This window comes from Macrotis lagotis, chromosome X (assembly GCF_037893015.1).
Source record: "Macrotis lagotis isolate mMagLag1 chromosome X, bilby.v1.9.chrom.fasta, whole genome shotgun sequence".
Classification (NCBI taxonomy): Eukaryota; Metazoa; Chordata; class Mammalia; order Peramelemorphia; family Peramelidae; genus Macrotis; species Macrotis lagotis.
In genome coordinates, this window is record NC_133666.1 from 429,338,927 (window position 1) to 429,483,105 (window position 144,179).

The following is a 144,179-nucleotide window of genomic DNA, read 5'->3' on the forward strand; positions in this document are numbered from 1 at the left end:
TAATTAAGGAGGGCAGGACAAGTCTTCTTTTTAAAGTCTAAAGGAGGACACATTCTATACCTCACAATAGCTAAGAAAATGAATCTTTGACCAGTAATATTGTAAAAACTTGGAGTAATTATTATTATTGTTGTTACAGTTTGACACTATCTTGTTTGTAATTTTTTGCATATTGTCTTCTACATTAGATTATGTGCTTTTAGAAAGCAAGGGATATTTTTGCCTCTCAATCCCTAATGCTGTCAACTGGAATTAAAGAGAAGGCAGTCAGTGTAGCAAAATTACAGTCTTTAATTAGTTGGTTGCAACAACTAATATGATATCAGCTTGGGGAGCCATTCAGGAAGTGTTGGGGGACCTGCAGAGGGGATTGGATGTGGATTCTTATAAAAATAATTGGGCAGAAGGGAGAGGGGCCGCCAGCATCAGGGGGTTGGGACATTGCAAGGTTTCTCAAGATTAATTGTTTTGCATAACTACTGAAAGTCCTTAGAAAAAGCTTGGAAAGTAGAAACAAGAGAGAGTCTGGGACATTTATGGAATAATATGAGGTTGTGAGTGATAAAGTCTGGTCAGTGTCAGGCCATTCATAGGTCTGGGAATGGGAACTAGGTCATCAAGTCAGCTGAGTTTGATTATACTTAGTATAAAACTGAGCACCTAACTGGAGCTTAATAAAAGCTTGTTGACTTCCAAACCTGGAAGTGGTCACTTTCTAGATAAAGGAATTTGGTAAAAAGGAGACTGAGTGGCATTGTTTTTATTAAGCAGATATATTTGTGTGATGAAATCAATGAGCCAGAGGGATGAGCTTAAAAAGACTATTACTCTTGATCCAGGTCCAAGCCGAGAGGCTTAGTCATGTTAAAACAGATCTCAGGCCAAAGTTTTATATCCTGGAAGGCGGCAGTATGTACAGTGCATGATTTCATAATTGCTGGGAAGCTTTTCTTTATGACTAAAACTTTACCACTTAGAACTTCATTGGAATTGCTTTTGTTAAAATTAAAATACCCCTTAGAACAGTGTGTAGACTGAGCCATCTTCAGCTATTATTATTTTTTTAAAGAATTGTTTATTATATTTAACACAAATGTATGTATGTACAATAGTCACCTGACTGGGGAGAGGGGTAGGGAGGATGGAAGGAAATTATGTGACTTAAAATATGCATATGCATTTGGATGAATGTTGAAAAACTTTCATAATATGTATATTGAAAAATAAAATATCAATTAAAAACTATTTAGATACACATCCATTTTGAAGTGTTTTTACATGCAATAAAATTGGCATTCAACAGTTATACTAAGGTGAAAAAATTCACATCAATAAACTGCTCAAGTATTGTGCTCAAAGTCAAAACCTTTTTCTTCTTCAACTACCATCTTAAATAAATTAGTTGATCAAACACTCTTTTCAATATAACAGTTAAAAACTGGGGCAAAAGAACATGTAAGTTTTGTTAAAGGGGTAGGGTTGAAAGATGAATGAAGCCTAAGAAACTTACAAAAGTCTGAGAGATAAAAGAATACTTTTATTATTTTGTTGACTGATTGAGGAGGGGAGAGAAGAATGGCAGGAAGTGAAATGAGGTATTTATTTTTAGACACATTTTATCAACTTCAGTTTCCTGAGGGTCAACCTTGATACCATGAATAACAGAAGCAAAGTATTTCAACCCTTTATGATTTTGCTCTACCTCTTTGACCATGACTCTCAAGTTGAATAGCATCAGTCTTTTCCTAGGATAGTCCATATCATTAATGTACATATATATTTATTTAATTATACAGTTATTCATCAGGAAATTTCCATTGGAATAATTGTTATATGGTGACAATAGCTTATTTTTTTAAAATAGAGTTCCAAATATCTTCACCCTCTGGAAACCTTTATTTGGAATGACCTAGAGAGGTAAATCATGTGTTTGGTTTTTGTTTTTTTTTAAATGTTAACACTGTGTACCAGGCCAACAGCTGACTATTTAGGCCAAACCTTCATTTTAGGAAATGAAAAGACCTCTGGGCTAATAACCGATTTGTTGTCACAACCCCTATTAAAATGTTATTTTTAGCAAATCTATTCCATTTGGCAGATTTTTTTTTATCCTAACTCTCCTTTCAAACCAGTAGACTCCAGCCAGTACTTGATAATTACTGTGTTTCAGAGTATTCAACTTATTTAGAGCAGGAAGAATCCTCAAATACTACTTTTCACTTCACTGCATAAATTCACTATTAGCACTTAGCATCTGATCCAGAAAGACATGTATACTGACCAAGTCCAACTTTTATCTTATTTCAAAATTTAATGCCATATCTATTCAATATGGTAAATAGTAATTTCATTTATAAGATGAATTAATCTGACAGACTCAAAAATTTACCTCAGCAAAATAATTACATGCAGTATAATTTTAGTTGACCTCATAATGCATGCCATGATACTAATATATATTTATATATTTCACATATTTATAAATATTGTCTTATTTCAAGATAGCTTTTATAATGACTAATTTTTTTATTTGGAATCTAATATAAATAGGTAATTTTTTAAAATAAATTTTGTGCTTCTAGATCACAGTTGGTATTTAGGGATTTATGAAGGAAACTAGTTGTGTCATGAGCTAAATTATGTTATCAGGATCTTAATTTTATAGATACTAAAAGCTTGGAGGCAACTAAGTGGCACAATGGATAGAATACAGGAAGATCTGAGTTCAGGAATCAAACACTTAATAGATATGTGTCCCTGGGAAAGTAATGTAATCTTAGTTTCCTCATCTGTGTAATAAACTGAAGAAGGAAATAGCAAACCATTCTAATGTATTTGCCAAGAAAACCTCAATGGAGTCTGAACAGCTGAATAACAACTAGGTTTTTTTTGGTTAAATCATCAATTGGAAATCTTTCTTTTAAATCTCTAGAGTGAGTGTATCATTATAATTAAATGAAGATTCAAAACAGTAAACACACTTAAGAATGGGGGAGGGAGGCAAGAAAAATGTCACTATTAATAACAGAGGTCAATAATTTTTTTAAAAAGTGATTCATTGGGGCAGCTAGGTGGCACCGTGGATAGAGCACCGGCTCTGGAGTCAGGAGTACCTGAGTTCAAAGCCAGCCTCAGACACTTAATAATTACCTAGCTGTGCGGCCTTAGGCAAGACACTTAAGCCCATTGCCTTACAAAAACATTTTAAAAAAAGTGATTAGTTAACTTCAGAAATGAGGTGCCCTAAATAATGACAAATAATTCCAATACATTGCAGCATTAGGTAGGCCTAAATCTCAAGAAAGTAGGTCACGTCTTCCAAATCTTCTAAATTCCAAAATTAAACAATGTAAAATGAAATTCATTTTTGAAAATTTTAAGTCATTTACAAGCACAACAAAAGAATAGTGATCCTTGTTGAATCCAAAAAAACAAAAAAGAAGCACAATTATAGTCGGAAAAGCATAGGACCTGAAGTTAGGCCACCTGGATTCCAATTACAGCACTTCTATTTAGCCATCATATAGCTGTGGGGGAGTCACTTTTGCCAGTCTGAATTGCAGATGTTTTTTTAAATATTACTTTTTTTGGTTTGTTTTTTGCTAGGCAATGGCATTAAATGACTTGCCCAGGGTCACACAGCTAAGTAAGGTATTAAGTGTCTAAGGTCGGTTTTTCATATTGCTTTTACTTTCTATCTACATTACTTAAATATCAAGGCATTATGAGGAATCAACTTTGTATATCTTAGAGCACTACATAAATTTACAGTGTATTCACATTTATGCAACATAGTGAATAGAGCCCATGGTCTGTATTTCAAAAGAACTGACTTCAAATCCTGACTCAGAAATATATTAGCTGTGTGACTTTGGATAAATCATTTAAGCTCTGTTTGCTTCACTTTCTTCATCTTTAAATGGGATAACACTATCTACTTTCTATGGTTCTTTTAATGGTCAACTATATAAAGAACTTAGCACACAGTTCTAGGACATAGAGGACACTTGATGCTTCTTTCCCAACCCCCAAGCTTTTACCTTTATGGCAACTCCTCTACCCACTAGAGAATTCCTGTCCTGAATCTCCCTTTATTTGTGTGATTGATATTTTATTTTTCCAACTACATGTTATGAAAGTTTTTCATCCACTTACATATTTCTAAGTTTTTTTCTGCAACCCTCCCCTCCTCCCCTCAGTGTAGAATGGTATGGCAAGAATTGTATATGTAAACTTGAGCTTAACATGTTTACATATTAGTCATTTTTTTGTAAGAGGAATTAAGATTCAAGGAAAAGAAAGAAAACCATGGAATAGGAAGGAAAACCATAAGAGAAGTATTAAAAAAGTGAACTTAGTTTCCATTCAGATTCTGTGGGGTTCCCCTCCATATGGATGGTGTTGTTCAAAACAGGTCTCCCCAGGCTGTCCTAGACATCTGAACTGTTGTAAGGAGCTGCTTCCATCATAGTTGATCAACTCACAATATTGTTGTTAATGTGTATAATGTTTTCACAATTTTGTTTTCTTTTCTCAGCATGAATTGTGTAATTCTTTCCATGCTTCGTCCTACCATTTATGTTTTCTTATAAAACAATACTCAAAAAAATACAAAAATTAATGTGAATAATAATTCATATTTAATAACTTGTTCAGTCATTCCCCTATTGATGGACATCCCTTCAATTTCCAATTCTTTGTCGCTACAAAAAGAGCTGCTACAAATATTGTTTAACATATGGAACTTTTCCCATTTTTTTATGATTTCTTTTGAATATAGGTCTAGTATTGGTATTACTAGATCAAAAGTATAAACAGTTTTATTGTTCTTTGAGCATAGCTGAACCTCCCTTTTAAAGAACTATAAGGGACAACCCTAATTCACTTCTTTTCCTGCTCTGCCCCTTCCTCTATCTCTAGAAGATCACTTTTCCTTTTTTCAGGTCCTTTATAGTGTTATCTTCCCCTATCAGAATGTAGGCTCCTTGAGGATAGAGTTTATCTTTTTTATTATTTTCTATTCCTATTGCTTGCCACTTAAGCTTGCTACCTCCCAGAGTCTTGATTCTAGATTACTTTCATAAATTTGCTTAGTGTGAATCAATTCCCTAAATTCTAATCATTCTCAACATATGAGAAATCAAATTTCAGAACATTAAAAAAACCCCTAAGATTAGACTCAAGATCTATGGTGACATTAACCTCCAAAATGATAATACCTTATGAGGCTATCTTAAATGCCAGTATCCTTTCTATCACCCAACAGCAACAATGAGTAATTTTATAAAATCATCTGTCTGAGGAATCAACCATGCCCTATCAATATTGTACCAGTTATTGCTAGGTGACAAGTAATAGTGATCTGAAATTTCCCTTTCCAATACATAGGGCATATTTTTTTTTATTTCATCATTTTGGATGAATTTGTTTAATTACTTTCATTGTCTTTAAAATGTAATAAAGTCAAGTGTTAATTTTTGTACTTCTGTAGATTTCACTCAAAAATTTTCAGATAAACTAGTATAGTTTCAAATGGATGAATTCCTAGAGATAGATCTTGTCCATAGATCCAAGAGCAACCCATGGACACTAGACAAATATTTGAAGTGGATGCCAAAATGGATAGAGTGACCTGGAGTCAGGAAGACTTGTTCAAATCCCATTGAGAGAAGGCAGCTGTGTGACCTCTGGCAAGTCACTTATTTTCTCTGGATCTCACTTCCTCATCTGAAAAATTAAAAAGTAGATGACCTCTGAGGTCCCTTTTGACTCTAGATTTATAATCTTAGGATATTATCTGATAATGATAATACTGACAGCTGTCAGGTCTAGCTAGTATAAAAAAGCAGAACTAAGAGTCTGACTTAATCCTACCCACTCCTAGGGTCATTTTGAACCAGGTCATACTCTCTTTGGACCTCAGAATCAAATGAAATTATACAATTAAAAAAGGATTAAAATTCTTTTCAACTCTGAAAATTCTCTGATTCTACTCTCTTTGCCACTTCCTATTTTATAAATGAAGGACATGTCTATGGAATCCTTTTATTTAGTATATATTAATAATGACTTGAAATATTCTTAAACTCTACCTGTCAAACAATGGTGACTAGATCACAAACACTCTCCTAAATATGATCTTGACAAATTCTTAGAAGAAACCTGAGGCTAGAATTGAATTACTTCAACTTTTTTTTTGAAAAGTAAGTAATTTTCAATTCAACTGTAATATATAATTCTTTATAAAGTGGGATAGATGAGGAAAATCAATAGAAATAAGCACTATAAACTAATTTGCCCAATGGGGACCAAGGAAAGGACATAAATATACAGTGCAAAGAGAAACAAACAAAATAAAATATAACAATAATGATAATAGTAACAGTAAAGCTCTGAAGGTCCATCTAATTGCAGTCCCATAATCTATATAACTTAGATTTTACCAAGTATTTTCACAAATTATATCCATTTGAACCATATAGACAGTGGAAATGTTAAAAGATAATTTTTAAAAAAGGCCAAAAGGATAGAGAAAGCAAATGTTTGAAAACTGACGATCATTTTAAGCCAGGATAGAAACAAATATAATTACAAGCAGAAGTATTGAGAAAATATACAAGTTTGCAACTTTATAAAGCACATTAAGAGAGTGGTTTAAGCTTTACATTTCTTTAGAAGAAAACAACCCCAGAAACTACTTTAAACATGAATCTGAATCCAGGTCCAACAAATGATGTTTAGTTTTCCCTTCCTCTCAATATTAATGACATTTGTTAAAGTTGGCTGTCCTACTTTTTTGTTAGTCTGGTGCAGGAGAGATAGATCACTAGAAACTGAAGAAAAAGGGAAAACACTGAGGATTCCTTTCATGGCAATGACATATCCTCACTATGAAAGCAAGATTCTTTTTTTTTTACAATCATTTATATTTTATTAATAAGATTTTACTTTATTTTTTTGACCCTTTCACTTATACTTTACATCTGGAAACCATCTAAATAATTTGTGGGGAATAAAGTTTAGGTGGTCAGAGAACACACTTTCATTTTAAATGTTTTTAACTCATTCAAAATGAAAATATTTTGTAATCCAGAAAGCAGAAATACATATATATGTATGTATATAAAAATTTAAAATGGAGACAAATGCAAATATTGAGTGAAGGGGGTTTTGTTTCATTGTACATTTGTACAAGTATATTGTATATAGTACTTTTGGTTTGGAACTAAATTTGACATATAGATGAGGAGTCAAATTTCAGAGACTAGAAAAAGTAGAGATATGCTAATGTCAAATACTATTATTATTTTGGACTACTACAATGATAATAACTGTTTAAAGTAGATTCTTAGAATAAAATGATTGAGCTCTTAATGTCATAGTTTAAGCATAATTATGTTCATTATAAGATAAAAATTTTAAAAATCAGTAAAATTCTTAGATTTATAGAAAAGACATGTTCATTTCATAGCCCATACTGCATTTCAGGCAAATAAATTCAATTTTATGAAGACTGGTGCATAAATATTTTTAAATGTACTAGCAAGTTAAATAAAACAATAATCCTCAGGTATTTTGTAAAAAAAATTATGATTGAGCTTGGGAACTGAGCCCATGGTAAAAAGCACCAACTTACATATTAATAGTATTAGTACTATTTATTACATCCTGTCCCTAGACATTTGGTCAATTTGCTATTTCATGAATATGCAATTAATAATAAAAGCAAATGGTACACGATAAAACACTTTGTTACTTCTCACTTTAAATGAGGAAACTTTGTTTAGCTTCCTTTGTGTAAACTGCCTTCAAAGCCCAAGAGGCAGCTCAGCAAAGGGGTGAGAAAGAACTGAAGTGACAAAGAGTGGCACTTGGGAATCTTTATTACACAGCATCCTTTTGAAATATATCAGCCCTGGGAAAGTGAAAAACTGGAACCTAATGGTCTTGTCACATCATTTATATGAATATATTTTCTGTGAAATAAAAGGAAGCTTTAGAGATAAATTTTTTAGTTTAAGCATTATTAAAGGTCATTACATTTTAATTCTCTGCTAATTTTATTTAATTTAATTTTATTTGCTGGTTCTAACCCACCTTAAGGTCCACTCTGATATTAGTTAAAAATGTATCACTGAAATTCTCTATTTGAAGATCTGGGGGGAAATTATCCATTTAATGTCAGTTACACATCTGAACAATTAAATTCAAGTCACTTTGATTACTGGGTTTGAGGAACTGGCTAATCAATATAAGATATTTTTACAATAACTTCCATATTGAGTATTGGAGTAAAGTCCAAAGGCATGGAGCAGGGGAATAGAAATCCATTGGCTTTGGGATCAGAGGACCCAGTTCTCTTACTTATTATCTGTGTGACAAATCCCTTCTTAATTCTCTGGATCTGTTTTCTCATATATAAAATGAAAGAATGGACTATAGTTCTGAATCTATGATTTTTCAGATCCTTTTTTAGCTCTAAATTGATTATGTAGGTAGATTTCATTCTTCTCAAGAAAAAATATCTTTTTCCATAAATTCTTCCAGAATTTTACAGACTTTAAAAAGACTCTCCTTTAAAAGTGGTTGCCTCTCTCCTTTCCCAGTTGTTCAGAATCACTAATTTTCTGTTATGAGATGCCACTCTAGAAGTTACCCTGGTTGCTAGGCCTTGTCTCCCAGCCGATACTTTTGTATTTATTTGTTTATAGTACTATATGAACATGTCTTTCTTGATGGAATGTAAGCTCCTTGAGTGCACAGGGACTGCTCTATTTTTTTCATTTGTTTCTGTAATCATAGAAAGACAGATGTGTAACTAGAACAGATCTGTTTAGTCAATTTAGCTATGCCCATTGCTAGATTCTTCACAGTGTTTGACTGTCTAATCCTAGATTTAAAGCTACATAAAGAGACAGAGCATCACACTCACTTTATTTATGGGATATTAAGAGACACAGAGACAGAGAAACACACACACAGAGACACAGACATAGAGAGACATCTGAATAGTGATGAAAGTTAAAATGATAGAATACAATTTTTTTAAAAAAGGAGCTGAAAAGGAGAAAGATGGCCTTGGCATTAAGGAGAAAAAGTTGGGCTACTCTGTGGCAGAGCAGGAAGAGAAGTGAGGTCTATCCCTAGTATTTACTATATTTGTCTTCATTCAATGGAGAAGAGAATAGTAAACCACTGCAGTATCTTTAACAAATTGTTGTTTGTCCTTCAATCTTGAAGACCATGACATCAGGAAGGTGATACCATGACATGCAATTGAACTGAGGAGGGCTGTGTAAGGTCTCCAGCCTTATTTTCTCTTCTAAAGCCATCTGAGTCCATTGGCCAGATATGGATCAGGACCACTTGAAATGACTCTGGAACCATTAAAGCTAGGTCTTTCTCAGGTCATAGTTTGACTGACAACAATGCTAATTCTGTGATTAAGATTTAATTAAGAGCCCAATTGTCCAACTTTTTAGCTCTTTTGGACTCCTAGGCCAAAAAATTCCCCCTCAAGGGTTGGATACAGAATTCAAAACCCATTCTTGAATACTCACCACCTAGGAGCAGCACAACAAATGAGACACCAAGCACAACAACAAATATGACAGGGCTTGAATGCCCCTTCCCCTATCTTACCCACACAGGTAAGAGAGAGAGAAGGTGAAGAGGTCAAGAATGTTTACTCTGAAACAATTGCTATTTACATTTTCTGAGTTAATCTGGGCTGCACAGGTGAGGCAGAGTAATTTGGGGTATATAAACCCCAAGAAATCTTACTAGGTGGAGGAAGAAAGTAAAAAATGAAGGAAAGAAGAAAGGCAGAAAGGACATGAGAGAGGAGCCATGGCCCAACTCATGAGCAAGGACTCTTGCACATAGGCATGGGTGAAGCAAGGACGTACCAATCCTTCCTGTCCCAGAGTGCTGTGACCTTCAAGTCCAACACTTGCCTACATCACCAAGCTTGGCCAAGGTCAGAAAGTAAAGAGGAAGTGTTTTTAACATCATAGAGCCCATGAGGAACAGTATAAAAAAGATTACAGAATTTGTTTCTGATTACAGTATTTCCTATGTTCCCTGCATCATCATGACATGAGGGAGGTGATACCATGACATAAAAGAAAACCCCATGAACAGTATTGGTATGCAATGGTCCACTGGGTCAAAAAAAAGTCTGAATTACAATACAAAAGTGAAAGGAAATGATGAATACTTCCCCTGGAAGTTCTAGAGTGGGTAAATGGAGGAGTAGAATCTTACTGTTTCCTCTCTGGCCACTGGACCAGGATGACTCTGGAGGAGGACCAAGTGAGGCTGATGACTTAGAGCAGCACCCTTCACTCAAATATAATTCATGTGATTGTCATGGCATCATATCCCTGATATCATGGTCTTCTTTGAGAATGAAGGACAAACATCATCATCATCATCATCATCATCATCACATTGATTTGAATTGGTAGTGCTGATTTGATTACTTGTGATTAGGGGTAGCGAGTATCTACCCTGGAGTCAGGAGGACCTGAGTTTAAATCCAGACCCAGATGCTTAATAATTGCCTGGCTGTGTGACCTTGGGCAAGTCACTTAACCCCACTGCCTTAAATTTAAAAAAAAGAAAAAAGATTGTTATTGTTACTGGATGGTTAGGAAGTAAACCCAATATGGCAGATGGGGCTCAAAACTTCCAAGATGAATATAAGAACATTGACTATGCAAGAAATAAGAGGATGGTTTATCTTCTCCTGGGCTTGGTACAGGGAGATTCTATTTGGAGGATGGAACAATAGAACCCACTGCTAGGAAAATCCTGGCTATCCTGGCTAGAGATGAAAATTAGTAAAAAAAACCCCTACTTCAGTTAACTATGCACCAATCAAGAATAAATCAGATACATCACAAAAACTGCTAGTAAAACTTTTAGTATTAGGAATTATGCTTGATTATTGTTTTTTGTTTATTGGACACTTCTGGAAAAGGGATTAAAAGATCATAAATACAGAGATGGAAGAAGTTCAGAGGCCATCTTTTAACTCAATTCCTCTGACTGCAGCAAAGTTAGTGTATCACGAGATAATTTTTTTTCCTTTTTGGCTACAACTCTGGAAGAATATTAAGTAATAGAAAATGCCAGACTGCTTTGGTAGAGTCATAAATGTTTGAATTACTGTAGTTTTAAGTATGACACCCTTGACAGTAGGGACTGATAGATGGTAAGTGTTAGGGGATAATACCTATTCAATAGATACAAGGCAATAGTTTTGTAATTAGCATGGGGCAATGGGCCTTTCTCTCCATGGTTCAAAACTATGTTATGTTTTAGTGGGGAGGTTTGGTGCAGTATATTTCTTGCCAGGGTGTCTACTGTTTTCTTTATATTCTACCTTGACACCACCAGTTGAAGCTCATCCTTTGATATTTCATTGTGATACCCCTCTTAAAGAATCCACCTTTCCTCCAACTACTATGGAAAGGGTTGGATTATACCTTCTTATTCATGTTCAGTTATTTTTGCCTCAGATAGAAACAGTTCTAATTATAGATCTTAGTGGCAATAATATAGTTCTATATAAAAGTTGTCAATGACAAGAAATTCCTGCTAAATAAATTGACCTTAAATTTCACCAAATAGTGTTACAGCACTGTGAAAAATGTATGGTTTTTGGTCATGTTTCCTTCCACAACTTATGCTGTGGGGTTTCTTGTCAAATCATACATTCAAAAACTGATTCTCATTTCAGAGACTGACAAGCTGTCCTACTACATTAACTTCAAGGTTTTTTTTTTAGGTTTTTGCAAGGCAAATGGGGTTAAGTGGCTTGCCCAAGCCACACAGCTAGGTAATTATTAAGTGTCTGAGGCCGAATTTGAATTCAGGTCCTCCTGATTCCAGTGCCCATGCTCTATCCACTGCACCACCTAGCCGCCCCAATAGAGAAACTTTTGATTAAAATTTTTTTTCACAGGAAGATAAAGTTATGGTAGGGGTAAAATTTCCTAGGAATGGAAAACAATTGAGGAAGTCTCTTTTTGGTGTGGCATATGGTCATGCTCAGTACTGTAGAATGTTTTTTTCCAAAAGGTACTACTTCATTTTATACATTTAGTAGGATTTCTATATTTAATTATGGGTTTTTCTCTCTAGCAATTGGAAATTCCATGAGAGAAGAAATAGAAAGACCTCTGAGGCTCCTTTTTTTCCTCTCTCCCAGCCCTAGTAGTGATGCTCTGGTTAAAGGCCATGGTTAAGTACTGAGCCAAATGCAGCTTTTGGTGAATTGCTAGAGCAAACTAACATTGACCTGGAAATCTATCTTTTGAATTCTCTCAATTTTGAAAGTTGAATAAAAATTATGAAGCCTCAATTACTAAGATAGTGGCATGGGACTAACAGATTACCAATAATCAATAATTTCACACACACACACACACACACATGTGTGTGCGTGTGCACACGTGTGTATATATCTATATCTATATCTGTATGTATTAATACAGGTTTTGAGCAAAGGCCATATTTTCAGCTGAGAAGTAACATGAATAAAGCGTGGGCCCAGATGCTAATCTGCTCTGCAAATACCCAAACAGTTATATTTAGGCTCTTTATTGCTTTACAACAATTCACTAACAGGCTACTTTGAAGAGATTGGTTATTGCAGGAAGTGGAACTGCTGTTACAGGGACCTGAAGATTTGTATCAGTAGCTTGCCAAAGTGTAGTGAACTAGTAAGAATCTCACAACTGCTAGGGATGTATCACTGGAGTCTTTTTTAGAAACCAAAAATACATATGTGATGATTTTTTTTCTTGATTGGTTTTGTACTGTCTAAATAAGCTCATAGAGCTCCTTAACAAATTGAAGAAATTCTAGAAAATAATTATTAATCTCTTATTGAATGTAGACCATCTTCCTTCATGCTAAGGCAACTAGGTATACCAATGATGACAGAAAGTCACACTATTAAAGAAAATTAAATATATAAAAATTCTTACTACTAAAAGTAGTGACTACATAATTTTTCAGGGGAGAAGTATCAGTAATCCCAACCAAGACAGATTTAACACTGAACATACTCCTGGAGGATGGGAAGTGGAATGCTGAGGCAAAAGTTAGAGCTTGCTATCTGTTCAATGGCACCACCAATATGGGGACTAAATACTACACTTTGGCTTTTTATCTTTAGGAAATATACTAGTTGTATTTTGGTTTGAAGTGTTAAGTTACTATGGGAAATTGAATTATTCAATTTCCCAGGCACCATATTTACTGCTTAAGACAAATGTAAGAATCCAGAAGTCTGGGAACCATATTTTTACATGGTCAAGAAGTATACAACTCATACAAGAAAAATCAAGACAAGATAGGAAGGGGGGATTGACATTGTTTTTTGTCTCATTTCACTCTTTCTAAACTTTGGTATTAATATTTTACCTGATGATTTTCAGGAGTTTATCAGGTTTTGAGAAACAAGCAACTGACTCTGTGAGATGATACTAAGTATCACACAGTATATACTTAGAATCCTAACAGGTGAGGCTCAGACAGAAAGAAAGTCAAGAACCAGGATTCCAAGTTTCAGGTCCACTGGGGATCAATAGGGTGGAGTCAGAATTCAAAAAATTTGGCCTTCAGAGGCAGACTCTCTGAATGGATATATATCCTCTATTCTATTTTGCTTCCCTGTATTGAATTCATGACTTCAAGATAAATGTACTATAGTTTATAAACTATCCCCCCAATCAACTCAATGATAAACAAGTGATATATGTTACAAATTACACTGAAAAAATGAAAAAACATTTGTTAAGAACTGTGTTTCAAACACTGCAAAACTCTGGGGAAACAAATAGGAAAAGATGAGATAGTCTTGTTTTGAAGAAGTCTACGTTAATTGGTGGAGATGACCCATAAAAGAAAGTTCAGCTGTAGGGCAAATGGAAAGGTCTAGAAGACCTAAGTGTTTGTGTCTCTGGGGTAAATGGCAAGGTCTAGTGGTCTTTAGGGTTACATATATAGGTCAGATGGCAGAGCTGGGGATCTGTGGAGCATAGAGTTAGGGCAGAAGGTGGGGCCTGGAAGTCCTTAGGAGGCAAAAGCAAGGAAAGTGTAAAGTCTGGAGGTCCTCCATTTCCTGGGGAAAAATAGAATTCATGACTCCCATTTCATCCAACTATTCAAGTAGTCTCACTGGAGCATTGGTTAGTGTTCTCCCTCATAGGAGGGACACAATGCCATCTGAAAGGGTTCTGAGATAGCTAGAAATGATGGGGAGGAGGAGGAAAAAGGAAGAAGGCCTCTCCTGATACTGGTGAGATTTCTTAAAGCATACTACAGGGTCTTTGAGGGAGGAAAGGGAAAAGAGTAGGTAACCTAGGTTAGGAGCCAGGGGAGATGTGGAAAAAGTTCTAGTTATGGAAGCAGACCTGTATTTAAATGCCAAATTTGAACATTAGTTGCTCTAATCATAACTTCTTAATCTATAAAAATGTGAAAGAATCAGTCATACCAACTTATATGTTGAACCTATACTACCAACCAAGCAGAACTGATGTTAAGAAGAAAAAAAAGAAAGCCTATTATGTCTCAATTCTCTGGGCTTAATTATTATTTCTATGTACATGAATCCCAGATCTTTATATGCTGACTAGTTACTTTTCTGAGCTCCAGGACCATTTCATCATTTTATTATTGAACACTTCAAACTGAAGACATCTTAAATTCAAAAAGTCCATGAAAGAACTTTTCTTTTCCTCTCTTCCTAACCTACCTTTCTTCCAAATTTCCTTATTTTTCATGAGGGCATTGCCTTCTTTTGAATCCCCCAGATTCCAAAACATGTTGTCATCCTGGAGTCTTCACTTTCTCCCATCACTCTTATCAAATCAATTTTCAAATCTAGTTGATTTTATCCATTACCTTGTCTCCACACAGCCACTTCACCAGAACCACTGTAATAGTCTATTAATTAGTGTCCTTGCCTTAAGCCTCTTCATTTATCAATGTACCCTCTACTTTGCTCCCAAAGTAGTACTCCTAAAGCATAGTTCTGACTGTGCTTTTTATTATTATTATTATTATTGCTTATTATTACTCAATAAATGCCCCTGGTTCTCTATTATCTCTAGACTCAAATATAAATTCCGCTGGCATTTAAGACCCTTTAAAATTCATTCCCTATTTCCAGCCTTAATACACATTGCTTTCCTATAGTTGTTTAATTTGATTGATACTATTTTTCCCTCACAGCATTCAATTTCCCATCTTTGCTGTGGCTATTTCTCATGTCTTTTATATTCTCCCTCCTTATCACCATTTTTTATATTCCCTGGTATCCTTCCAGACTCAGTTTAAACTCCATTGTCTATATAAAACCTTTTCAGATACCCTAGATTATAGTCTTCTCTTCATTCCTACTCAATAATGATACTAGTTATTAAATGGGTATGTATATGTAGAGTTTATGTATTATTATGTAGTTATTTATTATGTAGAGCTATTTATGTGAAGTTTAAGTATTTGCAAATATTCTTTCTTTTTACACTTGCAACAATCCTCAAAGATAGGTGCCATTATTATTCCTATTTTACATATGAAGAAACTAAGGTAGACAGAAGTTAAGTGACTTGCCCAGAATCATTAAGCTAGAAAGTGTCTGAAACAGGATTTGAACTTAGGTCTTCATAAATTAAGGTCCCACATTCTATCTACTGTACCACCTTATTGACTCTAAATTACCAAAGTCATATTACTTTGTATTTCTTTTGCTTATGCATATATATGCAAAATTCCCCCCCATCAAAAATGTAAGGTTTTTAAGGGTAGGGACTATTTTTTGGTCTTTGTATTTTCTGTCTGTTACACCATAGGTAATTAATAAATTCCTATTGATTGGTTGATATATGTATATGATGATATATGGCTGATGTGAATGCATGCTGATATTCTAGAATACCTCCCTCAAAGGCTATGCTAGTTTTTCCTAAGACTCTTCTTCCATTCACACTAGCCAAGTTTTTCCTTAAAAGTTACTGAAATCTACTTGATCCAAGAAGTTAAAGCTCAAAGCACTAAGTTGTAGAAAAGGTATAAATCTGAATTATTAGAGGAAAATTCAATCCTAGGTCTAGTCTTTTCAAATCAACAATACAAACACATGCTTACAAAGAATTTAAATGAATTTGGCTTAGTACAGGCCTTCTCTGAGAATAGTAATAATTCATTTCCATAGTCATTTAAGATTTACACAGTACTTTCCTCACAAAAAAACCTGTAAGAAAAATGGCCCAGATTTCATTATCCACATTTTACATAAGTGGAAGGAAAGTTTGTTCAAGGACACACAGCTAATATTTGTCCAATCTAAGATTGGAAACAAGACCACTAGGATGTCAACAAGCATTCCTTATGTACTTACAAGAGCTGTGCCAGGAACTGAAATACAAAGAAAGGCCAAAAACATGGTCCCTAATTGAAAGAAGCTCACCATCATATGTTGGTAAACATTTGACAATAGGTTCTTTCCTCTACTCCCCTATCCCCCGCCCCGACTCCTCCCCAATGTACCTATAAGAACCTTGTAAATATGATCTCCATCATTAACCTTTTCTCCATAATTTTCTTAAGTCTGGCCAATTAACACAATAATAAACCAAGCCCCGATTTGCCAAAGCTGAGGCATAAAATGTTCACACTTAAATATAACTACTGGTTTAGTTTGAGCTGGCTCAAGCATAAGCCTGCATAGAGAAAACACAAATAAACACACCACACATATATGTAAGATTACATATACAGGTGGTCCCATTTGTCTTAATGCAGTTTAAAGCTTTAATAGTTTTAAACTATACTAGGAGTTTTGGAACAACTTGTATAGTATAAATAGAAAGGAATCTCAGAGGGAAGGGAGTGGAGGTGGAGGAGCTGGGAAAGGCCTTCTGCTTCAGAAGCTGGTATTTGAGCTGTCTGGAAGGAAGCCAGGGAAGTAAGAAGGCAGAGTTTAGAGAGTGTCAGTAAAAAAAATTCACAGGGAGATCCACAGTAGTTGGTTTGTAGGGTAAGTAGAGGGAAATAAAATGGAATAAGATTGGAAAAGAGATTGGGTTTTAAAGGGTTTTAAATGCCAGAGGAGTGAACATTTAGTCCTAGAATTGATAGGGAGACAATAGAATTCATGGAGTAGGTGGTTGATATGGTCAGACCTGAGCTTTAGGAAGATAACTGGCAGCTGGGTGGAGGATGGATTAGTGTAGGAAGAAACTTGCAGCAGGAATTCCAATTAGAAAATTATTACAACAGTCTGGGGGGGGAGGTGTGAGATTCTGTACAAAGGTGCAGAGAAGGAAGTGCAAAGGAGAAATTTAGAAAGCTAGAAAAAGTTAGAAAGTTAAAAGAAAGAAGTTAGCAAAAGCAAGATTATGGGGTAAATTTTAATAAGGTGTTTAATGGGGTGTTCAAGTTTGTTGAGCCCTTTTTAAGGTTGCCCATCCATCTTTGGTGTCCACCTGTCATCTGTCACCCTGGGCAGATGGTCTAAACAAGGTTAAGGGAAACAATAGGTTTCAAATCTGTGGATAAGTTGATGGGGGGGATGTATCTACCCCCAACCAATGTGAAGACTTCCTTGGGTATAAAAGAACAATTTTTTCTAATGGTCATGAAGATGACAGAAGCACTTAGCTTGGTCAGACATTAAGGATGCCAAGGTCATCCACTGTATCCTGAGCTACTACTGTCAGTTTACTTTTGTCTACCCACTGAACTTTAATGACTCTAAAAGAGAGAGGATAACTTTGTTGAAATTTTGCTTCACTTAAATTCAATTTATACTGAGCTATCACTCTGATGTCATTTTCTTTAAAAAAAAGTCAAACAATATCAATAATGCTAAAGGTGGTGTCTAGGTGTCTTATTTAATAATAGAAATGTTGGGCGGGCAGCTAGGTGGTGCAGTGGATAGAGCACCGGCCCTGGAGTCAGGAGGACCTGAGTTCAAATCCTGCCTCACTTATAATTACCTAGCTGTGTGGCCGTGGGCAAGCCACTTAACCCCATTACCTTGCAAAAAAACAAACAAAACCAAGAGTATTTAATGAACATTTGAAGGTTTGCAGTGTTCTAAGTATATATCTCATTTAATTCTCATGACCCCAGGAGATAGGTACTATTTTTATCCACATTTTACAGATGTGTTAAATTGAGGTAGACAAAAAGTCAAGTGACTTGCAAAGGGTCATGGTTAATAAATTTGAACAGGTTTCCTCTGATTTCAGCCGGTCTGTATTACCTCGCTATCTCTCTGACCAATTACAATGGTTTTCCTTGTCATCCTATGGATTTATACATTCTGAGGTGGCTTCACCTTATGCCAAAGGGGAGGAAGCCAAAAAGACTAAGAAGCACTTGTGAGAGAGATACCAGGGCCAACTACCTTTATCTCTCTATCTTCATTCTTTATGTGTGTGTGAGAATGATGTTATTTATTGACATTTTAACATTTGTTTTCCAATTGTATACAATAGTAAACATATATATATATATATACACACACAAATGTATCCAGCATTTTTTGCAAGGCTCTACAATTCCCCCCTCACCCCACAGAAGGCTGACAGTCTCTACATTGTTTCCATGCAATATATTGATGTAAATTGAAAGCATTCTAAGAGTAAACATAACCTCCCCCCAAGAAGATGAGAAACCTCAAGAAAAGAGAGAAAAAAATTATACTTCAGTCTGTGGTCAGATTTCAATGGCTCTGTCTCTGGGGTGAGTTGTTTTCTTTATCCTAAATTCACCAGAGAAGTTGCTTCAATATTTTTCCCACAGTTGCTATTACTATTTCTCCCCACTCTCATTTATTCTATTCTCTCTCTTCTTTCATCCTGGCCCTGTCCAAAAGTGTGTTGTATCTGAGTACCCTCTCCCACAATCTTCCCTCCCTTCTATTACCTATTTCCCCCTGCCCTCCCCCCATTCCCTTTTATCCCGTCCCTTTCTTCTCATTTTTCTCTAGGGTAAGGCAGATTTCCTGACCCTATTAAGTGAGTATGTTATTTCCTCTCTGAGCCACTTCTGATGAGAATGAAGGCTCGCTCATCCCACCTTGCCTTCCCACTCCATTGAAGAGGCTTCTTGCCTCTTATGTGAACTCTGTCAGCTCCTTCTTCCTCTCCTCTCCCTTCCTGCCAGTGCTTCCCATCACCCACCGATCCATCTTTTTACTATCCTCACTCTTAATTTCTAGTCCTCTCCACGAATTTCGGCTGCAGCAACCCCTTCCCTTCAGGGGGTGCCTAATGAGGACTTCCCAAAACTGACAAGAAACTTCCCCAAACGTTGAGGGGGCGGGGAGCCTTGCGAAGGCCGGCTGGCTCCCCCTGCCAGAGGCAGCGCCGCGCCCCAGGCCGGGTCGGCAGGGGCGGCTGGGCCCGGGCCGGCAGGGGCAGCTAGGGCCAGCAGGGGCGGCTGAGCCCGGGGCGGCAGGGGCGGCTGGGCCCGGGCCGGCAGGGGCAGCTAGGGCCAGCAGGGGCAGCTAGGGCCAGCAGGGGCGGCTGGGGGGCGGCTGGGCCTAGGGCCGGCAGGGGCAGCTAGGGCCAGCAGGGGCGGCTGGGCCCGGGCCGGCAGGGGCAGCTAGGGCCAGCAGGGGCGGCTGAGCCCGGGGCGGCAGGGGCGGCTGGGCCGGCTGGGCCCGGGCCGGCAGGGGCAGCTAGGGCCAGCAGGGGCGGCTGGGCCCGGGCCGGCAGGGGCAGCTAGGGCCGGCAGGGGCGGCTGGGGCCGGCCAGCTCGCTTGCGGCGCGGGAGCTCAGTCCGGCTTGGGCTCCCTCCTCGAGGGGCAGGGAAGGCACGGCACAAACTTCAGTCGGGCCCGAGCCCAGCCTCCCTTCCCTCGGCCCCCTCGCTGCGGCTTTCCCGCGGTGCGCGCTCCATCGAGACCCGCAGCTCCTCTACCCCGCTTTGCCCCAACCCAACCTCCGCCTGCGCTCGGCCGCCTCTGCCCGGGGTACGGGGACGGGAATGGGGGCGGGGTCTCGCTCTCGCGGGATCTGCTCAAGACAGCCCCCTCCCCTCCTTGCCCCGCCACAGACCTCGCGTGGTTTGGCCCCGGCCGCCTGCGGCCGTGGGCGGGAGGCGGGCTGGCAGCGAGGGGGGCGTTCCGACGACTTGTTGATCCGCGGCGTCAGCGCCCGGCCGGTGCCCCCGGCTCCCGGATCTGCCGCGCATGCTCCGCGCCCGGGGTCGGCCGTGAGCAGGCAGCCGGCCGGGTGCTGGGAGGCCCTCCTCCCCTCCCCCACCCGCGGAGGCCGCCCGAGGCGACGGCGGTCCTTGTTGTTGTTGTGGCGTCGACGTCACGAGGGGCCCCGCCGCCGACGCGCCGGCTCGGGCCGATGTTTTGGAACCGCCGCACTAGCCGTTCGGGGCGCGCTGGAGACGCGGGGGCAGGTAAAGGCTCCTAATGCCCTCCTCCCGCTGCCCGCTGCCCGCCGCGGTGCCAGGTCCGGGGCCGAGCCCAGCCGGGGGGGGGGGGAGGCGGTGCGGGGGCTGCGGTGGTGGGGGCAGGGGCAGGGGCAGGGGCAGGGGCAGGGCGGCTGCCCTTCCTCCCCCAGCCCGGCGCCGCGGCTGCATTTTTGGTGCGCCACTGCCCGGGAGCTCCGGGCCCCGCTGCTCCAGCTGCTGCTAGTCAACAAGCCCCGGAACTGCCGGGGAGAGGGAGCCGCACTCGGGGCGCCCAGGGCATTCCTCGGGGCGGGGGGCAGTCCTGACCCGGGCCCCCCGGGCCCCCTCCCCCGGGGCTACGCAGAGGCTTTAGGAACCAAGGCAAGAATTCTTAAAGGGAAGCAGAAAACTGGAGGGATGTAGGAGACTGGGGGGGGGTGAGTAAAGGTCAAGCAGGGGAGTGAAAGAATTGCTCAAATGCTGGAGTAGAGCGAAAGGGACTCTGAACTGGTGGTACGCAGCTCCCCTCCCCCTCCCTTCCTCCTCCCCGCCCCGTTCCCCCTTCTCCCCCAAACATTTACGGTAGGTAAAAACGGAGTACTTGTGTAATTAAGTAAGACACCTTTATATTAGCTAGAGCCTTTACTAAAATATAAGCATTCTAAAATTTACCTGTAAAAGCCTACCGAATACGAAACTAAAACAAGAAACTTTTGACATTAAGGAGAGCAGAAATTTTAGAATTACTTGACAGATTCGTTCCATGATTATAAAGAACACATCTATCATCTATCTATCCATAATTGTGCATTTTGAAGTAACTTTTAACTTATGTTTTATTCCTATTAATGTTAAAATTAGTTTGCGTTCTTCAAGCTCAGATTTGGTAGTTAGGGATAGATGAGAAAGAACCTTCACTTTAGAAATATACTATATTGCAAAGGAAATAAGTAAAGGATTAAGAACGATTTGTGTTTGGATAAATAATTGTTGCCTTCTGTATAGTAAACTTAAGAAAACTAGCAGATTAAGATTGTATTGGATATTTCTAACTTTTTTTTGTTAAACATTTTATACTCTGTGCCGAATACAATGTTATACTTTGAGGGCAAAAATGTAATCTTAATGACTGATTTTTACTCAAGTCGAGAATAGTGCAGGCAACCTATAGTTTGATGTCTTTAAGAATTATAAGCATCTAGAAGGAGAGGGAAGTTTTAATTAATAGCCATTGATAGTTACAGAATAGTGACAGACTGATTTAATGACTTGTTTTGGTATTCATGTTGAAATACTTCAAAATTGGCAAAGTAAGTAATTCTAGTAAACTTAATCATTTTTGAACTATTTTTGTTTTTTGTTTTTTGGGGTTTTTTTTGACATGATTTTGAAAATAGAGGAAGAAGACTAGGTAGGAAACTTCTAATAATCCTATTATGGAGGTCAACAAAATTTGGATGAAAGTGGTGACTGGAATTGGTTGTAATGTAGAATAGGGAAGAAGCAAAGATTGTCATTTTTTTCTGCCTAGAAGGAAAGAATGGAGACTTTGAGAAATGAGATCATTAGGAAAAGCTAATTTCAGTAGAAATTATTTCAGTTTTAGACTTAGAAGAATCATATATTACATGCTATGTCTTGCATATAGTTATTTTGTATACTTTTGAAATGAATTATTTAAGAAGGAATTTCAGGATCAACCTTGTCCAACTTTTTCCTTTTATTTTTTCATTTTAGAGATTAAGAAATAAAAGGCTGATAAGCGAATTTAACCAAGGTGTCAGAGCTGAGTGTTTCCCAGAGATTAGTAGCTTTTTAAATAGAGAACCAAGGGATTTTGTTACATTGTAATAATATAACTTGATAAATAGTGTTATATTGGAAAACATTCTTGTGAACCTCTGATTTCACTGAATTACATTTTCCCTCCAAAGATACAGGTTTATAAAGCATCTTGTCTGATTTGTTCTTTTCTTATAAATTAACCACTGCTATGAAATTTCTGGCATTAATTGAAAAATTTAATGTGCTTTTTTTATTCCAGAACTTTGGCGGTTTAATTTAGCTGGGGAACTTTCCCTCCACTGATGAAGATCAGCAGTTTATCTATAATGTATAGTCTTACAGAGTTGCCCTAGGGATATTGAGAAGTTCTTCGACTTACCCTTGGTAACAAAGTGAGTGTTCAAAGTAGAATTTGAATCTAGGTCTTTATAATTCTAAGGCAAGTTGTTTCTCTAGAGTGCAAATACAAGTGATAGATCCACAGTCATCCTTCTAATATCTATATGTGCTTCCTAGGTACTCTTGGTAGGAATGAAAAGCCCAAAAATAAATTACCTGCTATCAAGGATCTTGTATTTTATGAAGTTGACAGCTTGTACAAAACGCAAGATAATTTTGAAGGAGACATTTATTATTAGCAAATAAAGGGAATCAGGAAAGTAAAAATTTAGGAGGTACCACTTTGAAGGAAATTGGTAGTTCTTTGAGTTGAGGGAGTGAATGTGGAATATTCCCATGAACATGGGATAGCCTTTGAAAAAACACAGAAGAGACATTTTGACCAGTGTGGCTAGATTGGTAGAGCTTATGATAATGTGTTTTAAGCCTGGAAAGTTAAATTGGAGCTATGTTGTGAAGGGTTTAAAGGGCAAAAGAGAAGTTTGTATTGATTCAGATTTAATAGAGGGCTCCTGAAGTTTATTGAGTGAGGCTTTTGTTTTCAAAATATCATTGACAGCAGTATTGGAAGAGGGATTTCGAAGGAGAGAGAGAGAGAGACACATCCTAATTGGACAAGCAGCCTGATTAGAGGAAACACTTTAAAGATACAGATAAAAGGTTCTGATGAGATTTCTGGGATGAGGGAAGAGAGAGGGAATTGAAGATAGCAACAATATTGTAACTCTAACTGATATTCTTCATACCTTTGACACTAATAGAGAAATTTAAAAGAGGGTCTGGACTGTAAATGTAGAAGAATCTCAGTTCTGTTTTGTACATCTTGAGTTTAAGATTACATTGGTAATTTTACGTAATTTTATTTTTTTAGGTTTTTGCAAAAGCAATGGGGTTAAGTAGCTTGCCCAAGGCCACACAGCTAGGTAATTAAGTGTCTTGAGGCCGGATTTCAACTCAGGTACTCCTGACTGTAGGGCTGGTGCTCTACCTACTGAGCCATCTAACTGCCCCTCATATGTAATTTTATACAAAGCAGATAAATATTGTGCATATCAATTTTACCTGTATAATTTTCAGTTGAAGTCAGGAATTATATAATCTCATGTTTTATATATTTTAATTATATAATTTATAAAAGTTAATACAATAGAAAATTATATCTAAAGACTTGGAACTGGAAGGAGAGCACTGTGAGGAGTCTATTCCTGTTAGTCAAAATAATTAGCACATTAGCTATTTGTCATTGTGCAAGACAAGAAGACATGAGAGATACTTATTCTGAGAGAGCAAGGGATATAAGACATTTTAAACTGCTAGACAGCATGAGAGAAGCTGCTTGTCTTCTAAATCCATTGTTGCTAGTAACATAATTTGCCTGTTAATTTGATTATCAGAGTAGTTCTACAAATTTTGACTATAAGAACTTTAGGCACATCCTTAAAGAACTTCACAGCCTTGACTGCTTTATGATGGTTGAAATTTTCTTTCACTTAGCTTGTATAGTAGTACTCACCTGATTTTCTTTTTACTTTCCTAATACCTCTTAATATTTCCTTTACTAGATCCCCCTTCCTACTTGCTAAAGTGAAGATATTCTTTAAAATGTAGGCCTGTTCTCAGTGTATGTTCTTCTAAGTTATTATCCATTTTCATGATTGTAATTATCAAATACTATGTAGTTGGTAAAAATCTATACCTATAGTTTTACTGTCTTGTCTTGAGCTACAGACCTGATGATTCCAACTGCTTATAAAACACATTTGAGGTGTCAGCATATTACATAAGTAGGTTCATCTTATTTCCTTCTCAGTTCTGCCCTTCAAATGGTTTTCTTAAATTGCAGGTCTGACCAGGGCTACTTCCTAAATTACAGAGACTACTTTAAGAAAAAATATAAAACTCTTCTTTTGTATTTAAAACTCTTCGTAATTTGGCCCCAACATATCTTTTCATCTTATTTTAATTCAATCCTTTTCCCAAACTACATGATCATCAAACTGGATTTTGTGTTATTTCTCACAAATGACACTCAATCAGCTCCATGGCTTTCCATTGACTCCTCCGTACTTCACCCCTACATTAAGGAAACATAACCTTTCCCCTTGAGTCAGTTCAGGTATCATCCACAATCTCCTCTCCTTTCTAAAATTTATCTATTTATTTTCTATGTACCCATTTATGATATATGTTGTCTTGACCAATAAAATGGGGACAGTAATTGCTTCATTTTAATATTTGTTTCCCCCAGCCCTTTGAACTGTGTTTAGCACATGACCTCTGAGTTCAAATCTGGTCTCAGATACTAACTCTGAGACTCTCCTTGCCTCAGTTTCCTCACTTGTAAAATGAGCTGGAGAAGAAAATGGAAAACTACTCCAATATCTTTGTCAAGAAAGCCCCAAATGGTATGAGGAAGAGTTAGACAAGACTGAAAGGACTGAACAATAGACACTTAAGAATTTCTTGTTGATTTAAGTTCATTTTTATTTTATTTATTTTTAAAGGAGTTTTCTAAACCAGTGAAATCATTGGTCTAGTCCCTATTACTGTTCTATCACCAGAATCTCCCACTTTTACTTTTTGACTCTTCCATATCTTTTGTTTTAATACATTTTAGTCATTGCTAAGTGTAAGTACTAAGTTTTACTAAACCAGCTCTTAAATCTTCCCTTAACTTTAAAAAATATTTTATAAAATGCTTGTGTTAATCAACCAAGATCTGTCTTCTCAATCCCCCCCAAAAACAAAACCAAAAAACCCCCCAAACCAGATTATAAACATATAATAAATAAAAACTTTTTTCTACTTTGATCATCTCATTCCCCACTTGCATACCCCCAAATATTTTTTACATTTCGCATTTTGAAGCCTTGATCTCTATTGGGAATTGTATAGCATGATTTATCCATCACATGTCTTCTAGAATTAAGGTTGGTTTTTCTGTTAAGAGTTTACAGTAAATCACAATAGTTTATATATAATATATAGTATTATATATACTATACTATACTGTACTTGTCCATATAGTCACTCCCTAAAATTCTATTCCTTGCCATCTCAAAAAAAGAACTATAAATATTTTTGCATGTAATTAGTAAAGTGTTTTTTGCATAGAACTAATTCCCTCTCCTCCATCTAGTTTCCTTTCTTTCCCCTCCATTTCTCTTTCTCTTTCTATGTTGAGTAAAATGTACTTCCATGCTCAGCTGTTCTATATGTATTCCCTTTTTGACCAATTCAGATGAATTTCAAATTTTAGCCACCTTTGTGTATATAGATATTACCTGTGTTCTCCATTCTCCCTGCCTTTCCATTCTTAAGATCAAGATGTTATGTCTTAGTAAGTGATTCTGTTAGAGCCACCTCAGACCTTTTCATTGGATTTTTCTTTGTGCACCCTGAAGATGGTATAAGAGATCAGAGGGGACATATGTATCATCTCCACATATTTCAATGTGTAAGCAGTTTTTCTTTGTTTAATCATTGTTCATTAATGTTTACCTTTATGTTTCATTTTGCGCTAATGACTGAACTGGACTTTCCCACAACTCTTTTTTCATTAGGAATACTTGCAAATCCTGTTTTATTGGCGATGAACCCATATCCTTTGCCTTTTGGAATGTCATTTTCTAAGTTAGAGCATCTTATAGCAGGACCATATAATGGTGACTGTTAATTCCTGTGTGATCCTATCTGCAGTTCCTCTGTCTTTGGAATTCCTTCTGGCTGCTTTCAGAATTTTTTTTTTGCCCTGAAAACTCTGAATTTTGACTAAAAGGTTCTATGAGTTTTCATTCTGGGGTTTGCTTCAAGTAGTAACTATATTTTTTTTCTTTTTTCTACTTTACTCTCTAGTTCTAAGACAGTAAATTTTACTTAATATTTTTTTGCAATGTAATGTGTAGGCTCTGATTTGGTCACATTGAGAAAGTCTGGGAATTCTAAAAGTTTTTGTCTGTTTGATATACTTTAGATTTTCTGTTGTCTGTCTCTTTCTCTCTCCCCCCTCCCCCCTCCTTTCCTCCCCCTCTATCCCTCTTCTCCCCCCCCCCCCCCAAGTCAACCCCTTGACTTTTTTGGTACTCTTGTTATCTCTTGGAATCTTTAGTTTTTCTTTGTCCATTTTAATGGGCAGCTTTTTCAGGACAGTTTTTTTTGCTTGAGCAAGGTTTCATATCTTGTATCTTGCCATTCTTTTTCAAGATTGGCTCATTCTTTTCCAAAGTTTTCCTCACTTATTCCATTTACATAAATTTTTTTTTCTTTATCTTTTAAATCTTGCTTCTCATCTCTTCTAGGCATTCTGGGTTGAGTTTGTGCCCAAACTCTGTTTTTCTCTTATACTTTGTCATTCTTTTCAGTTTATGTATTGAATGTCCCTGCCCCCCAATAATAACTTTTTATGGTGGGATTCTTTTGTTTATTCTTCCATTCTGCTTTCTCACTTCAGACATGATGTTAGAGCTGGTCTCCACTCACTTCTAGAGCTACTTTTTTTTTTTAGATTTTTCAAGGCAATGGGGTTAAATGGCTTGCCCAAGGCCACGTGGCTGGGTAATTAATTATTAAGTGTCTGAGGTCGGATTTAAACCCAGGTACTCCTGACTCCAAGGCCAGTGTTCTATTCACTGTGCCACCTAGCCGCCCCTAGAGCTACTTTCTTGATGTTTTTGAGGGTTGTTATTCCAGGATCTCTGGGAAAGATCAAACTAACTGACTTTTCAGTGTTCAGGACAAATCTGATTGCTTGCTACCCCTGGTTTCTGCTCTGCAAGTTCCTTGGGTCTGTTTTCCAGACTACTGCTAGACCCCCATCAGCTAGTTGATTCAGAGTGGTAGAATTCTAGGGACATCCCTTCTGTCTCTGTTTCTGTTCTGATTATTCTTCTGAATGGTGGACTAGCTGCTGGAATTAAGACACAGTTGTGCACCTGAAGGCTAACTATATCACTATATTGCTGCCAGTAGTTTTTCAACATCATCTGTTCTCTACTGTCATCTTGGGCTTCCCTACCTGGAAATCCAACACCCATGTGAAGATCTATTTTGTCAATCTTTCTAGATCTGTGTGACCTAAAACTCAGTGGCAGGCTGAATTGTCAGTCTGCATTTGCCCTGAATGGATTGCCCTGGCGTGAGTCTGTGGATGCCTTGTTAGGGATGTATGACCTCCTCTTGCCCCCAGTGCACAGCTCCACCCTGGGTTCCCTGGAGTACTGACTTGGAGCTTTCCTGGTTTGACTGTCTCCCTCCTCTGTTTCCCAGTGCCAGACTGGGTTATACAAATAATTTATTTGTCACTTTTTTCTGGATTTCCTCATTAGAATTCAGACTGGAACATTTTCCAGATCTGTTGAGAGTAGTTTTATGGAGTATAGTTTGCTGAATTGCTTCCTATCACTACTCCACTTTAGTGTCATGCCTGTCCCTTTATTTTTCTATTCCTGTTAGCATCATTTTAGTTTAAGCACAATTCCCTTGGAATATTGTAGTAATGTGATTTTAAATTTCTAGTTGTTTTTCTTATACCCTTCCTTTGGTTTAGAATGTCTTTTTACCTCATTTCTCTTAGTTGGAAACTTTAAAGCTCAGCTTTAATACTATGTTTTCCATGATGCTTTCCCTATTCCCTCCAATTGAACTTTCTAATTTCCTCAATAAATGTGTAAAAAAATATGTAGCCAACATTTTACCTAAATTATATTTGGTGAAGGCAAAGAAAATACATTTCTGATTTTATAGACAGCAGACTACAATTCATAGAAATGTAGATGCCATTGTTTACCTTTTAGGAAACTAGATTCTAAAGAAAGTTTTGATTTAAAAATAGAAAGAACAAAGATGGAGGAAAAGTTTCTAAGGGAGAGTATTGGGGTGGGGGAGGTTGTCCATTTTTGTGAATCTCATTCCTTTGGGATCCTAGGATCTTACTTGGGAGGCAGAACTGATCTTATTTTGACTTTACCTCTTTATATCTGTATGACTGTTGAGGATTCATTTCACTTTCCTGGGCCTAGATTTCTTCATCTGTAAAGTTAAGGAGCTGACTGCAAAGGAAAGAGCATTGGCTTTGGACTCAAGAGTATTTTGTTTCAAATTCTTCCTATGACACTACTTGTTAGCATTTTGACATGTAAATTGCCTCTTGGGCTTCAGTTTCCTTATTTTAAAAATGAGAGTGTTGGACTAGATGGTCCTTTCCAATTCTCTCTAGCTCTATGATGGTCCTTTGCAGCCTAAATTCTTTTCTATAACATTCTGTGGGAATATTTTGTAACATTCTATATTTCTGTGGGAAAAGCATCATGTTCAAGTTTAGATCACCAGTTTACAGGCAGATGAAGATGTCCTTTCACAGGGAACTATATACTTGTGCCCAAGTGTGACTGAAGAGTTTTCTGATACTTGGGATGCAGGGGAGCTTGGAATTTTTCGGGATAATTGTCAGCTAATAAAGCTATGTTTTTGATATGGTAAACAACATAGATTTGCCTGTTTCCCTCTGTGCTTCTGAGTCACAGTCTGATGATAGGAGTTCCTATAAGGGTTTCAAGAACTTGGTTTTAGTATTCTGCTGAAATTTTCAAATATTGTATTCTTTGAATAAAATTAGACATTAATAATTGGTGATAACAGATGATAAACAATCAGTTGTCATCTAGTTGGCCATATCATGCAGAAAACCTCAAATCTTTGTGATCATATATTCAGTTTCAATTGAATTTAGCACATATGTAATATAATTGCAAGAATTTCTGAAGTCATTAGAGAAGTATTTTTTGTTCTTTGTTTTTGACATGCTAAGCTTAATAATATGTAAATAATAAATATGTAGTGTTTATTTTGTGCCAGGGATTGTGCATTTTGAATGCTCTAGAAAGTTTTTCATTTGATCCTTACAGTTATGGGAGATAGGTGCCATTATTCCGATTTTAGATGAGGAAAGTAAGTATATAATAAATGTTTACTGATTGACTGATTGAGTGAGGCAAAGTGACCTGCTCAGCTACTAAGGATCTGAAGTCAGGTTTGAATTAACGTCTTCTTGACTCCAGACCTGGCACTCTTCTCCAGTGTGCCACCTAGCTGCCTTTCAGAAATGTAAAGTAATTACAGGCATAAAAGTTAACCTGTTTTCTTTCCCTTTTGAGAATTTTTAGTTTATTTTTAAACTATTTCATGAATTTGAATGTTAAAGATGATGATACAGAGCCCTACAGTGAAAGCTGAGACTGTCCAATGTAAATGATGTATATTTGCAAATTCTTAAGGCACTGTATAAATGCTAGCTAGTGTCAGATCAGTTACCAGATTCTGTTATTTCTTCCTCAATCTTCTGGCCCAGACACCTAACTTAAGTTGAAACCTTAATTAACTCTTCCTGGGATTATTGTGGTAGCCTTCTAAGTAACCAGTCTCTCTTATAATCCATTTTCACCATAGCTACCCTTTATTTGAAGCATAGTCCTCACTATAAATTTGAGTGATCTCTTGATATGTCATTCTGATTCTTTGTCATAGTCTTTGTATATTCGACATAACTTCAACACTATCTATTAGATGCTCAATAAATGTTTGCTGGGTTATTGTTATTTAGGCATTCTGAATTTTAGTTCACTTAATTGTAAAATGAAGGAGTTGGCCACATCTCTGTGTCTTCCAATTCTGAATCTGATCCTGCTAGAAATATTTTTTTTAACATAAGGGGTATAACCTAGTAGAGACTGATAAGAAGGTTTGATCACTGGAGCAAGGTTATATAAGATAAAAGATAAATGAATAAATAAATAAAAGTATTTTTCACCTATTTTAATAGCTTCTGACCTCATAAAAGGAAACTTCTGCATACACCGATTTAAGGTTTTTCACTTATATTTATTAAAGATGTATGTGTATTAAAAATTAGAATGTACCATTTCAAAGGAAACAAGGATTATGGGGTGGCAGTTAATACCTTGGGCATGATTCTGTAACTAAGAAACATGTTTGAGTTGTGTTATCTAGTTAAAAACTAAAAATAGGAACATAGATGGAAGATTAAAAAATCTTTAATGATAACAGTTGACCTTTTAACTCTGCACACTTCTGCCCTTCCCAAATATTCTTAGATGTCTTACTTATTAATTCAAGCTGCCCCCACTTATGATTTCCTTATTGTGGTCTTGTAGGTAGGTACTTAGGTTTTTCCAAAGTCTCATTATGTTTCCATCAATTTTTGATTTCTTATGCCTCCATCCTAAGCTATGCCATTTACATGTAGTTCTGAATTCCCTTTCTGATTTAGTCTAGTGTTAGAGAAGAACATATTTGGCCATATAGGAGGGGTAGAGTCAAGATTTGAATTAGTTTTATGACTACAAATAGACAGCAGTAATCGGCTTGTCTACTTCTCTTGCTTTCATATCTAGATCTATGTTCCTTACTAGATTTTTGGAAAACACCAGATATTGTCAAGTGAAGGTTGGGCATTTTTCTCCTCATGTGAACTTAGTGATTTACTAGTGCTGCCTAACAAGTCCTTTTTTTTGATTGCTGAAATTTGCAGTTCTTTCACTGTTGGAAAAGACTAAGGAAGGTCTATACAGATTGGCAAAAAAGACAGGTTCCTTCAAGAAAGTGTTAGGGTTTTATTAGAAACTCTTAGGTGGTTAGCATAGCAATAAAGCTATGCCATTACTCTGTTGTATTAAATTTGTAGCTCTGAGATGAAGTTCCAAATGTCAGCATAAAGTATTTTTAGATTTTTCTATTTTCTATTGAAGTTGTGATTCAAACAATCTTAAATTCCGTTGTCTCTCTTAGAGAGTATTTTGAAAGTTATAAAGATATGGAATCATAGAATTTAAAGCAAGGAAACAGCAATAAAATTAGTACAGCCGCATTTTACAGATGATGAAACATGTCTGGAGGAGTCAAGTGACTTGCCCTTACAAAGGAAGGAAGTGACAGAGTCAGAATCTGAGACTCAGATCCATTGTCTCCAGATTCAGGTTAGATTTTGTTTTAAGTGAAAAAAGTATATTTTAAAAATAATAAAATGAGCATATGTTGTTTTAAATGTTATACCATCTTAATTTAAAATAATAATTTTATTCAGAGATTTCTAATTTTTTTTAGAGAAAAAAACATTACTGTCAACAATCTTCATAAAGAAGGAAGGAGAAAATTTACCTTTAGCAATGTTGAGGGCCTTTGGGTATACAACACTATTTATGCTGTCAGACTTGGTGAGATGTCTAGTTTTTTGTTTTTTTTTTAGATTTTTCAAGGCAGTGGGGTTAAGTGGCTTGCCTAAGGCCACACGGCTAGGTAATTATTAAGTGTCTGAGGGTGGATTTGAACCCAGTACTCCTGACTCCAAGGCTGGTGCTCTATCCACTGCGCCACCTAGCTGCCCCGAGATGTCCAGTTTTGCTGAAGTGATCTTTTTTGTTATAAAATATGACAGCATGGGGAAGAGGAACATATTTGAAAAGATGTTAACAACTAGCAATAAAATTGCAAATAAAAATAGAGAATTGTCAAATTCTACAATTCAACAGCCTTCTTTTGTTCTTTATCATAAAATCTGCCTCACATAGGAGAAACTGAGCATATGCTTCCTGAATTGAATTGAATCTTGACTTTTAAACCTCTAGTCTGTCCTGCCTAAGTTCAACATTTAAGAGTTAATTTCAGCACGATTAAATCCAGTGTCTTTTTTTTGAGTCATGTGTTTAGAGTGAAAAGATTAGAACTTGATTGTTTGTGGTGCAACTATGTCATTTTAAGGTTCCAGATTCAGTTTGATTCAAATTCTTCTACTAGGAAACCAGTACTTTTATTTTTATATTATCTTTGTTTGCTTTATGGTTTGATCACTAGATATTCTGTTAAGGTATCATAGGATGTTTATTTTTGTCCTTTTCTATACTCTCTGGTTCAGCTCTTCCTCATCATTGCACTCTATCTCCCATTTTTGTCAGTAAACGTTAAATAAGTTCAAATATGTCTCTAACTATGTGACCCTGGGCAAATCACTCCCCTCAGCCAATTGCCTTAGTTCCTCATCTGTAAAATGAGTTCTAGTATCTTTGCAAAGAAAACCCCCATGGGTCAAGAAGAGTTTGCACATGATTGAAAAAACAATTGAAGAACAACTGAAAACATTAAGTACCTATTTTTGTACCAGATACCTGCTAAACGCTAGAGATAAAAAAGAAAGGCAAAAGACAGTCTGTTCTCAAGTCGTTCACTGTCAAATGGGAGAGACAGCATGCAAGCAGCTTTGTTTAAACAAGCTATACAGAAGATAAGTTAGAAATAATCACCCACAGAAAGAAGGTGAATTAAGGGGAATTGAGAAAAGCTCTCAGTAAAAAGTGATAATCTTGGATTTGAAGGAAGCTAGGGAAACCAGAAAGGTAAATAACTAAGAATAGTATTCCAGGCATTGGGTCCATTAATGAAAATACCAGAAGTAAAAAAATGGAGTTCCCAGGTAACAGCAAGGAGACCAGTGTAAATGGATTGAAGGATACATGGATATGTGTAAAGTATAAACAGACTAAAAAGAGGAGAGTGTATTATGGACTTTGAAATATGATATATTTAATCCCGGGAAGTATTAGGGAGCCACTGGAGTTACTACATTAAGTATGGGGGTAGAGGGAACAGATGTGTGTGACAGTGGATGCATTTTTCTGAGTAAAAGAGAAAATGAAGTTATTTGCTTGCCTGGAGAGAAGAGTGAGTATTGTTGAGGGATTGATTGAATTTAGAAATAGGGAAAGAGATAGGAGAGAGTGATAATCTGCTAGGAATGAATGCTTAACAATTGGGATTGGCTTTTGAGATTAAATAACACTATTTTCACCTCCATAAGATTTGAAGCACACAGGGAAAAGGAAAGGACTTTGTTCCCCCCCCCCTTTTTTTTTGCAAGGCAAATGGAGTTAAGTGGCTTGCCTAAGGCCACACAGCTAAGTAATTATTGAGGCTGGATTTGAACTCAGGTACTCTGGACTCCAGGGCCAGCACTCTATCCAGTTTGCCACCTAACCTCGCCCCCCCCCCCCCCCCCCCCCCCGCCCCTTCACCACATACTCTTCAAATTACTCATTTGAATAAGACCCTGCTTGAAATCTTGTGAAAGGTAAAATTTTTTATTTTACGGTTAGAGATGTTTTTAAATTTTATAGGTTCCTGAGAAAAATGATCTATAGAATTGAATTTATCATAATTTCAATAGGAATAATGTATAGTTGAAAAAACTCTGGCTTTTTAATTAGACTTGAAACCTGGCTTCAGATTTTAATTTACCACTGTATGTCCATTGCCTAGTCAGCTATTCATTTACATGAAGATCCCAAGAATCATAGCGGTGCCATCCTTTATGTCAAAGATGTTGGAATAATTTTCCATTTCCTTCTGTAGTTCATTTTATAGATGAGGAAAATGAAACAAGCACATTTAAGTTATTTACCCTGAATAAATGTCTGAGACTGGATTTGTAAGTTGGTCTGCCTGGATCCCAGGCCCAGTTCTCTATCCACTGAGCCACCCAACTGCTTCCTGTATGATATCGCCCAAATTGATTACCATTTTGGGGTTTCATTTTCCTCATTTGTAAAATGAAGGTGTTGGAGACTTTTCAGTCTCTGGAGTAGAAGGCTTGGATTCAAACCCACTTATGAAGTTTTACTGCCACTATATGACTGATAAGTCACTTAACCTTTCCTGAGTCTTAATTTCCTCATTTTAAAGGCTTTGGACTAAGTGAGTTTTCAATTTTTAAAACATTTTTATTTAAAACTTTGAGTTCCAAATTCTATCCCTACCTCCCTCTTTTCCATTTCCCTCTCCTTGAGATGGGATCAGTCAGATATAGGTTATACATGTGCAGTCATATAAAACATTTCCATAGTAATCTTTAGTATTTTTGTACAAGCAGATTTAGAGAAAAGAAAAAACAAAGTAAAAAATAGCATACTTTGAATTTGTATTCAAATAATATTAATTCTTTCTCTGGAGATGGATATAATCTTCACTATTAGTCCTTTGGGATTGTCTTGGATTATTGAATTGCTGAGAATCATTAAGTCATTCACAGTTCTTCATCAAACAATATTGCTATTACTGTGTACAGTGTTCTTCTGGTTTTGCTCACTTCACTCAGCACAGTTCATTTGAGTCTTTCCAGGTTTTTCTTGTCATTTCTTATAGCACAATAATATTTCATTAAAATCATATACCACAGCTTGTTTAGCCATTAACCATTTGATGTGCATCCCTTTTATTTCCAGTTCTTAACCACCATAAAAAAAAAAGTTGATTGTCTTGGAAAGTCTTCTAGCTTATCCCTATTACAAATAATGCTTGATGACAGTTTTAGATAAATGTTGCTTATCATTTTAAGGTAAACTCCATTCTTATGCTCTCTAGTGTTTTAGTTTTTTTTGCAAGACAGTGGGGTTAAGTGACTTGTCCAAGATCACACAGCTAGGCCAAATTTGAACTTGGGCCCTCCTGACTCCAGGGCTAATGCTCTATCCACTGGTCCACCTCACTGCCCCCTAGTGTTTTTTTTTTAATAGGAATGATGCTGCATTTTGTCAGCCTTTTCCTGCTATCTATTGAGATAATTATATGATGTGATAATTATGATTTCTTTTGGTTTTGTTATTGATATGGTCAGTTATACTGCCAGTTTTCCTATATTGAACCAGTCTTGCATTCCTGATATATATCCCACCTGGTCATGGAATTAGGATCCTTGTGATTTATTACAGTAATCTCTTTGTCAATATTTTATTTAAAATTTTTGGAAGGAAATTGTTCTGTAAATTTCTGTTTTGGCTTTTCCTGGGTTTAGGTATTGGCAGCATGGACTTTGTCTACTTTTCCTAGTTTATATGGTATTGGGATTAATTGTTATGTAAAGGTTTGATATAATTTGTTTGTAAGTACTTCTGGCTTTGTGTATTTTTTCTTAGAAAGTTCATTGATGGGTTTATTCAATTTCTTTTCCTGAAATGCAGTTATTTATTTTATTTTTTTCCTGTTAACTTGGGTAATTTATATTTGTAGTTATTCATCCTTTCTCTTAGATTGCCCAATTTATTGGCATATAATTGGTCAAATTTCTTTAAATGACTTTCCTATGTAGCTAAGCCTATGTAGCTAAAGTAGACCAGTTACTTATATTTCTTGTATTTGGTAGTACTCTGCCTTCATACTAAATATATTATTTGGCAAATTTTCATTCTTTGTATCCACACATCAGAAATCTTTACAAAGTACAGTTTCACTTTAATAGAGCCTGTAAGGGAATTTGGAATGTACTTGGCAATTAATTTAAGAATGACTAGTTTGTTTTTTTCTTTAAGTGAAGGTTCATGAGATTATTGTGGCAGTGGTATGAAGGATTGTTTGAATTAGATGATTGATAATAGAGGTCCGTGTAAGTGATTATGAAGGCTTGCTTTAGAATGATAGCAGTAATAAGGAGGAGGTAATTAAAGCCTGTGGTTTGTAAAATGTCATAGGTAGAATCAGGAGGACTTGGTTGATTAATTGAATATCAGTTAAGGATAATAGTAAATTTTCATAGTGGCACAGAATCATAGAATTTAAGTGTTTGAAGAAATCTTCCCTGAATAGGAATCTTTTCCAAGATATCTTTGACCAAGTAGTTATTTTACTATTACCGGAAAACCTTCTGTAATGAGATATAAGTGAATGGCATTTAGACTTCTAAGAGGAAGTGTTAATGAAAATTAATAGTTGAAATTGAGGATGTTAAAAGGTGTGGTAGATGGAATAAAATAAATTCATATAACATTGATGTAGAGAAGAGGAAGATTTCCAGGTCTTGGAAAAGTATGAGGCTTTAAAGTATAGTATTGTAAACAGCCTGTACCATGAGAAACCAATGGATAGGGTGCTTCATAGCCAAATTTAGAAGATTTAGAACAGATTCAACTACCTTGGATAGTTGAGGCTGAATAAGTGTTAATGCTGAACTCACACTGTTCATAAATGAGATATTCCTTTGACATTTTGTATAGCAAAATGTGTCAAAAAAACACAAAAGAAACTTATGTTGTTATTCTCTAGTATCAATCATGTCTTACTCCTTGTCATCCCATGGTGCCTGGGCTGGAGTATGTGTGTGTGTGGGGGGTGGGGTGGGGAGCAGCCTTCCAAAGGGTCAACAATGAGAGTGTCTTTGGATCAGATTTGAACTTGGAAAGTTAGGTCTTTTTGACTTCAGACTTGGCACTCTCATCCACTGAGCTTCTCTATACGGAGACTAGAGTATTTTAGAATTTTATTATAAAATACATTTGGAACTACCCTCTTGCTATTTTACTTTTATTGATTGTTCCTGTGCCTATATCATTTAATTCAATTAATGAGCATTTTTAAATGCAGATTTATTTGTGTAATGATATAATAAATGCTGAGGAATTGTTGAAAGCATTGTCCCTTTTCAAGAACAATATGTTCTGGTTGAAGATTGTAAGAGGGGGCAGCTGGATGGTTCAGTAGATAGAATACCTGACCCTAGAGTCAGGAGGACCTGAGTTCAAATCTGGTATTAGATACTTAATATTTACTATCCAAAAGAAAGGTTGTAAGAAAACAAATTTAGTGTGTATAATGTTCAAATAGTAACTAATTCAAACAATGGAGTAAGTGGGTTTTAAATTAGAGTATATTTTTTGGAGAGTATTGAATTGATTTTTGAAGGAAAAAATAGTTAACAATTGGAAGGGAGGGTGGCTAGGTGGTGCAGTAGATAAGAGCACCCGGCCCTGGAGTCAGGAGTACCTGAGTTCAAATCCAGCATCAGACACTTAATAATTACTTAGCTGTGGGCCTTGAGCAAGCAAGCCACTTAACCCCATTTGCCTTGCAAAAAAAAAAACAACAACCTAAAACAAACAAACAAAAAGTATATTGGTTTCAAATCTGTTGTAAAACTTAGGTTTAATTTAAATAGTCTGAAAGTATCATATCCCAAATTTTAAATGAAATTTTCATTTTAAGTAGTTTATTTGGTAAAATTAATTTAAAATTAAATTCATTTTTTTTTCAGGAGTAACTCTTGAAATTTTATGCTTTGTTGAAAGAAAAACAGTCAAGTTCCTTTATACGTTGGCTCTCTGGACATATTCTGCTAATGTTTTTCAAATTAAATTAAATTGAATATCATCATGGGAGGAGCTGTGAGTGCTGGGGAAGACAATGATGATTTAATTGACAACTTAAAAGAAGCTCACTACATTCGTACTGAAAGAGTGGAGCAAGCATTCAGAGCTATCGATCGAGGAGATTATTATTTGGAAGGCTACAGGGACAGTGCTTATAAAGACTTAGCTTGGAAGCATGGAAACATTCATTTATCAGCACCTTGTATTTATTCTGAAGTAATGGAGGCATTGAAACTTCAACCAGGATTGTCTTTTCTTAACTTGGGAAGTGGAACCGGATATTTGAGTACAATGGTGGGCTTAATTTTAGGTAATTTCATTTTTTGAGAAATTATATAAATATAAGGAATTCCCCTAAAAAACTTGGATTGTATTAAATCATGCATATTGTTAATATTGTTGTGTATTGTATGTAATCTGGTTTGTATTTTATATAGTCATTCAGTGCTATACATATAACTTTTTCAAGATGAAATATAAAATAACCTTCCATCTCTCTTCTAAACAAGAGGTTACTTTTGTATGAAGCAGATACCATTTGGTAGACACAATCTGTAATTCTAAACCTCTTACCGTCAATGAAATTTATGCTAAAAGCTAGGAAATATGACTGGAACTCTAGATTATATACAGTCCTCATGGGGGGGATCTCCTTACTTCTGACCTGAGAATTTTGAGGAGTAAAATGGAGAAAGAGGTCTTTCTAGACCTTTCTCACTATCATGGGAATATTCCCTTTTTTTTGATATTGAGAGACACAGGTAAGATGGAGAGAGAGAGAGAGAGAGAGAGAGAGAGAGAGAGAGAGAGAGAGAGAGAGAGAGAGAGAGAGAGAGAAGGTGGAAATTAGAGAGATGAAAGGAAATTAAAAGAGTTATGGGATGTAATTAGTGTTATGGGAAATCAATTCATTGTGTGTATATATATATGCATATCAAAATATGAGAAACAGCTTCCTACTATAATACAAGGTAAGATTTTATTAAGAACTAATTGCAATAACCACAAAGAATAATGTATTTGTGAAAGATCAACTTATTGGGCTTTTTTTCATTTTTTTTTTTGGTAACTTCTACCTTTGAGAAAAACTTGGGTATAAAGTTATCTACTATCAAATCAGATAGTAAAGCATTGTAAAGCACTCTGCAAACTTTATATTGCTATATATACATGTTATCAGTATTCTTGATAAGTTGCCTGTATAAGTGTATATGTATGTGTTTATGTATTTTAGTAATATTTGAATGTGATTCTGAATTGTACTTTTTTATTTCTCAAATATTGTCACTCTTATCCTTGTGTTGCTGATTTAAGGCAATTAAAAAAAACTAGCTCAGTAAAGGTCAGTATAAGGATAGACATGATGCTAGGATCCAGTGGGAATCCTTTTTAAATAGCAATTGGGGTATTTGAATTTTGAGGCAAATGGGTATTAAACTGGTGTGTTATCCTTTGATTTGGAAGAGGTTTTTCCATGTTCATATATCTTAGAGATTCTTAATTTTTTTGTGACTTACAAAAAAGTTTTCTTTCATTTGCATAGCCTTTTATGAGAATACATTAAATACATATCAAGGATTTGCCATGATGGTACCTGGTATTTTATAGTCCCTTAAGGTTTACAAAGCACTTTACATGTCTCAGTTGATTTTTACATAGTAGGATGAGGAGGTAGATGCTATTTTTTGTCCCCTTTTTGCAGATAAAGGAACTGAGTCACAAATTAAGATTACCCAGAGTCCATACAGCTAGTATGTCTGAAGCTACATTTGAATCAAGATTCCCCCCCCGCCCCCCGGCCAGGTACAGTGTGCCATAGAGTTACGAATGTAGATTTAGAACCAGAAAAAACTTGATATCATCTAGTTCAATGGTTTAAAACATGGGTAAAAACTAGAGTTCATTGAAATTCAGTCCCTAATTATCCTTTTGGGATCATATTAACTTGGAAAACTCACATAATAACTATCTGTTTTATTATATTTTAACTTATTTTGTTGTTTCCAATTTTATTTTAATCTAGTTAGGAATACATTCCAGAGCATTGCGAGTAGGCCATTTTGTTAGCTGATCTAGTGTAAACTTTTTTTTAAATACATGATAAAGCTGAGTAAACATTAGAAAATGGTTCAAACCTAGGTCCTCTGATTTTTAAATCAACTTAATTTATTGACTCCATTTTGATTTAAGGACGATACGATGTAAGCTGTTTTCTCAGTCTCACAGGCTCAGTTAACTAGCCAGATGAGAGCATTAGCCATACTAATTCCAGTATGACACTATCTTGTGTCATCTACTGTTGGATCTAGTTCTCACAAAACTAATCAAAACCCCTTTTGTGCAAATCCTTGCATCTCAGGATGTGGTAGCTCTTGTCAATCTTTGGACTGAGATATACAAGCAAATGCTTTTGTACTGACTGTAAAAAGTAGTTTATCAAACAGCCTGCCATCCATATTATATATGGAGCTAATTGAGACTTGTCACTGGTTCGGAACCATTTTTCACTGAACAATGTAGATCAGAGTGACATATTTAGAATGGCAAATGGAACTGCCTGAAGCATCAGAACACATCCACACAAATGGTCCCAGAATCAAAAGACAGTATATGTTACCCTCTGGAAATGGAGGGCTTTGGTTACGTTCCTTTTTGTTCAAAAGACAAAAGTCTACTACCTTCTGCTTGAGAAATAACCCAACCAGAATTGATTTAACCTCAACAGGTCTTTGACTCAATAATATATTTTTTCTGTTCTAACATATGAAATTCATTGAAAAATCTATGACATTGTAAAGAAAAGATGTAGGATTGAGTCAACTACATCCATGACATGGTATGTAAATAAGGTAATGTAATTTTAAGCTGCTTTAATAGAGATATGCAAGAAGTGGTATCTCCCTGCTATGTCTTGGTCAGTCAATATCCAAAATAAATGCTATATTTTAGTTGGGACACCTGACTGGTGAGAGAATTAGACATATGAGGATTCCTTAGAGGAACTGGAGGTGTTCAGCAGGAAGGAAAGGAGACATAATAGGCACATGATATAATAATCATCTTCAGGTACTTGAAAGGCTGTCATATCTCAGTGGGAGTAGAGTAGAAAAAAATCTGATTTCACCACATCTCTTGTCCATCCCTCCACTTCTCTGTTCAAATAACAATCATTGTTTACTATTCACGTGTTACTTCTAAAATTCTGTGCTTTTCTTCCAAGGAAAGCCAATTCCTATTTCAGCAAAAGAAAGGGCTCTTTTTTTTTGTTTTTTAAACAAATCTAAAAAAGCAGTTTGGTGGTGCAATGGATAGAGCACTGCCCTGGAGTCAGGAGGATCTGAGTTCAAATGTGGCCTCTCAGATACTTAATCCTTTTTTTTGTTTGTTTTTGCTTTTTGCAATGAGGATGATGTGATTTGCCCAAGGTCACACAGCTAGGCAATTAAGTATCTGAGGCCGGATTTGAACTCAGTTCCTCCTGACTCCAGGGCCAGTGCTCTATCCACTGTGCCATCTAGCTGCCCCAGACACTTAATTCTTGCTTAACTGTGTGATCTTGGGCAAGTCACTTAACCCCATTACCTTGCAAAAATCCAAAAGGGGGGGGGGGACCAAATAAATATGTAAAAACCCAAATAATTCATAAGATCTGAGAGGCAACATAGTGTTGTGCATAGAGTGTTATTAGACCTTATTTGGGTGGCAACAGACAGGTTACTTCTCTTTGCTTCCTCTGCCACCAGGTGGTATAGTAGAACTGGGCCTGGACTTAGGAAGTACTAAGTTTAAATGTGACTTTAGGTATTTATTTCTTGTAAATGAACATGGAGAAGTCATTGGCCTTTGCCTCATTGCAATTTTAAAATGGATATAATAATAGTATTAATCCCCCAGAGTGCTCAAAAGTGCTTTATAAATGCTAGCTTCTTCTCTTTTTCCCCTAACACTAGGGAGGGTACTAGTATCCTCCTAACTCACACTCTCAGTTATTCATCTTAATTTTTTTTAATACTCATTTCATCTATTAATTTATTGTCATCTTGTAGTTTGTTTCTACAAACATCCTTTGCGAACCTTTCTCTACAACTATACTTATCATGTTATATTTAGGCAATATATTTTTTGCCTTCTGGCTGGTCTCCTTTCCTCAAGTCCTTTGCCTATTTCAGCCTATGGTCAACCAGGCTGCCCAAGTGATTTTCCTAAAAAGCATGGTCTGACAATTTTATCTTAGTCAATATTTCATTAAACATCAGTGAGTCTTTATTACCTCCAGGATCAAAGTTAAACTCTGACCTTTACTCTTTCCCAGCTTGGCCCCTTCCTTACTTTCTCTAGACTTGCTTTACTTCATTGTCTTCCACACACTATACAATCCAGACTGTTTGCTGTTTATTATACAGGGCACCTAAGGGTTCCTACTATCTACCCTTTTATTTACTGTTTCTCAAAAACAAGTGATTTTTCTCTACCAAGGCTTCATGACAATTCAGTTCCACTTTCTGTTGGAGGTCTTTCCCGTGTCTCTTCTCTCCTTTTGCCCTACACTACCTATTGATAGTACCTTCCCTCAGATTATCTTCCATTTGCTGTCACACATAAACATATCCCATATATACAACTTTGAAATATTTTGCACATTGTCTTCCCCCTAGAATGTGAGCTCTTGGAGGGCAGGGACTAGACTTGGTTTTGCTTTTCTCTCCCAGAGCTTAGCAGGAGTGCCTCAATACTTTATAAATGTAGTGAGAGAGTGATCTTGGAAAAATTAACCTCTTAGTCTTTCAGTTTTCTCAATTATAAAATGAGTGGGATTGGTCCAGATATATGATCTCTAAGGTTTTTTAAGTTCTGACTTTTATAATCTATAATTTATTTATTACACAAAAGATGATAAGCAATGTGAGTCCATGCTAAAATGCACATGACCTATCTAGCCATCTTAATGACCCATCTGTTTTGAGACATGTAATCTAAAATTCTCAGTATGCCCACAGTGAAAGTAACATTTAATTGATGATTGAATGGAGGTTTTCATTTCCAGAAGTGAAGTGAATGGTTGAATTGGGTGGCCTTCTAATTTTTCCAGGTCACTGGATCTAGGAGCTTCCTATTTACCATAAAACTGTTATGCATATGAATTTCATTTTAAGAGAAATCTTAGTATATGGCCAATATCTTATTTTATATATATATATATATATATATAAATAGTAATATACATTTGTTAATTATGATTTCTAGTTTAGTTGAATTTGTCTTAATATAGTAATCACTTCAAAAATTTTAATTATGTGGAATTTTAATAAGTTAAGTGGCATATAATGAAATATTCATTAATGTTAACCTGAAGTATATAATGTTAAAGTCCCACATTAAACTTTGCTTTTTTAATGAGAAAAATTTCTCAGTTCCCATAGTTTAATTCCCATAGAACTTTTGGCTGAATTTTGCCCTTTAGTAGTCTGATTCAGTACAAGATTTAAATAAACAAAGTGAGTTTAAATTATAATTGTTAAAGCCCTGGAAAAATTGAGCTAAATTTTGTGACAGCTCTAAACTTTAGAACATTGTGTGCTGTATGTCCAATTGTTCCTTTTGATAACAAACTTTCTATTTTAACTGTAACTTAGCTGTAGTAAAAAGAAATTTATTCGTGACATTACATCATACTGGATGGATAGTTTTAACGTTATATTAACTATCAGTTAAACAATAAGTTAGCCAACAGAAAATACTAATTTAAATTAAGTTAAAACACCTGGAAATTACATCAGAACCAGATAAGAAACAAGTGTAGAGAAAAATTGGCCTAGGAAAGGTGGTTTTTCTTTTTTTGTGGGTAGATAAAAGTTTTGGAATTTGGTCTAACAAAAGCAGTGTACAACTAGATTGTATTACTAGAATTAAAGATGCTTCTTAGTGACCTTAGGTCCTAGTAATCATAAGGAAATATATTGTAAAAGTAAGTACATTAAAGAAAGAAAATATTTATTTTTTTGAGTTAGGCTTGAACTTAATTCTTGTTTATTTGCATTAGGGTATTTTATAGCCTTGAAAGTACTGTTGAAGTCATTGACCCTGTGAAATTTTATATTGTTAAAGTCTCATGAGTAAGGTAGTTTGGATTTAGAGTCCTAGATTGATCCTTATCTCTTGAACCAAAATTAATTTAAAATACCACTTTTTGTTTATTGCCTGTTTTTCAGTTTACACACTGATAATATTTTCAGTTTTTCATTTGGAGGCAGAGCTTGATAGCTCAGTGAATAGCTCTCTGGACCTGAAGACAGGAAGAGCTGAGTTAAAATTCAGTCTCAAGACACTTATTTAGAGCAATTCCATGAACAGCAGTGGTGTCCTTTGGTCCACAGGGCCACAAAGAGTTAGACACTAGTCAGAACAATAACATACTGAGAATTACCATATTTCCTCTGTTGTATCTAAGCTGCTTGCAAATCTTAAAACTTAATTAAGATTTAATGGTACTATTCTTGAAGCCTTACATAGTTATCAAGTTTACTAATTGTTTGTAATAAGAAGTTTTATTTTGTTTTTTGGCCATCAGATGTTATTTTCAATTCTCTTGATTATATTCTCATGGCTTTCTGTTGCTGTTCAGTTGTTCAGCCATGTTCAACTCTTTGTGATCTCTTGGATGATCGCATGTCATTACTGTTTATGAAGTTTCTTGGCAAGGAATAAAATGCTTTCCTATTTTTTTTCTCCAGTGGATTAAAGCAAACAGAAGTGACTTGCCCAGGATCATAAACTAGTTAAGTGTCTGAGGCATTATTTGAAATCATGGCTTCTCAACTCTAGGCCGAGCATTCTATATATTGGGGCACACAGCTATCCATTCTCTTGGCCTCATAGGAATATGAGAAAAATGTTCTCCACTTCCATATAGTTAGAACCATTAAAAAAGAACCTATTTTCAAGAATAAGACACAAGGTCTCAGTTGATATAAAACTGAAGAAAAAGTCCTACCTGCTTTAGATGCAAGTTGTTTACAGATAATATGATTACAACTTATAATTTTTAATTTGAGGACTTGAAATTTCAAAGATGAAAAGTGACAAATAAAAGGAATATTTACTACCTTAATTCTAGGAATAAAAATGAATTATTCTTTATCACACAAGGTTCAATCTAGAGGAACAAGTATTTAAGGAAAATAACAACCAGAAATTACTTGATGCAGTGACAGCAGGAATTAGTAGAACATTAAAATAATAAATAAGGTACATGAAGATGCATTTAAACATGAGATTACGAGAGTGGTCTTTAGGAAACAACTGTATTCTACTGGAGTTCATGGGGAACCATCCAAGGGGTGGGAAGAAAACTGATCAGACTATATTCTAGGACCAGAGTTTTTCTCATATTCTTATTTATTTTATTTATATGTCTGTCTGTCTATCTATCTATCAGATTTTTGCAAGGCAATGGGGTTAAGTGACTTGCCCAAGGCCACACGGCTAGGTAATTATTAAGTGTCTGAGACCGGATTTGAACCCAGGTACTCCTGACTCCAGGGCTGGTGCTCTATCCACTGCGCCACCTAGCCGCCCCATTTTTTTTTAGGTCATATTTTTATTTCTTAATAACTTAAACTATACTTCTATGTGTTTATTGAAGGGCAATGAAAAGATTAGATTAAATTAATTTTCTGCAAAGAGAATAAGAACAACTTAAAGCCATTCTGCAAATATTTACTAAGGATCTATATGACATCAACTCTGAAAGGAAAAAAGTTGCATACAATTCTTTATTTTTCTCTCTGGTACTGTATTTTTTCAATGGGAGTTTATTGTCTAGTAAATGAGGAGTGCACAAACAACTGTAATACAAGGTGCCTCATAGGTGGTACAAAGTGAAATGAGAATTCAGATGTTGGAAAGATAACTAAACTAGTAACTTGATCAGGTAACAGTTCCCAATAGAAAGTTACTGATTAAATCCTGAAACTGAAATAGTGGTTTCATTGTATTAGTTGTACTTCAGAAAATTCTGGCAAATATTTTTGTAATTTTCTCATTATTGTAAGTGTGAGACTTGAGTCCATGGGTATTAAAAGTTTGCCAATTAGGGCTAATGACAAAACCGCAAAATTCTTAACTCCTAACTTTAGAATTCCTGCTAGATTTAAACTTTTTTTAAGAATGAATAGGATCAGGGTGGCTAGGTGGCGCAGTGGATAGAGCACCGGCCCTGGAGTCAGGAGTACCTGGGTTCAAATCCGTCCTCAGACACTTAATAATTACCTAGCCGTGTGGCCTTGGGCAAGCCACTTGACCCTATTTGCCTTGCTAAAACCTTAAAAAAAATGATTGGGATTGATGACCACTTTATACTTCAGTTAATTTTGATGAAAGATTGTATATCTTTTCCCCCTTTCTCTTCCTAAGAAATTCATTCTATTAGTATTTATTAAGATCTTACCATGTACAAGCCCTATTAGGTGCTAAGAATGCAAAAATAGTTATGAATAGACCCTACTCTTAGAAAGCTTATTTTGAAGTCCTATTCAGGGGACTCTTGATAAGTAAATGAGCATGGATTGTAAAGAGGGGCTATAAAAGGGCATATCATCATCATTTTCATAAAAACGCTGCTGCTACGATTGCAGGTCCTTTTGGAATAAATCATGGAATTGAGCTTCACTCAGATGTGGTGGAATATGCCAAGGAAAAACTCGAGAGCTTCATCAAAAATAGTGATAGCTTTGATAAGTAAGTATTGAAATCTGTAGTACTTATTTAGAGACCACAACTGTGAATTACTTCCTTACAGTGATTTATCAATTAAAAAACCAATATTAGTGCTACTCTATTTGTTATAACTGTTAATTGAAACTTTTTCTGAAGTGCTTTGAAAATAAGCTCCAAATACACTGCATTAACAATGAGAGAAAATATTTCTAATGTTTTTTTACTTAATTGATATAACCATTTTTTGGGTTGTGAAAACTATTGTAAATCCTACCATATTTAAATTATTTTATGATATAAAATATAAAATAAATCTTTAAAACTGATTTTTCACTTCACACAAATAATACCCCCATAAAAACAATAAGGTGTTGTGTATAATATTTATTACGAAAAAATCACATTCTCTTAGATAGTTATGTGCTGGGAATTGGATTTGGGAGATCAGAATTTCCTCCTAATCATATGACTTACTTGATAATTTGCCTTTTTTCATTTATAATACTGGACTGTTATCTATGCATTAGCTGCTTAACTTTTGGAGAACAAGTGACATAATTTTAAAAAATGTTTCCAAAGAATCATTAATGTAGAAATTATGTGAGTTCCTTCTCTCCCATTTCTATCATTTAAGCATTATTATAGGTCCTTGTAACTTATGAGCAACTTATTATTAAAATATTCTTTATGAGCAACTTATTAAAAAATTATTTATTTTGTTGAGTTTTGGGAACACAACGTTTTCTCATAGAAAGTGTTTTGTGATGTTATTTAACCATCACAGATGTGAAATGTAGTACAAACAGTACTTTAGAATCTAATTATCCTCTCTAATAATATTTTCAAGGAAAAACACATTCAGAAATCAGTTCTGTCTCAAGTTTCTGGTGGTACTCCATCAGGTCAGGAGCTAGACCTAAGGATGTTTTCCCTATTAGAATGTTGTTTATTCTTTTTGAAGGGTAAACAACTTCTGTTCTCTAATGACTTGAATTTACTTGCAAAGTCACCAACTTCACTTTCTCTAGAACCATTTGAATCTAGAGGCCAAATAGGAATCAGAATAACTGGAGATTCTCCTGAATGTAATGGAAACCTTGGCCTTTTTTAAGTAAAGGTCTTTAACAGGTCTCAGTTTTACTGAGGCAAAGAAAGCCCTTTCAAAGATTAGACTAGATATGAAAATCAAACAATGACCTCTTTTTTCCTAGTCCCCCCCCCAAAAAAAAAACCTTCTAGGAGGGGAGGACCCTGAACCCACATTGTTAGTGGCCAAAACAGAAAAAATTGCTCTTTTATATTCACTGAGCCAATCAGGACCCAAACAGTGATCAAGAGGGCTTGGCCTTGGATCTATCAAGCAGACCCAGAGTGATAAACTTGGTCAGAGTTTGACAACCTGATTAAAAACTGGAGAGAGGTCAAGAACTGAAGATTGAGAAAAGACTATTAGATCTGACTGCTAAATAAATGGAGAAGGCAATTGCTTTTGAATAATGCGGTCAGAAGCCAGAATAAAGAGAATGGAGATGAGAATGAAAGGAAAGGAAGTGGAAGCACCAGGTATAGATAACCTTCTGAAGTGTTTAGCCATAAAAAAAGAGGGGAAAGAAAGAGCATGACAGCTTATTGCATTTGTATGAATTAAACATGATGAAGTAGCATCTGTAGTAGTACCCCAGTATAGGCATGATGAAATTTAATATTTACCCTGCCTCCCCTTTTATATTCCTGAGTAGAACTGACTCCCAGTGATGGGACAAAAGGAATGAAAGGAGGGAAGGAAAAGAATATGTATATGTGTATAGGACCTTTTCTTCACATTCATCCTTTCCCCCATTTTCTTGTGGCAGTGGCAGTATTTTCTCTTATCAATTTAGGAATGCTCTGTCTTATGTTTTCTCATTGCAGGAATTCTGACAATTTGCAAAACTGCTGTTGACTTCTATGTATATTAGAAGAATTATTTAAAATCGCATTTTGAATTATTTTGCCAATTGTACACAGAGTTTGTCTACTAATATCTTAAATGCTAGATAGTTGGGTGAGAGGGTGTAGTTAACTGAGCTTTCATAATGAACATGGAGTTTCTTAAAAAAATCCCTGCCCACTGCTTTGAATTTTTCTGTCTGCCTCTGGTAGGTGTGATTAAGGTAAGTTATTAGTATAAAAATATTACCTCAGTATTTAACATTTGCTGTGTTTTTAAAAATTTCTATAAAAATAAAACAAAAATTTTCTTTTTTCAATCTGAGTAGGACATAGAAGACTCTGCTTTATACATCCTAATGATGTATTTACAATCTAGAAGATCCTTTTAAAAAAATTTCATCATATGTTACAACTTTTCCAATTGTAAGAGGACTTTATGATCCACTTTAACGTAGAGAAGAATAGGAACTGGAATGTAACAGTACACTGTCATCCTATACAAGTTTTTATGGAACTCAGACTTCATTCTGTCAAGTGGCAGTAACCTTGTATTTCTTGATTACTAAAGTAAAGTGATGTATGGTAATTCATAAACTAGATATTAGGTTACGTTAACTTTAATTTGTTGCTTTAAAAAAATGGTACATTTTCCATTTGATTTTTCCAAATATTAACACGTTTGACTCAATGAAAATTATCAAATTTCCTCCACTTTGAGTTTTATTTGTTTTATAAGTAAGTAGACTAAAAGATTTCTTGGAAATTCTAATACTTTATTTTTATTTGTTTACCATCACAGTTGTAATATGGTTCTAAAGTATTGTAACTTATTTTGAAACTATGAATTCAAGCTTAGCATTGAATAAACTATGGAAAAGCTAAGTTTAATGTTTTTTAAATGTTATCTTAGAATTCATAATATTATCTTAAAATATAAAGTTATATAGTGTTCTATATTTGTTTTATCTTCTATATTTATAATATTTTTCTAGTACAAGGTGACTGGCTTTATTAACTAGTTAGATATATAAATATATTCCTTTTTTTGTTAATAATAAGCTTAATGATATACATGCATACACATAAAGCTTGATGGTAAAATAAAGTGGGATTGACTCTATTTAATCAATTTCTATTTAATCTATTTAGCCATAGATGACTAATTATAGTCAAGGTTTTCAAGGACATTTTAGGATAGAATTTTATTTTTATGACTTTTTTTTTCAGGGGTGTGGGGGGATGAGGGCAGAGCAGAGCAAGGTAATAATGTCCATCCTTCCCCTTGATACATAATGGATGGATGAAGTGTATTTTTGAAACAATGTATATTCACTGATACTGTAGTGAAATACACTGAATTTGTTCTAATCCTGACTAGTGCTATCTAACTTTAAACAAATCAATGTAGTGTCTTTGACAGCTCCCAGGTTTATAATCCATATAATAGGAATAATAATACTTGCATATCCTACCTTACAGGAATAAGCTACAGGAATGTAACTAATGTCATTTTCTGTTTTTCTGCTATACTTAGGGAGGGAAAAATCTTAAACATTCTGCACTTTTGTGTCTATATGCTCCTACAAATCAAATTATCCCAAATATATTAAATATTGAGGATAGGGACAGCTAGGTGATACAGGGATACTGGCCTTTGAGTCTAAAAGATAGGAGTTTGAATCCAGCCTCAGAACTTGACATTTAACTACTATGTGACCATGGACAAGTCATTTAACCCTGATTGCTTTGCATCCAGAGCCATCTCCAGTTGTTCTGATCTATATCTGGCCCCTGGACCCCAGATGATGCTGGAGAAGAAAATGAAACTGGTGACTTAGTACAGCTCCCTTCACTCAAATCCAATTCATGTGCTTGTCAGGGCATCGTCTCTCTGATGTCAGAGTCTTTTTTAAGAACAAAGGACAAATATTGTCATTATCTTAGTATGCATACTTTACCTGATTGAAGATTGAGGAATTCAAGAATGAAAAACATGCCTAATACTTGATGTTCTTTGAAAATGGATTGTTGAATATCAAATGAAACTTTTTTGATCCCTTCCAGCTAATCAATTTATATGTTTTGTGTGTGTGTGTGTGTGTGTGTGTTTATATATATATATATATATATATATATATATACAAATGCATGTGTATGTGTATATATGTGTGTGAAATATTTATAATTGATCCTTTTAAATTCTCTATATTTTATGGATTTAAAAATATTCTAATCTATAGTTTTCATCAGACTGCTAAAAGAGTCTAGGTCTATGCTGCAAAAATAGATTAGATCTCTGAAGGCAGTGATAGCTCCCCCTATATTCTGTTCTGGCCAGACCACATCTATGCCTAATTTTGGATACCAGGAATAATATGGATAAAGTACTAGAGCTAACTCCTGATGACCCAACTAAGCTGTTTGGAGGACTGGATGTGATTTTTTTTTTAATGTGAATTGAAATAACAGACCTTTGAAGAAGAGAAGACTTAAGGGGGTGATATAATAACTATTCAAAAGTCTTTGAAGTTCTGTCACCTGGAAGATCATATGGGCTTGTTTTGACTGGTCCCAGAGGACAGTGGTAGAAGCAACAGTTAAGAATCAACTCTTCTATTAGGTATTTATAGTATGAAATTTGGTACAGTATCCATGCATACACAACTTACTATATTTTCCCAACTTGATAGAATTTGTGTTAACCTTAGAGTGAAATATGAAATCCTTTGCCTAGCATTTACAACCTACTAAAACATCATTCTTACCTATTATTCTAGTATTAGTTTATATTATTTTCCATTTATTCTTTTCAGTTAGATTGACCTGCCCTCTGTTATCCTTGGATTAAGTTTTTAACTTCTGCCACTATGCCTTGTTAGATGATCCTGTGTGTCTGGGATGTACTCAGACTGCCTGGGCTAGTCATATCCTGAGCTGCTGTTGCCTACAATAGGTTTTTTGTTAATGATTTCTCTTTAAAATTAATCCTTCGTATGTATTTATGCCTTTATGTATTATCCTTGCAATAGAATGAAAGATCCTAAAGACAAAGCTTGTTTAGTTTGTCTTAGCAACAGGTCTCTAGCACAGTGCCTTATATGTAGTCATCATTTTTACAAATTTCATAAATAATTTGAGATTATTTGACTAAATGGTAATTTGAGGGCATAGACTATGTCATTATACTTGTATCTCAGAGTTTGTTATATATAGCACTCTTAATGAATTGAATAATACATGTTTAAAACTGTCATCTTAAAAAAGTAACAGTTTCTCAATGAAATATTAGTTTAGTCTTTGTTCTTCTACCACCAAGGTCTCTTACCATCTTTAAAGTTCAACAATTATTACAACTAAAACATAGTTTGTACTATTTTGTACAGGATTGTCAATTCTGGCTCTAAATCTAAGATTCTATGAACTTAAGGAAAAATAATTTGTACATGGGGAAAGAGAACAGTAGATGTGGATGGAAATCAAAATTTATTAGCTTCCATTTTATTTTGCCTTGTGCAAAAATCCACAAAGGTTTGTTTCTTTGCCCAAATTGTTTAATGAAAAACATTTATAAATTTATCATTTACTTTTTGGGTTGAAACTCTAAACTTGTGTCATTGAGGATATTCGTTTTTTGTTCTGATATATGACTGCATGGTTCCTCCAAGGTAAATCACAACTTAACTCCATAAATAGTCTCAAGGAATACTTTTGAAATCGACAGGTTAATCAACTTGGTCATACAACTTGAAAATAGAGAACAGAAACAAGATTCAGAATTTGAGTCTTTCTTGTCTCCAAGACTTTTCCTCAAACTACTAAGCAGTTAACAAACAGTTAGTTACATTTGTTATAAATGTGGAAAATATAAATCTATGTTTGCTCTTACTATTAACTTTAAAAAAGAATATTTGTTACATATATGTGGAAAATAGTTAATCTCAGTGCTTCTCAGCAATTTCTAGTGAATGCTAGAATCAGCAATAACATTAGATTTCTGTGAAATATAAGATGAAATATTGAAAACTTGGTTTTAAAAGTATTCAATGTTTTTGTAAAATCTTTGAAAAAATAGCTTTGTTTTGAAGACTCATTCTTGGGGAATTTATCTGATAGAGTTTTTTTTTAAATTACATATTCTAGGGGAAAGTGAACAGTTTTGTATGTTTCAGAGTTGATGAAGAAAATCAGTGATTTTTTTTCTTTCATATTTCTCTGTATGTTACCTGTTGGTTGCAATTTTCTCTGAAGTGGTGCAATGCTTTTGGGCATTTAAGAATTTGTTTTGTATGATTCTCTTTCCTCCCTCAATTTTTGAAATTTTGAACATTTATCAGAATGCCAAATAGTTTTTTCCTCCAAATTACTGATTTTGATGAAATGTTGTAAGAGAAAAGTGGTTCAATAAATTAGTTGATGGGCTTTTAACTAATACACACACACACACACACACACACACACACACACACACACACAAACACACACACATCTCCTAGTGTAATGATGTATTTCTGTGGCACAATGTAAAATATATGTGCAAAATGCCAGACCCCACTTCAACAGTATATTGAAGGGGAATGTTGTTTTTTCTACTCTTGGTCAGCTCCTAGACCTAGAATGTCCATCTAAGAGGGAAGCTGCAGGGCAAGGCTAGGTCACCCTGATCTCCTAGCAGCTTATCAAAAGAATTTTATGGGCAAGTTGTCAAGGTTCCCAGCTGTGAAAGAAATCACCTCTACATCTCAAGATCAAGATATTACAACATTCACCTCCCAATGAAAACCACAGCCAAGGTAAGTGAACAAGATCCTAGTGTTATTCATAGGAAAATGTTTTTCCCCCCTAAAATTCCTAAGTTATATAATCATTCTCCATTTTCACTACAGAAAATGCTAAGAGTTAATTTTAAATTTCAAACATTTAGTGAATGCCTAGTCTTTGTAAGGCACTGTGCATATTCACTTAGAGATACAAGCCCAAAGAAATCCTTCCTGCCTTCAAGAAGCTTGCATTCTATTGCAAGATTACACAATTTTTTTTCCTGAGAAATAAATACCAATAATTTGGAGGGAGAGAGAATACTAATAACTGGGAGAAATCAGGAAATACTACATGGAGGAAATGGTCCCTGGGCTGAACTTTCACAGAAATTTTGGAGCATGTATTCCTGGGATGGGAAGAAAGACTAATGGGAACAAATTAAGATTGGACCTTGAAAAGCATTTTCATTATCTGATTGTAGTGATTAATTTTTTCAGAACTATATTGTCAATAGATCATCATAAACAATACATAATGGAACCCATGATTAATGCTAAATATTACTGAAGTACTTTCCTATTGAATGACCTAATTTCAAGGGAAAATAGTTTATTGTTGAATTTTTTCCTGAAAAGTCTAGAAGTTGTCATTTCATTTCACTTACATTTAAAATAGGAATTGTTTCAACTGACACTTGTTTCTGAAAAATGTGATCTCATAAGTAAAATTAGAACTATATGAATAATAATTTAAGTATTGTGTTTTCTCAGTCATGTTTGACTCTGTGATCCCATTTGGAGTTTCCTTGGTAAAGATCCTAGAGGAGGTTACCATTTCCTCCTTCATCTCATTTTATTAATGAGGATAATGGACACAAATTAGGGTTAAGTGATTTGTTCAACTGTCATAAAGCTAGTAAGCTAGAAACTGTCTAAGGTTGGATTAGAACTCATGAACTTCAGTCTTCCTGATTACAAGCCCAGTACTATAGACAAGGTACCACTTAGCTGCTCACACTTGAGAGTCTTTGCCAGGTTTTTTTTTGTTTGTTTGTTTTGGAGAGGTGTAATTTTCTAGATCATATCGTCTACTTGAATTAGTTTGTTAAGGCCTTCGTGTGTGTGTGTGTGTGTGTGTGTATGTATGTTTAAATGTAAAAATATACAGGCAAACATATAATTGATATATGTGATATATATGGTATATGTTTTTAAATGTGTCTATATTTATTTAGGTATGATTTGTATATCTTGGTATTTATGTTTCCTTGAGAAATTCTTATCATAGTCTTCTGAAAATCTCCCTCTATGTAGTTTTTCTCACTCTCACATCAATGTAAAATTTCAAAAAGAATTTCTCAAGCATATACTCATACTTATCAACTCATGAAAACAATGATTTTTCTCTAGAAATTCTCCCACCTAAATCACCTAGATATCCAGTTTTAGTTGTTTTATGCTTTTCCTGTTTAACTTCACAGTTGCCTCGAAGTTCTGTGGTTTTAAGTACAGTTGATATTCCATTGATATTCACATACAAGGATAATACTACTGATTTGATATCAATATTGTACTTCACTATGTTTCTGTTTATGATGATGGATTGATTATAATTGGAAATATTATAATTGGAAAATGTTCTGTCATATCTACAAACATTATGGCTAATTAAATTGAATATAGTGAGCCCATATTAGGTTCTAGTTACATTACCAAAATAACAAGATTGTCTAGAGAATACAAAATGTAGCCAGCACTAGCTTAGGGAGAAAATATATTTGAGTAGTCAAGTATTACTGTATTTTCAGGAGCCTATGAAAGGAAAAAGTACCTTTTAGTTCTAGCACAATAATTCACTGAATGAATATATGAGTGAGTATATTATGAAGGATAGTGTGGTTTAATTTTTTTCTGTATGCTGCTAAAATCAAGTCCTTTTCACTAACAACTGCACTATTACAAGTATATAGCTATGCTCTATATGTCTGTTATGTGTGTATATATATGCATATATGTGTGTATATATATATATATATATATATATATGGATATATACATATATAAAGCTTAGAGAATGTAGCAATCAAATCACTGAGAATAGAGTAGAATTTGTACAATTTTATACACCCAGTCGACATTCAAAAAATAAGACATTACTTTCTGATATGTTTTGAAATAATTTTAGGACTGCCTGATGTAATTTTTAGAATGTTAGTTATGGTCAACAAAAAGTAGTGTGAGTTGATAGTGTAATGCTGTTGTGTGAAAACAGGATACGGTGATAGTTTTATATTAAAATCTTCTTTGGATTTAGTTTTATGTTTGAAAGCAGGCATATTCATTTTACAGTTATTACAGTGGTTATCAAATATCAGGTAATCATTTTTGTTAAAAGATCTTAAAAGCTAGTTTAACAAATTAGTATATTTGAACAGTTAGGGTTGCTACCCAAGGAAAGACTCAATAACCACCTTAAGTATGTAAAGGATTTAGAGCTGAGCTTCAGGTCTTGTTCCTGTTCCTAAAGAACTAAACAAGAAGAGAGAAGCTTAAAGCAGGCAAAATTTAGTTTTACTCTGAAGAACTTGTTGATAGGATTAATCTCTAGTTCCTCAGATTCTGAGGGAAGAGGAACTATCAAGAACAGGAGAGTTTGGCAGAAAATGTTTAGGAAGCTATGTAATACACAAACATCCATAGGACCAATGAAAATACTTTATATATCCCTTCAGATAATTTGGGTATGCTTGATGAATTAAATTTAGATAAATAATATTCTGGACATTTAAATGAAGAATGTTTCTACTAGATATTACCACACATTTTCATTGACAGGAATGAATATGATGTCTATTTTGATCTTTCAGTGTCAAATGAACAAATCAATGCCATTTAAAAAAAATTATTTAAGGAAATGGGATTAAGTGACTTGCCCAAGGTCACATAGCTAAAGTAATTGTTAAATATCTGAGGCTGGATTTGAATTTAGGTCCTCCTGACTCCAGGGCAGGTGCTCTGTCCACTGCACTACGTAGCTGCCTCTAAATCAATGCCATTTTGAGGAAAATTGTGATTGGTCATTAAAAAGTAGCAATGCTTCCTTCCATTATGACTCAGGAAATAGAGGTAAAATCTAATGAAAAAAACTTAGTTTTTCTTTGAATTATATGATCTGCTTTGTTCAAGACACTATGTTTGGTCATAGAGTGCCAAGACCTAGAGTTACAAAGTCTGAGGAAGTTTGCAATGAATTCAAGACAGTGTCAGTTTTATTTTTATTTTTTACTTCAACCTCAGTTTCCTCAAATATAAAAGTTGAATTGGCAGAATCAGAGAGGCTTCAATTTCTCTCCCAGCTAGATCTGTGAGTGGAGTTATTTATTCAAAATTCAATGCACAAAGTGTTACGTTCACTTTCTGATCACTTAAATAGAAAGTCTCATGTGGAGTCAGAGCAAGCCTTATTTAAACCTTTCTGAAATCCCACACCTTGTATTGTTGATAGATTTTCTTAGCAAGAAGATCACTGTCTATAGATGACACTGAATTCTTGTTGAATGTCTTTCCTGGGTTAGAACAAAGGAAGCTTTTGTTAAGTAGTCAATAGAAAAATTTCATTTTGTCTCCAAATCAAATCTATCCTAAGGGTTCTGGTGTGAAATCTGACAAAGTCAAACTAGCAATTGGGCTTTTTTTTTTTTAAAAAAATAAGATGACTGAAGAAGTTGAGATCTCTTATGTGTTGCAAAGGAAGTTAACTATGATCACTCTGTGTCTTCTACTCCACCCCCCCCTTTTTAAATATCATGCCAGTATATCATCCCCCCCTTTCTTAAAAATTATGCAGTACTTCAGTTCTTGGCTCACATTTATGACTAAGGGTTTCAGAACAAAAATGTCATTACCCAATTTAATTAAATTTAATTATAATTTACAGATTTAGAGAGTTGACTCTCTAAATAATAGACAGGTTGAGTGATTTACTTATGATAAGATTGGTAAGCAAATTATTATCTATGAGATTTATAATATGAACCTGGTAGTTGCCCTCCCTTCATCGTACAATCATGCTTCTCAAAAATGTTGCTGTTTTTATTTAATTAAATAGAAATTTATTTGCTCTGAGTATGGTAGAATTTTCAGTTATACTTTAAATTGCCAGAGGAAAAAATGTCTGTAACCAAGCTTGCAACAAAGCAACTTATCCACTGGAAAAAAATATGTAATTTTGTATTTTATGTAATCTTTTAGCATGTTTACACCCACATTTTGATGTAGAGAATTTCTAAATGCTTGTAAAATATATTTGGTCTCTGGTGGTTATGAGTATTAATAAAACTGTTTTACATTTTTTCAATTAAATTTTACATAAACACATAAAATATACATTTGTGTATTCAATTGACAAAATCAATTATGAATTATTTTTAGTAAAGATTTTTATTTTGAGCTAAGGGAAATAGTTTTAAAATACATCAAAATGCTGACTTCTTTCAGGTTCCATCCTGGGGCCTATGCTGTTCAACAGTTCTTTCAATTCAGATTTCAGCAAATATCTTGTAAGTGTATCACTAGGAACAAGATCATATACAAAAGTAGTAAATAGAATACTTCTCTTAGTCAGGAAGACTTAGAGTTCAAATTCTAACCCTGACATTATGCTGATAGTGTGATGTTAACCATGTCAACTCCTGGGGAACCTTGTTTAGTAGAGGTAGGGGAAGTTTCTTTAAGAGTTCCCTTAAGCAATGAGATCATAGATCTACTCTTTCCTCCTCAACCGCTTTCATCACCCCTATCATCCAAGGTTCTGAAAAATACTCAGGAGGTCCTAGGGATGCGATTTAAAAAAAGTCCTTACTGTTGCTTTTTAATACTTGGATAAAGTTGTAAGTGGAATGCCTATTAAATATGTAGGTTACAGTGAATTAGCAAAAATCTGAAATGATCTCAACTCAAATAATGGGTGAAATCTTGAAGGGGGATGTAATAGTTGGAATGTAATAGTATAGATAATAGTTTGTGTAGAAAAAATAGTTTTTAGAATATTGGAAGCTAAATATGAAATATGAAACTGAAGGAGATATTGGTTTTATGGGAGCAATGAATTCATTTTTGGATATGTAGAAAAGATAATGTAAACCCATGGGAGCTGACAAGGTCACTAAAAGAAAGTATAGTGACAAAAGAGGATCCAAGGCAGAACTCCACAGACTGAGAAGAGTTGGTTAAAAAGCGTTATGGGAAAAGAAAGAAAGAGCAATGTTATGGAAATCCGGGGAAAAAAGTATATCCAGGTGCAGAAATTGATTACCTTATACAAGGTAACCAGGTGGCACAGTGAATAGAATATCCTGGAGTCAGGAAGATCATCTTTTAGACATTTAATAGCTGTGTGACTCTGGGCAAGTCATTTAACCCTGTTTGCCTCAGTTTTCTCATCTTTAAAAGGAGTTAGAGAAGAAAGTGACAAACCACTATAGCATCTTTGCTAAAAAAAAAACCCAAAATGATGTCATGACTGAAAACAACAAATATATGCAGAGGACAAGAGGGAATAGGTGTGAAAAAAGGACCTTTTATGCAGATCAGTTTCAACTGAATCATGAAGTCGAAAATTAGATTATAGGGGATTTGGAAGAGAGGAAGAGGAAAAGGAGACAGCTTTTTCAAGTAGTTTGTTTATAAAAGGTACATGTGGAGGGGGATTAGCTTTGGTGAGGTGGGACCTCCGGCATTAGATACTGAAGTAAAGGGTATATAAGAGAATGTGATAGATAGTTTGACTATTGTCAATAAAAAAGATTTGAAACCATCACTTTGCTCAGTGAGTTAAAGATTCAGTTAAGCAGGTCAGCTAGGTGGTGCAGTGAATAGAGTACCAACCCTGGAGTCAGAAGGACTTGAATTCAAATTTGACCTCAGGCACTTAATAATCGCCTAGCTGTGTGACCTTGGGCAACTCATTTAACCTCATTGCCTTAAATACATTTAAAAAAATTCAATTAAGGAAGAGTAGAAGCATTGTACTGCTTTTTTGAGGACTCAGTTGAGATTAGACAGTATCATCTTTCTAGACTGAAGGAGATTATAGTTTGTTGTTCCTGTTCACCATATTAATTAGAGTATGTATTAAACATTTTATTTATGGTAGATACTGCTCCACATGTAGGTAATATAAATTAAAAAATGAAACAATCTCTACTCTCATGTTATAGTCTAATAGAGTGCATTGATTACTAGATCATGTGTTTGCTATAAATTTGTGTTATGGATAAAGATAATTTTTATGTAGAAGCTTGTTCATAGACTTAATGACTTCAATAATTTAGAATTTGAGCAGGCATGAAATATGCTGACACTTTGATAGTATGAACAGCCCTATGGAGAGATTGTCTTAGTTTGTGATATGATTCATACAGGTTGTTGTGACTCATTGATGTTCATATTAAAAAAAAGTATTAAAAACTTGATTAAGTAAAGGAGAGATCCATAGATTGTGCATAGATTAGAGTTCGAAGAACTGGCCTGGATCTCTGGGGAAGTAAAGTCTGCATTGCCCAAGAAGGAAATTGGATGAGTAAGTGATGACATTTTGGCTATGGTTGCCTTTTTTTTTTTAAGATTTTTGCAAGGCAGTGGGGTTAAGTGGCTTGCCTAAGGCCACACAGCTAGGTAATTATTAAGGGTCTCAGTCTGGATTTGAACTCAGGTACTCCTGACTCGAGGTTCAGTGTTCTTTCCACTGTGTAACTCAGCCGCCCCCATGGATTCCTTTTGAAGGAAGTTTCAGAACCAAGGATGTACAGTGTGTGGCTCTGGAGCTGGAGCAGAACAACAAAAAACAAACCTTGATTGCCTTATCCTACCACTGATGTGAGTTATTTGGGCTTTACAGAGCTGAGTGGAAGCTTATTTCCCTTTTTCCCTCAAAATATTATTCATTCCACAAGGAAATTTGCACTTAACTGAAGCACAGGAAAACAGGAAACAGTATAGTAGATAGATACCTGGATTTAGAATTAGATATCCTTCTTCCTACACTTAATTAGATTTGTGATTATGATCGAGTTACAAGCATGATAACTAGTATTTCCTTTACATTATTGTAAAGTTCAGTTGTGATAAAGCTTATGAAATGTTTTGAAGATCTTGTGGTGTTGAGATAGGAACTGGTTTTGTGATTTCATATAATTTCATTGATTCAGAGAATTTCAAATGAGAAAATTCCTATTAGAGAAGATTGTAACCTTTTCTTCAATTTAAATTTTTATAGAATTGTCAGTGGTACTCAGATATGAAGGCTTAAATACTGACTTTTTTTTTTTTTGCAAGGCAATGGGGTTAAGTGGCTTGCCCAAGGCCACACAGCTAGGTGATTATTAAGTGTCTGAGGTCGGATTTGAACTCAGGTACTCCTGACTCCAGGGCTGGTGTTCTATCCACCACGCCACCTAGCTGCCCCTTAAATACTTACTTTTGAATACCATAAATTACTATCTGTTGCAGTATGCTTTTATTTTGATAAACGTTTTCCATTTACATTTTGATCTGGTTTGGCAGTTTTGTAGAAAGCCTGTAGCCTGTGACTTTGGCATCTCTTGTCTAGAATACTGAGAAGTTATTTTAATTGTCCAGAGTCACAAAACTAATATGTATTAGAAACTTTACATGAATTCATGTCTATCTGGCTTTAAGGCTAGCTCTCAATCTATTCTGCCAAATTGCTTCATAATATAAATCATGGTTATTACTATTTTTGTTTTCATTTGAAATTCTTCATACCTATTAAAATCAATCATCCATGAGAACATGAGACTTAATCATTCTGGGGTAGAGTATATTCAGATACCAAACAGACATAATTTCTTCAGATTGACTTTCTTCAAAGTCAAAGTTACTTCTGGTTTATTCTTTATATTTAAGAAGATAGCTCAAGTAACTTTGCTTTCTTGAAGTTTCTAAAATGATTCTATTATATACATAAGATTTGATTGTAGCTGTATGAGGATTCCCTTCTGATACAATAGGTTTTTTAAGAAGTGCATGTTTTGTGTTGAAAAGGAGTAGTTAAGAGAACTTGTAAGCCAAGATGTTACCAATTGAAGAGATGTTAATAGTAGGTTCTCTGCCTGAACACTTAAAAAATTGTATCTAGTTTTTAAGTACAAGAAATCTGCTTTTTATAATTTCTCATTCATTTATCCCCAGTTCTATACCCTAAAATATGACAATTCTTCAAATATTTTGAAATTTGTAATATTCTGTATATAAGTCCTAATTTTTATAGTGAATATATTTCCAGTTCATTTTGCTACATCACAGGGGTTCAGGTCCCTTAAATGTCATGGTCAGTCCCTCTTGGATTCTTTAGTTGGCTGATATCCCTGATGAATGCAAAGAACATTAAGGTAGAGCTATTACCTTCTTACTTTGGACGTTGCAATTGGATAGTTTTGGAATTGCATTTTTTTCCCTACTGCATGCCCAAACTTTTTCTTTATTTTACCTTGATTAATGTCTTGGCTTTGTAATGCCGCTTTCATTACTCTTTCCATATTCTTTTATTACTTTTAGAAAATTCTTCGATTTTAAGGTAAAACAAAAACAATTTCATTCTACTTCACTATTTTTTCTTTACAGGTAAATGTTCTACCAAAGTTTCAATTTTTGGGGTATATATACTGTATCTTTAATAAAGTAACTCAATATGAGTTAACACAAACCAAAGAAATATTTATAATTTAAACTATTTTTTCTTTATGGAAACTTTTAAAAAAGGGTATCTGTTTCCCCCTACAGGCTGTTTTTCATATTAAATGGAACACAGGCAGTTCAGTAGAAATTTGTTATTTAAAATCACATTGTAGTCAGAAATGACTGCCAGGATTAAAAGTTAACCTGATTCATGATCAAATTCTTTTCTTCCTGTTTTTTATGTCTGGGAAGAGGGCAGCAAGCCATGATAATTTGGGTACCTAATTTATTCCTCTTCAGTATAGTATCCTAACTTTAAAATGTTCCTCATGCTGAAGTTTGCAGAAATACTCTGAAATCCAAGAGACTTGTAATGTTTTACTTGTGTGCAGTGATTATAGTAAGCAAATTGGGATGACTTCCCATGTGGTTAAAAGTTATTGCTCTTAATAGTAATGATATAAATATTCTCTCTAGAGCCTTTCTAGCTTCATTTACATTTTCCTTCCCTTTGGGAGGAATTTGCCCAAGACTTTGTTTTGCTGAATTCTAGCTTGCAATTGGCAGAGTTAGGAGACCAAAATTGTAGTAGGATTTCATTAGATATAATTATTGATTTTAATAATAGTCTTTGAACTTGTCTAACCATATGTTAATATTTTGATGAAGCAGATTTTCTTTCCTTTTGATAATGAAATAGAAAGTTGTGTGCTCAAAATTTTACACTGAATTTGAATAGACTGATCTAAAAGAATCTTAAACTTTAAAGTTAATATTACTTATCAAATAAAATTTTAAAGCATTTCTAGATTAATCTTTTTTGAAAGAGAATTTTCCTGAAATGCATGTGTACATATGTATATCATTTTCCATACAGATTTGAGTTCTGTGAACCAGCATTTGTGGTTGGTAACTGCCTCGAGATAGCATCTGATAGCCATCAATATGATCGGATTTATTGTGGAGCTGGTGTCCAGAAAGACCATGAAAACTACATGAAAATATTACTGAAAGTGGGAGGTATTCTAGTCATGCCCATAGAAGATCAGGTGACTTATTAATCATTTCCCTTAATAAAGTTAGAGCATACATGTGAATTTTCTTATAAGTTAATAGAATAAGCTCTTCATATGCTTTATCTATATATCTAGTTTTTAATTAATAGATCAGTATCCTTTTTAAGTTTACCTGTTATCAAGATGAATGTAATAAAGAAATGAGAAACTCAGGAAGGAAGGATTACTAAAATTCTTGTGAATAATATACAATAAAACTGAAGAATATAATGATTATAAGAAGTTTTGAAAATAGTTTATTCCAGAAAACGTGTGAATCAAAAGTCCCTTTTTCAGAAGCTATAATTAAAAAGGATATCCAAGTTCACTGATCATTACTTATATTGAGCTGATATGACCCAATGATGTATAATTTTTTTAGGGTTTTTTTTTTTTTGCAAGGCAAATGGGGTTAAGTGGCTTGCCCAAGGCCATACAGCTAGGTAATTACTGTGTCTGAGGCCGGATTTGAACTCAGGTACTCCACTGTGCCACCTAGCTACTCCTCCAATGATGTATTAAAGAGAATAACAGTCTTACATTTGACCAGAAGGGGAATAAAAAAAGAAAACATGTCGGAAAATAGGAAATATGTCTTTATTCACCATGGAGTTTTCTCAGTCTTATTTTTCCAAATTATTTGAAATATATATTAAGTACTCCTTCACACCAAAAAAAAAAAAAGAATTTTTTTCCAGGATTATTTTAGAATATTGAGTATTTGAATTAATTTGAGTGTTAGTAATGAAATTTACTTTTTGCTTTTGTCTATATATTAAGCATATTTAGTTAGACATATTTGAGTAAAAGATAATTCTATAGTTAGAATAATTAAGATTTTGTTGTAAATATGCATATTTTTGCATTGAAAAAATCACTAAATTAGCAGTAATATTATTGGTTCCAGATCTAAATTTGATTTTAAGTAAACAGTCTTTCAGCAAAAGAGCATAGATCACAGAGAAATTTGTTGGATCCTTTCCAGTACCAAGATTCTATATTTCTGTTGAGTTCTGACCAAAGATTTTACTTTTGAGGTTTTCATATACACTACTGGTTTAAAGCTGTCTAACTAATAAATGGATACTTATGATATGATGCATAATAAACATTAATTCTCTAAAAAATTACTTCAATATTAACAGTAGTTGTTATCAGTATGGACAGGAAAAAATCTGATGTTGAAAATACCCTCATGTTCAGTGATATTAGTTGTATTTTAATTTTAATTATGATCCTTAGAACAGTTTAATAAGCATTTCAGTTAGTTATTACTGAATCATTAATAAACATTTATTTTACTTTGGTGTGGGAAAATATGACTGGCCACATAATATGCAAAGGTGGCACCATTGCTTGATGTAGAGGTATCTAGTGATTATCTAGGACTAGGGTTTCTGCTGATCCTTTCACATTATTTATTGGTCTGTCTATTAACTAGAAGAATTTCTTATTGATATAAGTAGAATGTGATGAAGTCAATTAGTAACCATAATAAAAAAGCATCAACAGCCTAATTAATATTTCACTTTTTAACCAGCTGAATTTATCAGAGACAATTTTTTTTTTGTTAAGGGACTGAGAGTTTAGCTCTTAGTTGTGTTCCCTCAAATTTAGCCCCTTTAAGTCTTTTTTATTATATTTAATTACATAGTTTTAATTTTTGGGTAAAATCTTAAGCTTTCTGGGCAGTGTATGATAATCACATCTTTTATGATGAATATTAAAATAAAAATCAATGCAAAAAAGATACATTTTAACTATATTCTACATCTGATTACTCCTTAGGAATCTGATTACTCCTTAGGATGTCAGTTTCTGGTCATTTCTTAATAATTTAAGTAAAGTTGTTCTATAAGCCTAATTACATTATTATGATTAAGGTATACCTTTGTTTTCCTAGATTAAGCTTTTTGATTTTTTTTCCCTTTAGTTAACTCAAATTATGCGAACTGGACAGAATACCTGGGAAAGTAAAAACATCCTTGCTGTTTCATTTGCTCCATTAGTACAACCAAATAGGAATGACAATAGCAAACCAGATTCAGTGGGATTACGTAAGTATTTTTGTCTATTTAAATTAGTGTACTTAGATGGTATATAATTAGTGTGGAAACATAGATTTAATTGAATTTTGAAGATGTTTTTATGTAATTATTATATCATCATAGGTGATACTAATGTGTTTTGTACTTAAGATTCTTATAGCATAGTTTGCCTTCTACCTTGAGTTTTTTCCTGTCCTAAATAGATCAGCCTTCACATTTAAATTATATTGATTATTTTGCTAAAGTATGATAATGATATTTAAGATATTTTGCTGTAAATAGGAACTTCTATAGTGCTTGAACTACCAGTGTTTTGAAAAGGATGATTTTTCCCCCCCTCTGCATTCTTATTTCTTTTGTTTTTCTTTTCTTTTTTAGATTTTTTCAAGGCAGTGGGGTTAAGTGGCTTGCCCAAGGCCACACAGCTAGGTAATTATTAAGTGTCTGAGACTGGATTTGAACCCAGGTATTCCTGACTCCAAGGCCGGTGCTTTATCCACTGCGCCACCTAGCCGCCCCTGCATTCTTATTTCAACCACAGTGATTCCCTCTTTATTTTTTAAATTTTGGTTGTTTCTATAATTGTTGGGTACATATAGCATAACTTTTTTACTGTAAAAAGAACTTTAAAAATTGCTGTTTTGTATGTCACCACAATTGTGTAAAAAAAAAAAATAATTTATCAGCATTCATTAATATCCTTTTCTATTTGACCTCTTTTTAGTTATGTTTTAAAAAATTAGAATTGAATCTAATTTATAAGTACAAAATTACTCTTATTTAGATAATGTACCCTTTAAATATCACAAGTAATATAGACTAGTGAATAAATAGTACAAATTTGATAACAACACATTTATGTAATATGTAAATTTGAGACGTAATTACTATTATATCCTCTATGTTTTGACATAAGTAGCATTCTCTCAGGTATGAAATTATTTTTGCATGGCACAACCAGTTAATAAGAAATGTCTCAAAATATGTCCTCTTGTTAGCTTTCACTGAAAAGCTGATTTAAAAAAAATTTCATGAAACTAAATTTTTATAATCAGTCATTTTATAGCAGCATAGCAAAAAATCTTGAAATTTAGAATTATTTTAAAGACAAGTGAAAAGTTTATGAATAAATCTTTTTTCCTAAAACTAAAATAGCTTTCTCACAGAGAACAACTTTCTAGTAATTAGACTATAATAGAAAGTGTCAAAAACCTAAAAAAACATACAGATATTGTCGTGATCATACTATTTTTAAAACTTCTTGCTAGTTTAATAAATAAATAACTTCTTACAATATAATGATAGCAGATTTTTTTTAACCTGTGGGTTTTGTTGTTGTTACAAACTTTAATTGTGCTTCAACACTGTTTTTGGTATGATGCACTATAAAAATGAGAATTCTTTGGCTAACTTATTAGTAAAGAATTATTAATTCCACCTCTTTTCATTAGAGGTGGAAAAAGAAATTTCATTTATAAGAAGAACTGTATTTTAAAAGAAGCGTGCTGATTTTTAAGTTTTCTTAGTGCTCTTTTGACCAAAGTGAAATTCTAATCTTCTCTCTGCCCAAAGCTTAGCCATTTGATTTATAAGGTACACTGGCAGCTCAGGTAGAACTGAACTTTGGCAGAAATATCCCTTGGGCAGCTAGATCTAACATAGGAGTATATAGCACTAACGAAGTCTTCAGAGCATTGAGGGCTGAAGGGGAAATATTGTGAGAGAAGACTGCAGAACTAAACTTTCTTTGAGAATACGTACATTTGACAACATATGTTTTCATGGAATTTCGAGGATATGTCTCTGCTTTGTTTAAAAAAACTAGTAAGGGTCACATTGGAAATAATGAAGGAATTTGGTGCTTCTGCAAAGTCACTTTCTCCCTCTTGCTTGCATTCCTAGGATTCTGTGGATTTGAAAGATTATTGTTGGTTCTGAATTCCAATGACTGTTTGGTGCTCTAGGCCATTGAGGTCAGATTCAAATAGAAAGGAAGAGAGTACTAAACCATAAATAAAGTTCCCTACAGGCAAATATTGATGTAAAAAATACACACAATCCAATATCTGTTTTTACCATATTTTTATTTATTTGTAAAATATTTCCTATTTACATTTTTTGTCAGGTTCAGCCATACTCAGGAGTATTTGAGGGCATATTTGACAACTGTTAGAGTCAACTTATTAGCCAAGATGAGTGAGGAGAGAATAATTATTGCAAGGTGTTTTGACTAAGAAAGAATTAAGAACATTGGTGATGAGATATAAAGTTTGAGAAGAGGGCAGTACAGAGATAGATGGCAGAGTGTGCTATTTTCAGTAATTCTCTATTAAATAACTTTATGTAAAGGCATTCTACTAGATGCTGGACATTCAAGAGTAAAATCAAAAAGCATATATATATATATATATATATATATATATATATATCACATTTACAGTAGTATTTGAAAAGGAAAAAAACACCCAATTTCTCTAACTTCCAGCTCTTGCTCAAAATGCTCCAAATTTGAATTTGACCCTATTATTAGTAGAAGAAAATTAAAGTATTTTAACCACAGTAGCATTAGAAATTTGGACAGTCAGTTGTAGTGGATCACTCAATCACTGGTTTACTTCAAAGATCATTTTGGTTCCCTGTTGAACTTAAAAATTTGGAGTTCATTTTGGATTAGGACTGAAGAAGTTTTCTGGTTTTAGATGTCCTCAGTGGCCTTACCTGATTTTAGTTCTATTCAGGGACAAGTATGTACAGCCTTCTGATTCTGTTCATTCCCACTCTCCTTTTCCATCATTCACCTTTTCATTTTATAATTGATAATTTGTGCTCCAACTTTCCTCTCCTAAACTTTTATAGAAGTCCTTCCAGATTTCTTTTTACTCCTCATAATTGTCCATTTTAATTGCATATGTATTCTATTTATATTATTATACCACAATTTATTTAATCATTACCTTATTGTTATGCATTTGTGTTGATTCCAGTTTTTTCTTTTGCAATTTTTAGTTGTAAAATTAAAACTAAAAGACCTGAAGAACCTTCCAGATGGGAGAATCTATGATTTTCTGAAATTTCTTTTAAAATTCCTTGGATATATAACTCCTTTGTGTTACTTTGTTTTTGATAATGCTCTCAGGCTGTATTTATAAACAATGGAATTGCTAGGTCAAAGGTTATTTTTTAAAAACTTTTATTGCTTACTGCCATATTTAACCTTTCAAAAAGATTCTATCAGTTCATAAATTCTATTCATAATCAGTTCTTTCTAAACTTCACCCCCCCCCCAACACTGAAGGGTGTTTTTGGCTTTTAATTATTGTTTTTACCAGAATTGATGGTAATTAGGTGGTACTTGAAAATGTCCATTAGTATTTCTTTGATGATCAGTGAAAGTTGAGTATTTTGTGTTTTGTCTTAGAAAAATTATACACATCTATCCCATTGTGGAGCTTTTATGAATGTTTAATATCTACCATGAGATACTGAAATATTTTCTTACCATTAATTTTTAAAAAATGCTAAAAAAAGACAACATCACTTAAGTGGGAGGAGTGCTGGACTTGGAAATCTGTGTTCAAATAATTTCTCTGACATTAACTGTGTGACTCTGGCAAATTACTTAAACCTCCTTTGAAATTGTTTCCTAATATATGAAGCAGCTTTAGTAACCTGCCTCATAGGGTAGGGCTGTTATAAGCCTCAAATTTGATAATGTATTATGAAGTCCCTTGCAAACTTGAAAGTGCTGTATAAATGTTGATCATTATATTTTGTTCTGTTTTTAATACTATCAAGCATAAATGATCTTTTGTTAAATAATTTCTCCTATTTGTTTAATACATAAAATTGAGATAAATACCGTATTTTACTTTCTTACATTTTTTTAGTTCCTTTAAAAAAATCTTTATCATGGCTGGAATTCCCTAAAGTATGAGATTAACTTTTTATTTTTTTCAAGTATTAAACTTTAAAATTATTTCAAAGTTTTTATTTTAACCTTTTATCTTTTTCTTTAGCCCCATGTGCTGTGAGAAATCTACAAGACTTGGCTAGGATATACATTCGGCGTACACTTAGAAACTTCATAAATGATGAAATGCAAGCCAAGGGTATTTCTCAGAAAGCTCCTCCCAAAAGAAAAAGGAAGAGAGTTAAACAGAGAATTAACACATATGTTTTTGTGGGCAATCAACTTATCCCTCAGATTCTAGATAGTGAAGATGAGGAAAAAATGGAAGAAGACCACAAAGAAGAGGAAGAAAAAGACCACAACAGTGAAGCCTTGAAGCCAGAGGAACCCCCTCAGAATCTATTGAGAGAGAAAATCATGAGACTACCATTGCCTGAATCTTTAAAAGCATACTTGACATATTTTAGGGATAAATAACTCTTGTGAAGTAGAAAGGATGCCTACTGATTATTCCTTTATTCTTGAAAATGTAGCATTTGTTATAAATAGATCACCAATACAATTATGTCTTTGGCTAAGACAGAATTACGATGAATAAGTATAGCTAATTTCTGTCTTATAATAAGGAAGACTTGGATTTAACAGTGAAAGTTCCTTTTATAAAATCTATTTTTCTTTAAATTTTGAAAAATGCTGTTTTAACCCAGAGTGATCTTCCAAACTAATCAAGATTTTTGTGCATGGTTAAAAAAAAATTAAGCCCTAACAGATTTCTATTGGGTGAAGGGTAGATGAAATTTTATATCTGGTTAAGTAATAATTTGTTTATATATTCTGGTTTGAATGACTGTTGTTGGCATTTTTCTAGGAAAGATTTTAAAACATGAAGACCTACTTCTAAATAGTGACAGCAAACTCTGTAGACTTATTTACTATACTTTTGCTGCAGTCATTATTGCTGGGTTATTATAGATATTTTCCGGGTAATACATAAGTGCAATAATTTGCGTACAGATACTGAATAAGTTGGCTTTAATAAAATTGCAATGTCTTTGGCAATCAGACAGTCCTGCTACTTTTGAATTTGTAGCTAATGCCAAAAGATTTAAGGAGTAGGAAATTACTGTTTCTCTCATAGAGACAATTTAAGGGAACATCATGCTAATATTAACAAATGGAGAGTTAATATAGCTCTTTGTTTGTATGAATATGCTACGGTTTCAGTCTAAATGAGGAAATCCAATTCTTGGGAATTTTAAAAGATTACATTGAATTCTTTTTTAATTCATAGTATAGTTATTACACATTTGGCACAAAAAAGTAATTGTTCTCCATTTAATATTTTAATGGACTAAGAGATGAAGAAACATTAGCTATTCTTCATTGGATCATTGTAAAAGCAGGGCCTATTAGGTTTGTTAAGCAGATGCACTTTAGTAAGTGGAATTAAACTTCTGAGTATTTTTTCTTTTACGAGATAGGGCTACATGGGCGTATAGATGCTTCCGGACACAACTTTCAAGTATAAAACAAATTTCCACAGAGATCTTAATACATTTTTGTTTTTTGCTTGCGTGTTTGTATGTGTGTGTGTGTGTGTGTGTGTGTGAGTGAGAGAGAGAGAGAGAGAGAGAGAGAGAGAGAGAGAGAGAGAACGAGAATGAGAACATGCAAATTTAGGTTAAGAATCCTAGGATAACTTGGGACCTACAATGTACTCATTAGACTCCTTTCCTATTAATCTTTTTATTTCTTTGTGAAAATTTTTGTAATTTTCACCTTAGCTTTATGGATTGCTTTTTTAAAAAAACTTGCCTAATGTTTAAATCTTAGTTGTAGCATATCAGTGAAAAATTAGTTATAAAATTTAGTAAAATATGTTGTAAAAGCCACTATGAACAGAAATATTTTGTATATTGGGCCCAATGGAAGTCATTCCTTAGTAAGAAAACTTGCATGTAAAGTAATTACTACTGAAATATTAGCATTTCATCAATTATATTTTTAAATAATGAAGCACAGTACATTGTCCTGTTATTACTACCAGCAGCATCACAGTTAAAATATGTACTGACTGTATTTGCTCAAGGAAATTAGCCAATATGGACATGGTATAACAGGTTTATTAACCACCTATGACAATTCAGACATTAGTAGTAACATAAATACAAACATACAGAACATAAATACAAATTCAACTCTACTGTACATTATCTAAAATTAAGTATGTAGAGTATTTTAATTACACATGTTTTAAGTTTCACTTGCCTACTTCACTAGTTTCACTTGTTATAAATAAAGTGTCTTAAATGGTAATTTCCCAAAAAGTTTGTATTTTGTATCTCCTAGGGAAGATGGTCTTCCAACAAAACTGCTATTGGTAAATAACAATCTAGTGAATTTTGTTTACTGGAATTACATTTATAGTTTTAAAAAAAGGCAGTTGTATGTAGAAATTTTTTAAGCAGTAATGAGGGTAATTTTTGAAATATTAATTTCTGGGAGCATTTTCCTTTTGATTTGGATATTTTGTTTTTGATAGTTTAATCTTAACTTCTAGTAGCCACCTATTTTTCTAGATGATGTGGGAAAATTTACATTTTGTTCCATATATTTCTTTTGGAGCTTGAAGCCAATATGTTAAAAAAAAAGATATTCATTTTAATGATCCATCTCGTTAAGAAGAAAGCTTTCTTATAGGATGCATGTGAAGACTGACTGTTTCATTGCATTTCATTATGTTGTATACTTGATAAGATGGACAATAGATAAGTAAGATTACTCAGTATTTAATGTTTTTTTAAAGGTGCATTCATTTTACATTTGCGATTTATTACCTTTAAATAAAGACCTAGAAATACAGTATTAAAATGAAAACAAGATGTTTTGCATTTGTTCATAGACAGAATTGTAATAATTTCTTTCGTGTGTGTGCTTAGCATTCCATGTTTACAGCAGATTGGTAAATTGTGATAGTAGGAGACAGTAAGGGTATAAATGATAATTCAGTGGAGGAGAAGAGTTTGGTTTAGTGAAGAGTCCTGGACTTGAATTTTCACCTCCTGGACTCAAGTCTTAGTCTTTATTGCACAGCCTCAAAATACCTAGGCAAATCACCTAACCTCTCAGTTTTTTAATTTAATCTCTAAAATGAAAAGATGGGGCTCAATGACCTCCAAGGTCCTCTATCCACTTTTTATCTGTGATCCCATGATCTTTATATGGAAGAAGGAGATCATGTAATTAAATCCTATAATTTTAGAGCTGGATAAGACAAGAAATTGTTGTCTACTTCATTTTACATAAGAGAAAACTATGCTCAATGACATAGTGTGATGCCCTGGTAATAACACACCCTTAGGTGTTGTAGCCAAGACTAATACACTGGTTTCATGATTCATAGGTAAGTATATTTTCATTATGCATCATGATAGATTTTATTGGTGAATCATAAAGCACTCATAAACATTTTATAAGGAAAAAAATCCAATACCACTTTTTTTTAATGCTTCTATCAAGCACCTAGGTATTATTCTAGGAACTGGGGATACACACAAGTGAGATTTTGCCTGTCCAAAGGAACTTCCTTTCTCTTGGCAACATAAATCTTCAAATATAGGCTATACAAGTGATATTTGAGGGTATTGAACTTCAGGAAAAATCTGAAGAAGGTAAAGTTTACAAGAGGCTGAACCTACTAGGCATGGGGAACAGCTAGTTTATAGGAAATGGGAGAGAAGGATTGATTTGTTCAGGGAATAGCAAGGAGACCAATTTGACTGAAGATCAGTGTAGGTTGTGAGACTGAAGCATCTTCCCTTGACAGCAATAAGAAAGGAGAGTGAGGGGCTTAAGGAGAACAGTAATTTCAGTTTTTGGTAGTATGTGCTGAGTTTCAAATGTTTATTGGATAGGGAGTTCAGGATACCAGAAGAACATGGAAGTGTGAGACTGGAGGTCAGGCAAATAAGGGAGACTGAGAATCAGCATGGAGAAGATAACTAAATCCATGCATGAAATCACCTGGTGAAGTTAGCATTGAAGGAGCAAATAGCCCAGGTTATAATGTTGTGTAATATCTATGATTAGAGAGCTGGACTTGGATGAAGAGCAGAAAAGAAGAAGGAACTTACAGGTGAGAATTGTGTCCCACAATCCTAGAGAGGAGAGGATGATTGTCAGAAGTTGAGTAAATTATTAGGATTGAGAAAAGGTCATTGGAACTGGCAAATAAGAGATCCGTGATGACTTTGAAGAAGAAAGTGGAATATTATGGTCAGAAGTCAAGATTGAAGAGAATTAAGAAAGTGAAAGGAGAGAAAATGAAGGTACCTATTTTAGAAAGCTTTCTCAGGGATTTTTGCCAAAAAAGAGAAGAATAGAGTATGATGGTGGAGGTAGAAGGATCAAGTTAGGGTTTTTTTTTTTTATTTTATGGGAGATGGGCATATTTGTGGGCAGCCTTGAAGGAACTTGATAGATAAATGAGAGTGGGGTTGATGAAAAGGATAATCTATTGGAGACAGGATTAAACAGGATTGCTTTGTGCATATAGAGGTTAATGAGATGTCTTGGTAGTGAGTAGGATCATTTTTCATGAGAGACAGGTGAAGGAGGAGATAATGACAAAGCATAAGCATTTGATAAAAGGAGAGGAAAAGAGGACATTCACAGAGAATGGTCTTGTTTTTTTCCTGTGAAATATGAATCAAGGTTCTCAGTTGAGAGGTTGGGAGTAGAAGAAACCACAGGAGGCCTAAAGAGAGAAATTTGGTATAGCCCCACTGTAGAGGCTAGTAAAATGATAATGAAAGTATAGAAGAACTGCCAAGCAGCAATATGGACCTAGTTAAGGTTATGTAGCATTTATAGTGAACCCAGTCAGAATGATTGCTTTATTTTCTATACTTTTAGCAGTAAACGTGTAGGAGTGAAAGCAGTGGATGGTTGAAGTGATCCAAGACTAAACTCAGAAAGGTTTAATTGATAATATGATAAGGAGACCAGGAACTCAAGAGAACTGTAGAATGAACTGGTTTAGCAAGAAATCAAGATGACGAAAAGAGAAGCTAGCAAAGATATCCTGGGAGATAACTTGGGGGTTAAGGGTTGGAGTTGCAGTAAGGATAATGAGAAGATTTTAGTAAGGAAACACTGATAGAGGTAGAAAGACTAATAAATCATGGCCAAGGAATTTTTTTTTACATTAAAATTTTTTTTAACATTCTTTTTTTAAAATTTGAAGTTCTAAATTCCCTGTCTTGCAGCCCTCCCCCACCCAGGGGAGACAAACAATATGGTATCAGTAATACATGTGAACTCATGAAATATATTTTCATATTAGTCATTTTAAAAAAAGTGTGAACATTGTGCTTTACTTTGTACTCAGAGTTTTATCAGTTCCTCTGGAGTTGTATAATAGCATATTTCACTGTGAGACCTTTGAAATCGTCTTAGATCATTGTATCCATCAGATAAGCCAGCTCTTATAATTATTCATTACTATTGCACAAAGATCTGGTTGTTTTCAGTTCACTTTGCTTTAGTTCATGTAGACCTTGCAATGTTTTTCTGAAGTCATCCTCACCATTTTTTAAAATAGTATTCTATTTTTACCCAATTACATGTAAAAACAGTTCATTTCCTCTTTGCATCAGCTCATGCAAGTTTTTCCAGTTTTTTTCTGAGAGCATCCTGCTCATCATTTCTTACAATTGAATAGTATTTCATCACAATCACAGACCACAATTTGTTCAATCATTCCCTAATGGGCATCCCATCAATTTCCAATTCTTAGCCACAAGAAAAGAGTCACTATAAATATTTTTGTATACATGTATGTACATATGTACACACATTTTTGACTTTTTAAGAAAATCTCTTGATAAAAAGATCTGGTAATTACATTGCTAGGTCAAAGGGCATGCATGGTTTTTTAATAGCCCTTTGGGCACAGTTCTAAATTACTTTATAGAATGGTTGAATCAGTTCACAACTCCAACAATTTATTAATCTCTTTTTTTTCACATCCCCTCCTACATTTGTCATTTTTCTTTCTGTGCTAGTGGTAAATCTAATAGGTATAAGATAGTACTTAAGAAATTTTTAAATTTCATTTCTCCAATAGTAAGTTAAACTAATGCTGTAACCTCAGTTGTAGATGAGACTACAGTTAAGACCAAAAAGTCAAAAAAAATTTGTTCCAATGTGGGGGTAGGGGGTTTTGAACCATTTGTTGCTGTACATGTTGCCTTCGTCAAAACTTTGCACCTTAGAAGATGTTAATTAAAGGCGAGAAATATTACATAAATGGATGTGCTTTCTTTGACATTTCTGGTCCTTAAAGTTCTCAAGAAGTAACATTCAAATATCTTTTACCTTCAAACACAAAAAGATCATGACAGAACATAACTTCAGCAATATATTTTATGCAGTAGTTCATTTAATTAGCTCTGCATATTATGACATGAGTACCTGTTAAGATCCCCTTGTAAGCAATAAAGATGAATCAAAGTTTCAGCTTCTGTGCTTTATTATAAAACAAGTGATTTTTGTCATGTTGAATCTTCATTTACAGAGATTTTTTTCTTTAAATTTTTTAGGTGTTTTATAAATTTGATGGTACCTTCCATCTTATTGAAAATGTTACTATTTTCAATGATTAATTTTTGTTAGAGTATTTAAATTGTTTCTTTTTCAAAGTACTGGAGTTTTTGTTTTTGTTTTAAAAGTATTAAATCTATATTGTAAAAAATGTATAGTAAGCATTTTTCATATGGCTTTGATTATTTCATCTGAAAACTTTCATATTTTTTAAAAATCATTTACCATTTTTATAAATTTGACTCAACCATATGTTTGAGAAATGAGGTCTTTATAAAAGGAACTTGATTTAATTTTTTTCAGTTACTTTTCTGTTTTTCCCTCCATTCTATTTCTCCTATTTATTCTCTCTCCTTTCACCCTGTCTGTCCTCAGAAACAATTTGCTTCTGACTACCACCTACCCCCAATCTGCCCTCCTCATTCTCTTATTACCTTCCCTTTATACCTTCTTGTAGCATAAGATAGATAGATTTCTATACCCAACTGAGTGTTGAGCCAATTCTTGTGAGAGTAAGTTTCACTCCTTTCGTCTTCTTTTCCTCCATTATAAAAGCCTTTTCTTGCCTTTTTTAATGAGATGATTTTACTTCATTTTACCTCTTCCTTTCCCTTTCTCTCTACATTCTCTCCAGCCTGAATTTTATTTTATTAGTTATTCTCCATCCTGTACTCATACCTATGCCCTCTGTCTATATATACTTCTAACTGCCCTAATAATGAGAAAATTCTTATGAGTAACCAGTATCCTCTTCTCATATAGGAATGTAAACAGTTTAATCTTATTAAGTACCTTATGATTTAACTATGTATCTTTTTATGCTTCTCTTATGACTTGTATTAGATCAAATTTTCTGTTTAGCTCTGGGTTTTCCATCAGGAAAAGTTTGAAAGACTATTTCATTGAATGACCATCTTTTCCTCTGAAAGAGTAGGTTAAATTTTGCATTGTAGTTGGTTCTTGGTTGTATTTCAAGCTCTGTTGCCTTCTGGAATATCATTTTGATCCTTTAATGTAGAAGTTATTAATGTAGAAGTTGTGTTATTTTGACTGTGGTTTCATCACACTTAATTTGTTTCTTTCTGAGTGCTTGCAATATTTTCTCCTTGAACTGGAAGCTATGGAATTTGACTAATTTTCCTGGGATCTTTTCATTTTAGAATCTCTTTTGGGAGATGATTGATGGCTTTTTATTTTATCCTATTTTTTTATTTTTTATTTTTTATTTATTTTATTTTTTTTATTTATTTTATCCTATTTATTTATCCTATTCTAGACTATCAGGGCAGTTTTCCTTGAGAGGTGGTCTTTTTTTTTTTTATCATGGCTTTCAGGTAGTCCAATTTAAAAATTATGTCTCCTGGATCTATTTTCCAATTCAGTTGTTCTTGCAATAAGATATTTCACATTGTCTTATATTTTTTCATTCTTTTGTTTCTTGATTTCTTATAAAGTATTTAGCTTCCATTTGCTCAATTCTAATTTTTAAGAAATTATTTTTTTCCTGTCAAATCCAGCCCTTGATACTTACCCTGAATTCAGATCCAGCCTTTGACACTTACTGTGTGACTCTGGGCATGTCATTTAGCCTCAGTTGCCTCACAAAGGAAAAAAAAAGGAATTATTTTCACCTCCTTTTCCATTTGGCCAGTTCAACTTTTTTAGAACTGTTTTGTTTTCTTCAGGGAATTTTTGTGCCCCTTTTCCCTTTTAGCCAATTCTATGTTTTGAAGCATTCTCCTTGTTTGCTTTTTGTACCTCTTTTATCATTTGGTATAATCTGATTTTTAAGGTATTATTTTCTTCAGTATTTGTGTGTGTGTGTGTGTGTCCTTTATCAGTCTTTTGACTCTCTTCATGATTTCTTGCATAGCTCATTTTTCTTCCCAATTTTCCCTCTACCTCTTTTACTTGATTTTCCAAAAATCCTTTTTAAGCTCTTCCATGGCCTGAAACCAATTCCAGTTTTTTCTTGGAGTTTGGATATAGGGGTTTTGACTTTGTTATCTCCTGAGTTTGTGTTTTGATCTTCCTTGTCACTATAGTGACTTTCTATGATCAGACCTTTTTTTTTCCTGTTATTAAGGTAGCATGCTGCTTTTAGGGTGGAGGGTGCACTGTCCCAAGCTTCAGAGGCTCTATGCAGCCGTTGTTGATACTTCTAGGTACCTGCAAAGTTTCAGTTCTTCTAAGGTGGTATGATCTGAGGAGGTGTTTCTCCTACTCTCCTGGCCTGCCTTCCAGTTTGTGATTAATTACAAGCACTCTTTGTCCTGGAACTATTATGACAAAGGCCCCTTCTCCATGGTGGCACCAAGTTCTGGTGCAGTAGTACTTCTTGCCCTGAAATTGCCACCTAGATCTGTGACCACCAGAGTTCTGTCTTGGGCTAGCCAAGAGTCCTGTAGTTAGCTCCTACTTCTTGTTCAGCCCTTTTACTGTCAGGTGGGAAATCTTTAGAAGCAGCTCAAGGTGATCCCTGGTTTGCTTGAACCCGGTTTGCTCTGTTGTGGTCTGAGTTGAGTTTCGCAGACTTTTCCAGCTGACCTATTAGGTTGTCTTTGAGAGGTTTGCCATTGATTCAGTTGCCCAAGGCCTGTTCTGGGGTTGCTGGGGCCTTGGTGTGAGCTGTTTGACTCGCCGTTGTTTGGGCTGGAAAATGGTTTCATTTCATCTTTTTTATGAGTTCCCCAACTCTGGAATTTTAGTCATTGTTTAAAGGTATTTGGGAGGGGTTTAGGGGAAAGCTCGGGTGAGTCTTTGCCTTTACTCCTCCATTTTGGCTCTACCTCCTTGTCATTTCTTATATCACAAGTAATCTATCCAATCATTTGCCACAACTTGTTCACCCATTCTCCAATTGATGATCATTCCCTGGATTTCCAGGGGGTTTTTTTTGCCATATTTAGATCCTTTTGCTTTCTCCTTTGATCTTTTTGTGATACAGACCTAGTAATGTTATTTATGGGTCAAAGGGTATTATGCAAAATTTTATAGTCCTTTAGGCATAGTTCCAAATTATTCTCCAGAATGGAGAACTCTCCACCAGCTGTGTACCGGGGTTCTTATTTTTCTCTCATCATTTGCATTTGTCATTTTGATAGTGTGAAATGGTATCTAAGAGCTATTTTAATTGGCTTTTCTCTAATCATATGATTTTAGATAGCTTTGATTTCTTCTGAAAATTATCTGTTTAAACCATTCATGATTTTCAGTTGGGGAAAGACTCACTTTTATATATTTGATTCAGTTCTATATTCAGTGTATATTTGAGAAATGAGGGCCTTATTGGAGAAACTTGCTGTAAAAATTTTAAATATTACTTTGTTGTCTATGATATCTTTTAGCATAATGGAGTTTTCCCTGATTATTTCCTTTATATTGATTCTACTATTATATTATATATACTATTATATTGATTCTATTGATTCTACTTCATTTGTGATCAAAATCACTACTTCTGCCTTTTTTTTTAATTTAGCTAAAGCACATTAGATTTGTTTGAACCCTTAGTGTGTCTTTTGTTTAAAGTGTTTCTCTTGTAAGCAGCAAATTGTTGGATTCTAGTGTCTTATCCATTCTGTAATTTGCTTCTGCTTTATGGGTGAGCTAATCCCATTCCCATTCCCATTCCCAGTTTTGATTACTATGCATTTTCCTCTATCCTATTTCCTTCTGTTTCTTCCTTTCTCTTTATCTTGTCCCTCCTCAAAAGTCTATTTTGCTTCTAATCATTTCCTGCCTTAATCTACATTCTCCTTTACCGTTCCCAAGAAAACCCCAAATTGAATCATGAAAAGTTGAACATGACTGAACTTTTTTTTTCCAAAAACAAAAATCTTGCAGATAGATGGTAAAAAAATGAACATGAGTTATTAAATAAAAAGGTTAATTAATTTTAGATAATATTGCTATATGTTGCAATTTACTTATGCTTGTCAGGAGTACAGAACTAACACTTGCAGGTGATGGATTTTTGTGTTTCTAAACATTAAGTAAAACAATTCCTCTTCTATCATCATATTTCATTCCCCCAAAACCTTCCTAGCTCTTCAAACATCACTGTGTCTTTTTTTTTTTAAAATAGGGTGTCCAAATTGAATACTGTGCTCCAGATGTGATTTCAGCAGGGCAGAGTACAGTGCACGTAAGTCAATTACCTAGTCCTGGACAATATGTCTTAGTGAAGTTTAAAGTTGGGTTAGTCTTTTTTGCTTTCCATGACCTACCTCACAGGTTACCTTTATCTTCCTTTACATGTTCTACCCAATTTTATCAGCTTAGTACATGTTAGATACTTGCTTGTGTAAACTTAATCGACAATAGAGCTTCCTTAAAGCGATGGATACCCCCCCCCCCCAGAGATAGTTGGTATATTAATACAAACAATATTAGTCACTATTAATATTGAATTTAGCACTCATAACAGTTATTCACATTTTCCTTGCACAAAAACTTGTGCAAGTAGATGACACTGGTTCTTGTGTGTAATTGTTTACAGGAACAAATTGGATCCCCCACATCTCTCTACCTCATCAATTTGTAAATTTATAAAGTCAAAATCAATTTCAATACTAAACCATGAACATTTTCAAACTTTAAAATTCTATTTTTGTTTTTTTCCATTTTTAGTCAAGCAAAGTGATTTGTGCTTGAAATTGTGTGCATTCCTGCCCCACAAACATAAAAAAAGGTTTTTAAGATTAAAATCACCTATTTAAATATTTTGCCAAAAGAGGGCAGTATTGGCAAACAGATTCTAAGGGCTAGTAAAGCTTATAATTTGAATTTATAAAAATGATTGTCAATAGTATTCCACTTGATTTTTTACATTTTTTATTTTTATTTTGAAATGAAGCACAATACCTGTATATATATTTATCAATACACAAAAGGTTGTATATGAATCTTTCCATGTTATTTTTTATTCAATAAATCCAAAACTTCCAAAACTGAACTGCTTGTTTTTCCTTTCTGAAATTCCTGTCAGTCTCTTCTCTCTTCTACATTTTTTTTTTAGTTTTTGCAAGGCAATGGGGTTAAGTGGCTTGCCCAAGGCCACACCAGCTAGGTAATTATTAAATATCTGAGGCTGGATTTGAACTCAGGTACTCCTGACTCCAGGGCTGGTGCTCTATCCACTGTGCCACCTAGCTGGCCCCCCCTTTTTTTAAAGAAAGATTTCATTTATTTTGAGTTTTACAATTTTACCCCCATTCTTGCTTCCTTCCCCCCACCTTCTACAGTAGGCATTCTGTTAGTCTTTACATTGGTTCCATGTTATACATTGATCTCAGTTGAATGTGATGACAGAAATCACATCCTTAAGGAAGAAAAATAAAGTATGAGATAGTAAAATTACATAATAATATAATGCTTTTTTTTTCTAATTTGACAGTAATAGTCTTTGGTCTTTGTTCAAAGTCCATAATTCTTTCTCTGGATACAGATGGTATTCTCCATTGCAGATAGCCCAAAATTGTCCCTGGGTGCACTGAAGGGATGAGCAAGTCCATCAAGGTTGATCATCACTCCCATGTTGCTGTTAGGTCCACTTGATTTTTTTAACCTGAGATATATATGTGTTCATTTTTCTTGTGTCATAACCTTAATTTGAATACATTTGTTTTTTTTCAAATAATAGTTTTGTGTTTTGTAAGATATACTATTATAGAGAAGGGGTGTATTTAAATTTATATTTTTCAGATTCAAACATAAAAATTATGTTCTTTAAAAGAATGGATTTCTAAATAGATATTTGCTTCCTGAAGTTTATCTTGCCCTAACTCATATTTAAAGTTTGTAAAGCATTCTCCTCACTATGGTACTGGTTTGTAGATATTTCAAGTATTACTTCCTTCATTTTAAAGATGAGGAAATTGGTGCTAATGGAGAATGAAAGTGGCTAGTGTCTGAGGTGGGATTTATGCCCACTCCTTAATGTAACAGTGATTATATTTTGCTACTTTACTATAAACCCAGTGTTTATTCACAAATTATGCCCCGGTATGGAAACTGAAGGTGAGAACTGTTTTTTCTCTCTGTCTTTATAATCACCTGTCCTATCCTTGAGCCTGTTTAGAGTCTTTACTTGACTGAGGCAAGCATCAGACCCATAATAGTGTAAGTATTAAGTTCAAAAGTATTTTACTAATAGAAGGCGAGAGGCTGACCAAATGAAAGTTTATTAAATAATGAAATTATCCTCTTGATAATTTATTCTTTTTTTTACTTAAAGATTTTATTTTGAGTTTTATAATCCCCCCCCATCTTACTTCCCTCATCCCACCCCCCACAGAAGGCAATTTGCCATCTTCACATTGTTTCCATGGTATATATTGATCCAAATTGAATGTGATGAGAGAGAAATCATATCTGTAAGGAAGAAACAAAGTATAAGAGATAGCAAGATCAGACAATGATACCAGTTTTTTTCCTAAATTAAAGTTAATAGTCCTTGGTCTTTGTTCAAACTCTCTGGATACAGATGGTATTCTCCGTCACAGGCAGCCCCAAATTGTCCCTGGTTGTTGCACTGATGGAATGAGTGAGTCCATCAAGGTTGATTATAGCCCCCCTCTTGCTGTTAGGGTGTAAAGTGTTTTTCTGGTTCTGCTCATCTCACTCAGCATCAGTTCATGCAAATCCCTCCAGGCTTCCCTGAATTCCCATCCCTCCTGGTTTCTAATAGAATAATAGTGTTCCATGACATACATATACCACAATTTGCTAAGCCATAAACCCAATTGGAGGACATTTACTTGATTTCCAATTCTTTGCCACCACAAATAGGACTGCTATGAATATTTTTGTACAAGTGATGTTTTTACCCTTTTCCAGCATCTCTTCAGGGTATAGACCCAGTAGTGGATCAAAGGGTATGCACATTTTTGCTGCCCTTTGGGCATAGTTCCAAATTTCTCTCCAGAAATGTTGGATGAGTTCACAGCTCCACCAACATTGCATTAGTGTCCCAGATTTCCCACAACCCTTCCAACAATATTGATAATTTATTCTTGCTGACTTGTTCAGTCAAATTAGACTATGGTTTCCACAGCCAGTTTCCCCTGGCTTTCAGAGTTTTAGGTTCACGACTTTAACATTTAAACATTACAACTAATCTGACTACTTGTAAAGTGTATTTATTTCCAGTTAAGCGTGTAGCCTACTATAAAATATAGTTTCTGTCCTATCCTGGCTGCATGTTAAATGATCAGACGTTGAATAGCGAAGGAATATTTGTGCTTTAGATCATCTAATGAGAACTCTACCCTTTAGGATCTGGTGATGTTAAAAAGACAAAAAAACCCAACTCAGCTCTGCCTTGATTCTCTTCCATTTTAATCAAAAGAAGCTTCAAAAGTTAAGCTAGGGGCAAGGAGGAGGTGCGAAGTGCGCTGGAATGCACCTTGGAAAAAGTGACTTTCTAGGAGCCCGGCTCCAGAACGGATTGGGGAGGGGGGACTTTTACATTGACGAGACTGAGCATCTGCCCTGTGAGCGCAGGGCTGCCCCGTGCCCGCCGGCCTGTAACGCGATCTGGCCCCTCTCTGATTGGACGGCGCTTGGGTTCTCCCGGAGAGCAGCCCTCCAGCCTGGCCGCCCCGAGTCGCAGAAGCCTCGGCCGGCGCCACGGAGGGAGCGATGGAGCCCGGCCGCGGCTGCCGGAGCGCCGGCCTCCTGCTGGCGCTGTGCGTCCTCCCGACTCTGGCCTGCCCCAGCCGCTGTCTCTGCTTTAAGAGCACCGTCCGCTGCATGCATTTGATGCTGGACCACATCCCTAGGGTGCCACAGCAGACCACGGTCCTGTAAGTTCACACGAGCCGCGGCCAGCCTGCCCGGTGACGACCCTCTTCTCCAGCCCCGCTCCCCTCCCCAACCCACCCCCGCAACCTCGGTCTGCAGGGGCCGGACATCATTCGGTGGGGGGCTCGTGCATTCCGAATCTTTTCATCTCCGAACAACTGTGAAAAGCTGCTCTGTCAGACTTTATAAAAACAGGGCATTTCTATTTGATAGAGATGCTTAAAGGTGAATTTCTGGGAGTAGCTTTGATTAAAATAACTACAATTCACCTTGAAAATGCTCAAGTCTCCGTACCTGAGTTCAAATCCGACCTCAGACACTTAATAATTACCTAGCTGTGTGACCACTTAACCCCACTGCCTTGCAAAAACCTAAAAAAAATAAAGTAATGAAAATACTCAGTCTCGGTACCTGAGTTCAAATCTGACCTCAGAAACTTAATAATTACCTAGCTGTGTGGCCACTTTACCCCATTGCCTTGCAAAAAACCTAAAAAAAAAGGAATGAAAATACTCAAGTATCCCTCCTAAAGAAGCACTCTTTGAACTTTGACTTTTTGTTCTCCCCCCCCCCCCCCCATATTTTTGGAACCCTAATTGGAGCAATGTGATAGTCCTATTTGTAGTTCTGAGAAAGTGATCTCTAAGATCTTACTTTCTTTTTTTTTAAAGATTTTATTTTGAGTTTTACAATTTTTCCCCTAATCTTATTCCTTCCCCTACCCCCCCACAGAAGGCAATTTGCCAGTCTTTACATTGTTTCCATGGTATACATTGATTCAAATTGAATGTGATGAGAGAGAAATCATATCCTTAAGGAAGAAACATAATGTATAAGTGATAGCAAGATGAGATCTTACTTTCGAAAGGAAACTTCAAAGTTATGAAGTCCAGCCTTCTCACATTATAGATTAGTAAAAAACGTCTTAGAGAAGTGAAGTCAAGTAGAGAAGTGAAGTCACCTAGTTACAGTTAGAACTTGGACTAGGGACCTAAGGGACCCTGATTTCTGAATTCAGGAGCCCTGTGCTTTTCATTACCTTTTTCCATCGCATAAACTTGGGACTCGTTTCTCCACTAGATGCACTTCCACTTCCCTGGAAGACAGATTGAGGAGTGCTGGAAGAGCCCCTTTAAACTAGAGCTGCCTTTGAATTTAACACCCCCTTGATCATCTTTCAAGCTAACTGACCCCCAAAGGGGGAAAGGACCTAAAATTTGTGAAAAGAATAAAGGGGTCAGCTTTGCTGATCCTAGGTTAAGGTACTGCCTGCTTTCTAATATCTCTTGACTCTTAAAGAAATTCTTGAGTTATTTCACTCCTTCCATTCATCAGTGGACATGAGACTTTTTTTGGACATTTAAGATGGGAGCCTGAACAAATATAGCTTATTTGGGAGAATTTGGGTGAGACAACTAGAAAATGGGAACTGCCTAGTAGTTCAAAGAGAACTCTAGGTGTGATAACATTACATAAAGGTTAGAGGGTTGATCTTCATGTATACATTTTTGTAGAAACTGTTTATTCTATACTTTCTTACACTAACATTGTAAGAACAAAAATGAAACATGACCAGGAATACAAGTTCTTTGGGGGAATATTAAGGAAGCAGGGCATAAATGTAGATTCAAGGGTTTTAACACAAGGTGGTGGTAGATACAGATTTTTATTTCAAATGGAGGTAGCCATTTGACTGTTATCTGGCATCTGAAAATATAACACTGAAAGAAAGAATTAGCTGTTAAAATTCGACATAAATTGATTGTGGGGGAAAAATCACGTGCTTGAAAAGTGCAAATCTGGTAGTCAAAATCACTCAATTAAAATGATTGAATTGAAAGGGGAAAACCAGAAAATAATTTCACCCATGGGTTCATAGTCATTCTTTAGTATTTGATGATTTTCCTAACAGAGTGAAGAAAAATACTGAGCAATTTTATCTGAACTACAATTGTCTGGCCTCTTAACTACAGGATAGCTGGTTCATTTCTTGTCCCCCCCCCCCCCCCCCCCCCCCCCCCAGCATTTAAAGAAATGTCTCTTAAAAGAAAACTTGCCTTACAGATGCCATTTGAATTTTCTACATTTAAATGTTTGGCATATGAAGAAATTGTTAGGGAGCAGGATAATAATTAACTTTTAATGAGATAAAGTCAAAGTGAACTGTCAAAATATTTTGAGAATAATTAGCTATCACAGTAGGTTTTTAAAAAAACATATTGTCTGAATTCAGTCAGAAGAATCCAGTCTACTCCCTATAAATCTGTGTGGGAAAATATATTTGGAATTCCTACTGCTATTCACTTTGTAAGATGCTAAGTCAGTCAGCAAATTTTTGTGAAGCATTTTATGTGTGCTCTGTTAAGCACTGGGGGTCCCATTAACAATAATGATGATAGTAATTAGCATTTACATAGTGTTTTAAGGTTTAAAAAATCACTTTAAAATATTATTTTATCCTCACATCAACTCTGGGAAGGAGGTGTTATTATCATCCCCATTTAATAGATGGGGAAACTGAGCAGACCCAAGGTAAATGACTTGTCCAGGAGGTGTGTGAACCTGGTTTTGAACTGAGGTCTTTCTTGATTTGGAGCTCCAGTGCTTTAGCTACTTACTGAATCATGTAGCTGCAAATACCAGTTCAGAACTCAAATGGGGATAACAAAATACAAACAAATATATGTATGGTTACAAATATACATATACATGCAAAATACATATACATGCAGGAGGTAAGGTGCTTTGCAAAATTTCATGTTTATTATTGATTTTTAAAGTCGCTAAAGCAAAAATCTTACAAGAGATCCCTTATCTTTTGCAGAGGATACCTTCTAGTTATTCTTGAGAATAGGGAAATTGGAAAAAATCTTTAATGTACTTGGAATAAGAGGGAGCAGAAGTCTTACAATCAAATCACAAGGAAAAAAAATACTGTCCTGGGAAACATATTCTGAATTCTAGGCTTATCTTTGTCAGTAACTAGCTGTAAGAACAATGTGAAAGTATTTAATCTTCCTCCTTTCTTCTCTTCCTTCATTCCTCCCCTTATTTCCCTCCTTCCTTCTTCGTTCTTTTCTTCTTCCATTCTGTTTACCAAGTATACTTCCTGAATTAAGGCAAAGATTCAAAGGTGGAGGGAGGGAGGGTGATGGGAGGAGGAGGAGAAAGGGGAGGGAAAGAGGAAAGTGGAGGGGGGGGAGACAGAGACAGAGAGATAGTGATAGAGACAGTGAGACAGACAGAGATAGAGACAGGGACAAAGAAAACTAGCCATCTACCAGCAGTTATTTCTATTCTGTGATCTCAAGAAATTAAGTAGCATTCATTGAAAAGGTGCAACTATGGAGAGCTTTGGTTTTAGGGTGGTGAATGTAAGTCTGAGAAGCTTATGGCTTTCTCATTGCAAATTTTTCTAAGGAGGAAATTTCTATTATAGGAATGATTTTTCCATTAAGTTGAAAACAAATTAGAAAATTACAGAAAGTCTTGTAAATGTCAGTGATAGTTTTTAAAAAATGAAAGTCTAACATTTTAAAATCTTAAAATGTTGCACCTAGTTGTGTTTAGCATCTTCTACCAAATCCTGGAGTGCAAACCAGTATGGAACTTGCTTATCTTTCAAAAAAAAATACTCCAAATTCACTATGTAATATAATGTTAGTGAGAATTTAGGAGACTAAGCCACATTTGAAAGAGATAAGAAACTAATAGGGCTCAAAGAAAAAAAAGTAGTAATTTTCATTCATTTTATTTCAAGGACTTTTCAGTACTCCATTACCCAGAGACAAGTTTGCTTCATGTAATTGAAAATGAACTTGTGTCTTTCTGCAAATTCAAAGCCTGTAATTGAAACATGCTGACTGAGCTTAGATAGTTCAGGGAAAATAATTTCTTAAAGAAGAATTTCATAAAAGGATATCATGAAGAAAGTTAGAGCTTATATTTAAGGTCTATATGAATTGTTCCATTCCTAAATTAATTAATGCCAGATGATTATATTTTTTATCTTGCAATATCATTAACTCCCATTACAATACTCATTATTGTGGGAGTTCTCTAAAGGGAAAAAAGAAGCATGTCTTTGTAAACTAAGACTAAAAACAGTTCTTTCAGGATTAGAACTGCAAGATGATGGAGATAGTAGTGTTTCAACTGCAACTAAATAATCAGGGAATCTATTTCCTTACAATATTGTGGCAGCACATAATATTTTCCCTGATATTTTTCCTCCTTGCTTCCTAAATATACCTTACATTGAATACATATATAATCTTCTTTTCCCCATGACAGGAACTGAGGAAATTTTAAAGTTTAATCATGATTTTAAAATAAGAAAATAATACCCAATCTCAGAATAAAACTGTCATTTGATGAGAGATATAACCGATATGATGTCCATTATCTTTGGGGAAAATACCATCAGCCCAACAGGAAAGGATTCATTTAGTCATTATAAGGATAGAATTTTAGAAAGTTTGCAACTACAAAAAATTTCTGGCAATAAAAATAATTTCTTCATGTAGATTGTCTGATCACTAATCAAAAGCAGCACATCATTTGGCTTCTTTATCTTCTTTTTATTCCAAGGTCATTAGTCTGTACCTTGTGCAATCTTTGTATGTACTGACTAAAAAATGTGAATGGATCTCAGAAGCATGAGGCGAGGGATGGGAAAGATTTAGGTTCATTTTTAGTGACTAACTTCCCACTTAAAAGTTGTTTGATTATTTTTGAAAAAATTTTAAAGTACTGAATGTTTTATTGAATCAGGATTTCTCCAGAAGTCTTAGATAAGTGTTTATTTACAGGAATAAGTAAGTTGTGTTACTTATTTAAAGACTTTCCCCCTATGTAGAAAGCTTACTTTGCACTCCAGATAGTGAAAAATAGAATGAAAAAAAAAAACCCAAACTGGATTGAGTTCTGTAAGGAAGAGACTTGCTCAATTGATAAGAACTTCAATTTATGCAAGAACAAAATGGAATTTTTTCAGCATTTTCCAATTTCCATTCCATCTGTGACTTTTTAAATTTTATTCAACCTTTAGAAGTTACTTTAACCTTTTACTTTGACCCCTGAAATAGACTTTTTTCCCCCCAAGAGCACAGACAGAATGCATTGACTCAACATTATTACTAAGGTAACAATGATTACTCATTACTGCTGGGGATTCCTAATCTGTAAAATGAGGGATTGGGACTAGATGGTCTTTAGGACTCTTCAATCTTTAACTTTAGGTCTCATAATTGTTTATGGTTTCATATATTCATATATATATATATTTATATATGTATATATCTATACATGCATTCACATATACACATATAGTAAGTATATATGTGTGTATGTGGTTCTAAGATGGGAAACATTTAACCACACACTATATATATATATATATATATATATATATATATATATATATATATATATGTTTCCCATTTAACCACACACTATATATATATATATATATATATATATATATATATATATATATATATATATATGTTTCCCATCTTAGAACCACACACACACACACACACACACGGATAATTCTGTGTGTGTTTGTGTATGTATATATATACATATATAGTTAATATATGTATATATACATATATAGTTAATATATGTATACATACATGTTTGGGTATAAAATATTAATTTAAATTGGAGGGAAAAAACCTTGATACATTTATTTCTTAACATACTTGTGACTATGGGAAAATGTGAGAACTGAAACATTTCTATCCTCAGAATTTTGAGAATTCCACGCATGGAGCTAGTGCTTATTTGTGGGGACATGAAATATTAATTAAGCACTTATAGGACTTGAGAAAGAAATTTGGAGATACCAGTTCCTATTGTATTTTAAGCTGGTTTATCCATGTTTCCAAATAACATTTTGCTCCTATACTGCAGGTTGATCCTTAACTTAGCTTAGTAGGTTAGACCAGAGTGCTAATGAGAACAGGTCATGACTTAATTCCCTTGTGGACCAGTTATCTTCTCTTTGTTCTGCCTTACTATGGGCTGCCCATAGGCAAAGCTGTCAAATAGGTCAAGTTTGTCTCTAGCATCCTTTCCTTCCTTTATCTCCTTTCCTTTCCCAGGAGATCTCATGATGTCCATAGGTTGCCTATGTTCCCTTCCTATCAGAGTACCCCATCAAGGGGAATATCTCATGTTTGGGATCTTCTGTTATGAGAGATACTGACAAATTAAACTAATCCTTTTTCACTGCAATAATGCGAAAGAACAATACCTTATGAACTTTTCTCCTAGGTAAAATAATATGGCTTTTAAAAAACATAGATTTTTAGATAGAATACTTTTACCTTAATATCAGAGGAGTGATTAGAGTTTTCTCAATACCTAATCTAGTCTAGAAGTGCTTATTGAGTAAGAGTGGAGAGTGGTGTTCCACTAGCTTTTGGGGATGGATATGGGGACAAGTGAACACTTTTTGTAGTAACCTACTCTATGTTCCTGGCCAGTCATGATTGGTTCTGACCACAATACATTTTTAACCCTAGTAAAGTCACCTCTCAATTGTGGATTAGAAGAGTGCTTGTAATACTTGAACTGATCTGTGATTCATTCCTTCCAATGGTGGAAATTATGTTTATCAAATGTTTTCCCATTCTGTACTATTCTCTATACTATCTCATAAATTTTTTTGAGAAGATCTGACATTCTTTCTATGAAAAGAAAATGCAAATTAAAACACCTTGGAGGTACCACCTCACCCCCATCATGCTGACTAATTGGACAGAAAAAGAAAACAACAAATGCTATAGGAGATGTGGAAAAGTAGGAGTGTTAATGCAATACTGGTGGAGTTGTGAACTGATCCAGCCATTCTGGAAACCAGTTTGGAGCTATGCCCAAAATATTATAAAATGCATAACCTTTGACCTAGCAATATTGCTACAAATCTATTCCCTCAAAGAGATTAAAAAAAAGAAAAGAAGAAAAAAAAAGGCCCTTTGCTTTTTTTCTTTTTCTCAAACATTCTGTGGGAAGCAGTAGAATGTTTGAGCTATTTATTTGTTAGCACATGGTCAACTTGCCTCCTTTTTAATAAGACATTTCTTGAATGACTATTAGAAATATGTGGTAGACTGATTATTTAAGTGTACCCCACTTATTTGCTTTTTGGGTCTCCCCAAATTTTGATTCCTTGGAGCTTGTGAGATTCTATGATTTATAGTCCTATAATATCCCATAAGAATATCAGTTTTGGGGCGGCTAGGTGGTGCAGTGGACAGAGCACCGGCCCTGGAGTCAGGAGTAGCTGAGTTCAAATCCGGCCTCAGACACTTAATAATTACCTAGCTGTGTGGCCTTGGGCAAGCCACTTAACCCCATTTGTCTTGCAAAAACCTAAAAAAAAAAGAATATCAGTGCTAAAAAATTTTAAAATGAGACTGCATTAGAAATTATGAATGGTTCAGGACAGATCTGTTATTAATACAAGACATGTAGTACATACTATACTGACATTAAATCAAGACTAACATTCTTTTTTTTTTGTTAGTGGCTGTTTTTTTAAAAATTTTTTTTTATTTAAGGCAATACGGTTAAGTGACTTGCCCAAGGTCACACAGCTAGGTAATTATTAAGTGTCTGAGGCTGGATTTGAAGTCAGGTCCTCCTGACTTCAGGGCCGGTACTCTATCTACTGCACCATCTAGCTGCCCCAAGACTACTTTCTTCATATATGAGGGTCAACTTGTAATCATTACAAAAGCTTTTTATTTTATTTTATTTTATTTTATTTTATTTTATTTTTACTTTTTTGCAAGGCAATGGGGTTAAGTGGCTTGCCCAAGGCCACACAGGTAGGTAATTAGTAAGTGTCTGACACCAGATACAAAAACTTTTTAAATACTGAATATGGTTAGTCTCTAACTTATAATGAGGCATAGAGAGTGGAACTGGAGTCAAAAAGGCCTCTGTTCAATCTCATCTTCATGATTATGGACAAATGATAGTCTTTCTCTGTCTCTTATTTATAAAATGGAGATAATGATATCACTAATACTAACTCTCAAGGTTGTTACAATGAGATATGTGCAAAGTACTTTGTAATCTTTAGGTTATTAAATATGTATTTGCTTTACTATTGCAACTAAAAAGTTCATTTGTAAATACATTGGGAAGGATGGCACTTGAAACATGTTTTTCCATGGAAAGACTATCACAAATACTGTTTCCAGGTCTGCCCTTCAAAATTTGCCAAATCATGGCAATAATAGACTGGCTTGAGGTCTACATCCTGGGAGCCATATGATTCAACAGAAAAGAGAAAGTCTTTCCCCTCCTTTTCTAGTGAAAAGTGTGGGTTCATGCAAAATTTTAAGAGTAGTAAGATGTGCCTGCTTCTTTTCTTGATATTTTATTTTATTCCCCAATGTCCCTTTCTCTCAGCATTCTCCCTCCTTCCCTCCCTCCCCTCCTCCTTTCTCCCTCCCCCCACTTCTCATATCCACAAAGGTCTTTTATTAAATCTTTGGTTTGTACCACCGATCAAATAATATCTCCTGAAACATATAGTGATAGTTATGAAGGCTTTTGCTCTTAACATGAATTATTGCATTTGATCTTCATAACATCCCTATGAGATAGTAGAAGTATCATTATTTATATATTTGATGGAGGAAAAAAAACTTCAGCTTGTAGAGATTATTTTTAAGATCATTCAGCAATGTCTCAGAACCTTGACCTAAACCCAAAGCATTTGCCTCTAGGTTCAGTGAGTTTTATTATAGCAATATATGTGCTACCTTTATCCCCCAAATAAAAATAGGATATTAATTTTTAAGTACATCCTTCCTTCCCTTTGCTTAATAACTATAATGTACCATATTTTAAAAAATAATTCACTTAGAATTACCTTTCCCAGATGATAAAGAATATAACTTTTTGAGTTGGTCAGTTTAGCAACTAACCTAAATTAATGCATGTTTGGAAGACTAATTACTTGGTGAAGATATGAAAGAAGTTTTACGCAATGAAAATATATTTGATAAGGAAAAAATCATTGTGTTGTGGAAAATTTACATGAACTGAAATATAATTCTTTTAAAAAAATAAATGCAGTAGTAGGGATTCATATCAATCTTAACATATAAAGCTTTTGATTGCATTCTGTAATTGGTACCATAACAAATTAGGTTAAAGAAAAAAACATGATAGATAATCAGACTACTGTGGTTTTTATTTCAAAGGTAATTTTTTTTTCCTTGGTCCGATGTAAAGGGTAGTATTTAGACCAGTGCATCAAGAATATGGATTTTAACACAACACAAACTGCTATATAATTCTTTAATTAAACCTGTCCAAGATAGTGCAGTACACTCCTGGTGATCTCCCCAAGGAGAGACTGGGTGACTGGATATTATGTTGGAATTTATATATCTGTTTTAAGTTAAACTGAAGACCTCTGAGTTTCCTTTGATTCTATGATTCTACTTGACTAGGAAAGTTGCCAATTTCCAAAGTATGATGCAATATTATTTTTTTGAAGTCATTCAAAATATATTTCCTCATTAACAATATTGTGAAAATAAAAACAAAAAATTAAGAGTGAAAAAATATGTTCAATATGTACCACTCAGAATTCATTAGTTCTGTCTTTGGAGGTATATAACATTTTTCATCATGAGTCTTTTGTATTCGAATCTTGGATCCAATTGATTCCAATGGAATCTTGAATCATTATATTGATCAGAGGAGCTAAGTCTTTCACAGTTGATTGTTGTTGCAATATTGCTGTTACTATGAGTTCTCTCTTTGTTCTACTCACTTCATGTTGCGTTACCTTATGTAAGTCTTCCCTGGTTTTTCCGAAACAATCCCACTCGATGTTCTTAGAGAACAATAGTATTCCTTTACGATCACATGCCATACACACATCCTTTTTCTATTCTCCAACAGAAACTGAGGGACATCCCCTCAGTTTCCAATTCTCTGCCAGTATAAAAAGAACTGCTATATAAATATTTTTGTTTATATGAATTCTTTTTCTTTTTCTGAATCTCCTTAGTAGTACAATCCCACTAGCAATATTTATTACTGGGTCAAAGGGTATGTTGAGGTTTATAACCCTTTGGGCATGGTTCCAAATTATTTTCCAGAATAGTTGGACTATTTCACAGCTCCACTGGCAGTGGATTTTTGTCCTGCATTAAGTGTTTCAGTGCATTTTTCTATATCTCCCCCAGTTTTTTCATTTTCTTTTTCTGCCATGTTAGTCAATGTGATAGATGTGTGGTGGTGTCTAAGAATTGTTTAAATTTGTGTTCTCCAGTCATTAGTAATTCAAAACATTTTTATATGACTGCCGATAGCTTTGAGATTTTCTTCTAAAAACTGCTAGTTCATATCCTTTGATCATTTATCAACTGGGAGAATAGAATACATTTGACTCAATTGAATATACATTTGAGAAATGAGACCTTCCCTGGAGGTGGGGTGAAAATTTGCTATAATTTTTTTTCACACACTTTCCTCCCTTCATTCTAATTTTGACTGAATTGATTTTGTTTGTGCAAACCCTTTTTTAATTTAATGTAATTGAAATTATTCATTTTGCCTTTTGTGATCCTCTCTTATCTTTTGTTTAGTCATAAACTCTTCTTATCCTAATATCTGATGAGATTTTCCATGCTCCCCTAATTTGCTTATGTGTAAATCATGTATTCATTTAGTATTTATTTTGGTATATGGTATGAATTGTTCTTCTTTATATAGTTTATGCCAGACTGTTTTCCAGTGTTTCTAACAGTTTTTAATGAGAGCATGAATTCTTGCCCCAATAACTTGGAACTTTGGATTTATCATACATTAGGTTACTGTGGTCACTTACTTCAGTATATTGTGTATCTAATCTATTCCATCTCTATTTTTTATTTAGGAGTACATGAAAATATCTTTATACCTGACCTCCCAAAGTATCATCAAACTATTGCCTCTGGGATTTTTGGGGTCACCAATTAAAGATAGAGTTTGGGAGTAATCAAGAAATGAGAGTCACTGAAAGATGAATGAATTTTTGCATTCTCTGATTTTAAAAAAGCTCAGGATTTTATTATAAAACATAGCAAAGGGAGGGGCGGCTAGGTGGTGCAGTGGATAGAGCACCGGCCTTGGAGTCAGGAGTACCTGAGTTCAAATCTGGACTCAGACACTTATTAATTACTTAGCTGTGTGGCCTTAGGCAAGCCACTTGACACAATTTGCCTTGCATAAACCTAAAAAAAATATAGCAAAGTAAACTGGTTTAAAAAAACTACTTGAGAACAGGGTGAATAACAAAAGGCTAGGCTTGGTGGACTGAGACTGAAAAAAGGGAGATAGGGAGATAAAAGAGAGGCAGGGAGAGAGAGAGAGAGAGAGAGAGAGAGAGAGAGAGAGAGAGAGAGAGAGAGAGAGAGAGAGATAAGAGAAGAGAGAAGAGAGGAGAGAAGGGGACTGGGCCTAGCGGAGGTCCAGCTTAGATTTTATAGCCTTGCCCCTTATCTGGGCACTGAGGGCAATGGGGAAATCCCTCCCTCCCCCCTTACTTGATGAAACCAGGGAGAGAATTAAAGGCCTGGGGTGGAAATGAGGAGATAGGATACAAATTTTACATTAAACAATGACACAATAGGAGTCAATTTACATCTCAAGAGCAAAGATCCTTCCACACCCTTAACAAGATTCCCAGATTTTAACAATATTAAAAAAATTACAGAATTTGTTTCTGATTATAATTTTTCTACATTCATAATCTCTGCATCACAATTATCTTGGAGTGTGAATTGCTTTGGGAAATTCTGTAAAGCTCAGTGAAGATTCTATCAGCTAGATTTTTAAGAAGAGGGAAACTGATTAAACTAAGTTGCAAATGATCAACAACCCTTAACCTTACTGGAAGCACAGTCAATTCTTAGTATTCTTGGTTTAACTTTTGGGACTTTGAGCATTCTTATGATTTTTTTTAATAACTCATTTTTACATTCTCATTGGAAACTCAGCATGTTTGTGACTATACACAGTAGAGGAAAAAAATGAGAAGTGCCATGCATGCAAGTTTTTGAAGCAAATGCTATCCTACTGCAGCTTTACTGGTCTTGTTCATCCTACTGTTGTTGAGTCCAGAACTCCCTGGGTTTGCTGATTCCATCATTTATCTTTGCTTCAAGGTTAAACATCAACTCATCTCTCCTATTTTCCCATGCTCCAAGACCCTTAATGATCTCAAACCATGCATGAAGCCAATGTAGCTCATTGATTATTTCAAGATCATGAAAACTTCACTGTCTCTACTGCCATCTGTCTACCAGTTGTGAAGGAAAGAGAGTCAGAGATGATGTCAAGACCTTGCAAGTCTTGATGTTTTTTGACAGCAGTGACTAAAGTACCAGCAACCTCTTTGGTTTTCATAGGGTAACCAATGCAGAGAGGTTTGCAGTAGTTACTATACTTCCATATAGTACTATACTTTCACATTATCTGACATAACGGAAGGTAAGTGTAGGCTAAAAAAGTTTTAGTTTTGAAAATTTTATTTGCTACTTGACATTTATGGTACTGTAAATTTCATATGCAATGAAAAGTGAATATTGTCTGAAATTGGTTTTTAAAAATTAGGATATTAGCACAAAAGGTTACAATATTCTAAGGAATTACTAACAAGAAAAATGTGTTTCATGTTACCAATTTTAGTTTGTGTACTACATTTTATGAGTTATTTTATTGTTATTGTGCTAGGAAAAGTACATATTATCACAATTTATGTTTTATTATGAGGATCATATGCAGAAAATTACACTTTCAGCAATCTTGACTGAAAAATTACAATTTTTGGTGGTCAAAGAAACTTAACCTTTATCATATTGACATTCATATATTTTTTTACTTTCATACCATTTTCTAAGAATGTATGTTGAGGATTGGCTATATTCATTTCATCAAAGAGATGCTTATTCAACTGATTTTCAATTGGTATTTCAGGGTGTTTATGTTTGTGTGCCTATGATACAAAAGGTGAGAGATTATTGGTTTGAATAAAGGCTACATTTTTCCTCAAATTGAAAAATCCAAATGTAGTCTAAAATTTGCATTATGTTTTAGGTTACATATGTATATAGTTTTCCTTTTAAAGAAGGATGTTGATAAAATAAACAAATAAGCAATGAAGGTCCCTGAGAACCAGTAGTGATGAATATATTTTTTTAATAGCAGAGATAGAAAAGTATGAAGGCAGAACAATGCTTACATCATCAGATGTCTTCAATGTATTGGATGTTTGTGCTTATTTTTCCTTTACTTTTTTTCCCCTTCTTTTTCTAGGAGGGTTCAGATGGGTATAGATTAAATCTCCTTCCCCTCACCAAATGGCTAGGATATAAAGAACTGCCAAGTCAACAAGCATTTAAGTACCTACTGCCAGACTTTATCCTGAATGCTGTGAATACAAAAAGGTGGGAAAAAATTCACAAAACAAAACAAGCTTTAACAAACAATCCCTCACCCCAAGAAAAATAGATATCTGCTCTCAAAGGGCTCATGGTCCAGTAGGGAGGTGGGGAGAGCAATATGCATAGTAAGATTAAGGAGGACTGGGAAAGGTTTTTTTTTCCCCTAGATTTTTCAAGGCAATGGGGTTAAGTGGCTTGCCCAAGGCCACACGGCTAGGTAATTATTAAGTGTCCACCTAGCCGCCCCTGGGAAAGGTTTCTTGAAGAAGGTTAAAGTTTAGATGAGACATGAAGGAAGCCAAGAAAGCTGGAAGGAAATCATCAATAAAAGGATATATATTTTTCTCTCTATAGATATAGATATGTGTATTCACATATGTGCATATATATGTATATATGCACACAGGTACACATATATGGGATGTGGCCTGTAATAAAATCAACACTGCCCTTAGATCAATTTTCCTTAAAGGTTGTCTCTGTTTTTCACAGATATTTATTTCTCTCCTAAACTCACAGATTTTCTAAAACAAGACTTTTTAACCTATGGTTAGGATATCAGAACCATCTGGGGATTTTTTAACTTGAATGGGAAGAAATACATCTTTATTTTCATTAACCTGTAATTGAAATTTAGCATTCCTTTGGTTATTAAAAACACTATATTTGAAACATATAGCTCATTTTTTCTTAGATCTCCTGGAGTACAAATCCTGGAGTACAAATGGCATTTTATTAAGTTTGTAAGACAAGGGAATCCTAGTCATAAATTAACACGTACCCTAAACTTTAGGATTACACAGTTCAGAGACCAGTTAGAATTTTGGGACCTAAGATTCTAAAAGTTACTCACTTGAAAGGTCAGGGGAAACTCTCAAGAATGAAATTTTTCCCAGTAGAAAGAAAAAGATCATCTTAGGAAGCCATTGTGATTGTATAAGTTCAATGAAGAACTCAGATTTTAAAATATTATGGAAATGAGGGTGCAGGCAACTGAGGATGAATACAAAAGAGTAACATAGCACATTTTTGGAATAGTTTCACGAAGGCTAAAGTCTGGATGGGTTGTAACTTTTAATAAATATTAAAATAAAAAAGGGTGGGGTTTTGTTTTTGTGGTTTGTTAATAATGTTTTAAATTTCTTTTGGGGCAAGGGATCAAAGAAAGGACTTTGGTAAATTGGAAGATAATGAACTACAGAAAGATAGTGAATTTACTCAATTTTTTTTTAAATCAAGCAATAATTATTTACCAGATGAACTCCATCCTAGGGAACTGAAAAGATCTGAGATATGATTGGTAAAATACTGTAGATGACTAAAAGAAATGTGGAGAATGTAAACCCTGAAAAGATATGTTTTGTAAAATAAAGGTTGATATGGAGTTTTCTGGTTAAAACAATGTAGACTGTATTACTTAAAGACTGGTTTATAATACTCCCCTCCAAACAACCATACTGGCCTACTTGCATTCCCCACAAGATGCTCCTCCTCCTATATCCATCCCCCTTGACTACAATATCTCTTTAGAATTCCTGTTTTACTTCAAAGTTGAACCCAAGTGGTACATTCTAAATGAAGCTTTTACCATACCTTAGCTTAGCATTTTCCTAACCCCCAAATTAATTTATATTTACTTCATATATGCTTTTATGTGTGTCTTCTACTACAGAATATAAAGTCCTTGAAGATAGGCTTTTATATTTCTTTGTATCCCCAGTCTGTGGAACAGTACTGGCATATAGTAGATTCTTTTTTCTTTTTTAAAAAATTAATTAATTTATTTTCACATTACCATAAAGTCTTGTTGTAAAAGTAAACATAATTCCCCCTTCCCCCACAAAGATAAAGAAATATCAAGAAAAATAAAGCGAGAGGGAAAAAGTGTATTTCAGTCTGTGTTCAGATATACCATTAGTTCTGTCTCTGGCATGGATCAAATTCTACATCCATCAGAGAAGGTGTTTCAATATTTTTTCCCCACAGTTGCTATTGTTAACTATTTCCCTCCATCCTATTCCTCCCCACCTCTCATTTATTCTATTCTATCTCTCCTTTCTCCCTGTTCCTCCTCAAAAGTGTCTTGTATCTGACTACTTTCTTAGACAATCTTCACTCTCTTCTATCATCTCCTCCCCTCCCCTCTCCTCCCCATTCCCCTTTTCCCATCCCTTTCCTCTCCTTTTTTTTTTCTCTAGGTGAGATAGATTTCTATACACTATTGAGTATGTTTTGTTATTTCCTCTCTGAACCACTTTGTTTTTTTAATTGATATTTTATTTTTCCAATTACATGTTATGAAGTTTTTCAACATTCATCCACATGCATATGCATACTTTTAAGTTACATAATTCCTTTCCACCCTCCCTTCCCCACCCCCCCCCTCTTCTCAGCAGCAAACAGTCAGGTGAATATTGTACATACACATTTGTGTTCAACATGTTTACATATTAGTCATTTTTGGAATTAGGATTAAGGGAGAAGAAAGAAAACCATGAGATAAGAAAGAAATGCACAAGAGAAATTTTTAAAAAAAGAATGTGGTATTCATTTAGATTATGTAGGGTTGTTTTTGTTTTGTCTTGTTTTATTTTTCTTCCTTTGGATGTGGATGGCATTGTCCATAGCTGGTCTAATACAGTTGTCCCAGCTCTGAACTGCTGAGAGGAGCTGCTTCCATTAAGGTTGATCAATTCACAATGTTGTTGTCAATGTGTACAATGTTCTCTTAGTTCTGCTCCCTTTTCTGAGCCTCTTCTGATAAGTATGAAGGTTCACTCACTCCCCCTCACCTTCCCCTGCTTACACTCCATTGCAGAAGCTTTTCCTTGCCTCTTTTACAAGAATGTCTTACCCCATCCTATCTCTCCTTTCCCTTTCTCCCAGCACATTTCTTTCTCACCCATTGACTCCATCTATATAATATAGTATACTTTCATATTCAACTACCTCCTGTACCTTGCCTATATATGCTCCTTCTAATTGCTCTAATAAATGAGAAGGTTCATATGAGTTATCAGTATCATCTTCCCATACAGAAATACATGCAGTTCAACATCATTAAATTCCTTATAATTTACCCTTCTCCACATTATCTAGCTTCATCAGAGTCCTGTACTTGGAAATCAGGCTTTTTATTCAGCTCTGACCATTTCATCAGGAAAATTTGAAAGTCACCTATTTCACTGAATGTCCATCAGCTTTTTTGGGGGTTGATTCTTGATTAATCTAAACTCCTTTGCCTTCTGGAATATCATATTCCAAACCCTACAAGCCCTTAATGTAGAAGCTGCTTGATCTTGTGTTATTCTGATTGTAGCTCCTTGATATTTGAATTTTTCTTTCTGTTTGCTTGTAATATTTTCTTCTTGACTTGGAAGTTCTGAAATATGGCTATAATATTCCTTGCAGTTTTATTTTGGGATCTCTTTTAGGAGGTGATTGGTAGAGTCCCTCAGTTTCTATTTTACTCTCTGCTTCTAGGATATCAGGGCGGTTTTCCTGGAAAATTGTTTGAAAAATGAAGTCTAGACTTTTTTTCCTGGTCATGACTTTCAGGTAGTCCAATAATTTTTAAATTATCTCTTCTTTACAAGTCAGTTGTTTTTTTCAGTGTGATATTTCAATTTTCTTCTAATTTTTCATTCTTTTGGTTTTGTTTTATTGTTTCTTGATTTTTCACAAAGTTATCTGCCTCCCTTAGTTCCATTCAACATTGGAAGGAATTGTTGTCTTCTGAGAGCTTTTATATCTCCTTTTCCATCTGGCCAGTTCCGTTTTTTAAGGTATTCTTCTCCTCATTGGTCTTTTAGATTGCTTTTTTTTCATTTGACCTAAACTGGGTTTTAAGATGTTATTTTTTTCACCAAGCTGCTGACTTGGTTTTCATGGTTTTCCTGCATCAGTCTCATTTCTCTTCCCAATTTTTCCTCACCCTCCCTTACTTGATTTTCAAAATCCCTTTTGGAACTCTTTCATAGCCTGAGACCAATTCATACTGTTTGTGATAAGTTTACCCTAAAAGTAATTCTTGGAGACTAGGTCTGAGCAAAGCAAGTTTTTGTTTATTGTCTTTCTCAAAAAAGGGCAAACTCAGAACCTTACACCAAAAGTGGGAAGATGATACTGATAACTCATATGAACCTTCTCATTTATTAGAGCAATTAGAAGGAGCATATATAGGCAAAGTACAAGAGGGAGCTGAATATGAAAGTATAATATACATGTGGTAATATACATATGCCCAAAGGACAGTTAGGCAAGATTATATAGGCCCTAACACAGGTTCCCCCTCCCTAACTGCCTTTTCCTTTAACCCACTGACTGAATCCCCAAAGGTAGAATCTTATTCGTGGAAAATCTACCCCAGTAACAGACACAGAGAGAAGAATGAAATGTTTTCATAATAGTTTTCCCACTAGAGGGTGAGGTAACTTGGGACCTTCATCACTATCTTAATGAAATAATGTCTATGGTTAGACTATCCTCCCAGTTTGCAAAAATAGACTTATCATAAAGCAGGTGGCTCTGAGCCTCCTTTGGACCACACGATTTTCCAAGAGTAGTCTAATTAATAATAGTTTGTTTTCCTTAATATTTCTTAAGCCTGAGAGAGCTTCACCAGAAATATTAAGTGTGTGAGGGTTTTACTGGGAATATTCCACACAATACTTTTCTTGGGGGCTTTGAATAAGAAACTTTGACTTTGCCATCTGAATGTGTATTTTTAAAAAATTATTTAAGGCAGTGGGGTTAAGTGACTTGTCCAAGGTCACACAACTAATTATTAAATATCTGAGATCAAATTTGAACTCAGGTCCTCCTGACTCCAGACTTGGTGCTCTATCCACAGCCACCTAGCTGCCTCTGAATGTGTATTTTGATTCTCCATGGGGCCAAAGTAATTGGTTATGGTCAAATTTTTTTCCTTCTGTTGTTTGCTCATTTCCCTAGTCTATGACTTGGTTTTAAGTCTTTGTTAAAGCAGGGCTCTTCAGACAACAGATAAACAGATTACTACTTGACCTAGACCACTGGCTGATATGTTAGTGTCTAGTTCTTTAGAGCAGGCCTACAGTAGCAAAAATGTCTTAGAAAATGCTTGGTCCTAAAATTAAAAAAAAAGTGAGAGGAGGGGAAATAGGGTACTAATAATAAGATTCAGGAGAGAGAGAATTGTTTATAGGCCAGTCAGGAAGTACTAGACTGGAAATTAATCCACTTGAATTATATTTCCAGTTCAGCCATTATATATCTTGGCCTTCTTCTAATGAAATTAGGTTAGACTACAACTTTGAAAAGCTTAAAAAATTATCATTAATATAATGATCAACCTCAATTCCAAAGGACTCATGATGAAACCTATTACTCACCTCCTGATAGATAGGTAATGGGTTCATTTACATTGAGATGGCCAATATATATTTTTGAATATGGCCAATGTGGGAATTTGTTTTGCTTGACACTATATTACATGTACATACATGTATATTCACACACATGTATATACACACACGCACACACATGTTTGTTGCATGACTTAATTTTTTTTCAGGTGTGTGGGGAGAAAATGGAACAGAAAAAAGGTAGATTTTGGTTAACTAAAAAAGTAATTTAATTTAAAAAAAAGAATTGAGGTTAGACTTTTTCTAAGATCTTTCCTTTTAGCAAGTCTAAAATATTTGAGTACATATAGATTGCCTAAATGCAGAAGCAAAATACATTTATGCCTAAGCTGCATTTTTTTTCAGTTCTTAGTAGTGAAGTTACTTCTAAGGTAGCATTTCTTTTTCAGCCTCCATCCCACAGCCACCTGCATAAGACAGTTCTGTAGTGATGGCCTAATGTTTCTGATTTACTCCACCTTCTGAAGGAAAACCTGGTTTCTGCCTGTTGGCTAGGGACATTTTGGCTATTCCTAAGAGAAGTTTTGGTTAAAAGCTGTTGCAGCATTGGGAATTTTCTTCAAAAATGTTCCAGGTCATCCAAAAAATGGTCACTAAGTAAGTGTTGTTATAACTCAAACCAGATGGAAATTCATGAAGACTCTTACATAGTAACTACTTCCTGACAAATTATTATGAATTTGAGAAAATTGCATTAGTTATAGATCATAATAATAGTTTTCATAAAGATAAAAGATTAAATTCTTACATAGTATTTTCCAAATTATCACCCCGTTTTCTCAATTTTAAATTCGTTTCATTTTTTGCAATTAGCTATTTTGACAGTTGTAAACAGGTGTGTTTTTTTTTCCTTTAAATAATCTTCTCCATGAGGTGAACTAACCACCACAACAAAAGAATTCTTGGACAAAAAAAGTTAAAGCACATGCTTTTCCTGGGAGTGACTAAACTGCTGTACTATTTGCCTCAGACATCAGAATGTTTTCAACTCTTATGGGATCACAGACAACCAGAAATCCAGGTAATGGAAACTTAGAAAAGAATATGTCTGTTATAACCAGGATGGAGATCAGATCTTTCTCCCAGAGCACAATTGCAGAGTTTTCCTAAAGCTCGTAGTGCCTTATTAGATACTTTAATCAAATTTCCTCTAATGAAATGTAAACTCCTGGAGGGAAATGAAGTATGATTTTTTTTTTACTTTATCTCAGTATCTAGTTCAAATCATGGTATATAGATGATGCTTAATAAATGCTTGCTGAATGATTTTTAATATTAGTAACCAAGAATGGAATGTTCTTTATGATTTAATCTTATATCTTTTGACTTTCAACTATTTATTGCATCGATTAATTTTTTACTTTGGTCAAATGGATTTTTTTTTAGGTTTTTGCAAGGCAGATGGGGTTAAGTGGCTTGCCCAAGGCCACACAGCTAGGTAATTATTATTAAGTATTTGAGACCGGATTTGAACCCAGGTACTCCTGACTCCAGGGTCGGTGCTTTATGCACTGCGCCACCTAGCCACCCTGCAAATGGATTTTTTTAGACACTCTAAGAAATCATTTTCAAATAATTATATTTCAGTCTCATCATCATTTCTGTTGTTAATTCCTCTAATATCTTTTCCCTGTATTATAGATAAGTGCTAGATATTCTAATGCTATTATATAAAAGCAATGAGAATAGACCTCATTGTATGCATGTTTATGTGTTTGTGTGTATGAGTAACACACTTAGGTTTCTTTGCAGTCTTTTATGTTGGCTCTTGGACTGAGGTAGAGAGAAACTTTTTTTTATTGTGTTGAGAGGGAAAAAAATCCTGCTAGAACATATTTTAGTTTAGTTTCTTAATTTTATTTTTAAATGTCATGGATATCTTTGATAGACTGGAATAATCTTTGGACCTCTTCCTGGTAAAGAAATGTTTTTAAATTATAAAATAAATAACCAATTTTATTGAAATGTTACTATTTATATGTATTTGTATGTATGTAAATATGTCCACAGATCCAGATCTTAAGTTAAGAACCTCTGTTCTAAACCTATTCTTTTTACCATTTTATCAGTAATGCATGTTTAACTTTATCAAAACATTTCCATTCATTTATTGATCCAAATATATGATTTTCTTTTTCATTATTTTGTTTGATTTCTAATTTTGCCAAATTGATAATCCTTTTGATGGTTAGCTGGCCATATTTGTGTGTTATTAACCCTGTTTGGACAAATGAATAATTTTTTTCTTTTTTTTTACTTTTCATTGTATTCTTTCTTTATTGCTAACTAATCAAAAATAGTAATAATAATAATAATAATGTGCATATGTCGTGAAAAGTTTGCTTTATACTAATCTTTTTTCTCCATTTTAAAATTTTCTTTAATTTATTTATACATTGCAAACATATTCTTGTTTAAGAGTAAAATATCCTTCCCCCACAAAAATATAAAACCTCATGAGAAACAAAGTAAAAGAAAGAGAAAAAATTATGTTCTGATACCATCAGCTCTGTCTTGGGTGGATCATTTTCTTGTTATAAGTCCATCATAGTAGTTACTTCCATATTTTTCCACCTAAAATTGTTGTTGTTATTGATTGTAATTCCCTCTATCCGTCCTCTCCATTACCATCTATAATATTTTCTCTCTCCTTTCACTCTATCCCTTTTCAAAAATGTATTGTGGGACAGCCAAGTGGCAGAGCAGACAGAGCACTGGTGCTGGGTCAAGAAGCTCCAAGCCCACATCCCGCCCCAGAGACCCAGCAACCACCTGACTCGTGGTCCTGAACAGACCACCCAATCCCAGCACCTTGCAAAAAAAGTAAAAAAAAGAAACCATGTTATATCTGACTATCCTCTCCTATGATCTACCCTCTCCTCTATCACCCATATCCCCCCATTCCCTCCCCTTGTCCCTCCTCTCTCCTTTTTCTTCTGGATGTCTATACCCTATTGAATGTGTATGCCTCTCTGAGCCATTTCTGATGAGAAAGAAGGCTCCCTCATTCCCCCTCACCTTCCCTCCTTCCATACTATTGCAAAAGCTACATGAAGTATCTTTTATATGAAATATCTTAGCCTATTCTACCTCTCCATATTCCAGTACATTTCCCTTTCTCTCATTGTCCATTTTTGCCATATATTATATCTTCAAATTCAGCTGTCTCCTGTGCCTCATCTATAAAAGCTCCTTCTACCTACTCTATTAAATGAGAAGGTTCACATGAGTATTATCAGTATCATCGTTCCATGCAAGAATACATGCAGTTGGCGGCTAGGTGGTGCAGTAGCTGGAGCACCGGCTCTGGAGTCAGGAGTACTTGAGTTCAAATCTGGCCTCAGACACTTAATAATTACCTAGTTGTGTGGCCTTGGGCAAGCCACTTAACCCCATTGCCTTGCAAAAAACCCCCAAGAATACATGCAGTTCATCATCACTAAGTCCCTCATAATTTACCCTTCTTGTCCACTCTCTATGCTTCACCTGAGTCCTGTACTTGAAGGTCAAACTTTTTGTTCAGCTTTGGTCGTTTCAACAGGAACATTTGAAATTCCCGTTTCATTGAGAGTCCATCTTTTCCCTGGTAGAGGATGTTAAGTTTTGCTGGGTAGTTGATTCTAGGTTGCATTCCAAGCTCTTTTTCCTTCTAGAATATTATATTCTAATCCCTATGAGCCCTTAATGTAGTTGCTGCTAAATCTTGTGTGATCCTGACTGCAGTTCCATGATATTTGAATTGTGTCCTTCTGGCTGCTTGTAATATTTTCTCTTTGACTTGGGAGTTCTGGAATTTGACTATAATATTCCTGGAGGTTGTTTTTTTTAAATCTCTTTCTGGGGGAGAATGGTGGATTTTCTCAATTTCTAGTTTGTCCTCTGCTTCTAGGATATTAGGGCAATTTTCCTGTAGAAATTCTTTAAAGATGAGGTCAAGGCTGTTTTCCTGATCATGACTTTCAGGTATCCCAATAATTTTAAAATTATCTTTCCTGGATCTATTTTTCCAGATCACTTGTTTTTTCAGTGGGATATTTCATGTTTTCTTTTAATTTTTCATTCTTTTGGTGTTGAACTATTGTGTCTTGATTTCTCCCAAAGTCATCAGCTTCCTTTAACTCCATTCTACATCTGAAGGATTTGTTTTCCTCAGAGAGTTTTCTACTCTCCTTTTACATTTGGAATTCTATGAATTCTGCTTGTTAAAGCATTCTTCTCCTCAATAGCTTTTTAGACTCTTTTATCCATTTTACCTAAAGCTGGTTTTTAACATGTTATTTTCTTCAGCATTTTTTGGATCTTCTTGACTAAGCTGCTGACTTCATTTTCATGTTTTTCCTGCTTCTCTCTTATTTTTTTTCCTAATTTTTCTTCTATCTCCCTTACTTGATTTTCAAAATTTTTTTGAGCTCTATCATAGCCTAAGCCCAACTTCTATATTTCTTGCAGTCTTTAGCTGCAGAAGCTTGGACTTTCTCATCTTCAGATTGAGTATTTTGGTCCTCTATGGAACCAAAGTAATTATCTATGGTCAGGTTCCTTTTTTTTCTGTTTACTCATTTCCCCAGCCTATGCCTGGTTTTGGGGTGCTTCCTGAGCTTTTGAGTATTATTGGGCTACCCCCTGCAGGGACCTCAGTGTGTAAGACTCTGACTGGTCTCCTGGTCTGTATCCTTCCACTTCCTTACCTTCCTTGGACTGAGCACTCTGCATGCAGCTGCCTAGAAGCTCCTGCTGGGTGGCTCCATGGGTCTGCTTCTGTTTCCTGGAATCTAGGCTGTACTGACTGTCAGCCACGCTGAGGGCCTGGGCTTTGCCCTTGCTGTGGCAGAGGTCTTCCTGATGATCTTCCAAGTTATTCTTGGTGCTCCTTGGGGGTGCAGATCAGGAAACTGCTTCTGCTGCCATGAGCAGGCACTCCTAGGTACCCTCAAATGAATAATTTTCTCTATATTTTTGAATAATCTTCATCAATGGAAATTATTTGTTCCTGGAAAATTTGAAAGAATTCTGCTATGAAAAGGAAGATAAACTCTTTGTTTCTTTTTTTTAGGGTTTTTCAAGGCAATGGGGTTAAGTGGCTTGCCCAAGGTCACACAGCTAGATAATTATTAAGTGTCTGAGGCCAGATTTGAACTCAGGTACTCCTGATTCCAGGGCCAGTGCTGTATCTACTGCACCACTTAGCGGCTCCAAGATAAACTCTTTAGACATGGTAAAATACTTCTCAGGATTTGAGGTTGGCAGGTACTACAGGAGATTGCCTTTTTTTTTGCCTCAAAGACTATATACACATGTGTTAAGGGGATGAGTTTAAGTATTTATAAACCACTGTATTAGAGAAAGGCAATTGTCTTGATTTTGAAATGGGAGAATAATCTACAAACTATAAGCAAGTAAGCTTGACTTTAATTTTTGGAATGTATATTTAAAAGAGATGTTCGATGAACATCTATAAAGCCAAACAGTGATTCAAACAAGAGCAGATTATGGAAGAATAAACATACTTCCAATTTCAACAGGATCACTAAAGTAATAAATGAGCGGATGCTGTGAATATAGTTTACCTAGTTTTTTGAATATATTTCATTCTATCTCATGAGGAGAATGGAGAAAAATAAGCTGGTGATAATGAAATTAGATGAATTCAAGATTTATGGCTTAATATCCATCTGTTAGGTGATCTCCAATGGAGTACCTCAAAAAATTCAACCTTGGCCCTGTGCTAAATAACATTTTTATTAATGGCTTGAGTAAAGTGAAAGTATACTCCTCAAATTGATAGGTGGTATGGAAATAAATCTAGCACAGTGGATGGCAGTGTCAGAATCCTAGAAGATTTTGACAGGTTAGAGAACTGGTAGATTCAAATAAGATGAAATTCACCAAGCCTAAGAATCCAGTCTCACACTTTGGTAAGAAAAATAAATTTAACAAATGTAAGGTGGGATAGGCATGGTTAGGCAGTAGTTGTCTTGAAAAGATCTGAGTATGTCAGGACTGTAACTCAGTATGTGAATAAATAATGTGATGTAGACAATAATATCTTAGACTATGGATTGTATTAATAAAGGAATAGGGGAGGTAATAGTCCCATCATATTGAATCCTTGTCAAATCAGTTCTGGGGTAAGCTTCAATTCCGGTGCCATAGTTTAAGAAAGATACTGATAAACTAGAGAGTGAAAGGAGAAAAATAAGGATAATTAGAACAGAATCCTAGTCACATAAGGATTGGTTGAAAGAACTGTGAATTTTTGGTCGAAAAAGAGAAGATTCAGGGGTAACACGATAGCTGTCTTTGTTTCTCTTAGGGATGAGGGATAACACTGGTCTTGTTTAGCCTTAGAATACCAAACCAGAATCAGCAAGTTACAGTTGCAAAGCAGTTAATTAAGACTTGATATTGGGGAAAAGTTCCTAAACAGAACTCCAGTAGCCTTGAATACCTATTATTTTATTTTTTTTTTGAATTTTACAATTTTCCCCCAAATCTCACTTCCTTCCCCCGACCCCTCACAGAAGACAGTCTGATAGTCTTTACATTGTTTCCATGATATACATTGATCAAAATTGAATGTGTTGAGAGAGAATTGAATACCTATTGAAGTCTTTGAAAGTCTTCAAGTAGTAACTGGTTGACTACTTGTTATAATTATATAAAGTGGAGATTCCTTTCATTTGTAGGTTTGACCAAATTACTGCTGAACTTCCAGTTTTTAAGTTCTGAGATTCTATAAAAATTTCTCAAGTATTTAGGAATGATTTTAACTAGCTGAAAGTAGCCACAATAGCCAAGATGACTGAAGATTTTAGTCAGCATCATTTGAATTTACTAACTTTGATTATTTCTTCTACATCTAGCTTATTGAACAATAAGAACTACTGGTATGCAGGCCTGCAAATGGATAGAGAGGAGACTGACATTGATGGACAAAAGCCAAAGTAATAGGTTCAGATTTAGAATGAAACCTTAACTAGGAAAAAGGCTTTTTAAAATTTAATTTTGACTAGAAAGGAATTCAGGATAAATCTTGGATGATATTTAGTTCATGTGTATGTGTGTTTTCCCCCAGGGTTAGATATGTCCCACCCCCAACCCCCAAACACACTCCCTCATGGACGGCCACACCTTTTCCCCCATGAATCATTATTTGACTGATACAATACAGTGGTTTGTTCCATGAATGCCAGAAAGTGTCTGGTGTGGAATTATAGTATCTCTTGTTCATTTATGCTGTAACTGACAGATTGAAGCTGGTTTGGCTCTCAGGAAAAAAAATTAGAAAGAGATTTCTTTTTTTCTTTTATGATTACATCCAAGTCTATCTCCAAGGAATCTTTTTCAAATCACATATTTCAGTATACTGAAGGAGCTTTGAAAGAATTTTTTACTTTCTTCATTTAGTTTGGGCATTTCTTCATCAGCTTGTCTTACATTTAAAAAATGAGCTTAAAGGTTTTTTCTAAGTTGAATTTTAAAAATAAGTTACATAAGTAATCATTTTTTTAAAAAAATTCTGTTACTGATTTGTGAAGAGAACAATAACTCATTTCTAAAATACAATTACAGTAGGTCGAATGGAAAGGGGCTTTAGAAATGCCATAGTTTTTGAAACAGTTCTTTCTCATGAAGACTTTACATCTTATAAAAAAAGCAATATATATGTGTATAGAATGTGTATATATAGAGAATAAATTTAGATGTTAGTTAAGGGAAGGAGGGAGGGTTCTAGTAGTGGGAGGGACCAGGGAAGGTTTCATCTAGAAAGTCCTGTCCTTGGGTTGAGGCTTAATGGAAGTGAATGGCAGAGCATTCCAGTCATAAGCTGGGGGCCCTAATTTGAAGGCACTGATGCAAGAAAAGTATTATGCGTGAGTAAGACCAGGAAGGCCAATTTGGCTGAACTGAGAGAAGGGCTACCAGGTTTTGGTTTGGATTGTGACATTTAATATTCCTACATTCTTATTAACATACAAATACCTAGGGAGGATTTTTATTTTACCTTATTGCTATGTAATTGTTTAAGATCTTAAAGTGGGTAAATTGATGCACATTGTTTAGAATTCGAGAATGTATTTCCCTCACTTAGGCTTACCTCCTAGACCCTGAAACAATTGAAAGTAACTGCATGGAGAACTAAGATACAATTAAGAGAATATTGTTTCTCTAGTTTGGAAGAAACATAATCATGATTAAGCTTGCATGTACTGGAGACATAACTACTTCATTAAAATGTGTATGTAAGATATATATCTTTTTTATAATAAAGTGCAACTTCATCTCTCCCACTATCAAACTAGCACATATTTTAAACATTGCTGATACTTCCCAAAAGAATATGTTCTTAAGACCTATTCTGCTTGTATTTTTCTCTTGAAATTTACCTTCCTCACACAGTTTTCTTCCTTCTAAAATTATCTTTGTGATCAAAAATTAATCTCATAATTTAAATTTCTCTTGAATTTAAAAAACACTAATAAAGTTCCTTTTATGATGCTACTATTGTCTCTGGAGTCAATAGAGAAACAATGAACAAACGAGATGCGGTTGTATGCTTAAGCTGAAAAGATGCCAGACCTGGAAGGGACCTTACAGAGCAGAGAGTCTTGGTAGATTTGATTCTATAAGGACTTTGTCCTAGAGTCCAGATTTAGAGAATGATGATAATACTTGCAAGTCCCTACTATTGAGCGGGTGGGTGTCTTTCATATCCCAAATGAGCTTACCTTGGCCTCCATGCCTGAAGGGTAAGTAGTTTACATTTTACCCCTCCTTCAGGATTCATTGATTTCCTTAAGGGGATTGGGGATTGTCTAGTCTCTCTGATAATGACTCCAGCTCCCCACTCATATTTTCTCAGTTGTAGGGAATGATTCTTTACATTTGAGTTTTATTTAATCTTAATCATTGAATTTGCACTGAAAAAGGAATATTTATTTCAAAAGGCATAATCACAAAAGTACAGATTTACTTCCAATAGGCAAGTTTTACTTCTCACCCTTTGTGCCATTTCAGTCTTTTGAGTGCTAGAAGATTATGTTCATAGTTTAGTTCGTTTCCCATAAAGCACAGTCCCAGTCCCAAGTTTAAAACCCACTTTGTACTTAAGAACTAGGTACCTGACAGCTGAACTGCTGCCTGAACCTTCTTGCCTACCATCCTGGTTCCAGGTCTCCATGGCTCTGACTCTCAGGCCACTGGATATCTCCTCTGATCTTGTATTCTAGGAGGACTAACAATGTAGATTAAAGGGAAAAAAAACAAAACTTCTCCCCACCTCCCCTACCCCTCACTCTAACTTATTTTTCAGAGTTGGGAGAAAAGAGGGAAGGAAGGAAATATTTCTTTCCTCATCAGTTCATTTCATGGCACCCATGCTTTGAGGGAATTGTGATCTTCATCCTTTAGAAGCAACAGATAAGAGTGGTTAAAAGAGTACTAGAAAGAGATAAACTGCCTCTTTTTTTTTTATTTGAGACAATTGGGCTAAAATGACTTGCCAGGGTCATATGGCTAATAAGTGTCTGAGGCCAGAATTACACTCATGTCTTCCTGATTCCAGGGCTGGTGCTTTTAACCACTGTGCTACCTCTCATTTTTGCCAGTTTAAAAGATGTAGGTAATCAATCAAAGGAAGCTTCTCCCAGTAGGGGATGCAGGAACCTCCATGTTAGATAATCTGGACATAATCCATATTCCCCTCGAGGCCACATTAGGCAAAACTGATTATCCCCAGAAAACTGGGTTACCTACATAATGCTACTCTGAGAGAAATTGTGTGTGAGACTAGTATATATGAAGACATATGTATGAGGTTGAATGAAAATGTAGACTTTGTTTCAAATATTGTGTTCAGTCAAAATAGGAGAGAATTAAGAGAATGAAACTGAAAATGAAATCAATAAAAAAAGAGCAAACCTTAAATATAATTAACAAATTCATGATATTTTTCTGCCTAAATACTTTTTCTGTTTAAGCACATCAACATTCTGCTGAATTGTGGTAGTTTCATGAACTGTGACCAAACTCCACCCTACCACCCAAAGAAACCCTGATTCCAAAGTCATTTCATTCCCTAGTGTCCACCTTCTGATCATTAGCTCTTCTAGATAAAGCTAAGCTATTAATAATAGCAGCTAATACTTCTTTAGCGTTTACTAATTGCTTTCCATGTATTTTTTCATTTGATCTTCCAAACAACCTAGGGAGATGAGTGCTTTTTTTTAATCTCTATTTTATAGATGAGGAAACTGAGACAGAGAGAGAGGTTAAGTGGTTTGCCTTGGGTCACAGCCAATTTTGCAGTCTATAGGTAAAGGTTTTTTTTTTAGCAGAACCTTCTAGAGCTTGGGCCCTCTTGGAATGGCCTTTGGGGGCTCAGAATATCTCCTAGACTATGGTGAGGCATTGGAGAGGGACTTTAGTGGAGGCTAAGGGATTGGGATGTATTTCTAAAAATCATTTGACTATGTCACCTTGCTATGACCTGAGAAAACTTTTTTCTAAAACATTTCTACCAGTAGCTCTTTCTCTTATTCCAGAAAATCTTCTGTGTTTTACATCAGTTTATTTGGCCTATTTAAGTCAATAGAACAAGATTTTAAAGAGAAATATTTCCATTTGCCTTAGAAAGCAGAGTACACAGTCAAAAATAGCAAGGTAGGCCAAGTTCTATCTGGACGGTTTTTCATCTTTCACAGAAGGAGAATAAGTAAAAGTATTGGGATATTTAAAAAAAATTTTTTCCTCATACTTTCTTCCCTTCTCCTCCCTCCCATCCCAAAGCTTCCCTGAATAACCCCTTTCTTTATAGCAATCTTCTACAGGCAATATAATGGAATTAAAAGATCTCTGGACTCCTAAGAGTTGGATCTGAGTCTGAGATCTGCCATATTTCGGGCTATGTTTCCTTCAGGAAGGAACTGAGCCTCAACTTATAAGACTCAAAAATCATCATGTATACAAAAGTTCTTTGGAAAATAAAACTTTATATTTAATTGTAATATATAACCTGAATTCTCTTCTGTATTGGTTATTTGTTTTGAATGTCAAATAAGACGTTCTATGCTTTTGTATTCTGTTAAAGGGCCAAGTCCACAACCATTCAACTATTTTTTGTATAGATGCCATCCAACACGGTACATTTTCAAACATATGGATTTTAAAAGCCTACACAAAGTATCCCAAAAGACTTAGTGTAATTTTATGCTATCAGAACTCATAGTAGGAAAGAATTAGAAGCTTTTGTAGCTTTTATAGGCATCAAGATATGTTGTTAGAGAAGCATTGTAGATGGAGAAGGAATAGTGGGAAAAACTGATATTGGAGTCATGGAAGAAACTCAAGTTCAAGTATGCTCCCTGAACATGCTCTATGACTTTAGGAAAGTCATTGAACATCCTAGTGTCCCATAAGGTGATCTTAGAAAAACATGAAGAACCTTGCATGAAATAATGAAGAGTGAAATGAGTAGAACCAAGAGAATACTGAGTACAGTAACAGCAATATTATTTTAAGATCAACTTGAGTGTACAAATCATTTTTCACTATTATAAGTGCCCAAATTAGATATAAAAGGACATATTAAGGAAAATGCTGTTTACATCCAGAGAAAGAATAAATAGAATAAAAAGTACATATAGAATGATTTTTATATGTTTATATATTTATGTCTTATCTATATCTATATCAGTGTCTATCATCTCTAAGGGGGAGGGAATAGAAGAAAAAAGAAATGTATATGATAACTTTATTATCTATTTAGAAAAATAGCTAGTTATATATAAAAATAGATTTGCAATGTCATTTGCAATTATCTTTTTAAAAATTATACTATATTATGGAAATGCTTATTTTGTTCCATAAATTAAAAATGAATTAAAATTTTTAAAAAAGTTTGTATTTCAGAGTAGTTGGCAGGTTGCAAGAGGCAAAAAAGAAGAGGAACATAAAAGAATTGCACCACTGGTTGAAGTTGAAGGGGCATAATAGTTTATGTGAGAGAGGAAGCAGAGCTCCTCATAAGAGGTTCTGTTCTCTGCCAAGGAGAATTATTCTTGGACTAAAAAGGACTAAACTAAAATAAACAATAAAGAATTTAAACCCCAAATAAATATTTTAATAGTAATAAGATCCCTAGGTTTTCTTGATAATAGTAATAATAGATGATATCTTTATAGTGCTTTATATATAATCTTATGATAATTTTCATTCTCCAAATGGTTCTTTGAGTTAGGTAGAGGAAGATCTAAGTTTAGAGAAGTTGGTCCTCAGAGTCAAATAATTAGTAACTGTGAACACAGACTTTAAAGTCAGCAGTCTTTCCACTGCATCATAGTCAGATCAGCAGGCCCGGACAAACCCCAAGTCAAGGTCTTGAAAGAGCTTCAGATGTCTTTTTAGAATCCCTATTAGTGAAGATCAGGTGGGATGCTATAGGGCTGGAGAAATTCAAATGTCCCGATTTTTAATAAAGGTAAGAAGTCGAATCCAAAACCTATCCCATGGTGGATATGAATCCTGTTTCTGGCAAAATTCTATGACAACTTTATAATAATAATAAGCTAACATTTATATGAGGCAGCTAGTAGATTCTTCAGTGACTAGAGGGGAATCGGGAGACTAGAGTTTAAATCTAGCCTCAGATACTTAATACTTGTATGACCCAAGGAAAGTTTCTTAATATATTTGCCTCAGATTCTTCAATTGTAAAATGGGGCTATTAAAAAGATTTACCTTGCCAGAGTTGTAAGGGTCAAATGAATGCTTGGCACATAGTTGGCACTATATAAATGCTTATTCCTTCCCTTCCTACTTACATACTTGGCCATACTTCCCGGTTTCTTCTCTTGTATTATTTGGAGATTGATATAGAGATACTTAATACTCATTTGTTACCAATTTTAAGTGACCTTTCTCTATACTGAATCAAATATTTTTTGGTAATTTTTTTTTAGGTTTCTGTAAGGCAATGGGGTCAAGTGGCTTGCCTGAGGCCACACAGCTAGGTAATTATTAAGTGTCTGAGTCTGGATTTGAACCCAGGGCTGGTATTCTATACATTGTGCCACCTAGCTGCCCCCATTTATGATTTCTTATAGAACAATAGTATTCCATAGTTTTATATACCATAACTTGTTCAGCCATTCCCCAATTGATGGGCATCCCCTCAGTTTCCAATTCTTTGCCACTACAAAAAGAATTGCTGTGAATATTTTGGAACATGTCAGATTTTTCCCTTTTTTTTATAAATTTTTCTGGATATAGATCTAGAATTGAGATTGCTGGATCAAAGGGTATGAACAGTTTTATTGTTCGGTGGACATAGTTCCAAATTGCTATCCAATAATCAAATGTTTTTTAAAAAGAATTATAATGACAGAGAGATGTATTATCTTCAACCTTTAGTTAGTTGCTACATGGTATAACATAATATAGAATACTACTTGTGAAAGCCTGCCTTTTGCCCTAAATTAATATAATGATAAAAATTTTATATAGATGGCAAAGTAGCTATAAAAAAATTAAACAATACCTGCTCTTAAACCTTTATTCTAATGGAACCCTTTGTATTCCTTTAGTATCTGGTACTTTTTGATTTAATCACTGTTAATATCTTTATTTTTCATTTTTATTTTTTTATTTTTTTATTTATTTTTATTAAAGATATTATTTGAGTTTTACATTTTCCCCCAATCTTGCTTCCCCCCACCCCACAGAAAGTACTCTGTCAGTCTTTACTTTGTTTCCATGTTGTACCTTGTTCCAAATAGGGTGTGATGAGAGAGAAATCATATCCTTAAGGAGAAGTCTAAGAGGTAACAACATCAGACAATAAACTATCTGTTTTTTTTCTAAATTAAAGGCAATAGTCCTTGCACTTTGTTCAAACTCCACAGCTCCTTATCTGGATGCAGATGGTACTCTCCTTTGCAGACAGCCCAAAATTGTTCCCGATCGTTGCACTGATGGAATGAGCAAGTCCTTCAAGGTTGAACATCACTCCCATGTTGCTGCTAGGATGTACAGTGTTTTTCTGGTTCTGCTCATCTCACTCAGCATCAGTTCATGCAAATCCCTCCAGGTTTCCCTGAAATCCCGTCCCTTCTGGTTTCTAATAGAATAGTGTTCCATGACATACATATACTACAGTTTGCTAAGCCATTCCCCAATTGAAGGACATTTACTGGATTTCCAATTCTTTGCCACCACAAACAGGGCTGCTATAAATATTTTTGTACAAGTAATGTTTTTACCCTTTTTCCTCATCTCTTCAGGGTATAGACCCAATAGTGGTATTGCTGGGTCAAAGGGTATGCACATTTTTGTTGCCCTTTGGGCATAGTTCCAAATAGCTCTCCAGAAGGGTTGGATGAGTTCACAGCTCCACCAACAGTGTAATAGTGTCCCAGATTTCCCACATCCCTTCCAACAATGATCATTATCATTCCTGGTCATACTGGCTAATGTTAGAGGTGTGAGGTGGTACCTCAGAGAAGCTTTAATTTCCATTTCTCTAATAATTAATGATTTAGAACATTTTTTCTTATGGCTATGGATTACTTTGATCTCCTCATCTGTACATTGCCTTTGCATATACTTTGACCATTTGTCAATTGGGGAATGGCTTTTTGGTTTAAAAATATGTCTCAGTTCTCTGTCTATTTTAGAAATGAATCCTTTGTCAGAATCATTAGTTGTAAAGATTGTTTCCCAATTTACTACATTTCTTTTGATCTTGGTTACAATTGGTTTTATCTGTGCAAAAGCTTATTAATTTAATGTAATTGAAATCATCTAATTGGTTTTTGGTGATGTTCTCCAACTCTTCCTTAGTCATAGACTGTTCCCCTTTCCATAGATCTGACAGGTAGACTAGTCCTTGATTTTCTAATTTGCTTATAGTATTGTTTTTTATGTCTATGTCCTGTAACCATTTGGATCTTATCTTGGTAAAGGGTGTGAGGTGTTGGTCTAATCTAAGTTTCTTCCATACTAACTTCCAATTTTCCCAGCAATTTTTATCAAAGAGGGAGTTTTTATCCCAATGGCCAGATTCTTTGAGTTTATCAAACAGCAGATTACTTTAATTATCTCCTGCTTTTACACCTAGTCTATTCCACTGGTCCACCACTCTATTTCTTAGCCAATACCAAATAGTTTTGATGACTGATGTTTTACAATGTAATTTTAGATTGGGTAGGGCTAAGCCACCTTCTTTTGCACTTTTTTTCATTAATCTTCTGGCAATTCTTGACTTTTTATTTCTCCATAAGAATTTAATTACAATTTTTTCTTACTCGTTAAAGTAATTTTTTTGGAATTTTGATTGGTAGGGCACTAAACAGATAGTTTAGTTTTGGTAGAATTGTCATTTTTATTATATTAGCTCTACCTATCCATGAGCAGTTGATATTTGCCCAGTTATTTAAATCTAATTTAATTTGTGTGAGAAGTGTTTTATAATTGTTTTCAAAAAGATTCTGAGTCTGTCTTGGCAAATAGACTCCCAAATATTTTATATTGTCTGAGGTTACTTTGAATGGGATTTCTCTTTCTAGCTCTTCCTGCTGTTTCTTGCTAGACATATATAGAAAAGCTGAGGATTTATGAGGGTTTATTTTATAACCTGCAACTTTGCTAAAATTGCTAATTGTTTCCAGTAGTTTTTTAGATGATTTCTTGGGATTTTCTAGGTAGAGCATCATATCATCTGCAAAGAGTGAGAGTTTTGTCTCTTCCTTCCCAATTCTAATTCCTTCAATTTCTTTTTCTTCTCTAATTGCTGCTGCTAACATTTCTAATACAATATTGAATAGTAGTGGTGATAACGGGCACCCTTGTTTCACCCCTGATCTTATTGGGAATGCCTCTAGCCTCTCCCCATTGAGTATAATGCTTGTTGATGGTTTCAGATAGATACTGCTAATTATTTTAAGGAACAGTCCATTTATTCCTACACTCTCTAGTGTTTTTAATAGGAATGGATGCTGTATTTTGTCAAAAGCTTTTTCAGCATCTATTGATATGATCATATGATTTCTGATAGGTTTGTTGTTGATATAATTAAGGATACTAACAGTTTTCCTAATATTGAACCAACCCTGCATTCCTGGAATAAATCTACTTGATCATAATGTATTATCCTAGTGATGACTTGTAATTATTTTGCTAAGATTTTATTTAGGATTTTTGCATCTATATTCATCAGGGAGATAGGTTTATAATTTTCTTTCTCTGTTTAACTCTTCCTGGTTTAGGTAACAGTACCATATTGGTTTCATAGAAAGAGTTAAGCAGAGTTCCATCTTTCCCTATTTTTCCAAAGAGTTTCTATAGGATTGGAACCAATTGTTCCTTAAATGTTTGGTAGAATTCACTTGTGAATCCATCAGGCCTTGGAGATTTTTTTTTTTTTAGGGAGTTCAATAATGGCTTGTTGAATTTCTTTTTTCTGAGATAGGGTTGCTTAGGTATTTAGTCTCTTCTTCATTTAACCTGGGCAACTTATATTTTTGTAAATATTCATCCATTTCACTTAGATTATCATATTTATTGGCATAGAGTTGGGCAAAATAATTTCGAATTATTATTTTAATTTCCTCCTCATTGGTGGTGAGTTCACCTTTTTCATTTATGATACTAGCTATTTGGTTTTCTTCTTTTTTTTAAATCAAATTGACCAGAGGTTTATCAATTTTATTGGTTTTTTCATAATACCAACTTTTGGTTTTATTTATTAATTCAATAGTTTTTTTGCTTTCAATTTTATTAATTTCTCCTTTAATTTTTAGAATTTCTAATTTGGTACTTAATTGGGGATTTTTGATTTGTTCTTTCTCTAATTTTTTTAGTTGCATGTTTAGTTCATTGATTTCCTCTTTCTCCAATTTATTCATATAAGCATTTAGAGCTATAACCCCTGAGAGTTGCTTTGAATGAATCCCATAGGTTTTGGTATGTTGCTTCATTATTATCATTATCTAGGAAAAAATGGTTAATTCTTTCTATAATTTGTTTTTTGGTCCGTTCATTTTTTAAAATGAGGTTATTCATTTTCCAATTTGTTATGGGTCTATATCTCCTTGGCTTAGTATTGCACATGACTTTTATTGTATTGTGATCTGAGAGAGATGTATTCACTATTTCTGCCTTTATGCAGTTGATCATTAGGTTTTTATGTCCTAGTACATGGTCAATTTTTGTATAAGTTCCATGTACTGCAGGGAAAAAGGTATATTCCTTTCTATCCCCATTCAGTTTCCTCCATAAATCTACCATATCTAATTTTTTCAACAATCTATTTACCTCCCTAATTTCTTTCTTGTTTGTTTTATGATTCGATTTATCTAGATCTGATAATGGGAGGTTGAGGTCTCCCACTTGTAGAGTTTTGCTATCTATGTCTTCCTGTAATTCTTTCAGCTTCTCCTCTAAGAATTTGGATGCTGTCCCACTGGGTGCATATATATTCAATATTGAAATGATTTTATTGTCTATGGTACCTTTTAGGAGGATATAGTTTCCTTCCTTATCTCTTTTAATGCTATTTTTGCTGCTGCTTTGTCTGAGATAAGGATTGCTACCCCTGCTTTTTTTTACTTCAGCTGAAGCAAAATATATTTTGCTCCAACCTTTTACCTTTACTCTATATGTATCTCTCTGCTTCAAATGAGTTTCTTGTAAGCAGCATATTGCAGGATTCTGGTTTTTAATCCACTCTGCTATTTGCTTACGTTTTAAGGGAAAGTTCACCCCATTCACATTTAAGGTTATGATTACTAATTCTTTATTGCCCTCTGTGCTATCTTCCCTCTGTTTCTATTTTTCCCCCTTTCCCCTCTTTTATCCATATTCCCCAGTCTTTTGTTTCTGAAAACCACCCCCTTCAGTGTGTTTGCCCTCCTATATCACACCCTCCCCTTTCTTTCCCCTTTCCCTTTTTCCTTTTTCCCTTCCCTTCCTTTTATTATTTCCCCTTATTTCCCCCACTCACCTTCCCTTTCTCCATCCCCCCCTCCCCTTTTCCCCTTTTAATACTTGAAAGGTTAGATGTTTTATAAGTTAACTGAGTATGTGTAGGTTGACTTTAAGCCAAGTCTGATGAGAAGAAGATTCAGGTGTTTCTCCTCTGCTCCCTTCTTCCCCACTATTACCACAGGTTTTTTGTACCTCTTAGTGTAATGAGATTTACCCTATTCAATCCCCTCCCTCCTCCCGTCTCTTTCCTGTCCCCCTTCTTAGGGCGGTAATGCTTTTTTTTTAGATCATTCTATCTAAGTCATAGAAAATTATGAGTGTCTCACCCTTCTAGTTCTGTATATTCTATCGAATAGAGTCTAAATTCCTGAGAGTTATTAGAGTCTTTCTCCCAAATGGGGTTAAATCCAGTTACATCCCATTAGATAGTAGTCTCATGGATAGGTCATGAATGTCCATCATTTCTGGCAAGGTGTATTCTCTCTGTTAGAGTTACATTTCTTGCATTTTTTTCTTTTACTGCCCCCCCCCCTTTTATTACCTTTTCATGTGTCTCTTGAACCTCCTGTTTGATGTCCAAATTTTCTGTTTAGCTCTGATCTTTTCATCAGAAATTTTTGGAATTCTTCCATTTCTTTAAATGTCCATCTTTTTCCCTGGAAGAGTAGGCTCAGCTTTGCAGGAAAGTAGATTCTTGGCTGCATTCCAAGCTCCCGTGCTCTTCAAAATATCTCGTTCCAGGCCCTTCGATCCCTTAATGTTGATGCAGCCAGGTCCTGCATGATCCTTACTGTGGCTCCTTGATATTTAAATTGTTTCTTTCTGGCTGCTTGCAGGATTTTCTCTTTTATCTGATAGTCCTGCAGTTTGGCCACAACATTCCTTGGTGTTTTCATTTTAGGATCTTTTTCTGGTAGGGATGGATGTACTCTTTCAGTAACTACTTTGCCCTCCAATTCCATGATATCAGGGCAGTTTTTCCGTCACTAGATCCTGTAATATTAAGTCCAGGCTTTTTTTCTCTTCAATGTTTTCAGGAAGTCCTATAATTTTCAGCTTGCCCCTCCTCGATCTGTTCTCAAGGTCAGTGGTTTTGTTGATGAGGTATTTTACATTTGCTTCTATTTTTTCTATTTTTTGATTTTGTTTAACTGACTCTTGCTGTCTGGTGGTGTCATTAGTTTCTGTAGACTACATTCTTTTTTGGAGGGAGGAGTTTTCTTCATTAACCTTTTGCAACTCCTTTTCCAATTGATCAGTTCTACTTTTGAAAGAGCTTTCCATTTGACCAATTGAGGTTTTGAGAGAATTAATTTCTTTTTGCATTTGCTGATTTGAGGATCTGAGAGAATTATTCTCGTTTTGAAATTGTCCAATTGATGATCTCAGAGATTTATTCTCCTTTTGTGTTTGTCCAATTGTACTTTCTAAGGTTTTGTTTTCTTGTTGCAAGGTCTTAGGTGTCTCTCCCAAATTTTTAAGCTCCTTCCTTATTTCTTTGAGGAAGTCTTTCTGTGTTGGAGACCAGATTGTATTTTCCTCAGAGGTTCCAGGTCTCTCTGAGTTGGGGTCTTTCCCTTCCAGGAATTTGTCTATGGATACACCTTTCTGCTGACCCTTCTTCATTATGCTAAGACCTTGAGTTGGGTGGGGCTGATTCACCTGGGCTTGGGATCACTAAAGGCTTTACTGAGTGCACTTTCTCTGGCTGGCCAGTAGGAGGTGCTGGTTGCCCTCTCTGGAGTGTCTGTGACCTGGGTTGAGAGGCCTTCTCCCTTTGCCTGAAGGGAGGAGTTGGAACTATTGAATTCTTTTGCCTTCAATCAATGGTGGGCTTTACCCTGGCCTGAGGTCATTCCTCAGCTGGGCTGGTTCTTAGGCTCATACACCTGGGCCTGAGGCAGAAGTAGTTTGTAATTGTTTGTTTTGGAGGAGGTGTCAGTGCAATGGTGGCATGGGCTCAGAGTTTCTCATACTGAAGGAGCCCAGTGATGGTGTCTGCAGCTCTCCTGCACCAGACCTCTCCCTGCAGCCCCTTCCCCAAGCTCCAGGGGGATAGCACCAACACCAGTGCCTCTGCTTCCCCGTGGACCCAAGCCCCTTTCGTCTAGCCCCACCGCTGATCCAGCAGTTCCCACTCTCTGGCCCTCAGACTCCCGGTTCCAATTCAGCTCTTACTCTAGCTGTTCTGGGTGTGATTCTGACCCGCCCGAATTCTACCAAAGCTGCAGCGGGAGACGAATCCTGTGGTAGATGTTCTTTCTTCTGGCTTTTCTCTCTGGGTTCCATGAGTCGGACTTCCTCTAAGACGTTTGTTTCATGTGATAGATGGGGAAGAGATCAGGAGACTCTAGAACTGTGCCTGTCTTCTCTCCACCATCTTGGCCGGAAGTCCCCTGTTAATATCTTTAGATGGTATTTATTAAGATCTTGTAAAAATTTTTTTAGTTTTTTTTTTGCAAGGCAAATGAGGTTAAGTGGCTTGCCCAAGGCCACACAGCTAGGTAATTATTAAGTGTCTGAGACTGGATTTGAACCCAGGTACTCCTGATTCCAGGGCTGGTGCTTTATCCACTGTGCCACCTAGCCACCCCAAGATCTTGTAATATTCATATTAATATAATAATATTAATTAACATTGTGTCTCTGAATTGGAAGACTAGGTCTTGTTATGTTGAAAACTTAATTTGTCTCTTACCAGATAGTGAGACAATAATATTAATGCAGAGACTTATTCTAGTTGGGTGGAGAAGACAGTGTTGGAATAAATGAGTGCTCGTCCAGGTAATCACCCCTTTGGATATCACCATTCTTCATGTCTGTTGATTTTAGTAAGGGCAAATGAGAAGGATATCTTTGCACACCATTTCCTTCACTATAATAAACATAATTGTGTGAAGCATATCTTCATGCTATGATGAGATGGTCCTCTTTGGTTACAAAGGATGAACATTGTTTTAAATAAAAAAAATACATGCGATTCCTTTTACTTTTGATTTCATATATGTATTTTAGATCTTTTTAAAGACTCTCTTTTCCCCTCATCTCGATAGCTGTGTTTGGCCCAATATAAATGGAAGATATCAGTATTATATGCAAATAACTCTAACACAGGCAAATGAGAATCTCATTTTAAGCCTAAATCACTTAGGTATTCTAAACCACACACAATCTCAGGTCCAGAGCTATGCTTTTGAGAATTGTCCTAACAGCTGAGCACTGCTCTAATCATACCCCAGGCCTCAGACATAATGAAATGATTTAAGTAAACCAAGGATAAGTAATTCTCTTGTATCCAGGGATGAATTTCATGAATAAAAAACACAAGAATTAGCATCAAACTTAAGTAAAGATACTTTCAGAATTAGTTCTCAGAAAAATGCATTTCAAATTGGTCAAAGTAGATTTCAATTAGTATGGTAAATGGTCTTTGATAAAGAAATAAAAAATGATCTTTCAAATTAGATAGCTAACTATACTATGCTTTTGAGGGGGAGATTGGGTGGGAAGTGAAAAATGTATGGCAGATACGTGAGGTATAATAAATTAAAGACCCAAAGAAAAATATATTATTAATATAATATTATTCTTCAAATTTTTGCTTCTTCATGACAAAGAACTTTATGATTCTGTTTTCCCTGATACCCTTCTTTCCTTTTGCTTTACTCTACTTTCACTTTATCCATTTGGTCTTCCCTAATTCCTTTCCCTCTATACTCCTGTTAGTTCACCTGCTTGCTCTTAGAATCCCTGTTAATCTGTTAGAGGCAGAAAGCTCTGTGTTGCTTTACTTCTTAAGCCTTCAGAGTTCTCCAAAGCCCATAATCTCACATGTGAATGCTAGGTCTGACTTCTGGTTCCTGTGCAAGCCTATTTACTTTTGGCCTTCTTTATTCATAACCTTCCAGCACAAAACCTGTTCCAACTAAGCTTTTTAAATTACACAGAGGTGTGCATTTATACAACATGGTGTAACCTATAAACATTAAATAATACTACCTATCCATGACTATTTGCATAATAGGATTTGCTTCAAGTCCTTAAATTGGTTTTTTCTTTATCAGGAATTGTTTCCAAGTAATTAGGAGGAGAAAGAAGACTTTGATGGATGTGATCCTTCAGTGATCACATCAAAACCAGGTTTGGATAGCTTCCAGGAAAGATGGGAATAAAAGCATCAGCCCAACTGAAATCATTTATCTGGCAAGATAAAAGCTCACTTTACTAAGTAGCTAGTTTTTGCATGTTTTCATTTCAGAATTGTTACCACAAGTTTTGTGTGCTCTTTGGAAAGACTAAGAGATATGCTTTAGAGCAAACTGTCAAAAAGAACTTGTTAGGCTAGGATTGCAAATAAAATATTGCTTCTGGCATAGTCACTGGAATGTAAAAAAATATACATGCAATATTAAAGCATATAATCAATGACTGCATTGTATTCAATTTAAAATTTAAAGTTAGAGAAATATAATTTTCTTGAGGATCTGACGGTTGCTAATGAGATGGCTAGTGCAGGAGAATAACGGTTTTGGTATTTTACTATTTGACAACGTTGTCTTGCTGAAAGTCTTAAAATTTGTTGACAGTCCCCCTCTCAACACCATTATTTATGTTAGGAGAGCATCTGGGTTCAGCAACATTAGCTTGAATAACCCAAACTGTTCATTGGATTTTTAATCTAAATTTCTTCATTGTCCACAGAGCGGTTCTTAAAAAAAATTTCTGGCATTGCATATTGTAGGGGCTTTACTGCCTGTTTGTTGAATGGAATTCAGTTTTCCCAATATACCCCCTAAAGCATTGTGTCAAACTTAATTAGAAAGAAATCTCTGAGGGCCACACATTGCTTTTAGAAAAATCACAAATTAATGTCATACTTTTATTTATTTTGCTAAAGGTTTTCAAATTACATTTAAATTTGGTTCTGGTCCATTTGAGAATTTTAGGCAACTGTCAAATATAATGAATTACATAACAGTTGCTGATGATCATGGTTAGAAAACTTCTTCACTGTACTTGCCTCTTTTTCTTTTTCTTTCCTTCTCTGTAATTTAGCTTTTCCTTCACCAGTGAAATCCTAGGTCAATTACTCCCCACTCCCCTCCCAAAATTGTTGCTGTAAAATGATCTACAGCTAGGGTATGGGAAGGAGCCTAACCCAGCCCTCTATGCAGTCATTTCCTGTCTCAACTATTTCTTACTAACTTTCTCTGTTCTTAACCTCAATTTTCTTATCTGTGGCTCTAAGCACTTTCTTGATCTGCTTAGATACTATTCATTTCCTCCAACTTAAAGTATAAACCGTCTCTTCTGAGTGTGATATGTGCTAATAGATCAGCAAATATCTTTAATACCTAACTCTCTCTCTCATCATATATATATATATGTCTTTGGAGAATTCAGAGCATATTATAAAAGATATGGCCACTGATGTCCTTAAAGAACAAAGCAACTCAATAGCAAAGATGGGAGAATCCACCCTCAATAAGCATACTTACTATATTTATCTATAAATATTCATGTCTACTGTGGGATTTCACATATCTAGCAACCCTTGAGTCTTTTTTTGTAAAAATTAAAAAAAATTGATTTAAGGCAATGGGGTTAAGTGACTTGCCCAAGGTTGCACAACTAGGTAATTAGTTGGATTTGAACTCAGGTACTTCTGAGTCCAGGGCCAGTGCTCTATTCACTATACCACCTAGCTGCCCCCCATCCCCTGTCTTTATACAGCTATTATGATGTGCAAAGGCTGAGCTACAGCCTCTTGTCCTACCATCACTTCAAACACTAACATTCCTTCTGTCTCTAATATTCTATGATTTTGTGCTAAAAGCTAAAAATCTCTTTTTGATTGCTAAATTGCCTTCCTTTCCTCCCCCTGTCTCCCTTTACTTCATAACTTTCCCATTTCTGTCATTAATACCACTAGTTCTTCTAATTGCTCATTTCAGAAATTTAAAATTATCTCTGACTCCTCTCTTTGGGAGGTAGAGGAGGTGGTATTGCCATTGGTCATATTGCCTCTCACTGGAATTACAGTACCAACCTCCTAACTGTGGTCTCCTTATCTTTTCATTGTATAAAAATCACCATGAAACTTAACTAAATCATTGCCTTCATGGTCATCTGCTCAAGAAGCTTTAAGGGCAAAATATTACTTCCCACCACTTTAAATTGATCTCATTTACTGGTATTTTTAAAAAAGTAAGTTTGATTAATGCTTTATGTTTTTTATATGGCAATCATGCCTGTAAATCCATTCTTTCCTTCCCCCTTGAAATTTCTCTGCTGAAATTTATTTCCCTAATTTGTCTTCACCTTCCTCTACTAATAAAGAGCATGTACTTTTATTTAGATAGCTTAATATTTAATATGTAGGCTTTAAAATAAAAATTTAGTTTTGAACCTTTTTTAAATTCTAAGTTAGTATTGAATTTGGTGCATGATACCATTCAAAAGAAACAAATTAACTGCTAGGGAAGATGTTGGGCTTAATGAAAGAAAATTACCCTGGATTCAATCCAATTTCTAGGAATCAAGTTATACTGCCTTGCATGGCTATTGATATTACTGTGACATTCTTAATTCTTTTCAATTTTTAACTTGATTATTTTGAGTTTAGAAAAAGACTATATAACTATCATGAGCTCTACTAATATTTTATTGGACAATTTATTTTTTTTCCTTTATTTTCAAAGAAGATCATGTCATCATGGAGATGATGCTATGACAAGCAAATTAATTGGATTGGAGTGAGGGGGTGCTGTGCTAAGTCACCAGTCTTACTTTCTTCTCCAAAGCCATCCTTTATCTGGGTCCAATGGCAAGATATGAATCAGGTCAACTGGAGATGGCCCTGGATGTGAGACCATCAGGGTTAAGTGACATGCCCAAGGTCACACAGCTAGTAACAGTCAAGTGTATGAGGTTGGATTTGAACTCCTGTCCTCTTGACACCAAGGCTAGTGCTACCTAGGACAATCAGATAAAATTCAAAATTGGCTTCTACTTCTAGGTGTGGTATTCTTTTATTTTTAAATTTTATTTATTTAAAGCAATAGGGTTAAGTGACTTGCCCAAGGTCACACAGCTAGGCAATCATTACGTGTCTGAGGCTGCATTTGAACTCAGGTCCTCCTGACTCCAGGGCCAGTGCTCTACCTACCACGCCACCTAGCTGCCCCTGGGTATGATATTTTTAAATAAGACATGCATGTTTTAAACTTTTAACAAAAAGTAATTTTGAAATCCTTGTGTTTAACGTTGCTTGAACTTTTATATTACCAAATGTAAAAAAGGAGATAATAATGAAGACATTCTATAAACTCCTAAACTTATAAGCCAGAAGATATAAGACTTGCTATCAAAAATCTTGAAAGATTTAATTTGGAGAGAGGTATGAGATAGGTAGGGGATTTATTATGACATTTAATTTTCTGTAAAATGAAAAATTTTATCTAGATGATCTCCAAGATTCTTCTAATTCTAAATCTTAGCAGAAAGAAGGCTAGAGAAGGCTTGTGTATGTGTGTGTGTGTGTGTGTGTGTTGCGTGTTTGAGAGAGATAGGTGGAACTAGCAGAAGAGAGGGATTGTAGACAGGGAGATGTCAAGAAAGAAATTGATAGACTTGAGTACATCCATGGAAGAAGGACTAGAATAGAGCAACCATGCCAAGGACCTGGTGAAATTGTGTCTTTTCTCCTCTCAGCTCAGAAAGGGAATCAATGAATCATTGCATTTTCTTTGAAGGGATTTTCGAATCCATCTAATTCGTGTATCCCTACACAGTAACTATGTTTGACAAGTGATTCCTAATGGCCTTTATTTCAAGTTTTCTGATGAGGAAGGAGCCCATTCCTTCCTGAGGCATCTCTGTTTTCTTTTTGCATAGGTTCTAATTAATAGGAAGTTTTCCCTTGACAATTTTCCAAAAATAGAGAAAGAATAGAAGAAATCTCTTGTTATCAAATGGACTTGTTTCCCAAACTGTTGCTGTAGTTTCCTTGTGTTTACACATACTAGATCATACATTGCTTTTGCTGAGGCAGCCACTGTAACAGTTTTGGAACTTTTAGAAAAAGCCTACCTCTGTTTCTCTCAACAGATTCCATCTCTTCCTCCTAGTAATGTCCTCGAGAGATAAGCAAACCATGTGCACTCCCTTTTCCATATAATAGCCTTGTCTATACATTGAAGATGGCTACCCAACTCACTTCGCTCTGTTCTTCTTCAGGTTAAACACCACTATTTTTTATTACAAAGCTCTGTATTCATTCAGAAAATTCTGAGAAAGCACCTCCTTTGGGTTAGATATGGGGTTAGGCAACAGGGATACAGATTCAAAAGTGAAACAGTTTTTGCTCTCATGAAACTTACTTTCCATGTGATGGGAAAGGAAGGGGCAGCAACAGCTGTAACTATAAAAATATGCAAAGTGATTTCTCTATGCCATAGATTATAATTTCTTCACTATTATGGTTATTCTCCTGGATATCTTCTATTTTATTGTTATCCTTTGTTGGTTTGTTTTTGTCCTTTGTTACTGAAGAAGACCAAAATGAAACCAATACAAACTTTGGAATGCTCTATCCAAATGGGACACAGATAGTCCATGTGAACACCTGGAGTGGGTTCTTTAACTTGTGACTCTCACATTTCCTTTGAGCTACTTCCATCTTGTCTTGCTTGTAGAACTCAGCACCCTCTCTGATGAAGATGATGCACAGTCCTATGTGTCTTCTGTGCTGTACAATCAATTACAAAGTTCTTATGAGAGACCTTGAGAGTGTCCTTATATCATTTTTTCTGACCACCATGTGAGCACTTGCCCTCTGTGAGTTCTCCATAAAATAGTCTTCTTGGCAAGTACATGTTTGTCATTCATCAACCTGACCAGTCTATTGGAGTTGTTCTCTCTATAGCAATGTCTGAATGTGAGGCAGTTTTCCTCAAGAAAGGACCTCAGTGTCTGACATCTTATCTTGCCAGCTGATCTTCAGAATTTTCCTAAGACAATTTAAATGGAATGTAAATTAAAGCAATTCATTTCCCTAGTGCTGGTAGACTGTCCAGGTTTCACAGGTATACCACAATAAGGTCAGCACAACAGCTCTATAGACCTTCAGTTTGGTAGACAGTCTAATACTTCTCCCCCACATTTTCTTTTGGAGTCTCCCTAATACTGAGCTAGTTATGGCAGCGCATGTGTCAACCTCATTATCAATGTATATCTTCCTGGAAAATATTCTGCCAAAGTGAGTGAACTTATCCACAGTATTCAAAACTTCTGTATTTGTACAATGTGGTAACAGGAACTTTAGTTGGTTCAATATAGGATGAAATTTGATGATGATAGATACAGTTTTACATTTGAGTTAAAAAGAATCATGAGTTAAAAAAAAATCAAGCCTTTATGCTTGAAGAGGACCAACATGACATCACTGTTTTGGAGCCAAGGGCATGTGAACTCTGAAGATTCTACCACAGATTGAATAAAATATACACATTTGGAGTGGAGCTTTCTCTAAATTTTCTCTAAATTTCTTTTTTTAAAAATTTATTTATTTTCATCCATTTGTATATGCATATTTCCAAGTTACAAAGTTTCCCTCCATCCTCCTTTCCCACCCTCCTCCCCTCAGTTGGGAATAGTCAGGTTAGCAATTTACCTACATATTTTGTTAAATATATTTACAAATTAGTAATTTTTGGCATGAGGAATTAGGATTAAGGGAGAGAGATACATTAGAGACAATTTTATAAAGTGTTCATCAGATTTGGTAAGTTTTTTTTTCTGTGTGTTTTGTTTTGTATTTCTTCCTCTGGTTGGGGATAATATAGTCCATAATCTGTCAAATACAGTTGTCCTAGGTCTCTAGACTGCCAAGAGGGGTTGCTTCCATGAAGACTGTTCATCTCATAATGTTGATGTGTAAATTGTTTTCTTAGTTCTACTCCATTCACTCAGCATCACTGATCCATTTCTCTATTTCTTAACCAGTACCAGGAAGCTTTAATGACTGCTGCTTTATAGTATAGTTTTAGATTTGGTAGAGGTAGACTACCTTCCTTTACATGTTTTTTTCATCAGTTCCCTTGCTATTCTTGCCCTTTTGTTACTCCAGATGAATTTTGTCACTATTTTTTCTAGCTCAGTAAAGTAGTTATTTGGTAGTTTGATTGGTATGGCACTGAACAAATAATTTGATTTGGGTAGAATTGTCATTTTTATTATATTAGCTTGACCTAACCATGAGCATGTGACATTTTCCCAGTTATTTAGAACTGACTTTAGTTGGGTGAAGAGAGCTTTATAATTGTGTTGGTACAATTTCTGGGTTTGTCTTGGGAGGTAGATTCCCAAGTATTTAATATTGTCTACAGTTATTTTAAATGGAATTTCTCTTTGTATCTCTTGTTCTTGGACTTTGTTGTTCATATATAGAAATACTTTTGATTTATGTGGGTTTATTTTATATCCTGCTCCTTTGCTGAATTTGTTAATTGTTTTGAGGAGTTTTTTAGATGATTTTCTCTGGTTCTCTAGATATACCATCATATCATCTACAAAGAGTTAAAGTTTTTCTTCCTCATTACCTATTCTGATTCCTTCAATTTCTTTTTCTTCTCATTGCTATTGCTAGCATATCTAATACTATTCTAAATAGTAATGGTGATAGTGGTCATCCTTCTTTCACCCCTGAATTTATTGGAAATGCCCCAAGTTTATTCCCATAAAATATAATATTTGATATTGGTTTTAGATAGATACTATTTATTATTATAAGGAAAACTCCATTTATTCCTATACTTTGTAGTGTTTTTAATGGGAATGGATATTGTATTTTATCAAAGGCTTTTTCAGCATCTATTGAGATAATGATATGTTTCTGTTGGTTTTACTGTTGATATGTTTAATTATGTTGAATGTTTTCCTAATGTTGAACTATCCCTGCCTACCTGGTACAAATCCAATCTGATCTTGGTATATTAACCTAGTAATAACTTCCTGCAGTCTTATTGCTAAAATTTTATTTAAGATTTTTGTATCAATATTCATTAGGGAGATTGGTCTATAATTTTCTTTGTCTGTTTTGGTTCTTCCTGGTTTAGGTATCAGCACCATGTTGATGTCATAGAAGGAGTTTGGTAGAACTCCTTCCTCTCTTATTTTTAAAAATAATTTATCTAGAATAGGGATTAATTGTTCCTTAAATGTTTGGTAGAATTCACTTGTAAATCCATCTGGACCTGGAGACTTTTTTTCTTAGGGAGTTTATTGATGGTTTTTTAGATTTCTTTTTCTGAAATGGGGTTATTTAAATAATTTATTTTCTCTTCTGTTAATCTGGGCAGTTTGTAATTTTGTGAATATTCATCCATTTCACTCAAGTTGTCCAATTTATTGGCATACAGTTTGGCAAAGTAGCTCTGAATTATCTCTTTAATTTCCTCCTCATTGGTGGTTAGTTTACCCTTTTCATTTTTGATATTGGATATTTGGTTATCTTGTCTCTCTCTTTTTAAAATCAGATTAACCAGAGGTTTGTCTATTTTATTGGCTTGTTCATACAACCAACTCTTAAATTTATTTATGAGAACAATGATATTTTTGCTTTCTATTTTATTAATCTCATCCTTGATTTTCAGAATTTCTAGTTTGGTATTTAATTGGGGATGTTTAATTTTCTCTTTTTCCTATCTTTTTTACTTGCATACTCAATTCATTGATCTCATCTTTCTTTATTTATTCATATAGGCATTTAGAGATATAAAGTTTCCCCTCAAAACTGCCTTGGATGCATCCTATTAATTTTGGTATGATGTCTCATTATTATCATTTTCTTGAATATAATTATTGATTATTTCTATTATTCATTGTTTGATCCATCCATTATTTAAGATAAAATTATTTAATTTCCAATTAGTTCTTGGTTTATTTTTCCCTGACCCTTTATTACATGTAATTTTTATTGTATCATGATCTGAGAAGTGTGTATTTATTATTTCTGCCTTTCTGAATTTGATTTTAAGGTTTTTGTGCCCTAGTACATGGTCAGTTTTGGTGAAGGTCTCATGTACTGCTGAGAAAAAGGTATATTCTTTTCTGACCCCATTAAGTTTTCTCCAGTCCTATCATATTTTAAGTTTTCTAAGATTTCATTCACCTTCTTAATTTCCTTCTTGTTTATTTTTTTGTTGGTCTAAATTTCTTTTGAGCTACTGCAATTCTATTTTGCTCATGGAGCACAGCACTTTCTTTGATGTGGGGCACGACATGCTAGGAGGTCCTGTGGCTTACAATTGATTCTAAAGTACTTCAGAGAGACCCTGGGAGTATTCTTATATTGCTGTTTCTTACCTCTATATGAGCATTTGCATTGTGTGAGTTCTACATAACATAGTCATTTAGGCAAACTTACATTTGGGATTGGAACAACATGACCAGACCATCAGAGTTGTACTCTCTGCAGTAGAGTTCGAATTCTTGGCAGTTCAGCTTGAGAAAAGACATCAGCGTCTGGTATCTTATCTTGCCAGGTGATCTTCAGAATTTTCCTAAGTCAATTCAGTTTCCTGGCATGGTGCTGGTAAACTGTTCAGGTTTCACAAGATAAGCATAATGGCTCTGTAGTGCTTCAGTTTGGTAGGCAGCCCAATATGTTTTCCCTCCCACCTTTTCCTTTGGAAGCTCCCAAACATTAAGCTAGCTCTACACAACATCCCTCGGAAGTACTGCCAAAGTAAATGCACTTATCCATGGCATTCAAAATTTCTCTGTTTGCTCTAATTGATGGTTCCATGGTTCCACTGTACCATGAAAGTAAAATCCTGGTTAGTGGAGAACCTGTGTTTTCTTGATATTAATTGTCAGGTTAAAATTAGCACAAGCAAGAAGAGAACTGATCCATACTCTTTTGCATCTCAGTCTCAGAGGTGGCTGCCTTCTGTGCACAGCCATCTGTGAACAAAATGTTTAAAAAAATCAACTTCAAAAGTAGATGGGGGGAGCATAATTAGTAGTTTATCTGAAAAAGATCTGTGATTTTTACTGAACTGAAAGTTCATTAATGATTAGTGTGTAGAGAGATAGGAATAGGTGGAGAGAGTTACCGTATCTGGAGTGTTGTGTGCTGTGTTCAGTGACTGGTTCTCTCTGTCTCTCTTTGTGTCTCTTTGTGTCTCTGTGTCTTTATGTCTTTGTGTCTCTCTGTGTCTCTCTGGCTCTTTGTCTCTCTGTTTCTTTTTGTGTCTTTATGTCTCTTTGTGTCTGTCTCTGTTTCTTTCTCTCTCCCCCCCTCTTCTCTTCTCTCTCATTCCCTCCCCCCTCCATATACACATACACATATACACACTTATAAATTTTATAATAGAGACTGTTTCATTTTTCTCTTCATAACCACTGTGCCAGATACATAGTAGATAATAAATACTTGCTGTTTGATTTTTTCCCCCTTTTATAGCTTTTCTGGTAATTTTCAGCTAATTCTGGGTTTAAGCTCTTCTGAGATAGTTTTTTTTAAAAAACAGGAGTATGCTATGATTTCATATTCATTTTTTTGCTACCCGCTGCTTACATCTTCTATACATATCTTTTAAAAATCTAATTTTGTTGGTGATTTACCTCTGTATCCGCATATACTGATTTCTTTAGATACCTCCTGTTTTCCCTTCTCATTAGAATTGTTTTCCTTTGTGTCTTTACAAGTTTCTTACGAGTTTCTTATCCCATCTTTACCCAAAGAATTTTAGTTCACAGTGTCCTCTCTAGCTTTCTTCTGACTGCTTAAAAAACTAGGGTCTTCAAATGGAGAATGCTTGTCAGACTATGTCCAGTTTTCCTTTTCCCCATTCACATCCTCTAGGATGAAGTGGCCTCTTCAAGATTTCCTTCAATTCTGCCACAGGAACTAGTTCTACCCTATTTGTGAGAATTCTGTCCAGAAGAGAATTCCCCATTTTTGGTTCCTCTAACTTTTGAAAGAAAAAAAAACCCAAAGGTTTCTTTCTACCTACCAGAAAATTATTCAGAGATTCAGGCATTGTTTTTCGTACAAACCAGGTTGGATGATTTTCAACTGCCTCAAACCCTTTGGGAAAATAAGTTGTAAAATTAAGATCATCTATCTTTCCCAATTCAGAGCTGCAAATACATAAATAGTGAACCCTAGTATTTAGGTTCTTTTATGTGATGTTAGATGTGCATATCTAGGGAAGACTGTACAGAAGACCAATTCTAACTTAGATCTAACAAAATAGGTGGTGCTGATAAGTACCTTGTTATTGGAATTTGACAGTCTTGAAGATTATTAAGATTCTTATCACTTAAGGCTGTAATATTATGATCATCAGATTGCTACATAAAAATAAATACCTTGCAGAATTCTAGATTTAGAAATGGGGATTATATTAACAAAAAGATTTTGAAATGAGAATTTTTTTCTAAGACAAGTTGTCAATTATCATCAAGAATTGGCCATTATATTTATTGCCTACATAGAATATGTTAATTGAATGGTTGGTGTTATTTAAGTATTATCCTTTACATTTTGTATGAGAATTTAAATTCTAGAATATTTAATAACCACAGTAATAATCATAATTAAAACTTTTATGGAAAATTATTAATGCAATATGTAAATAAACTTGTAATACTTATATAATGAGGCTGTACCTGGAAAACTATAGTTAAAATCTTGACTGAATTAAAACCACTGGAAAATGATATACTTATTTGCATTAGAAAGGAAAAAACAAAAGAGTACAAACATACTTTCCACTTCAAAGTACTCTGCCAAGAACTCTAATTATCTTCCCAGTTGTTTTTCCTTTGGTTGCAGACTTTTTCTGCCAAGACATCTAGCAACTAGTCTCTCAGTGCTGTTCAATTGACTGCAGTTTCTTGGAGTCACTCAAAGACTTGAGAAAAACTCTTGAGTACAGACATCTGCAAGAGACAAGTGGGCAATGCCAGTGTTTACCAATGAGACTTCATTATATTTACCAGGCACAACCTTGGAAATGGTGCTATATTAGCCATTTGAATGTTCATACATCTGGTTCATTGTGTGAAGGGAAAAGAATACACAATTTATATGATGCCTACCACTGTACCAAGTGCTTTAGATGTACTCACAATAAGCCTGTCAGGTAGGTGGTATCATCATCCTTATTTTACATTTGAAGAAAATGAGGCAAAATGAGGTTAAGTTACTTGCCCAAGCTTACGGAGCAAGTTTCTGAGATCAAATTTGAACATAAGTCTTTTTGATTCCAGGGCCAACATTCTATCCACTGTGCCAGATGACAGTGAAATTGATTATTATTAGTATCACAGATTTTCCTACCTGTTTTTTTATAGGACTTTAACTAGATGTGACTGAGCAAAAACTTAAAAAAATTTGGAGTTATTTATTGATTTGTACAATGGCCTGTTATGGATTAGCTTATATTAATTAGTAGGTAATTTATTTAGGAGCCATTTTTTTCTTAAAAAATACATTAATCATTGAATCAATGTAAGACCAGTGTATGAAAAACCAATGGCACCTCACTATCTGTACACTTAATAGTCTGAGGGGAAACCTGGAATTTTGAACTCAATTTCTTTATAGGGTAGTTCTAATGAAAACAAAGATTTCACCACTGAAAGCTTTAAAAATCCTGCATTCTATTTTCAAATGTAGAAAAGTGCTGTTATGTCAGAATGTTTTTTTCCCTTTTGTTTTAAATTAGTATAATCTTCCAAAAACAACATAGGAGAGATTATGTTGTAAAGGTTTTCAATTTTCAGTATACAGAACCTTTCTTTCTAGGTTTCAAAAATCTGGGCTGCTATTATGGAAAAAGGGGCAAAGGCAAACTGGTTCCCCAACAAGAATGAACAAAGTCTTTCTTTTTTTATCCTGTCCTGGACAGGAGCCACACTATTCACATTCCTTTAATTTATGTTTTCACCTTTTTTAGTGTACCAGATCAGCCATTCAAAGGGTTTACATAGTACCCTTTAAAATAATCTTATCAGTATACAGTGATGTTAGTGTTCTGACTATCCTGGTCTCAGATTATTTAGCTAAATAATATACATCTCATTTCAATGTACAATAATGAGAAATATGTATCTTTCAAAGTGACAGTAATGTTTTTCTCAACAAGCAGTAAATGCTCTCTCTAGTCAAGTCTCTTCTAACTATGTATGTCAATATCAGAGCTTTAAGTGTGCAGAAAAAAATTTCTGTGCTTCCTCAGGAACAAAGACATGATTAAGAACAGTTGAACTACTACCCTGTTACATGATGCAGGATTATTTGAAGTTCTGAAGAGTATAAAATTGCAAATCTATTGTCTGAAACAGTTAAAAAGACAAAACATACTAATCATTTCCCAGGCAACAATTTAACCACAGTCAATTAAAGATGACATTCCTCTAAAATCATGGTATTGAAATTCTTCAAATTAGGTGTGACTTGATTCTCTAATTTTTTTTCCAGCATAGAGTTTATCTTTTTTATTTGTAAATCAAACTGTTTTCATGATTTTTTAGCAGTTTCCAGCACTTAGCAAACCACATTACTTATGGTAGATGCTTAATTAAATGGTTGTAGAATTGCATTCCTTTTCTCTTTATCTTCTTCCTCTCTACTGACCCCCTCCCTGCTGCCTACCTCCATGACTATATCTCATCTCTGCAAACAAATCCTATGCTTTGCTTTGTTATCCTTTAAAGCTTTTGTTTCTCTTCTGCCTTTCTGCTTTGTGTGATATTGGTTTCTGTTACCATTCTACCAGAATATCAGTTCTCTTTTGCTTCTGACCAAATTTGGGTTTTATCTTGGTGAATACCATCTATCATAATTCCATGTTTCTAGCACTTAGCATTGTCTGATATATACTGTTTATTTTTTGAGGCTCAGCCTAGCTATATTGAGGTTTTCTGAAGGTTGATGGTTTTTCTAAGACTTCCTAGTAAACCAAAGGCTGGTAATTTGTGCAAGTGAAGGATTTACCTACACCAAGAAAATCATGGATCTTTTAAATCATGGATATTCTTGACATAATGAAAATAGAATAATTTAAATAAACTTTGGAATTTAGAGGAAAATACTGTGGGAAATATAGTTTTTCATTTGGAGAAAAAATATACTTTAAAAAGATTACTAGAATATTTTCCATTTACCTCGAACTGGTTTTCAAACTCAATATGTCTAAAACAATCTACTATATTTCTCCTTAAACCCACCTCTCCTTTTAACTTTAGTTTCTGTCCAGTGCTCTACCATCTTTCTGTACCAGCTTTACTGTCTTGGATCATATGAGCTTAGATTAAGTATCAGAAGAGATCTTAGAAACATTCTAGTTCATCCTAAGGCTAAGAAAAATTAAGTAATTTGCTCAAGATCACATAGTTAGTAAATGTCTACTAGTTCCACTGTCTCTTGCCCCCATAACAAATATATTGTAATGTCTTATCAATTCTACCTCCTCAACAATTCTCACATCTATTATCTTCTCTCTTCTCAGACCACAATTGCCCTAGTTAAAATCCTCATAACCTCTCACTTGGACTATTAGGATAGCTTCATAATTTGTCCTCTACTACATTAATTCTTTCTTTATTACCTGTTTCTTCATAACTACAAATTGATATTCCTATAGGAGAGGTCAGACCATTTCACTCCTCCATTCAAGTTTTGGTGGTTCGCCATGCCTGTGGGGTAAACCTCCTTTTCCATTCAATTGCCATTTGTAATCTGATAGAAATCCATTTTCCTACACTGATTATATGTTCCTCCCAGCCAGGCTAACCACCTTGCTGTGCTCAGATCTGACATTCTAATGTCCAATTCTGTATTCTCCTTCTTTACTTTGTTTCTTGAAACCTTATCTTCCTTCATTACTCAGCCTAAATACTACTTCTTTCATAAATCCTTTTTTTTCTTCAAATTTTCTCAGAATATTTTATCTGGTTCTCTTTTTGGTTCCTTTCATATCCTACCATGTATCATTTTTATTTATTTTTATACCTGTCTAATTAGATTTCAGTGGCTCTGACCATTAAGGTCAAAGACCTTTCCATTTAGAAGAATTTTTATACATCTAGAGAAAATTATTGTATTTTACATATAGCAAGTCATTAATAAACATTTGTTGACTGGAACTGAGCAATGAAACAAAGAACAATACTACATTTTATATAACTTTTCTTGGTTTGTTTTAAAAAATATTGATAATTTTTCTTCTGTATTACTTTTATTTCCAAATAAATTACCCACCTTCTTTACTCAGAGAATCACAATGTATTAAAAAAGCAGATCCAGAAAACTAATCGATACTTCAACCAAGTCTGAGAGTGGTGAAATATTTCACATGCCCAGTAAGTCCCTGACATCTCCTAAGAAGGGAGAGAACTGAATTGTTTCATTTCTTTCCAGGTCAGACTTTGTATTAATCATTATAGTATTGTTTAGAAAGTGGGGCCCTGACAGCAAAGTCCATCAAATAAGAAACAGAAATGGAAAGGAAAAGAAGCATAATTGACTGAACCTTGCCCTAAAAACGGTGGTCTTGGGAGGAACTCATTATGGTGGTTAACAACTTTTTAGCAAGTTAGATGTTAAAGCTAACTCAGTACTATGAAAAATCTTAGAATGACTCAAGTGAAGAGTTTTTAAAGCAAACAATAGAAAACATGTGCCAAACACTGAGGTTGACCTAAATCACACAGACAGAAGGAAAGAGATTTTTAGTAGGAAAATGACAAGACATTCTGTTCCCTAGCAAAATGTGGTGCTTGATAAATGATAACTATGTGTGTAAGAATTTTTGGTTAAATCCTCACAAAGCAATGTTTGTAGCTGACCTATTGAATAGAGTCCAAAGGAGAAAAAGAAGTTAAAACATTAAAAGCACATCTTATAATTGGCACTCGTGGTTTGTTTCAGAAAGGAGAAGAACCTTGACTGTTGCCCTCATTTTTCTGACTGTAATTCATTTAGTGAGTCCATTTCTTTGGCTTCCTCCAAAGATTCCTTCCCACTTCTGTCACAGAGCAATGTCACTTCACAGAAGAATTCACGGGCCCAGAAGAAGGTATTATTAATGGAAGTTCTTCTCCCTAATGCCCAAGTTATTTCTGAATTGTGAATTATTGACTTCAAAATGTTCATAGGTCTCCTTATTGAGCAAAAGCAAGTAACTCATCTTTTAAACTTGAAAATCTGATACTCTATAAAGATTTTGTTGATTGGTTCTTTTGTACTTTTGTGGATTTCCAACTTTGTCTTAGTTTTCCCTTCTAATTCTCTGCAGTGATTATGACTTCTTATAAGGGACAGAGTATATCCTGACAAATTTTGACTGGAGTTTTTATTTGAAAGCAAACTGAGCCCATGGTTTTAGAGGATATTCTTTTACTTTTTGTGTCTTTCTTGGCTTTGTAAGAGCAAACTGATAAAAGCATATTATTATTATATGTGTGTCATTATGCTTGATATTTCAAGATATTGATGTTGTTGTTATCCATGGGTCTATAAAATGGGCTTCAACTGCTCTTCTCTAGCATTATTGCATAAGGGAAAATTACATGGAATCTGTTGACGGCTGCATTTCAGTTTGACACAGAGTTGCTGGTCTAAGTAGAGGAAGGCAATGTAAGAAATCTTGATTTTTAACCAAAAGTCATTTTTTTGACTATTTACTATATTCCCAACACTTTGCTAGGTTCTGATCTAGATCAAAGAATATAACACAATGCCTACCCTAAAGGAGTTTGAAAACTATTGGCAGACTCTAAATATTTATGACATACACATAAGACAAATGGCAAAGGGAAGGACTGTAAATAATTCTCTGAGAAATTTCAAGAGCACCTCCATGTGGGAATGGTAAAGAGGAGGGGGAAGGGAAGGAACCTGTTATGTGCAAATTAAGTACTTTATAAGTATCTCATATTTTTCCTATTGTCGTTGAAGAAATGGAGGAAGACTGAGGTTAAGTGACTTGCCCAGGGTCACATAATTAGAAAGGTTTGAAACTAGATTTGAATTAAAGTCTTCCTAACTCCAGACCCAGTTTTAAGCAGGGAGTTTTCCAGACAGGGAAATTTTTTTTTGTTTGCTTTAGAAGAGGAATTATGTGATGAGAGTGGTATAAGAGGAAAATTGGGCAGTGTCATAAAAGATGTTGAATACCAGAAATATTAGAGCTAGGGAAATTGTTAAGGACCTCATTATAGCAGTACAGGCAAGAAGAGTTGAGGATCTGACATAAGGATGTTGGATTTGGAATGAAACGAAGGGGGTGATATGAGAGCACTTGCAGCAGCAGAATCAACAATACTTGGTAACTGATTGGCCTTATAGTGTGAAGGAGGAGGAAGAGACAGCTTGGAATACAACCTCATAAATCTAAGTGTGACTAATAGTGATAGCATCAACAGGTCACACATCAATAGTTCTTTTGGTCAATCCTCAATACCTTTCACCATGGTAGTTGCTCTACTCTGGTTATTCAACATAATGTTCCTTTTAAATGTGGTTGCCAGGTCTGAAATGTGGTTTCATTGTGACAAAATACAAAATGACTCTTAGTTTCTTATACTTTCTTACACTTATACCTTCCTTTTTATGTAGACCAGGATTTTATTAGTTTTGTTTTTTTTTTAGTGCCACATCATACCATACCATACGGAACTCTCATTCCACTAATAAATCAAAATCTTTTTCAGATAAATTTTAGTCTAACTCTGCCTCCCTTATCTTTTTCTTGTGAACCCATGTATTTTTATTCTGACTTTCATCTTAATAGATTCAGCTTTAAATTATGAAGCAGAAATCATTATGAAATGATTAGAATAAGTTCAAGGTAGAGTCTTTGAGGCTCTAGAGGGGCATAGGGCAACTTTATTCACTATTCAGTATACCTTTTTTGTGGGACAACAAGATTAAGTGACTTGTTCAAGGTCATACAGCTAGTATGTGTCAAGTTCTGAGGTTGGATTTTAATTCAGATCCTTCTGACTCCATTGTGCCACCTAACAGCCCCCTTAATAAACCTTCTAATGTTGTTCCAACATACTCCAAACCATCATTTGGGAGATTCCTTGAGGCCTCAGTAACATATCTCAGTACTGTCCTCTTAGATCAATGTTATGGTTAGCAATGTAGTTATTATTAGGGTTGTAGATCATGGGAAAGTTTTGAGGAATGACTAATAGCCAGGTTTGGATTCTGATTACACTCCAAATAACTTTTTGGATGGGTCTGTGTTATCCAATGAATTATAAGTGCTACTCCATTGATTCCAGTTGGCAAAGTCCATTTTGGTTTGTGATAAGTGACTTTTGTCACTTATGAATGTCTACTGTTTACAGAGCTATTTCTTTACAATATTTCATCTAAAACAATTGGAAGAACTGCTTGCAAGAAAATCCTTTATATTCAACTTTTTTGGGAAGTTACTGATGATGATGATGATGAATGTTTGTCCTTTTTAATAGGCGAATAATACTCTCATTTGCTGATGATAGAGTTTTGATGGTGCCAGCAGCCTTTTTTTTCTCTATAAGGGCATCGTTTCACACATTGTAAACTACCTTAAGGACCATTGGATGGCTCAGTGAATAGAGTACTAAACCTAGAATCAGGTAGACCTGAGTTCAAATATGGCCTCAGACACTTACTAGCTCACTCCAGCCAAGTCACTTAATTCTGTTTGTTTCAGTTTCCCTATCTATAAAATGAGTAGGAAAAGGAAATGACAAACTATTCTAGTTTCTTTGTCAAGAAAACCCCAAATGGGGTCATGAAGTGTTGGGCATAACCAAAATGATTGAATAATAACAGTAAAAATTACCTCAAAACTCCAGATAGCAGTTTTACTTAACTGTAAATGTTTCCTCCAGTTGTGTAATTAAAATTTTTATAAACTCTTTCTTCTTCAGGTTAAATAATCCCCAAATTCCTTTGATGTCCCCCAGCCAGATCTGGGGAAGCTTTAGTAGAGGCTCTGACAATTATTTTAGGGCCTTGAGGGATGGGTTGGATTTCACCTGGTTGAAATGCCAGGGCAGGAGATTCCAGGCAAAGAGATTAAAATGAGCAAACTGCAGGAGCAGTAAGTATAATTCATGTTCAGAGAATGAGGTTCTGGTTCAGTATGGGTATTACTAGAAGATGGGGTGGGGATAGTCCACTTTAGAGTTTGAGTTTTCTACTATCAGAGGAGTGTGAATAGATAACTAATATTAATGGAATCCTGCTTTAAGCTACATCTGATGGTAGTATGGGGTGGATTGAGTAGGAGAAAAAACTGGTGGCAGAAAGCCTTCTAAAGAGGCTATGACTATTAGTAAATGAGTATACCTTGTGTTTGAAAAATGCAAAGATATAAGCTTTTGGGATAAAACCTCACTATTTGGTAAAAAAAATTGCTGGGAAAATGAGAAAGCAATCTGGCAGAAGCTAGGTATAGAATAATATCTTTACATTTAAAAAATATTTTATTTTTTCTAATTATGTGTAAAAATTATTAATTCACTTAATAAAATTTTGAGTTTTAAATTCTTTCCTTCCTTTCCTTCCCTCCTCTCTCCTTAAAATCATTAACTGATCCATTTAAATTTTTTTCCAATTACATGTAAAGCCAATTTTTAGCATTTACTTAAAATTTTTTTTCGAGTTCCAAATTACCTCTTTCCCTCCCTTCCTCTTCCTTAAGATAGGTATCAATTTGATTTAGATTTTATATATGCAATCATATAAAATAATTTTTTATATTAGTCATATTATAAAAAGAAAAAATTAAAATAAAGTGAAAATAGTATGCTTTGATCTTCAAACAAACTTCAACAGTTCTTTCTCATATATGGATAGCATTTTTCATTGTTGGAAATGTCCTGAATTATCATATTGATGAGATTAGCAAAGTTATTTATGGCTGATCATTGTGCAATGTTGTTGTTACTATATATGGTATTCTTCTGATTCTTCTTGCTTCACTTTGATCCAGTTCATGTAAGTCTTTTCAGGTTTTTCAGAAACCATCCTGATCATAATTTCTTCTGGCACAATATATTCCATCATATTCATATATAACAGCTTGTTCAGTCACTCTTCAATTGATGGGGATCAGCACAGTTTCCAGTTCTTTACTACCTCAAAAATAACTGCTATAAATATTTTGTACAAATAGATCCTTCCCCCCCATCCTCCCCCTCCTGTTTTAGAAATCTTTGGGATACAGACTTGGTAGTGGAATTGCTTAGTCAAAGAGTATGCACAAAATGATTGCCCTTTGGGCATAGTTCTAAATCGTTTTCTAAAATGGTTGATCCAATCATTATAGAGAGTAATTTAGAATTATGCTCAAAGAATTATAAAACTGTATATATCCTTTGACCCAGAAATACCACTATCAGTTTCCCAAGGTTATCAGGGGGAAAAAGAAAGACAATCTTTATCTTCTAATAGATTTATAATAGCTTTTTTTTTGTGGTGGCAGAGAATTGGAAATTGAGGGGATGTCCATTGATTGGGGCTATGGTTGGATGAGTATATGATAAGCATCTAGGTGGCACAGTGGATAGAGAGCTGAGCCGGAAGTCAGGAAGACTCATCTTTCTGAGTTCAAATCTGGATACTTATTACATGGACAAGTCACTTAATCCTGTTAGCCTCAGGCTCCTCATTTGTAAAATGAACTAGAGAAGGAAATGGCAAGTCACTCTTGTATCTCTGCCAAGAAAATCCCAAATGGGCCCACAAAGAGTTGTACACAACTATGACTATTTGACAAAAAAATAATAATAAAATAAGATTGTGATAGAACATTGTTCTGCTATAAGAAATGGTGAGCTGATTGGTTTTAGAAAAACCACGCAAAGATTTACATTACAAAAACAAAGAGTGAAATGAGCAGAACCAAGAGAATGTTATAAACAGTAGCAGTAATATTTTTCAAAGAGTAACTGTGAATAACTA

The 144,179-nt window shown here is 34.9% G+C and overlaps 2 protein-coding genes across 11 annotated transcripts in view; both read left to right on the forward strand.

The window, feature by feature from the left end:
- Window positions 1-20,157: 20,157 nt before the first annotated feature.
- PCMTD1 (protein-L-isoaspartate (D-aspartate) O-methyltransferase domain containing 1) lies at window positions 20,158-71,360 on the forward strand. 6 transcript variants are annotated; one of them, XM_074204556.1, is made up of 7 exons: window positions 20,158-20,445; window positions 22,484-22,616; window positions 46,454-46,556; window positions 53,068-53,257; window positions 62,799-62,970; window positions 64,910-65,033; window positions 69,041-71,360. In XM_074204556.1, the coding sequence occupies exons 5-7, from the start codon at window positions 62,917-62,919 to the stop codon at window positions 69,409-69,411; spliced, it is 549 nt and encodes a 182-aa protein (XP_074060657.1). In that variant the 5' UTR covers window positions 20,158-20,445; window positions 22,484-22,616; window positions 46,454-46,556; window positions 53,068-53,257; window positions 62,799-62,916; the 3' UTR covers window positions 69,412-71,360. The 6 variants fall into 6 exon arrangements, with proteins under 6 accessions (XP_074060657.1, XP_074060656.1, XP_074060652.1 ...); XM_074204551.1 differs by lacking the exon at window positions 53,068-53,257 and adding an exon at window positions 37,706-38,130 and having other exon boundaries at window positions 20,338-20,445; XM_074204553.1 differs by lacking the exons at window positions 22,484-22,616; window positions 53,068-53,257 and adding an exon at window positions 37,706-38,130 and having other exon boundaries at window positions 20,339-20,445.
- Window positions 71,361-83,173: 11,813 nt separating this feature from the next.
- PXDNL (peroxidasin like) overlaps window positions 83,174-144,179 on the forward strand; it is a 586,539-nt gene continuing 525,533 nt past the window's right edge. For 3 of the 5 annotated variants that reach the window (XM_074206820.1, XM_074206824.1, XM_074206821.1), the window contains exon 1: window positions 83,174-83,345. In XM_074206820.1, coding sequence (XP_074062921.1) covers window positions 83,182-83,345 — 164 coding nt within the window. In that variant the 5' untranslated portion in view covers window positions 83,174-83,181. Of the gene's footprint in view, window positions 83,346-99,261; window positions 103,236-132,035; window positions 139,291-144,179 lie in introns of those variants that run through there. The other 2 variants (XM_074206822.1, XM_074206823.1) reach the window with 2 other exon arrangements.

What these genes read in the sequence shown, in the direction of transcription:
- PCMTD1 (XM_074204551.1), top strand. Translation starts at nt 37,824, where the DNA reads ATGGGAGGAGCTGTGAGTGCTGGGGAAGACAATGATGATTTAATTGAC. An exon ending in AATGGTGGGCTTAATTTTAG is followed by an intron (nt 38,131 to 46,453) that starts GTAATTTCATTT and finishes CTACGATTGCAG; the next exon opens with GTCCTTTTGGAATAAATCAT. An exon ending in ACCAGATTCAGTGGGATTAC is followed by an intron (nt 65,034 to 69,040) that starts GTAAGTATTTTT and finishes CTTTTTCTTTAG; the next exon opens with CCCCATGTGCTGTGAGAAAT.